Raw genomic sequence first — 101,058 nt, forward strand, 5'->3', positions numbered from 1 at the left:
GCATCAGTCTACAGACTGAAGGGTCCTGGGTTCAATTCCCTAGCAACTATGCTAGACTCTTCAGATAAAACTGTATATGAGGAATCTGACAGAACAGAGATTTAATAATTAGAATACAATGTAACTTATCTTACTCTTCACACTTCTCTTAATAGAAACTACTACTAATCTTTTCCCCCCTCTATATCTAGACTTGGTATACAGAGTTAGTGACTAAAGTAAGACATATTTATATTAGTAACAGAATAAAAGAAACTATAGGAAAACAAAAAAAATTCCAGATAAGTATTTTTATTAAATTATCACACAAATCAAAGTTGCAAATATACAAATGCAACTATTTATAAATATGTGAACATATGTACAAAGACTAGAAAGGAATATACACAAAAATATGTGTTAGGGTATTGGGGTTACGTTTCTTTTCGTTATTTTGTAATATACTCAAAAACCATTATACTGTGATAGGACTATTTTAGTGCTAGAGAATCTTATACAAATGTATTTGTTCAAAAGCTTCCCTGTTAGTATCCTTTTCTGGATATACATTATAGTTCAGTGGTATCTCTTCAACCCAGGAAGATAACTGTATACTAACCTGGAAAAAAAAAAAGATTATAAACAAACAGGAAAATTACAGAATAATCCTATTTTCTAAAAGAAATCATGACTAAGTTACTAAACACAAAAGATTTTTTTTAAGTATTTTTTTTTATTGATTTCAAAGAGGAAGATAGAGAAACATCAATGTCAGAGAGAATCACTGATCGGCTGCTTCCTGCATGCCCCCCACTGTGGATTAAGCCTGCAACCAGGCATGTGCCCTGACCAGGAATCGAACCGTGACCTCCTGGCTCAACCCCTGAGCCATACTAGCCAGGCAACACAACAGATTTTTATTACAATGAGCAGGATTAAGATCTACATTGTGCTACATGGACAATTCTTTTCTTTTTCTTATTCATATGAACAGTTTTTGTTGTACGAAATGGTCTATGGATTCAGGAATTTAATTAACTTTGAGATTTTGAAATTTTAAAGAATAAAGAAAATAGTAATTGTTTTAATGTACATAATTTAATCATCATTACATTTAAACAAAATTCTGAAACAATGGGAATACACAGAAAACTGCTCATGTAAACAGTGTTGTTGCTAAGGGATTGTGTAAGTAGGACTGATCTCCTTCCATAAGGCCCTTCCCTTTACATTGAAAACATGAGTTTCTATGACAAAGAAATTCTGGAGCCAATAATCTGTCTAAAGAAGTTTCATTAAATATGAGAGCAATAAAATTATTCAAGAATTTATATACAAGGGCTCTTGTAATTTCCAATGGTTGTCTAGACAGATTTATGTATTTAGTGTAAAAGTTGTTATTTTGGTAAAATAACTGAATTATTTCAATATATGTAGAAATTACAAACAGGAGACCACATATTTTAAAAGGTTTGTTTTTGCTCTGGCCGGTGTGGCTCAGTTGGCTGGAGCACTGACCCATACACCGAAAGTTACAGGTTGGATTCCTGGTCAAGGCACATGCCTAGGTTGTGGGTTCAATCCCTGGTTGGGATGTGTGCGGGAGGCAGTCAATCGATGTTTCTCTCTCATTTTATTTTTCTCTCTCTCAAAATCAATAAAAAATACTAAAATTAAAAGCATGCTTCTATGAGTATGGAAAAGGATGGTAAGATCACCCTCAGGAGGCAGGATCTCATGGGGAAGAGTTGAGTTGGGGAAACCAGAGACTAACATCTCCTCACGTATCTATGGATTCCTTTCCCCATTACGGCAAACATGAATTACTTTTGTAATTTAGATGATTGACCAAAAAAATTTAAAAGATATTATTGGTGATTATTTAGATTTTTTTAAAGGAAAAAACAACAGATACTTAAATTTGGCACTGCTTATATATAAGGAAAGCACGACCAAAGAAAAGAATAAAACTGTATTTATTAAGAAACACTATTTTTCATTTGGATCTCAAAGAGCTTTACAAACACTAATTAACCTTTGTATAGAGATCAATATATTGGGCTGAATCATATTATTAAATGTCAGCTTTATTTTATACGAAAAATCTGACTGAGCAAGAGAGGTTTGTGTAAGATTTCAAACTGACTTAGAGGCTAAACTGAGCTGCCTCCAGTCTATTTGATTCTATAACCTTGGATAACTGTTCCTTTTGTTCTAAGGAAAAAGTTATGATGTGGGTGTTTAAAGCCTCGTAACAAACATTTAATAGCATTTGTTATCCTAAAACTATAATGCCACAGCTGGGAAAATTGGGTGGAGAAGCAAAGGAGGTCGTATCAAGATGTGAATGGCAACTTGAGGGCTCTTGAGGCCAGTTAATCAACTACAAACCATAAATTCTTGCTATTCTTCCTATCACCTGTCACTATATTTAGACAGAACATTTCTAGAATATTGTTAACAGCTATCAGAAAAAGTAGAAGACAAGTTTTGACAATAAAAATGGGAGGAAGGCTTACATACCTGAAGACCTGAGAGAGACTCTTCAAGGCTTGGCACTGTCACCAATAATGAGCCTTGCTTCCTTACGTTATGGCTGATACATTCCCAGGCTCTGTAACACATTAAAAGCATTATGTCAGGTTTTACCAAACACTGGAAATTTTTTTTAAAATGCCGATGACAAAAGGAAATGCAGCACAAGTGGTATCTCAAATGAGCAAAAATGTTTGCTTGCAGAAAACAGGACTGCAGCAACATACTAGAAATTGGTCAATTCTTCAGTTCCTGAAGAGGTGCTGGGAAAATTGTGAAGTTACAGTTGAGAAGATTTAAGGAGATCGAGCTATGTGATTTAAGCTATTACAAGGCATTGTGAGTGAGGCCAAAACTCAATTTCAGAACCAATTCAGAAGTTAAAGCTGCATCAGTTAGTGGCTCTTAAATTTCTTACAAAGTATGAAACAAAAGATGGTTCTGCTAAGGGAACTGCGCTGAGAGGTAGAACCAAACACCAAGCAAAAACTAACACTAGCTGAAAGCGGTTTGGCTCAGTGGATACAGTGTTGGCCTGCGGACTGAAAGGTCTCAGGTTTGATTCCAGTCAAGGACATATATTGTACCTTGGTTGTGGGCACATTCCCAGTGGGGAGTGTGCAGGAGGCAGCTGATCGAAGATTCTCTCTCATCAATTTTTCTAACTCTCTATCCCTCTCTCTTCCTCTCTGTAAAAAATTAATAAAATACATTAAAAAAACACCACAGGCCAAAACCGGTTCGGCTCAGTGGATAGAGCGTCGGCTTGGGGACTGAAAGGTCCCGGGTTCGATTCCAGTCAAGGGCATGTACCTTGGTTGCGGGCATATCCCCAGTAGGGGGTGTGCAAGAGGCAGCTGATTGATGACTCTCTCTCATCGATGTTTCTAACTCTCTATCTCTCTCCCTTCCTCTCTGTACAAAATCAATAAAATATATTAAAAAAATAATAATAAAATAAAATAAAAAAATAAAAAAACACACACAAACTAACACTAAATCAAAAGTGAAATCATACTTTATTTGGTTGCCATAAATATTCAATGCAAAGACTTCTGGATAATATGGCACCCGAGTTTAGTGGGACCAGCCAGGTGTAAAGCATGATGGAAAGCCATGTGCCATGGTGTGTGTCAGAGGGCAGTGTCTGATCAGGACTGATTTATCTTCAGTGCAGACATGAACTGGGTTTCTACGCTGAATCTTGAAAGTACATCCCACTACTAGGGACCGATGTCAGGCAAAGCAGAGATGTGCATCCCTTGCAAGGGGGCGGGTGAGCAGCTGAGTCATTTGCCCTTATTTCAGTTACAGCAATGGATATGAAGTTTAGTACATTCTGGAGTTAAATAGATAAAATGATACAAATGTTTTTTTCTCAGGCTAGATCTAAAATCATGTAGCAGTGTTTGATAATAAATATCACCATGGTTGGGCTAGAGCTTTGTGTGTTTTTTCCAGCGGTTCCTTAAAAATGACATTTTATAAGTTTATTTGATAAGAATGAAGAAGCTAAGTATACTGGGCATGACTCTCAAAATAGCACTTAATATTTCTGATAAGCTGTCATGGTAGTAGTTATATCTGTCTCACCTACTAAAAGCATAGGAGCACCTTTATTTTATTTTATTTATTAAAACATTTTTATTGATTTTAGAAAGAAAGGGAAAGACAAAGAAACAATCGATGTGAGAGAGAAGCACAGACCAGCTTCTCAGAGGTGTACACTCTCACCAGTTATAGGACAACAATCACCTGAGCCAGCCAGGGCTACAGGCTCTTTTTAAACCAATACTTACTTTACAATCTGGGTGTTACTCTGTAATGAGATCTAACTTATTCTAAAGCCTGAGCTTTCCTGAAGACACATTTCTATTATTATGACATATTTCTGTTTTCTTTTACGCACTAACTCCTATAGCAGCGGTACCATTCCACTTGTCCTCAGATGTTGATTAAGATTAAAAGTCTCTGGAGGCTATATGAATTACTTTTGTGCCATCTATTCTCTTTTACTTACTACAATATAGAATTAATGAGTAAATGATCAGTTTTGTCAGAACAATTCCAATATCAGAATGATTCACCATATCTTCTAACCTTTCTTCTGGGAACTGTCATTCAAGATGAAGATAAGATAATTAACTAGGAGAGTCATAAAACCCAGCTAGATTTAGAATTCACTGTGCTAGACTAATTCGGGAAAAACAACTGAACTAACCAGGTGCCAATATCTACTTAGTGAATCATGTAGAGCGTGTGAATAAATGCACCAAGAGAGTTTTGAAAATAATGCAAATATGCAGTATTTCCAGTATCAAGTTCGGCAGTAGCTTTCATCATTCCTCAGCATTCAAAATCTTTATATAATAAATCTCCAAAGAGTTTAGGGTGTTTTAAAACTTCTTATACAACATAAACCTGGTAATATTTCACTTTCCAACAATTATGTAATGTTTTGACTACTGATCAATTTAAAAAGATAAAACGCTTGCCCTAACCGGTTTGGCTCAGTGGATAAAGCATCGGCCTTTGGACTAAAGGGTCCCAGGTTCGATTCCAGTCAAGGGCATGTACCTTGGTTGTGGGCACATCCCTAGTAGAGGGTGTATGGGAGGCAGCAGATTGATGTTTCTTTTTAACTCTCTATCCCTCTCCCTTCCTCTCTGTAAAAAATCAATAAAATATATTTTTTTAAAAAGATAAATAGCTAATCATACTTTGTCTACTGGAAATTAAGGGCATTATAATTAAAATAACTTTGCACATATTGTGTTTCTGGTCTTTAGTCTGTGACCAAAAAAATTACCCCTCATTCTGGCTGAAGTTTGATCATATGATTAGCTTTCTGTTGAAGCAGTTTCTTTTTATTTATTTATTTTTTTTAAATATATTTTATTGATTTTGTACAGAGAGGAAGAGAGAGGGACAGAGAGCTAGAAACATCGATGAGAGAGTGTCATCGATCAGCTGCCTCTTGCACACCCCCCACTGGGGATATGCCCGCAACCAAGGTACATGCCCCTGACTGGAATCGAACCCGGGACCCTTCAGTCCCCAAGCCGACGCTCTATCCATTGAGCCAAACCAGCTTCGGCGAAGCAGTTTCTTTTTAAACTACTTAAACTATTAATTTTGTAGTGACCTTAATCTACTAGTAATGGCTATGGATGTGCATGTGTGTGTGTGTGTGTGTGTGTGTGGTGTGTGTGTGTGAGAGAGAGAGAGAGAGAGAGAGTGAGTTGGTCAGGGACAGAATAAATAAGTTTAACCATTCAGAATTCCACTCATTATTAACTTTATGGTCTCTATTATATGCACTTTTATTTCTCTCAGGTAATTCAAACATTTATGTAATTCCCTTTCATACCACTGGAAAGGAGCTTTTCTGTATCTAAAGTATAAATAAGAAGTCAGCAAGCCCTCTTAGCCATAAAGTCAGTGTCTCAGACTACAGACTAGAGAAATTTTCTAATCAGAGGAATCTATAGGTCCTTATGGATCACAAAGCATTAAATTGTGGCAGAGGCCCTAGCTGCTTTGGCTCAATGGACAGAGCAGCTGCCTGCGGGTCCCAGGTTCAATTTCGGCCAAGGGCACATGCCTGGGTGGCGGTCTTGATCCCCAGTAGGGGGCATGCAGAAGGCAGCTGATCAATGATTCTCTCTCATCATTGATGTTTCTACTTCTCTCTCCTTTCCCTTCTTCTCTAAAATCAAAAAATTGTGGCAGAAAAGTGATTGCAGGATTGCTAATTTTTCTATTGCTTGAATATTGAAATAAACTTCTATTTATTATCCTTTGAAAACATTTTTCAAGTTTGATAATCAAAATTTTGGTTAGTACTCTTATATCTCGTTTTATATTCACTAGTTAACTCCCATTCATTTTATGATAGGATAGCATCATGACATATTTTTTTAAAAGCCAAACAACAACTTTTTCTGTGTAAAGACCCATTAGGAAGTGATATCTTATTTCATCCCTGATGGCTAAGCAAATACTTGGGTCATAAAATTTCATACCTGCATAAAATGAGATGCAATACTTTACAAAGTTAGACAGTTTATTTTTATTTTATACAGAACATATTTCCTTTTTAATATAATCTAACAGTTGAGGTCATTTTTAAAAAGTTTAATATGAAAACACTTCTACTTTACCAATCCCTTTTCATACTTTGCTGGATAACAACAGACTTCTTGTCTGAATAAATAACATACCTGGCCTGTTCTGCCTCATCAAGAAAATATTCGAAGACATTATTCATTATAACAACATCAGCATTTTGCAGAAGTGAATCCTGGGTACAGATGTCTGCATGAAGCACCTAAATAAGAATGAGTTCATTTAAGAGAACAAACATACCATAGCATACAATCACAGAACTATATATTGGTCAATAATGTTGTGAAGTAATATGTGAAGTTCACCCTAATTCTTAAAATGGTAGAAAGTACAGTATATTTAATATTACAATTATATTTCAGTAAAAGATATATGAATGGCATCTTTCACTTAAGGGAGATAATATCTAATAAGAATGATAAACTTGTGAAAATTTATTTGTTTAGATATAATTATTTACATATTCATAAGTTTGCTCTTTTTACTCCCAGTTCAGAGCTTTTTTCCACTACAGTGGTACCGCCTTTTCCGTGTTTTTGCTTTCCACAGGGTCAGTTACCAGTGGGCAACCATGGTCTGAAAATGTTAAATGGAAAATCCAAGTAATATATCATTCATAGTGAGTTTTAAATTGTGAACTGTACATAGCAGGATGAAATCTCACACTGTCCTACTCCATCCTGCCCGGACATGAATCATCACTCTGTCTAGCATATCCACGCTGCATATGCGACCCGCCCGCTGGTCACTGAGTAGCTGATCTGGTTACAGATCAACTGTTAACCAGTGAATCACAGTGCTTGTGTTCAAGAAACCCCTTATTTAATTAATAATGGCCCCAGCTTTGCACAGGGGCATATCGTAGCCAATGAGGTTATCCAAGCACAATTCTTGGTAATTGAAAAAAATAATGGCCCCAAAGTATAAGAGTAGTCATGCTAGCAATTCAGATATGACAATGAGAAGCCAGAAAGTGCTTCCTCTGAAAAAGTTTAAGTTCTCAACTTAATAAGGAAAGGAAAAACTTTTATGTTGAGGTTCCTAAGATCTAGGGTAAAGACAAATCTGTCTATGAAATTGTGAAGAAGAAAAACAAATCCATGCTAGTTTTGCATTGCATCTCAAACTGCAAAAAAGTACGGGCTACAGTGCATGTTGAGTGGTTAGTTAATAAAGAAAAGTCACTATATTTGTAGGTAGTAGACATAGCAGAAAATGTGTTCCTATTGACAGTACTGTGTTGTGTCAGAAAGCATTGACCATATACGAAGACTTCAGCAAGGGATTCCTGAAACAAGTGACACCAAGCTATTTACTGCAAGTAACAGATGGTTTGGACTGAAAAATATAAAAATTACTAGAGAGATGCCATTCACATATCTTTTACTGAAATATAATTGTTCTATTTTATTATTAGTTACTAGTGCATGAAATTTGAGCATGGGTGTTGTCCCTAGGCTTGGCAGGTGACTGAAGCGCAAGCATCTGGTGTGGAAGGCAGGTCCCAGCTGACCTCTGGGCCATGGGCAGCACCTAGGCCTCCACTCACACCCACCTTGGCCTGGTGCCACTTGCTCACCTGCTCCACCATCCCATCGCAGTAATGCTCCCATAAGGGCCCATTGGGAATGGTACCACCTCCGCTGCCACCCACTGCCAGCGACGCGTGGCCAATGCCTACCATGTTCTGTGCCGCCCCCTGGTGGTCAGCGCACATCATAGTGACCGATCAAACTCCTGGTCTCTTAGTTGAACGACCACCCCAGGGGACAATTTGCATATTAGGCTTTTATTATATAGGATTGTTATTAAGTTCTTGTGCCTAATTTATAAATTAAACTTTATCATAGGTATATATGTACAGGAAAAAACACTATATACAGAGTTTGGTACTATCAAAATTTCAGGCATCCAGTGGGGGTCTTGGAACAAACAACCCACAAGTAAGGGGAGACTATATCAGTGGTTGTGTCATCAAACTCTTGCTTCATCATCAATGAAGTTTGTACACTTAGGTAGTCAGGGTCCTCATAAATAAAATACAATAATATCTGTCCTGACTCAGATCAAACAGGACCATAAAAACTATAAAAGTAATTTATAAATTATAATATGTTAATACACTATGTTAATTGGCCTGTCTGGCTTTATATATAAAATACACTAGAATATATTATCTGTCCAAAAAAGCAAACAAAACTATTTAAAAACTATATACCTCACAAAGTTAACTTAGGCCACAATCATCAAGTCTTATAGACTACAGGTGATATAACAAGAAGAAACATTTATTTGCTCAAGAGCAAAGCAAACAATTTTAATTTCATTTATTCATTTTTATTATTTTAATCCTCACCTGAGGACATCTTTATTGATTTTAGAAAGAGAGGAATAGGGAGAGAGAGAAACTGCTTCTCAGGAGGGGGTGCCAGATCAAGTCGGGGGAAATTTGCTGTCATTGGGGAGAGCCTCTGGTGGTTATTGAAAATTCTTTGCTCCTGCACACCGCAGTCCCTCCCGGAGCTTGCACCTGCTGCCAGTGCCAGCCCTGCTCACACTTGCTACCAGTGCTGGAGCTGCTGCTCACATCTGCTATCAGGTGCCCGGGACCAGCCCCATCTCTTGGTGCCATCAGTGGGTGTGAGCGGCAGCTGCTGGCCCCGATTGCCCCTCAGGGCTTCTCCACCTTCCCATGCTCCTGAGGGGAGATCAGGGCAGCAGATCTCATACCCACTGCTGATGCCAGCCCGGCTCACACCTGCTGCCAGTGCTTGAGCTGCTGCTTGCACCCACTGCTGGTGCCTGTGATGGCCCACATCCCACGTGGTTCAGGGTTCGAGCTCTGAAGAAGGGGTGCACTCAAATGACAGAGAAGAGACAAGAAATAATAATTTGGAAATTGGGGGGCCAGGTGGGAGCCCAACGCAAGAGGAAGGACTCCACTTGAGCTCAAGGCCTTGGCATCCTTTTATTCAGTTTGAGATACACTTAATAGCCTTCAGGCAAGCAATTCCAGTAACAGATACTCTTATTAGTAAGGATTTACATGATGGGAAATTGCATCAGCTACCATTGTCTCAACTAACTCAAGGTTCACCAGCATTCTGGGCTCCTTGTCCACACCTCTCCGCTAGTGAAGACAATGGGAACCTTCCAACAGGTGTCTAGCGCAGGTCTTAATCAGCCTCTGAGGGCTTCCCCACCTCCCTCTGCTCCTGAGGGGCGATTAGGGCAGTAGCCACCACTTGTACCCACTGACGGTTTCTGGTCCCACTCGCACTCACTGCTGGCATCAGCCCCAATCACTCAGCACCATCAGCAGGTGAGAGCGGGGCCAGAACTATTAGCATATGGGAGCAGCGGTGGTGGGAGCAGCGGTGGTGGGAGCAGGGCTGCCAGCAGACAGGGGACCGGTGGCCATGGCAGGAGGGGCTGGGCAGGGACACAGAGGATGGACCGAGACCCACCCACGTGCCCACTGCAGCCTCGCGGCCCACAATTCCTCCTGAAAGCTTACGAAACAGAAGATAAAGAGCTATGAGCATTACTTAACCTGTTTGCTTACTTTATACATTCAGAGATTAGTTAAATACACTTCTGACCAACATCTTGAGATTCAAAAATGCTACTAGCAATATTATAGCTGATATGAAGCAAACTAAGAAAAAACCCCACTTCCTAATAAAATTGGGGAGAAGAGAAATATGTGAGTGAAATATAATGATAATAATTAACCTTTATTAATGTTTTAAAATATTAAGCCAACTCAAATCTGTTTCTATTCAGTAGCAACTAAGAATAGATTAAAAAAGATTTTCCAACTACAATGCAGAAGAAATTGCCTAAACAATGCTTTACAATGAATAACAAAATATATATTTGAAAGGGTACCTTTATTCTGTCAGTGAACTGGTATTTTTTTATGATCATTTCCTGCAATTGGCAAAAGTCTCCATTCAATTCTACTCCATACAGTTGCAATGCTGAACTGTATAGATAACCCTAAAATATAAGAATATATTAGGATACAAATGAATTAACTTTTTATTATGGTTTACTTCTACTTTAAAAAGTCAAACTTTATAAAATAGAATTCAATAAAGTAAAGATAGTTTATATGAAACTTACAACTTTAAGAACTTAAAGACTTACTGATCAAGACTTGATTGTAGTTCTTTACCATTACTTAATAATTTCCATTATTTAAAAGTAATTGTATTTTAAAAGATTGATTTCTTACTTTTTCTGATAAAACTGCGCACTCAACGAAATGAAAATGAGAAAAGTGATTCTATATAAATTCTCCATTTAACACCCTATTTCTGTAATTTCTTGGAAGTTGCTTCAGGAAAAGCAAGAAAGGAATGAACCTGTGGGGACCACAGTTGGAAAATCAAGCAGCCTGACAACAGAGGAAGGTTGCAGAGGTATGTTGTTTGGTTTAGGGAAGTCAGCCTGGCACTCTGACAAAATAATGACCAATTAGTTAACAAGGATAGTCAAGAATTGACTGTATATTGTTATGTATCTATTTTGGTTTCAATAGCAAAACAATATCTGGAAGGAAAGGTCAAGTCATATTCTGAATACTATTTTATATCAACTAACACCTAAGTGTAAACCAAATTTGTATTTATAGCTCATCATGTATTTTAGAATATGTCCAACAGAGCATATGTAGGCATTAAAAATTTTTTGTTGACTGAATCGGTGACCTAATAAAAAGAAAAATGACAATATATTTAAATTACTTAATACTGCTACCCACTTGCATAGCCAATTATTTCAAATATTTCAAAATATATTTCAGCTATATATTGTATTTTTTAACAAATAAAAACCAAACAAATGGACAACAGTGGACAAAATATGGTACACAATCATAATCTCTAATGTTCTCCAAAGAAAACTACTTGACAATTTAGTACTTTTCCATTATGGCTATCTTTTCTAGTTACAGAATAAAGTTTTAATACTGAACAGTAAATGAAGCACCGAAGAGTTAACTGTTCTGTTTAGGGCCAGCAATGATGCTGGGAACTGCTAGTGCCCGTTCTGGCATGAGCCTCTGCTGCTGTTGGCCACATGTTTTAACATGTCTGCTAATGACAGCCACAAACCACATTTCGGTTTTTTGATTAAGTCATTTAAGAACATTAAAAATACTCATAATTTAAGTTTTTAAAAAAGTCATATTCAAGTGATATTTCAGAAACAAACGTCTACATTCAAACTGTGGATAACAGAAAATTGGAGTAAGATGTGACCTTGGATATCATTTTGTTTGCTCACTTACAGGGCAGGAACTTGAAGCCCAGAGGTGTTAGGTAACTTGCTTACGGCCTTGGGCAATTTCTTAGGTCAAATAAACTTGTCAGTTTTGTTTTTGTTGTTGTTTTAATGGCCCTTGTCCTCCTGCATGTTGAACAGCAGACGCACATTTTTATTTCAAACCTGTAAATTACAAAGCTGGTCGTGGTGGTCCATCAGGAAATGAATGGAAGTCCCACAGCACTAAGTTTTGTTGTTCTACCAATTACATTTCTATTTTGTCTGTCCCCTGAGTCTTATTAGCCTGGTGATGTCTTCAAGATCTTGACTTCCTTCATATGCTTCAATTCTACCACTCTATGAGATGCTCCCTTCTTGCCCTCATCATTCATTCTTTATTTTTTTTTGATATATATATATATATATATATATATATATATATATATATATATATATTTTTTAACTTGTCAGTTTTGTAAGAGCTCTTACAAATGCTAGTATAGAATTTTAGCACAGCACAAGGAAAACAGTTAAAAGGGCAGAGGTGACTACAAAGCAGCAAAGTATGTGAGAGTTAACTGCTTCTGTTTTGTTGATATTCCTTCATCTGTGTCATAGAGACAAACTAATAAAGGAAATCAGAGAGCTGGCCTTTGAAATTCCAAACTCAATATATTACTTTAATTTTATTATTGTTAACTCTAATAAATAAAACCAAGCTGTCACCTTGGATGGTGGCAGGCAAAACTGTTGTTAGCAGGAAAGTATTTTCCAAATGCTGAGTATGTCCGTAAGCTGGACTTTACCCCATAAAGGACTGAGCCAAGCCTGGAGCCGACGTCAACCAAGAGCTTTCCCGAAAGATCAGGGAGCACATGATGGTAAATGAACTTCAATTCCACGAGAGAGAAGGAATGAGAAATAAATCCTGCAGAATTAGAACAGAGTGAATAAATTTTGCTTGGGTACTGACAATTCAATTCTGTATTTCTAAACATTCACCTGTATTTATAAAGAACTAGAGGCCCAGTGCACAAAATTAGTGCATGGGCCTCCCTTCCTGTGGTTGGCCAGTGGGCCCCGCCCTCTGGTCGAACTCCAGGTCGAGGGGACAATTTACATATTAGGCTTTTATTACGTAGAGTATTTCATATTTTTTTTTTCTTACTCAATGAAAGCCATTCAGGCGTTATTTAGAAAAAATTAATGTGATAGTTTCTTACTCATTCACTCTGAGTTGTATTGGAGAAGAACAAATATAAAGTCTCTGACATTTTAAAAGGTCTCTAAGGGAACCGCTACTCAGCTGCCTGGCCCTATCCCTGTGCCCCTCATTTCCTTTTCTCCCCTATGACCTGCTGTTTGTTGAGACTGCTTCCTAACTCCCATTCCATCTGGCTTTCTCACCTTACCCCAGAGCCAATCACAGAAATGCCACACATTGCTGCACAGACAATAGATAACCAATTGAATGACCACTATGGAGGTGAGTAATGTGACAGCCCTGGAGTGCAGAAGGGAGGCAATATGGAAGGAGGTTAAAATACTCCCAAAACTGCCGAAACCGGTTTGGCTCAGTGGTAGAGCGTCGGTCTGTAGACTGAAAGGTCCCAGATTCGATTCCGGTCAGGGGCATGTACGTTGGTTGTGGGCACATCCCCAGTAGGGGGTGTGCAGGAGGCAGCTGGTTGACGTTTCTCTCTCGATGTTTCTAGCTCTCTCTCTCTCTCTCCCTTCATCTCCGTAAAGAAATCAATAAAATATATATTTTTAAAAAGATACTCCCAAAACCGTTCTTATTTCACTTTAATTGCTATAATTTCTAGCTTCCTACCCATTTTCTTACTCCATTATTTCTATAATGAAATATCTGGGACAGCCTGAGTATGTTTTCTTTTTATTCTGAAACCAAGGTAACTCAAAAACTCACTACGTTATGTTTTATGTAACAAAATGGTCTAGAAGGAAAGAAACTTTGGTCATAACTAATGCACTTTGGCAAAGAAAATGGAAGCATGCAGCCTACTCAGCTAGATAAAAATAAAGGGTATGACTAGAACTCAGAAGTAATGGGGGCCTTTGAACACCACAGTCCTTATCTCCCTAGGATCTCACCTTGACTATCATCTGTGCCACATTAGTCCTTCTGCCCTGGGCGAGTCATCATTAGTAGCTAGATAAGTGTCCCGTCAAAAAGGAAAGGGGAGCCCCACATCGTGATAGCTTTTTCAAATTCATATGGTTATCTGGGTGGATATGGATACCCAGTCACTATTTACAACTTGATTTTGTGGGAAAATGAATTCTATTCTTTAAATTTTTATTTGTTGAACACAGCTCCTTTATACATTTTGAAAAATCAGGTCTTATATGCTGTTACAGTTATAATTCACTTTTTAGTTTTCCCTCTATTGTTCTTAAGTCCTTTTCTAATAGAGTTTCAACTACCTCCAATGGAAACCAAAGGACTTTACCCCATAAAGAACTATCTAAAAAAAACACCTTAGCTCTGGCTGGTTTGGCTCAGTGGACAGAACGTCGGCCTGCAGGCTAAAGGGTCCCAGGTTCGATTCCGGTCAAGGGCACATGCCCAGGTTGCAGGCTCGATCCCCAGTGGGGAGCATGCAAGAGGCAGCTAATCAATGATTCTCTCTCATCATTGATGTTTCTATCTCTCTATCCCTCTCTGAAATCAATATATATATATATATATATATATATATATATATATATATATATATATCTCGCTATTTTAAGAGTCTCATGCTCTACCGACTGAGCTAGCCGGGCACCTGCTATATCTCGCTATTTTAAATAAGTAAATAAACAAACCTTAAACCAGTAAATCAGGATGTTTAACCCCAATTATAACACAGGTACAATGAATTTTTATTAGAAACATTTTACAAATTTGGTAACAGAAAACTTTTGAGAATGATATTATCTAAGATCAGTAATATAAGCACAATGAAACATACCTGAAGAATAGAACACTCTAAGCAATAAATCTAAGGTACCGGGGAGATTGAAATAGCATGTCTAAAGTAACAGCCTAGACAATCATATCCAGTTTGAACCAAGAATATATTAACAGAAGAGCTACCCTGTAGCAGCATGGAGTCAGTCTAGTTTGCTATCTGGGACTCAGGTACTGCATCTGAGGGGCAGAGATGCAGGAAAACTCCTGTTGCTGGAGTTGGTTTCCTGTTATACTGAAGATGCTCTACTAGATAAAATCATGGCCTGAATAAACTCTTTCTCAAGGTTATCCATCATTGTCCTCTGAGTCCATGTTCATTCAACAATATTGTTCATCCAACAATACCAGTATTTCTCAAGTAGATGTTTTCTTAGGGAGAACATTCAGTCCCCTTGATTATATTAAACTAATATAACTATATTTCTCTTATAAATAAATCAGCATATGGTTTATATTCAAATTTCTGTTAAATATGGAAGGGATGAGTCAGTTGTCCTGTACTCAGTCACTTAAGATTAGTTTCTGGACCTGCAAAGCCACTGGTGATTAAACAGTTTCTGTGAAAAGTAGAGATACCCCCTTGGGAGACATTAAATGCCTAGCTTCCTAGACTATTTCTATTTAGTCTCCCTAACTGCAATAATTGGTAATTGCTATGCTGTGGGTTGGCCTTTGCTTTCAGAAAACATAGAAAGACTGTCAGTAATTTGTATACTCAAGACATTTAAGGAAAAGTACACACACAGTCATCAGGTTTGCATACTTTTTTTTTTTTTTTTTAAATATATTTTATTGATTTTTTTACAGAGAGGAAGGGAGAGAGAGAGCTGGAAACGTCGATGAGAGCGAAACATCGACCAGCTGCCTCCTGCACACTCCCTACTGGGGATGTGCCCGCAACCAATGTACATGCCCTTGACAGGAACCAAACCTGGGACCTTTCAGTCCGCAGATTGACGCTCTACCACTGAGCCAAACAGGCTTTGGCAGGTTTGCATATTTGAATACTGACCTAAAGGTGCTGTCTGGTATGAGCCACACACCACACAGTAGTTTCTGCTCATTTTTCCTTCCTCACATAATGAATCAATAACATCTTCATCATAAAGGAATGCATCCACATGAACTGTGGGTTCTGGCTGCTGCTGTATCTGGTAGAGAGAAGAAACACATCAAAAGAAACAAAGTACAAAAAAATCTCTCTTTATTGCTAACCTAGAGGCCCAGTGCACAAAATTCGTGCACGGGTAGAGTAAGGTGATCAAATCGTCCCACTTTTGGCCGGGACAGTCCTGATTTTTAACAATTGGTCCCGCGTCCCTTGGCGGTTTAAAAAAAAGTCCCAATATTTGGAAAGAATCTTTCCAAAAAATCGGGACTTTTTAAAAATGCCGTAGGACATGGGACCAATTGTTAAAAATTGGGACTGTCCCGCCAAAAGCGGGGCTATCTGGTCACCTGAGGGTAGAGTCCCTAGGCCTGCCTAGCGGGCAATCAGGGCTGATTCGGACCTTATTTCCGGCTGCCCGCCAGGACTTTCCTTCATTTCGTGCTGCTCCCTGGTGGTCATAGCGAGTGATCAAACCCCCAGTCTCCCGGTCAAACTCCTAAGGGTACACTTTGCATATTAGCCTTTTATATATGTAGATAAGGCAAAATATCAGTGGTTTATATGCTAAAATTCTGCCAGCAACAAGGCACAGAAAGACTAGTTTCACTTACATCAGCAACTCTGCTCTTCTTTTGTTTTATTTCTGATACTTTTGGGAGGTGTGAGGGTACCAATTTACTTTATTTGAAGGAAGGAAACAAATGAAAGAACATAAAAAAAAGGTAAAGGTAACTCTAACATGCATGTACTGCTTTGTTGACCAGGGAAATCACTCTGTGAGTATGGGAAGCCAGTCTAAGGCTGAGCTCTCGTCACTTTCTCCCATGGTGTGCTTGTCAAAATGACTCCGCCATGCCAGATTAAAAGTGCCCATCTCGCCTGGCCACCCAATTCTTTGATGGATTTCACCTGCTCATTCAGGTAATGAGTCTCAATTAAGTTACACAAATGGGAGTCACTTTGTTAGTGGACAACTTTTTATTTGACCTATAATTATGCAAAACATGGCAATGAGAAATATATACAATTTTAGTTGAAAGGAGTATTTTGAGACCATCTTGTCCATCCAAAGCAGTATATTTTACAAGTACAGAAACTGATACAGAGAGAGATTTCTTCAAAGAAATGACAGTAGTTAGGAAGAGGAATCAGAATGGAAACTAATACCAACTCTTCTGAGTCTTCCATGTCAATGACTTACCCATCAAAATTCTTAGCAAGTAATCTTTGCTTAGAGGGAAAGTGTTCAAATAATAATGTTAGTAAACCTTCATGGTTACAAATTATGGCCCTTTATTAATACTAGTGGTAACAGCAAGTGACTACAAAAAATTTTTTTTGTTTGATTCCTTCTACCTGATTATGGTAAAGTATCAACCTATCTTCTTGGAAACCTACAAAATTATATCTATAACTACACACACACACACACACACACACACACACACAATCCATATTATACGTATGTAAATGTATGAACATACACAAGGACCAGAAGGAAAGGAAAATTAAATAAATAAAATAAAAAGCATATTAGTATATGGAATTGTGGGTCGATCATTAACATGCAATGAATACTTTTTCCTCCTTTTCTGTATTGTGATATACCATGATACGAATAAGACTGTTTTGTCAATAATATCCAACTATATTAGATATTTCTCTCAGTTTTAATATACTCATTATTTTCCTCTTTTAAGAATCCACTTGAAAGAGCAGATGCTCACTAAGATTTGCTAACTGTTCACAATGTGCACAATACTGTTAAAAATTTACAGGATTTAGTTCCTCTGCTTAGAAAAACCATATGGAGGGTTGCTATTTTCAGATCAGTGGGAGAAGAGATTATCATCATTAGCTTTGCTTTAGGAAACAACATGTATAGCATTTGTAATCCCACAGGAGTAGGGATTTGAAGGGACTTGAATTAGGGGTTGTTTGAGAAGATAAATGAGAACTAATTCTAAGAATAAACAAATAGAAGAATAAGCAAAAACTGTACAATGCAAAAGTAGGAGAAGGAAACAAGAGTAAACTTCACCATTGATAAAAGTGATGGAATTGGAACAGAGAAGAGAAAATCAGGACAGTTATATAGGCAGGACCAATTACTGTTGGATTGTGATTATGGAAGGAGGTTGATTGCTTGGCAAACAGATATCCCCCCAAAAATATCTGTTGAATGAATAATACTGGGAAGCCAGAGGGCTTGGAGACTCAAAAGAATCGGGAACATGGTTAAAGCACTATATAAAAAATTATTTAAAGCAGAATTCAGGACTATCAGTCTGGAGAGACTATGCAGGTAGGGAAGAACTGGAGAATCCTCAAGTAGCACTAAGAGTGAATTAATGATAATGTACTTACTTTTTGGAGGGCTAGATGTTCGGAGGAAAGCATAGTTTCTAGAGGTAAGAGATTCCGAAGATCTTCTGCTATGCTTTTCAACATACTGTCATTATTATCGTGAGTGAACTCATCAAAATCTCCTGGAACAAAAAAGGAGAGAAAAAAAAAATAGCTTTTATGGTTGTAGTCAGGTAGCTGGAGAAATCAGTGAGAAGTTAGAAAGCAGGCCAATAGCAGCACAAGGAAACAGCCTTTATTGTGCCTCTCAATAGAGGTTCTGCTGTTTTCCACTACACCACTCTGTCCCTACACACAAAGGTTCTTTCTCTGAATAATTTCCCTTTGAGCAACACTGGGATTTATAAAGATGAACTAGTTAGTTCTCTGAAGTGATGTGGGAAGGAAAGTTTTTTATCTTTTTTTCTTTTCTCACCTATCCTATAAAATAAAAGGGTAATATCAAATTGACCCAATTGCAGAACAACGGGTCGCTATGAGGCACACTGACCACCAGGGGCCCGAGCTGCCCCCTGGTGGTCAGTGCATTCCCACAGGGGACGCAGCTCAGCCACAAGCCAGGCTGACATCTGGCAAGCACAGCTGCGGTGGCAGTGCTAAGGACGTCCACTGACAGCTCAGGCCCGCTCCCTTTGAGGAGCTCCCAGGCTGCTAAAGGATGCAGGCTGGACTGAGGGATTGCTGAAGGACACAGGCCAGGCTGAGGGACACCCCACGCACTGAGTGCACAAATGTTGTGCACCAGGCCTCTAGTATATAGTACAATCTAAGCTGGTGTTTCAAAGTTATTTCTAGAAGGAGGCTGAATATAAATTCTAGAAAAATAAAAATAGCGTTAAGATTCATTCCAGACCTGGCCAGTGTCTCACAGTTGATTGGAGCTTCCTCCCACACACCAACAGGTCTAGGATTCACTTCCTGGTCAGGGCACACATCTCGGTTGGATATTTGATCCCCAGTCAGGGCAACTGATCAATCTTTCTCTCTCACATCATGGTATGTTATGTTTGTTATTTCTTTTTTTCCTTCTTTCCCTTCTTCCTTCCCTCTGTCTCTTTCCCTATTTCTTTCTTTTTCTCTCTCCCTCTTTACCTCTTTCTTTTCTTCCTCTCTCTTTCTCTCTGTGTTTGTTCCTATGTATTAGGTAGAACTGCTACATCTCCCAATCCTGGAAGAGAGGTCTTATGTATAGGTGTCTTGTAGGACCCAGTAATACAGTCTCCCTGGTCACCTGAGCTGTGTGTTCAAGTAACATACAGCCGTGAAAGGCGACAGGGCTTTTGGCTGCAAGGGAGACCAGCCAGTCTCAGTTCGGTTTGGTTAATTTCTTCGTTTTGTTTGTTTTTGAACCCAGAGCACAGGATTTTCATTTGCAGCTACTTACTCCAGGCTTTGGTGGAGAGAGGCATGGACTCAAGGTTCAAGGTCTTAAGGAGAGGCTGGGGTGGGAAGCATTGGGGGAAATGTGGAAAAGTGGCAGCTGGGAAACCTGCATTCAGTAATACCCTCCCAAACCCGAAAGGGCCATTTTTCCTGAGAGGCACTGGCTCCTCCCAGAAGCCAGAGCTGAGGAAAAGGAAAAAACCCATCTTAGGTGATTCAGCTCCTGCCCACCCACAGGAGTCCTTCCTGCCAGACCCTGCACCTCAACCTTTGCAGAGGAGGCAGCAGCAGAGGCCAAGCCTACAGGTTTGAACAGTCGCAGTGACTGGGTTGGGGATGCGGCCGGCCACCCCGCTACCCTGGGACCCTGTCTGGTGCTTCCCCCACAGGGAGGAACTGAAAGAAGCTACCGGTATCCAGCTGATACCATTGGACGGCACACGGGATTTCTGTGTGGCAGGGAAGGCGAGGGCAGGAACATTCTGGGACACTCTCAAAGGAGCAGCTCTGGGGTGGGGAAACACACCGTCCCTCTTTCCCTGAAATCTGAACAGCATCCCCCATCACAGGAGACCCAGGCGTCTGTACTCCCGATTCTAACTAAAGCCCTTTCGGAAACAGGTTCTGAGTGATTTCGATGACCGCTGACTGGCAGGCAAAGGTGGGCAGAAGTGGGAACCTGGGGAGGTTTGCTGACCCTGCTGACCCATCTCTGTGCTGCTACCAAACAGGCCTCACAGTGCAGCTGGACCCCTGCGGAGACAGACACAAACTGTGGATTGTGGGAAGCTATTAAAAGGTTTCTGACAGTGTTTAGCACCTAAGTACCTCACTGGAAGCCCAGAAAGGGTGGGCCACACAGTCAGATGCAGTCATCAGAAGAACAGGATCCAAAAGGAGTACCCAGGAGGCACTAAATTCTGTTAGATGAACACCACTCCATTTTTCCCCTTTGTCTTACTTTTCTGCTTTATTGATTTGATATTATTTTAGTCTATTTTTATTTCACATATCTAATTTTTCTCTTCCCTATTCTTTAGTTTTTCTACTTTCTCATCTTTTTCTTTTTGTATTTTTAGTCTATCTGCTTTCTCCTCTATATCCCTTTTGAATTTTTTCTTTCTCTTTTCTGTTTTCTTCCTTTTACTAGTATAGTGTTTTCCTTCCTCTATCCTTTAATTTTATTTTCTTTATTTCATCTCTGCCCTTACGTTTCATTTTCTTCTTATTTCTTTTCTTCTATCAGTCTTGCTCTCTCTTCTCTTTCCTAATTTTCTCTTCTTTTGTGGTTGCTTTTGTTATAGTTTTAGGGTTCTTGTGTATGTTTTTGTTTTGTTTTGTTGTTTTGTTCTATTCTGTAAGCATCTGCACAACAGCTGGCACAAGGTGGTCAGGCTTGAGCCACAAAGCCAGCCAGCCAGCCTGACCGAAGATTCCATCCACAAATGGGACAACCACCTTTAAGACCCAAGTACAACAGGAGAGCCCAAAAAACTCACACAGGAGACATTCCTAGAGCACCCACCTCAGGATGAGGAGGCTAAAAGACTAATTCCAATGTAATCCTGATATTTAGGGGGAAGGGGGCTAGCAATCTGAATCCATGCCAGCAAGCCCAGTGTACATTCTTGATAACCTATAATTAAGTCACTACCTCTTTCCCAGACACTGGTCTTGCAGAACCTGTTACAGAGGCCATAAAACTGTGAACAGTGCACTGCCCTGGAAGGAGGGTTATTAATGCTGGCGTCAGGCCAGACCATCAAATATGGCCTGGAGACCCCCAACACCTGGGGGCCTTCTTGCAAAGCCCGAAAAAAGGACCGGAAGCATAATCCATATTTGCGAGACAAAGACAGCAGGGAGATATAAAAGAGAATCCCCCTGCATGTTACGTTACTCTGATTTGGGAGGTTATTCCTCTGGGTCTGCCGGCATAAATAAACAGTGTTACTCCTTTTCTCTAAAAGCATTGCTTAGTTTTTCTTTGGTCTGGAACAAGATCTAAGAGACTTCACTACTGGGTTCCACACCACTTACTACATAAGGCCAGTCCATGAAGACTGGGAGGTGGAGTTTAAAATACATACAAATAAATTTAGAGGAACAACAAAAATGGGAAGATACCCCATTACACCAGAATGAAATCTGGGATCCTTCAGTCTGCAGGCTAACACTCTATTCACTGAGCCAAAACCAGCTAAGACTAATCAGCAGGTTATTAAACAATGAATGTTTTACCAATTATATCAAGCAAGAAATAAAAATCTTCCTGGAAGCAAATGAAAATGAACACAACGCCCCAAAGTTTACTGGAAAAAGCAAAAGCAGTCCAGAGAGGGAAGTTCATAGCATTACAGGCCTATCTCAAGAAAACATGAAAAAGCTCTAATAAAACTATTTAATACTACAACTAAAAAGAATTAGAGCTGGTTTGGCTCAGTGGATAGACCATGGACTGAAGGGTCCTGGGTTTGATTCCAGTCAAGGGCATATACCTGGGTTATAGGTTCAATCCATAGTCCTGGTTGGAACACATGCAGGAGGCAACTTCACATCAATGTTTCTCTTTCTCTGCCTCTACCCCTCCCTTCCACTCTCTCTAAAAATCACTGGAAAAAAACCACCTCAGGTGAAATTTAACAAAAACAAAAACAAAAAAAAAGGAATTAAAAAATGGAACAATAAAAAAAGCCCGGAGTAAGCAGAAGGAAGGAAATAATAAAGATCAGAGCAGAATAAGTGACATAGAGACTAAAAAAACAATACCAAAGGTAAGTAAATCCAAGACCTGGTTCTTTGAAAAGATAAGATTGATGAGCTTCTTGCCAGACTTATCATGAAACAAAGAGAAAGAACCCAAATAAATAAAATCAGAAATGAAAGTTGTGAATTAACAACTAACACCACAGAAATACAAAGGTTTTTAAGAAAATACTATGAACAACTATACGCCAACAAGCTGGACAACCTGGACAAAATGAACAAATTCCCAGGAAAACACAATCTTCCAAAACTGAATCAGGAGGAATCAGAAAACCCAAATAGTCCAATAACAACAGATGAAGTTGAAGCAGTAATTTAAAAAAAATAAATTCCCAGGAACTCAACAAAAGGAAGACAAAAAACAAAACAAAACAAAACAAAACAAAAACATTACAAGATGGGCAGAGGACCTAAATAGACACTTCACCAAAGAGGAAATGCAAATGGCCAAGAGACATATGAAAAAATATTCAAAGTCACTAATTATCAGAGAAATGCAAATTAAAATGATAATGAGGTACCACCTCATACCTGCCAGAATGGCTACCATCAATAAATCAACAGCCGAAACTGGTTTGGCTCAGTGGATAGAGCATCGGTCTGCAGACTGAAAGGTCCTAGGTTCGATTCCAGTCAAGGGCATGCACATTGGTTCCAGGCACATCCTCAGTAGGGGGTGTGCAGGAGGCAGCTGGCAATGTCTCTCTCTCGTCGACATTTCTAGCTCTCTATTCCTCTCCCTTCCTTTCTGTGGAAAATCAATAAAATATATTAAAAAAATAAAAATAAAAATAAATCAACAAACAAGTGCTGGCGAGGATGTGGAGAAAAAGGAACCCTAGTTCATTGCTGGTAGGAATGCAAGTTGGTACAACCACTACGGAAAACAGTGTGGAGTTTCCTCCAAAAATTAAAAATGGAACTGCCATTTAATCCAGTAATCTCAATTCTAGGAATATACCTAAGAAGCTAGAAATACCAATCAGAAGGAATATATGCACTGTATGTTCATAGCAGTGTTATTTACAATAGCTAAGATCTGGAAACAGTCCAAGTAACCATAAGTAGATGAATGGATTAGAAAACAGATACACTTACACAATGGAATACTTATGCAGCTATTAAAATAAAAAATAAAAAAATAAATAAAAAGGAAAAAAAAAGAAGGATCTCTTATCCTTCAACAGCATGGAAGGACTTGGAGAGTATTATGCTAAGCAAAATAAGCCAGTCAAAGATGGACAAGTATCACATGATCTCACTCATATGTGGAATCTAATGAACAAAATAAACTGACAGATGAAAAAGATCAAGAGACATGGAAGCATGCAATTGACTGACATATTTCAACAGGGGGTAGGGAGAGTAGGGGCCAGATTAGCCAATGAACATATCTGCATATATGCATACCCCATAGACAATAGTGCAGGGAAGGCCAGAAAAGGGGACAGAAGCAAAGTGGAAGGTGTAAATAGGGGGAAAGGAGACAAAAGAGGGTACATATCGGGTCTAGTAATAATTAATGTCGTTTTCAAACATTCGTTTAAAATCTTGCTTGGCGTTGACTTGTATTGACATAACCTTCAAACACGTGGTATCTACAGAACGTGTGAAGTGCAATTAACAAGTTTTGCTTGAAAAAGTTTGTGTTTGGTTTGGTTTTTGTTGCAAAACTAGGGCTAAGAAGATGGCGGATGAAGAGCATATTCGGCACTGCATGCTTTACGAGTTCCAATTAGGAAGAAAAGCAAGTGAGGCTGCAAAAAACATCTGTAGTGCTCTTGGTCAAGATGCAGTTAGCGCCAGAAAATGCCAGCGTTGGTTTGAGAAATTTCGCGAGGGAAATTTTTCGTTAGATGACAAGAGTGGTCGAGGCCGTGTGTCCAATTTTGATCAAGAAGCTCTTCAAGCTCTTTTGGTGCAAAATCCTCAAATTACCCAACTTTAAATTGTTCACAGAAAACAATTTCCAATCAATTGGGTGCACTTGGCAAAGTCCAAAAGTTTGGAAAATGGGTTCCTCATGAGTTGACCGACAACAACCGTAATCAAAGAGTCACAATTTGCAGTTCGCTCCTCTCTAGTCAAAACCATTTGCCGTTTTTAGAGCAAATTGTTACCGGAGATGAAGAATGGGTGCTGTATGTTAATTTGAAAAGGCGGCCTCAATGGTTGGACAAAAATGAGGCTCCGCAGCCCACGCCAAAACCTGACTTGCATGCGAAAAAAGTGATGTTGTATGTTTGGTGGAATTTTAAAGGAATTCTTCATTATGAACTTTTACCATCTAAACAAACCATTACAAGTGCAGTGTATAGTGCCCAATTGGAAAGGTTAGCCCAAGCTTTAAGAGAAAAAGAACCCGCGCTGATTAATCGGAAGGGCGTAATTCTTCACCACGATAACGCACGACCGCATACTGCAAGAATCACTGCTGAAAAACTGCGTCAGTTGGAATGGGAAGTTCTCCCTCAACCTGCATATTCTCCTGATATTGCCCCTTCCGATTACCATTTGTTTCGTTCTTTGCAAAACTTTCTTCTTGGAAAAAAATTTAATAATGAAGAATGCCTCAAAAATGCATTGACCGAATTTTTGGCATCAAAATCACAAGAATTTTACAACAGAGGGATTAAAATGCTTCCTGAGTGTTGGGCACAAGTAGTAGAAAACAACGGCAACTATATTGTTGATTAAATTTTGTTGTATTGTTTAAATAAATTTGATTTAAAAAAGTATTAGAAAACGACATTAATTATTACTAGACCTAATATATTCAATATAATACTTTCAACAAGAAAGATAAATTAAAACCAAAAAACCTCCCAGGAAATAAAGGCCCTAGCCCAGATGACTCCACAGTGGAGTTTTACCAAATATTCAAAGAAGTAACACTTATCTTCCTCAAACTATTCCAAAAGATCTAAGAGAAAGGAACACTTCCAAGCTTTTTATGAGGCCAGTATTATCCTAATTCCAAAACCAGATAAAGACAATACAAAGAAAGAGAATTATAGGCCAATATCCCTCATGAATCCTTAATAAAATCCTTAACAAAATTCTAGCAAATCAAATCCAGCAGTACATTAGAAAGTTCACACACCATGACCAAGTGGGATTTATTCCGGGGATGCAAGGATGGTACAATATCCACAAATCAATAAATGTGATACACCATATAAACAAACTGAGAGATAAAAACCATATAATCATATCCACTGATGCAGAAAAAGCATTTGACAAAATCCAACACCCTTTCTTGTTAAAAACCCTCAGCAAGGATCATACCTCAACATAATAAGAGCCATATATGACAAACCCACAGCCAACATCATACTCAATGGGCAAAAACTAAAACTATTTACACTAAGAACAGGAACAAGACAGGGATGCCCACTCTCACCACTCCTGTTCGACAGAGTACTGGAAGTACTAGCCATTGTAATCAGACAAGAAGAAATAAAAGGCTTCCAAATTGGAAAAGAAGTAGTAAAACTGTCTTTATTCGCAGATGACATATTGTACATAGAAAACCCCAAAGACTCCATCAAAAAACTACTAGACTTAATAAATGAATTCGGCAATGTAGCAGAATACAAAATTAACACCCAGAAGTCTATAGCTTTTCTATACAACAATAATGAACTCACAGAAAGAGAAATTAAAAAAAAGCAATCCCACTTACCATTATAACAAAACAATTAAGATACCTAGGAATAAACATAACAAGGAGATAAAGGACCTGTATTCAGAAAATTTCAGAACGCTGAAAAAGAGCTAGAGGAAAACAAGAACAAATGGAAAAATATACCATGTTCATGGATTAGTAGAATCAACATCATTAAAATGTACATACTACCCAAAGCAATCTATAAATTCAATGCAATCCCCATTAAAATACCAATGGCATACTTCAAAGACCTAGAACAAGTTCTCCAAAAATCCATCTGGAATAAAAAAGACACAGAATAGCTGAAGCAATCTTGAGAAAGAACAATGTTGGAAGAATCACAATACCAGATATCAAGCTGTATTACAAAGCCACTGTTCTCAAAACAGCTGGTACTGGCACAAGAACAGACATATAGACCAGTGGAACAAAAGAGAGAACACAAAAATTGACACAAGACATTATGCTCACTTAATATTTGACAAAGGAGGCAAGACCATACAGTGGAGTCAAGATAGTCTCTTCAATAAATGGTGTTGGGAAAACTGGACAGCTACTTGCAAAAAAAACAAACAAACAAACAAACAAAAAAAAACAAAAAAAAACTAGACCACCAAGTTACACCATACACAAAAATAAACTCAAAATGGTTAAAGGACTTAAACATAAGATGGGAAACCATAAAAATCTTAGAAGAAGCCATAGGCAGCAAAAATCAGACATTTGTTGTAGCAATATATTTAACAATACAGCTCCTCTAGGGCAATGAAAACTAAAGAGAAAATAAACAAATGGGACTACAAAAAAAAAAAAAAGCTTCTGCACAGCCAAAAGAAACCATCAACAAAACAACAAGAAAGACCATTGCCTGGAAGAACATATTTGCCAATCCTATCTCCAGTAGGGTTTACTCTCCAACATTTACAGGAAACTCATACAACTTAACAAAAGGAAGATTAACAACCCAATCAAAAAATGGGCAAATGACCTAAATAGATACTTTTCAAAAGAGGACATTCAGAAAGCCAAGAGACATATGAAAACATGCTCAAAGTCACTAATCATCGGAGAGATGCAAATCAAAACAATGAGGTACCATCTCACACCTATCAGAATGGCTATCATCAACAAATCAACAAATGACAAGTGCTGGAGAGGATGCAGAGAAAAGGAACCCTCCTTCACTGCTGGTGGGAATGCAGACTGGTGCAGCCACTGTGGAGAACAGTATGGTGTTTCCTCAAAAAATTAAAAATGGAACTGCCATTTGACTCAGTAATACCACTTCTAGTAATATATCCCAAGAAAAGAGAAACACCAATCAGAAAGGATATATACACCTCTATGTTCATAGTTGCACTATTTACATTAGCTAGGATTTGGAAACAGCTTAAATGCCCATCAGCAGATGAGTGGATTAGAAAACTGTGGTACATCTACACAATGGAATACTACACTACTATAAAAAAGAAGGAATTCTTACAGTTGGCAACAGCATGGATGGAGAGCATTATGCTAAGTGAAATAAGTGAGTCAGAGAAAGAAATATACCACACGATTTCACTCATTTATGGGTAATAAAGAACATTATAAACTGATGAACAAAAATAGGTACAGAAGCAGAGAAGCATGGAACAGACTCAAACGATGGTGGGAAGGCTGAGGAGGGCGGGGGGGGGGGGGGGGGGGGGGGCGTGCTAGAGAAAAACCAAAGGACAAGTATGCATGCATATTAGCATAACCAATGGATGCAAGACACTGGGAGGGGGGTGAGGGTATGTGCTGAGGGGTAGAGGAGGCTGAGGTAAGGTCAATTTGGGGGGGGGAGGAGACATATGTACTACTATCTGTAATACTTTAAATAAATAAATAAATAAATAAATAAAGTGAAAATGGCCTTTATCGATTTGGCTCAATGGATAGAGTATCCACCTGTGAACTGGAGTCCTGGGTTCAATTCCGGTCAAGGGCATATGCCCTGTTTCAGGCTTGATCCCCTATAAGGAAGCATGCAGGAGGCAGCCGATCTCTCCCTCTCCCTTCTCTTTGAAATCAATAAAAAAATATATTTTTTAAAAAGCAAAAATGTATTCTTTGGCCAGTGTAATTTGGTCTTCTTGTTTATAAAATTATCTTCTAAAACACGCTTGAATTTTTTCTGATTTTGAAAAATATAGTCTCATTTGATGCCTCTAAAAGTGGAGATTTAGACTTCAAATGGCTCCAAAGAAATTAAATCTTTGATGGCAAGGATTTTTGGCCTATGTGCAATGGCCAGAATCAGGCATAGATGACCCTTTTGTAGGCACTCAGAGCTTTTGAACGTAGGAAAAAACAACACACAAACAAGTGGAAATTGGTACTGTTTTGTAAACAAGGGAATATGATGAATAAAACTGGCAATACAGGGTTTAAATAAAGTGACAGGGGTCTCAGCACATCTTGGGTATTCCTATCTTGAATTGTGTATGTGAGTATAAATATGAAGCTAAATCTCTGGTTTTCACTGCTTTCCAGGCTAAAATCTTACTATCTGATGTCCAAGTTTATTGTAATTTGGCATCTTCTATAAAATGACATCCCCAAATGTGTAATAATAAATAATAATACCCAAACCTAGTGATCGACTCTAACATCACATAGAGAATTCCAGGAAGAAGTGAGGATTAAAAGTCTAAAATTGGGAGTCGTTAACAAACAGGTATTTCAAGTCATGAGTCTGGATGAAAATAAACATGGGAATCAATGTTTTGGCATAGTATGATTTGGCTTACTTCCCAAACAAGCAACATTCAATTTTCTTGTGCATTCACCAAGCTTTAACTTGTGTAAAATGATCACTACATTATTCAATAACTAGACGTATTTTAAATTTCCTCGATTCTGACTTGCGCCTTTTATTTTTGTAAGAGAACGTTTATTGGGTAAATTAGAGATAGAAAACGTAATTCCTTGAAGAAATGGGCTTAGGAAACAAGTTGTGGAAGTAAAGGAAGAGTCCCTGGAGCTTGGGAGTGAGAAGCTTAAGGTAAGGAGCCAGGGGGTGGGAAGGAAGGGAAAGGCACCACGTGCTCGGAGAGGGAGAGCGCTAACTTGTGCTTTTTGATATTACTGTTACTAGTTTTGTTAAAAGTTTAAAATCAGCCTTTTCCCCATTTCTCCCCCTCCCCACCAAAAAAATGTTATTACATCAATGGTCCATATTACAATTGAAAAAATGATTCTGCCTGCAGGGTGAAACTTTCAGCTCTACAGCCTAAAACTTCCCTTACAAAGTGCTTTTTCGGGTAGCACGCTACTGGTTGTCACAAGTTTGTGGGAGCAATGAGGGGGAGGGGTGAGGCCACCCGCCTCCCTCTTCCTCCTTCAGGAAAAGGGTTAGGCACCAGGAGCCTCTAACGGCTTGTCCGAAGTCTGCAGCGCAATCACAAACCACCCAGAGCCAGCCCTCCATCGTCGTGCACCTGATCCCAAACTGGACTCTCGACCTGCCAACATTTGAGACGTGTCCTCTTCCACCAGACCCTTCCAGCAGAGTAGAGATCCCCCAAGAGTGGCTTCTGGCCTCACCCTAAATCCCCAAAGTCAGTCCTCATAGCATACATATCCTTGACCCAACCGCCTGCCTCTGGTTCTGATTGCTTACGGGAAGTTCGCATCCACTCGAGCAGAGCGGGGAGGTCTGCCGGAGCCACGGTTCGGAGTAGTTGCAGTATTGCCTGCCGCGCGGAGCTGAACTCCATGTTGCAGCAGAACACCACGCTGGGAAGGTGCGCACAGCGCACGCGCACGCAGAGACCGGCAGCTGTTACGTCGCCCTAAGCCCCGCCCCCTGGTTGCAGTTCTCCGGGGCGCGAGGAATTCCTATACTTGAGCGCACCCTCCGCTCTCACCGTTCCCCTTAAGTATTGCTCAGCTTAGTCCCTTTCCCTTAAGGCGGCTCCTCGAGGCCAGACTTCTTTCCTGAGGTCGCCTCCTCGTTCAATAACTTTGCTGCCGCAGGTGTTGAGCGATAGAGAGCGAGCGTCTCAAGTCCGTGGGAGTAAAGGAACATCCCCAGGTACCGTGTCCACGCAGTGAAGGAACGCCGCGGGTGCCCCGGAAGCGGAAGTGCGTCCTCCCCTAGAAAGGCTGGACTCCCCCGAGTGGTGACGTTTCCTCATTGGGCGGAAGGTTCGGTGGCAGTCGTCGGGCTTCCAGCTGGTGGGAGTTGGCGTCGCGGCGCCGGGCTCCGGGACTCCTCGTTTAGAGAGTTTGGAAAGTCGGTGTGTGGCGTCGTACCTCCCCGTCTGGTCCCGGCTTCCTTCCGATTAACCCCGCGGCGTGGGGCCTCGCGAAGGCGTTCCCGGCCCCTTCGGGCCACGGCCGTAGAGGTGCTTTTGAGGTAAGTGTCTGTGTTTTCCCGCCCCAGACTGGCAGCTGGCCGCGGCCCCCACCCCGCTTAGGAGGTGAGAGGCTCCGGGAGAGCCCACTGGCCTTGGCCACCTGCTGTCATCACCCATGCCGCGGGGCTTTGGCCCCTTTCCGCCTCATTTAGCCCATCAGAAGTTTTATGGAAAGATAAGCTGAGACCCTTTTAAGCGGACTTCAGGTTTACTCGAGCCGAATAACAGGTGTAGGCAATTGCAGGCCTGAATCTTTGATTTGCTGTCCTTATGAAGAATGTAGTTAATGACTGCTTCCCCGACGGTCTTTTGACGTGTCCCAGATTTTATATTTTCGTGTTCATTGTGCTTAACACATAGTCCCGCCGATAGCAGGCGGGCAGTATGTGAATAAGGGATATCAGTTCAATGTCAGTGATGATTTACGGTGTACTGATGGCTCTCCGTAGCATTTACACTATTACCCATCCATTTCTTGAAACTACTTCTCCTATTGGCTTTCTTGATGCTGTTCTCACCCACTTTTTTTTTTTTTCATGTGCTTAATTCAACAAAATATTTACCCATGATTAGCTATAGGGATACAGAGATGAATGACACAAACTCTTATCATTGAAGAGCTAACAGTACAATAAAAGAGAAGCATGTAAAAATATTCTGTGTCTAGATGAGTAATGAGAAACTCTAGAAACATATAGGAGCCAGGACAGCTGTGGGAATACAGGTGAGAGGTACAGAGATTTGTGATCCTGATTAAGCAATTCCATCTAGCCTCAGTTTCTTCATTACCTAATAAGCTTATTAAGAGGATGTTGATACTGGAGGAGGTTATACATATATGGGGGTCAAGGGGTTATATGGAAACTCTATGTACTTTCTGCTCAATTTTGCTACGAGTCTAAAACTGCTCTAAAAGTAAAGTCTGTTTATTAAAATGAAGGGAGAAAAAAAGATAGGAGGATTGAAAGATTCGGTAACACATTTGGTGCCGTGCTTACAGTATACCAATGGTGGTCCTAAAGGGGAGGGGAAATACTTTCCTGAAACCTCTTTCCCTTGATTTTTTGATACGGACAATTAGTATTTTCTGACTTAATGTAGTACTATGCAAAAGCATCTTTAAGCCCTCCTCCCCACAGATTACTTCTGTAACTCCAGCTATCTGGAAATTCTGGACCTGCCTGCCACTAAGTAAGATAACCATAAAGAGTAACTTCTTTATTTTTTAAATTGATATCTTTCTGTATGCTTTTGGGAAATGGAATTAGTAAAAGCTTCTATCCCTTTGATTATTCTCAGTCTCAATTGACTCTCCTTTTAGTTGGCCCTTCGCTATGGACATAAGCCAAACAGTCTTCCACAAATTCTCCTGGAGAGTTCTCATCTATATCCATGGCGTCCGTGGCATTATTTTTGTATGCTAATCATTTCCAAATATTTTTCTCTAGTTTCTATCTCTGAGTGATATAGTTCTTCAGTTCTGCAAATAATTTAGGTCTAAAACCAAATTCCTTACCTCCACCTTCCTTTTTTTGTTTCCCTTTTTAAAAATTATTACCTAGCCGAAACCAGTTTGGTTCAGTGGATAGAGCATCAGCCTGCGGACTGAAAGGTCCCAGGTTCGATTCCGGTCAAGGGCATGTACTTTGGTTGCGGGCACATCCCCGGTAGGGGATGTGCAAGAGGCAGCTGATGGATGATTCTCTCTCATCGATGTTTCTAGCTCTCTATCCCTCTGTCTTCCTCTCTGTAAAAAATCAATAAAATATATTAAATAATAATAATAATAAAAAATAGAAATTATTACCTATATCTTAGATACAAAGGTGTATAAAAGCAGTGATCCCTAGTGAGTTTTTGACCCTTTGTTTCTAGTTGAATTTTGTATGTTATTTGTTTGTTCAGTTAAAAAAGGATAATAAAGTCAATATCTATATATTTATTATCCAACTTATGTAGTAAAACATTACAAAAAACCTTTAATCTCCTTGAACCTTTTTTCTAGTAACTAACTTTCAAAACAGCTTCTTTTATTTCTTTTTCCTTCCATTTATTGGTTAATGGCATCACTAGCCATCTGGTTTTTTAAACTGGCTTTCTTACAATCATTTTTGCCTTTTATTTCTTCTTCATTCTCCACAGCTATCGATACTTGGCTATTTGGTCCTATAGATTCTGCTGTATGAGTTGGCTCTTGACTCCAGCCCTTCTCTCCAAAGTACTTTCTGCTTTCCCAGTTCAAGTGTGTACTCTCCTTGCTCTCAAGTTTTTCTCACTCTAATGTGTTTGCTGCATTGTTTATAATTTTTAAAACGGAACAGACTTTTCATTCTCTTATTTCCTTCGAGGGGTATTGATTTATACAGTGATCATTAACTTTGGATGCACATCAGTATAGCCAGTGCAGTTTTTCAAAATATAGATGCCTTGTTTTCTCTTCTACAAAACAATTTAGATGAGACCACTTCCTAGAAACCTTCTAAAGTTACTATCCTTGGAGATTATGATAGAGTGTTTAATTTTCAGCTAGTATTACCTAAATGTTATTGAAATAACTCATCCTCCATATGTTCTTTTCAGCTTCAATGCAAACTATTTCCAAGGAATTCCTTTAACTTGCCTTGCTTTAATTTTTGGAGTTTTTTTGCTAGCAGTTTATATAAAGATTGTTTTAATGATTGACCTGACAGCCAGAAGTATTTTAAAGAAATGATTCCCAGTGTTTTTGAGGTATTTCCCCTTGTTGCTGATTGAATTTTTGGTATACCTTTTCTGCTATTAAAGTGTTGCAGTGATTTTATTTTTAATATTAAAAATGAGTTTTAAAATTTGAAAACCATTTTAATGAAGAATTTGAAACGTTTTGACATAACATAAATGAATATAACCTTTGCTGCAAAATTAAGACTATTCCTTATTTCTACTTCCCTCTTCACTCTCCCCAAGTCATCACACCAGCGAAGTCATTGGTGATGTGATATATAATTTATCTTTTGAAGTTAACAGAAGAGTCTTATCTGTTAAGTTGTTGTAATTTGTTGACTTGGAGTTAGAATTTTTCTTCTGCTAAAACAATTCTTCAAGGTGTGTAATGAATGAATAACTAAATGAATACAAGTGGCAACTCCATCAGAACTTAATAATGTAATATCACTCTAGTTTTCACAAGAAGCACTTTGAAAAATAATTAATTTTTTCCTTAGCTATGTGAAAATAATACCTAGTCATTGCCAAAAATTTGGAAATTACAAATATATATATACATATATATAAATAAATAATTTAGTAGTATTTACCATTCTGAGATGACAAATACCATTTTCTAACAGTTTTACTGAAATAAAATTTAGGTATTTATAAAATTTATGAAACTTTAGTTTACCTAAAGTGTATAATTCAGTGGTTTTTATTTATTTACAGAGTTGTGCAACCATCACCACAATCAACTTTAGAACATTTTTATCATTCCATGCAGAAACCCCGTTACCATTAATAGTCACTCCTCCTTTCCCCCATACTCCCAAGCCTAAGCCACTATTAATCCACTTTCTGTCTCTTTAGATTTGCTTCTTTGGGACATTTCATATAAATGAAATCATATAAAATATGCTTTTATTGTCACTGTTGTTTTTCATTTAGCATAATGTTTTCATCAGTGTTTCCCAAACTTTTGACATATGTGTACCCCTTCTATAATTTTCGTAACGCTGAGTCCCCCTTGTACTCATGAGAACATAGAATTAGGCGCAGCTAAGCACGGTGCAGTGCATATCCCCACCAAACTCCGGTGCAACGCGTACCCCCACCAAACTCTATGTGTACCACACTTTGGGAAACACTGAGTGTTACAGCATGTGTCAGTACTTCATTTCTTTTTATTATTAAACTAGAGAACCGGTTCACAAAATTTATGCACGATGGGGTGCAGGGGAAGAGTCCCTCAGCCTAGCCTGCATCCTCTCGCAATCCAGGACCCCTTGGGCCCCTGGGGGGATGTCAGGCCTAAACCGACAGTTAGACTCCCTCTCACAATCTGGGACGCTGCATGCACCAGTGACCATACTTTTAAAGCCAGTGAAAAGCATCTTGCTGTTGTTGTATGGGCAGCTACATTTTTCACCCCTGATTTTAAAAAATAGTACATAACATGATCCTTCTGAGGTAGTAGTATCGTTTTTCCCATCTTATGTTCCCTCTGAGATTCCTCAGTCTGATGCATGCTTCCATGTTTCTCTGGATCTATCGGGTCTAGTAATAATTAATGTCGTTTTTAAACATTCGTTTAAAATCTTGCTTGGCGTTGACTTGTATTGACATAACCTTCAAACACATGGTATCTACAGAACGTGTGAAGTGCAATTAACAAGTTTTGCTTGAAAAAGTTTGTGTTTGGTTTGGTTTTTGTTGCAAAACTAGGGCTAAGAAGATGGCAGATGAAGAGCATATTCGGCACTGCATGCTTTACGAGTTCCAATTAGGAAGAAAAGCAAGTGAGGCTGCAAAAAACATCTGTAGTGCTCTTGGTCAAGATGCAGTTAGCGCCAGAAAATGCCAGCGTTGGTTTGAGAAATTTCGCGAGGGAAATTTTTCGTTAGATGACAAGAGTGGTCGAGGCCGTGTGTCCAATTTTGATCAAGAAGCTCTTCAAGCTCTTTTGGTGCAAAGTCCTCAAATTACCCAACAAGAGCTTGCGACAACTTTAAATTGTTCACAAAAAACAATTTCCAATCAATTGCGTGCACTTGGCAAAGTCCAAAAGTTTGGAAAATGGGTTCCTCATGAGTTGACCGACAACAACCGTAATCAAAGAGTCACAATTTGCAGTTCGCTCCTCTCTAGTCAAAACCATTTGCCGTTTTTAGAGCAAATTGTTACCGGAGATGAAGAATGGGTGCTGTATGTTAATTTGAAAAGGCGGCCTCAATGGTTGGACAAAAATGAGGCTCCGCAGCCCACGCCAAAACCTGACTTGCATGCGAAAAAAGTGATGTTGTGTGTTTGGTGGAATTTTAAAGGAATTCTTCATTATGAACTTTTACCATTTAACCAAACCATTACAAGTGCAGTGTATAGTGCCCAATTGGAAAGGTTAGCCCAAGCTTTAAGAGAAAAAGAACCCGCGCTGATTAATCGGAAGGGCGTAATTCTTCACCACGATAACGCACGACTGCATACTGTAAGAATCACTGCTGAAAAAGTGCGCCAGTTGGAATGGGAAGTTCTCCCTCAACCTGCATATTCTCCTGATATTGCCCCTTCCGATTACCATTTGTTTCGTTCTTTGCAAAACTTTCTTCTTGGAAAAAAATTTAATAATGAAGAATGCCTCAAATATGCATTGACCGAATTTTTGGCATCAAAATCACAAGAATTTTACAACAGAGGGATTAAAATGCTTCCTGAGCGTTGGGCACAAGTAGTAGAAAACAATGGCAACTATATTGTTGATTAAATTTTGTTGTATTGTTTAAATACGATTTAAAAAAAGTATTAGAAAACGACATTAATTATTACTAGACCTAATATTTTATGCATCAATTTATTTTATTCATTGAATGCAACATGTAAATGAGGTCATGTGATACTTGTTTTTCTCTGGTTGGTTAATTTTGCTTAGCCTAATACTCTCAAGTCCTTTCATGCTATCTTAAAGGGTAAGAGATCCTTGACGAGACCAGTTTGGCTCAGTGAATAGAGCATTGGCCTGCGGACTGAAGGGTCCTGGGTTTGATTCCAGTCAAGGGCATGTACCTTGGTTGTGGGCACATTCCCAGTGGGGGGTGTGCAAGAGGCAGCTGGTCAATAATTCTCTCTCGTCGATGTTTCTAAATCTCTATCCCTCTCTTCCTCTCTGTAAAAAATCAAATATATATATATATATATATATATATATATATATATGTATATGTATATGTATATGTATATGTATATGTATATATATGTGTATATATGTATATATAAAAGAAGAATCTCTTACCATATTAATATATATGTTAATATATATATATATATATATAATAAGAGATCCTTTTTACAGCTGCATAGTATTCCATTGTATAACTGTACCACAGCTTTTTTTTTTTTTTTTAAGCAGCACTTGGGCTGCTTCCAGATCTTAATTATTGTAAATAGCACTGCTATGAACATAGGGGTGCATATATTCTTTCTGATTGGTATTTTTTGGGATTATGAGGATGTATTCCTAGAAGTGGGATCACTTGGTCAAATGGCAGTTCCTTTTCTAATTTTTTAAGGTAACACCATACTATATTCCATAGTGGCTGCACCAGTCTGCATTCCCACCAGCAGTGTACTGAGGTTCCCTTTTCTCTACATCCTCACCAGCACTTATTAGTTGATTTGTTGATGGTAGCCATTCTGGCAGGTGTGAGGTGATACCACATTGTCATTTTAATTTGTATCTCTCTGATGATCAGTGACTTGGAGCATTTTTTCTCATGTCTTTTGGCCATCTGGTATGTCCACTTTGGAGAAGTATCTATTTAGATCCTTTGCCCATTTTAAAAAATATTTTTTTTTATTGATTTCAGAGAGGAAGGGAGAGGGAGAGAGAGATAGAAACATCAGTGATGAGAATCATTGATCGGGTTCCTCCTGCACTCCCCCTACTGGGGATTGAACCCACAACCCAGGTAACTGCCCTTGACACTGAATTGAACCTGGGACCCTTCCATCCATAGAACACTATCCATTGAGTCAAACTGGTAGGGCGTTTTACCCATTTTTTAATTGAATTGTTTGTCTTTTATTTATTTATTTTTTTAAAAAATTTTTTTAAAATATATTTTTATTGATTTTTCACAGAGAGGAAGAGAGAGGGATAGAGAGTTAGAAACATCGATGTGAGAGAATCATCCATCAGCTGCCTCCTGCACACCCCCTACTGGGGATGTACCCGCAACCAAGGTACATGCCCTTGACCGGAATCGAACTCGGGACCTCTCAGTCCGCGGGCCGACGCTCCATCCACTGAGCCAAACCAGTCCCGGCTTGTTTGTCTTTCTTTTAAGTTGTATGAGGAGATATATATATATATATATATATATATATATATATATATATATATATATATATATGAAATTAACCCCTTGTCAGACATATCATTGGCAATATGTTCTCCCATATAGTGGGATCCCTTTTAATTTTGTTGATGGTTTCTTTTGCTGTGCTTTTTATTTGGATGTAGTCCCATTTATGTTTTCTTTTATTTCTAGGAGATATATTGGCAAACATATTGCTACTAGAGATGTCTGAGATTTTGCTGCTTATGGTTTCTTTCCTTTTTAAATATATTTTTATTGATTTCAGGGAGGAAGGGAGAGGGAGAGAGATAGAAACATCAATTCTGAGAGAGAATCATTGATCAGGGGTTGGAGTCTGGGCCAGGTGCACTGAAGGTCTGCCTGCCTGATCGCCCCTCACTTCCTCTGCCTGACTGCTTGATCAACCCTAACCACTTGCCTGCCTCCTGCACACCCCCTACTGGGGATTAAGCCCATAACCTGCCATGTGCCCTTGACTGGAATTGAACCTGGGACCCTTCAGTTTGCAAGTTGATGCATCAGGCGTCTTCAAACTACGGCCCGCGGGCCACATGCGGCCCGCAGAGGAGTCTGATCCGGCCGGCCAGGTTTTTTGGGCAGTGAGCGCAGCCGAGGTGTTACAGTAGGAATTAGTAGTTCATATAGTCCGGCCCTCCAGCTCTCTGAGGGACCGTGATCTGGCCCCCACTTTAAAAAGTTTGAGGACCCCTGCATCCCCTTAGCCAAACCAGCTAGGGCTGGTTGTTTTTTTCAATTATAGTTGACATACAATATTAGTGTTAGGTATACAACATAGTATAATTTTTAAATAATGGAAAATGAATGTTCACTGTATAATATCAGTTATATAGGTCATTGTTTATCTTTTGAATTGTCATGTTTTCTTCATTGGTTTTTTAATTGTCTTTAAGAGATCTTTGTAAGGCCTTTCTCATGACTTTGGTTCTCTAGTCTTCCTTTTTACCTAAGGTCTTAAATACATCATTCATTAATAAAAATAATTTTCACAAAAGGCTTACTATATAAGATTGAGGGTAGATAAAGCAATGAGGTCACTGGACAGAGCAAAAGAGGCAAAAATACCTGGCCTCATGCAGCTTACATTTCAGTTGGGACATACAGGCCATAAACAATATAAGTAAATTGTGTGTTAGTTGATACTAGAACAACAAGAAAAAATAAAGGGTCAGCCGAAGCCGGTTTGGCTCAGTGGATAGAGCGTCAGCCTATGGACTGAAAGGTCCCAGGTTCAATTCCGGTCAAGGGCCTGTACCTTGGTTGTGGGCACATCCCCAGTAGCGGGGTGTGCAGGAGGCAGCTGATTGATGTTTCTCGCTCATCGATGTTTCTAACTATCTCCCTTCCTCTCTGTAAAAAAGCAATAAAATATACTTTTTAAAAAATAAAATCAGAGGCTTTGCAATTTTAAACAAATGATTAGGGAAGGTCTTATTGAGAAATTATATCTCAATAGGAGATGCGGGAGGGAGCTATATTGTCAGCCAGGGGAAGAGTATGCCAGCTAGTACTAAGGCCCTGAGGTTGAAACATGCAGCATCCACAGCAAGGTCAGTTGATTACAAAAGAGTGTTTGTATGTTATTTGGGAATGTCTTACATTCCATTCATTTTAAAGACTTTCCCTCTGCATGAAATGGGAAGTTGTTGAGGTTTTGAGCAGAATTCTAACACCATAGTTTTCAGAAACACACCCTTGAAAATTGCAGAGAAAACACTGCAGAAGTTAAATTATATTAAATATTATTCTCTACTGGAGTGCATGTTTTTATAAACAGGCAAATATATTTTAAAATATGATGCCAATAAGTACTTACATAAGGAAAAATGTGTTAGGAAACTTCAGAGAAGTATTTTTTATTTTAAAAGAGCCAGTCAATATGGGAAGATTGGTTTATTTTTAAAAAATACATTTTATTGATTTTTTACAAAGAGGAAGGGAGAGGGATAAAGAGTTAGAAACATTGATGAGAGAGAAACATCGATCAGCTGCCTTCTGCACACCTACTACTGGGGATGTGCCCGCAACCAAGGTACATGCCCTTGACTGGAATCAAACTTGGGACCCTTCAGTTCACAGGCCGACACTCTATCCACTGAGCCAAACCGGTTAGGGCTGGTTTATTTTTGAGAGTTAACTTGTATAGCTTTTTAAAATGGAGGATGATCTCTTATGACATAATCTTTAAAAAAGTTAATTGTGGTGTCATAATTAGAATTATATCACTCCTGGTAATGTAGTGGTATAGGAAATGAACTAAAACATCTGGATCTTATTTCTTAACCTCTAGAGTACATGTTTACTTGAGCAATAATAATTTAGTTTATGAGTATGGGATAATAAATAAAAAGTTCCGCGTCTTTTCTATGAAGCTGTTGCTCTTTCAAGTTAAGTAACCATGTAACTGCAAATAATTATGGTAAGTACATTTTTTTTTCCAGTTCCATCAAGTGTTGGCAGTAATATTTTAGGTTCCTAATTATGAAATTTTTCCTCAGTAAAAGGGTAGTGTTTAATTTAGAGTTCAACTTGGATGTCTTTGCCAGTGATTGGTTCTTGAGTTCACTTTCGCTTTCTTTTTCTTTTGACTCCCCTCATCTCTCCACAAGTCAGCTCTTTTTCTCTACTGTTTATTTTATTTTTAATCTCCTGTATACTGTATAGATGGGATTTAGTCTAGATACATTAGACTAGATTAGTTTGGAAGAGTTACTAAAATAGTTGTTTTTGAGCAATGAACTTTTCTGCCAAAATTGCTATATTGGACAATTGATATTTCTTAACCTGGTTCTTTAGAGCTTTTTGTATTCTGTATTTCCTTTGAACTATATAACCCTCTGTCACGACCAGAATGTTTTATTTACTGTCCCCCAAATAATACTCACTAAACTATAAGTACAGTGCAAATATAAGGTTTAAACATGTCCCAGGCTTTTTCCATGTCTCCATTTCTGGTTGTGCCATTTCACTTTCTTCAAATTCCCTTTGTCCTCTTCTCCACCTATACAAATTCTACCCATATTTCAGGATCAGATTCATATTCAGCCTTTTCAATAAAGCCTACTCTGTGTACTTGAGCCTGTTTTTTCTTCCTTTGAATTTTTACTAAAGTAATCAATCATTGGCAGTTAACCATAAACTTTTTATAAAAATATATTTTGATATTTTATAGAGAGAAAGGGAAAAGGATAGGGAGTTAGAAACATAGATGAGAGAGAAACATTGATCAGCTGCTTCATGCACACCCCCTCCTGGGGATGTGCCCACAATCAAGGTACATGCCTTTGACCGGAATCAAACTTGAGACCCTTTAGTCCCTAGGCCGACACTCCATCCACTGAGCCAAACCAGTTAGGGCTAACCATAAACTTTTATTGCTAGCTTTAAACTAGTACTTTACTGGTATTAATCAAGGCTCTCCCAATGGATGTGTGTATGTCTATACATACGTATAAAAAGAGACTTATATGAGAATTGGCTCATGTGATAATGGAGGCTGACAGTCACAAGATCAACAGGGTGAGTCAACAAGATGGAGACTCAGGCCCTGGCAGGTTTAAAAAAAAACAACCACATAAGATACAAGACTCAGGAGAGCAGAGCTGAAGTTATATGATACTATTGTAGTTCAGTTTAGAGGCTGGCAGGCTTGGGACCTAGAAGGAGCTGTTTCAGTTTGAGTCTGAAGGCAGGAAAAAGCTAATATCCAGTCCAAAGACAGTCAGGCTAAAGGGATTCTCTTTTAATATTTAATTTCTTTTGCTCTTTATTCATGTGTCTTGTCTTGCCAGCTGGGAGATAACTTGAGGGCAGGGACGCTGTAAGTCATATTTGCTTGTTTATCATCTATGAGTCTTTGCATCCTGGCTTAATGTGTAGTAGGTACATCTACACACTTTATAAAACCATTAACATTTTAGAGCTGGGGAGAGCCTTGGGGTTATTTTACTTTAGAGTTGGGGAATCAAGAACAGCTTTAAAATAGGGAGATGAATAATATACCACTGTTCCTGATTGTTACAAAAATAAAATGAGATCATGTAATGTGTGTGAAAAGTTTGATTCATTAAATAAAACTTTTGCTTAAATTGTGATTCAGAATAGTTTGGGGTGTGTGTGTGTGTGTGTGTGTGTGTGTGTGTGTGTGTGTTAATCCTTACCTAAGGATATTTCTCCCATTGATTTTTAGAGAGAGTGGAAGGGGGAGGGAGAGGGAGAGAGAGAGAAAATTACCAATGTAAGAGAGATAATTGATTGGTTGCCTCACCCATCTCACCCATGCACCCCTGGCCCCTGTTCAGGGCCAGGGATGAAGCCTGCAACTGAAGTACATGCCCTTGACTGGAATCAAACATAGGACCCTACAGTCTATGGACTGATACTCTATCCACTGAGCCAAACCAGCCAGGGCAAAATATTTTTTAAAAAGTCCTTCAAGCCCTAACCGGTTTGGCTCAGTGTATAGAGCGTCAGCCTGAAGACTGAAAGGTCCCGGGTTCGATTCTGGTGAAGGGCATGTACCTTGGTTGCAGGCACATCCCCAATGGGAGGTGTGCAGGAGGCAGCTGATTGATGTTTCTTACTCTCTATCCCTCCCCCTTCCTCTCTGATAAAAAAATCAATAAAATATATTTTAAAAAAAATAAAAATAAGTCCTTCAATTTGGTAAATTAGACAATGTTTCCTGGGTGGGGGATTAACTTTTTAAAAACTTTTCTTTTTTTCTATCTCTCTTCATTTAAAAATGTACATGATACATCAATTACTCATACTCACAAGTATGTCCAAAATGAGAATAGATTTAATTTGTGATCATGTCATTGTTTCCTCCAAACATTATCTGACATGTTGAATTTACTGATTCCTATAGAATATCCCAATTATAAGGTGTCATAACCTAGTGACAGCTTTATGTTTGGATCTGCCTGTATTAAAGCTGCAGTATGAGGCTATAGAAATTGAAGTTATAATATCTAAACCCTAGAGTACTTTAATTTTAATACTCTTCTTTAGAAGTCTATAGTTGTGGAAACCTGGTATTGATTGTTTTCAAGTGTTTTTATTTAATTTATTTTTTCCTCCTAGATTTTCTTGTAATCACATCTTAAAGCCTCCAAGATGGTACTAGCAGACCTTGGAAGAAAAATAACATCAGCATTACGCTCATTGAGCAATGCCACCATTATCAATGAAGAGGTATGTGAAATATATATTATTGCACATCATCCCTACCATTGGGGAGATGGATTATTAATAATCTCTATGTTTATATTTATCTTAATGTTGATTTAATATGTATAGATAAAAACCTAAAATGGATATAATAGTGTGTTTTTTATTGAGTCGACAATCTTCCTATTAAAATTTTAACTTTCTTTGAAGAATTAAAACAGAAAAAAAACCTTGACTTATATGTAAAAATGACATTTAATATTCTGAAAATGTCTGAGATTTGGAAATATACTTTTCAAAAAATATATTTTCAAATTTATTTCAGGGGGAAAGGGAGAGGGAGAGAGAGATAGAAATGTAAATGATGAGAGAGAATCACTGATCGGTTGCCTCCTGCATACCCCCTACTGGGGATTGAACCTACCACTCAGACGTATTCCCAGAAATGGAATTGCTGGATCATAAGGCATGTGCCCTGACTGATAATCGAACCATGATCTCCTGGTTCATAGATCAGTGCTCAACCACTGAGCTGCACTGGCTGGGCTGGAAATAGACTTTTGTTTGTCTCCTAACATAGGCCTAAAATTTCAGTGTTCTGCTTCTTTCTTCCTGGGTAGGCATGTGTATACCTGACCTTTTCTCCTCAACTTTTATTTAGCATCCTATCTACCCTGTTTCCCCGAAAATAAGACAGTGTCTTATATTAATTTTTGCTCCCAAAGATGCGCTAGGTCTTATTTTCAAGGGATGTCTTATTTTTCCATGAAGAATACGGTACACATTTATTGTTAAATGAAAATAAAGGAAATTTATTACCTGTATACGGTACGGTAGTACGGTAGTTGTCAACACAAACCAAACTGTGAATCCTACAGTATCAAGAATTTACTCATTTATTCAATGACAATCATGTCATCATCTTCTGGAACATCATCATAACAATCCAATTCCTAAATTTCCTGGTGAATTTCTTGTGACTCCATTTCTTTCAGAATCAGTGGACCAAATCTCTCATGTTTAGCCTGGGGGTGGGGGGGGCTTTATTTTTGGGGGATGCCTTATATTTCACTCAGAAGGAAACCTGTAAGTAGGTCCTATTTTCAGAGGATGTCTTATTTTCAGGGAAACACGGTAATAAAAGAGTAATATGCAAATTGACCATTACTCCAAAACACAAGATGGCCACCACAAGTAGGCCTGCAGGAGAGAGCAGTTGTGGGCAGTTAGGGGTGACCAGGCCAGCAGAGGGGGGTATTTGGGGGGTCCCCAGGCCTGTAGGGGAGGGCAGTTGCGGGCGATCAGGCAAGCAGGGAGGACAGTTGGGGTTGACTGGGCCAACAGGGGAGGACAGTTGGGGGCAACCAGGGCAGTTGGGGGTGACCAGGTCTGCAGGGGAGGGCAGTTGGGGGAGACCCAAACCTGCAGGGGAGGAGAGTTGCGGCATACCCAGGCCTGCAGGGGAGAGCAGTTGGAGGGGATCAGGCCTGCAGGGAAGGGCATTTAGGGGTAACCAGGATGGCAAGGGAGGGTAGTTAGGGGCAATCAGGCTGGCCAGGGAGCAGTTGGGTGTCAATCAGGCTGATAGGGGAATGGTTAGGAGGTGATCAGGCTGGCAGGCAGAAGCGGTTAGGGGCAATCAGGCAGGGGCAGGTGAGGAGTTGGGAGCCAGCAGCCCTGGATTGTGAGAAGGATGTCTGAACCCCACTGGGATTGGGCCTAAATGTGCAGTCAGACATCTCTCAAGGGATCCCAGATTGGAGAGGGTACAGGCTGGGCTGAGAGACAACACCCCCCCCCCCCTCCCATGCACAAATTTTGTGGACCAGGCCTCTAGTTTTTATATAAGACTAATATTTTCATCTTTTCTACTTTGATTTATTTTCTCTGAAGTCCTCATTTATTTCTGTGGGGATTAATCCCCCAACTTTTTATGTATGGGAAGACTGAGCTCCCTGGCCAGGGCATTTTTTTTGGAAATTTTGAAAGCTGACTCCTTATATGGTATTTGAAATACTCTTTTGCCTAGCTTTTTTGTGAAGATTTATCTTTTTCCCACACGATTTGTTTTAATGGTTTGTCAGTTGAAAAAAGATTATTTTAATCCACAAGAATACTTTATATTTTGTGGTGCCAGTGGAAAAGTATTGACTTTGGTTTTGGAAGGCCTTATTTAATATCCTACTTAGTAGGTGTGTGATAAAAATTTAGGCAAGTCAACTTAAGCTTCCTTAATGTATAAAATCAGAAAATAGTATTTACCTATGATTATAAGAATCAAATTAAATAATAGGTAAAAAGTACTTAACTTGGAGGTTTGAAAAAAATTTTTAATTATAAATTTGTTATCAATATAATAAGCTAATGGTATTAAATAATTTTGGGATCATCTTTGAGCTCAGCTAGTCCTGCCTCTCACTTAATAACAACAGAAAGTAAGTTGCACATGTTTATTTATTGGAAGAACCAGATTAGAATCTTTTCTCTAATTCCTCATCTGGGACTTTTTTTTCCCTTGAATTTCTTAGGGTGACATTGGTTAATAGAATTATAGGTTTCAAGTGTACAGTTCTATACTACATCAACTGTATATTGTACTGTGTATCCATCACCTGAAGTCAATTCCTCCATTGCCGTTTATTGCCCTTTCACCCTCACCTACCTCTCCCAGCCCCTTTTCACACGGGTGATCACTTTGTCTGTGTCTATGAAGTTTTGTGTTTTTTTTCTTTGCTTGATCCCTTCAACCTTTTGTACCTAACCCTCAACCCCCTTCCCCTCTGACAGCTGTCAGTCTGTTCTCTGTATCTATGAGTTTGTTTCTGCTTTGTTTGTTAGTTTTGTTCTTTAGATTCCACATGTAAGTAAAATCATATAGTTCTTGTCTTTCTCTGGCTGGCTTATTTCACTTAGCATAATGCTCTCTAGGTCCATCCATGCTGTCACAAAAGGGAAGATTTCCTGCTTTTTTTATGGCTGCGTAGAATCCTATTGTGTAGATGTGCCACAGCTTTTTTTTTTTTTTTTTTTTTTTTAATTATTATCTGTGCCACAGCTTTTTTATCCACTCATCTATTAATAGGCACTTGGACTACTTCCAAATCTTGGCTATTGAAAATAGCAAAGAATCAGTTTTTCAGGTTTCTTCAGATATATTCCCAGAAGTGGGATTGCTGGGTCATAAGGCAGTTTTATTTTTAAATTTGTTTTCATTGTTGACACTATTACATATGTCCTCCATTTTCTTCCCCTTTGCTCACCTCTACCCAGCCCCTGGCCACCCCTCTCCTGACCTTTAGCACACTCTTGTCTATGTCCATGGACAATGCATATATATTCTTTGGCTAGTCTCTTCACATCCTTCTATCCAGACCTCCTCCCCCCCAAACCCTTCTCCTCTTGACATTTGTCAGTCTGTTCCATGTATCCATGCCTCTGGTTATATTTTGTTTGTTGGTTTATTTTGTTCATTAGATTCCATATATTAATGAGATCATATGGTATTTATCTTTCTCTGACTGGCATATTAGCATAATAATCTGCAGATCTATCCATGCTGTCACAAAGGGTAAGAGGTCCTTATTTTTCACAGCTACATAGTATTCCATTGTGTAAATACACCACAGCTTTTTAATCCACTCATCTACTGATGGTCACTTGAGCTGTTTTCAGATCTTAACTATTATAAATAATGCTGCTATGAACATAGGGATGCATATATTCTGTTTGGTGCTTCAGGATTCTTAGGATATATTCCCAAAAATAGGATTGCTGGGTCAAATGGCAGTTCCATTTTTAAATTTTTGAGGGAGCTCCATGTGCTTTCCACAGTGGTCGCACCAGTCTGCATTTCCACAAACAGTGCATGAAGGTTCCCTTTTCTCCACATCCTCACCAATACTTGCTGTTTGTTAATTTATTGATGTTAGACATTCTGACAAGTGTGAGATGATATCTCATTGTAGTTTTAATTTGCATTTCTCTGATGATTGGTGACATTGAGCATTTTTCATATGTCTGTTGCCCATCTATCTGTATATTCTCTTTGGAGAAGTATCTATTCATGTCCTTTGCCCATTTTTTAATTAGATTGTTTGGGGGTTTTTTTTTGGTATTGAGTTTTATAAGTTCTTTATATATTTTGGATATTAACCCCTTATCTGATGTATCACTGCTGAATATGTTTTCCCATTCAGTGGATTGTCTTTTCATTTTGTTGATGTTTTTCTTTGCTGTGCAAAACCTTTTTAGTTTAATGTAGTCTCATTTGTTTATTTTTTTCTTATGTTTCCCTTGCCCAAGGGGACATAACAGAAAAAAATACTGCTAAGAGAAATGTCTGAGATTTTACTGCCTAAGATTTCTTTTAGGATTTTTATAGTTTGAAATCTAACATTTGTCTTTAATCCATTTTGAGTTTATTCTTGTATATGATATAAGAAGGTGGTCTAGTTTCTTTCTTTTTTTTTTTTGCACATATTTGTCCATTTTTCCCAACACCTTTTATTGAATAGACTATCTCTACCCCATTATATGCTTCCTTTGTCAAATATTAATTTACCAAAGTGAAGGCATGGGTTTGTTTCTCTATTCTTCCATTGATCTATATGCCTGTTTTTATGCCAGTACGATGCTGTTTTGGTTACTGTGGCCTTGTAGTGTAGTTTGAAATTAGATGAGCATGATTCCTCCAATTTTGTTCTTCTTTCTCAAGATTCTGTGGCTATTCTGGGTCTTTTGTGGTTCCATATACATTTTTGGAATATTTATTCTAAGTTCAGTGAACTATGCCATTGGTATCTTGATAGGAATTGTGTTGAATCTATTGATTACTTTGGGTAGTATGGATATTTTAGGGATGCTAATTCTTCCTATCCTGAACAAATATACTTCCACTTATTTATCTCTTCTTCAGTTTCTTATAATTTTCCAAGTATAGGTCTTTTAATCCTTGGTTAAATTTATTTCTAGGTATTTTATTTTATTTTTTGAAGCAATTGTGAATTGGTTTATTTTCTTAGTTTCCTGTTCTGATAGTTCATTATTAATATTAAAAAATGCATTTAATTTCAGGTATTTATTATGTATTCTGCTACTTTACTGAATTCATTTATTCTAGTAGTTTTTTGGTGGAATCTTTAGAGTTCCCTATATACAGTATTGTATCATCTGCAAATAGTGACAGCTTTACTTCTTTTTAAAAAACTATTTATTTATTTTGTTAATCCTTACCAAGGATATTTTTTCCATTGATTTTTAAAGAGGAGGGGAAGAGAGAGAGAAAAAAAAAAAAGAGCAAGAGAGAGAAACATTGAAGTGAGAGAGACACATCACGTTGATTTGTTGCCCCCTGCATGTGCCCCAACCAGCGCCAGGGATCGAAACTACAGCCCAGGTATGTGCCCTTCATCAGGTATCAAACCTACAGCCCTTCCATGTATGGGTCAGTGTTCTAATCACTGCAAGGGCAACAGTTTTACTTCTTCTTTTCCAATTTCAATGCCTTTTATTTCTTCTTGTTGTCTGATTGCTGTGGCTAAAACTTCCAGTGCTGTCTTCTATAATAAAAGAATAATATGCTAATTTGACCGTCCTTTCTGACAAAGCCGGCCGAGGGAAGCCAGCCCAGTTCCCAGGTGCCAGAGGGAAGCTGGTGCCGGCAGCGAGGGCATCGGGCCTCTAGTGTTGAGTAAGAGTGGTAAAAGTGGGCATCCCTTTCTTGTTCCCATACTTAACGGTAAGGTTTGTAGTTTTTGCCCATTGAGTATGATGTTGGCTGTGGGTTTGTCATCTGTAGCCTTTATTATGTTGAGGAATGTTCCCTCTATTTCTACTTTGCTGAGAGTTTTTATCATAAATGGGTGTTAGACTTTATCAAATGCTTTTTCTGCATCTATTGATATGATCATGAGGTTTTTATCCTTCATTTGCAGATATTATACCAACCTTGCATCCCAACTTGACTATTGTGTATGACTTTTTAATGTATTGCTGTATCTGGCTTGCTAATCTGGTTTTCGGAATTAGGATAATGCTGGCCTCATAAAATGAGCTTAGGAGTTTTCCCTCCTCTTGAATTTTTTGGAATAATTTGAGAAGGATAGGTGTTAGTTCTTTGAACATTTGGTAAGATTCATCTGTAAAGTCATCCAGTTGAGGGCTTTTGTTTGTTGGTAGTTTTTTTTTTTTTTATTACTACTTTCATTTTTCTAGTTATAATCTGTCTGAGATTCTCTGATTCTTCCTGATTAAGTTTTAGAAGAATGTATATTTTAGCAATTTATCCATTTCATCCAGATTTTCCAAATTGTTGGGATATAGTTTTTCATAATATTTTCTTACAGTTCTTTGTATTTTCTTGGTGTCAATTGTTACTTCTCCTGTTTATATCATTTTTTATTTTATTCATTTGGGTCCTCTATTTTTTTCCTGATGAGTTTGGTTAAAAGTCTGTCAATCTTATTCATTTTTCCAATAAACCAGCTTTTGGTTTCATTGATCTTTGGTATCATTTCTTTATACTCTATTTTGTTATTTCTGCTCTTATTTTTATTACTTTCTTCCTTATACTCACTTTGGGCTTTGTTTGTTGTTCTTTTTCAAGTTTCTTTAAATGTAAAGTTAGATTGTTGGGGGGTTTTTTTTGTGGGTTTTTTTTTACATTTTTCTTGTGTTTTTTTTTTTACATTTTTCTTGTAGTTCTGTAATGCTATGAATTTCCCTGTTAGAACTGCTTTTGCTGTGTAGATTTGGGGTTGTTGTGTTCTCATTTTTATTTATTCCAAGGTATCTTTTTATTTCTTCTTGATCTCATTGTTAACCCATTCTTGTTTAGTAACATGTTCTTTAGCCTCCATGTCTTCATGTGTTTTTTAGTCTTTATCTTATGATTGGTTTCTAGTTTCATAACCTTATGGTAAGTGAAGATGCTTGATATGATTTTCGTCTTCATAAATTTTTTGAGACTTGATTTATGTACTAACTGTGGTTTATCCTAGAAAATGTGTTTGAAAAGAATATATCCTGCTGCTTTGAAGTGAAATGCTCTGAAGATACAATTAAATCCATTTGATCTACTGTGTTATTTAAGGCCACTATTTCTTATTTATTTTCTGTCTGGAAGATCTATCCATTAATGTTAATAGGGTACTAAAACCCTACTATGACTGTTGCTGTCAATCCCTTTATGTCCATTGAGATTTGCTGTACATACTTAGGTGCTCCAATGTTGGGCACACAAATGTTTACAAGGGCTATATCCCTGCCCTCATGGAGTTTACCTTCTAGTGTGTAAACACTTATTTACATGAGCAGCAAAAGCCTCATCTTTTCTTTTGGTGTGTGTGTTAATCCTCACCTGAGGACATTTTTTATTTATTATTATTTTTTATTTTTATTTTTTAGGAGAACGAGAGGCAGGAAGGGAGGGAGGAAAAGAGAGAAAGAAACATCAGTGAGAGAGACACATCTGTTGGTTGCCTCCCGGAAGGGCATCAAAACCTGGACCCTTCAGTGTGCGAGCCAACATTCTAACCATGGAGCATATCGTCAGTTCTTTTTAAAAAAAATATATTTTATTGATTTTGTATAGAGAGGAAGGGAGAGAGATAGAGAGAAACATCGATGAGAGAGAGTTCACCGATCAGCCGCCTCCTGCACACCCCCCACTGGGGATGTGCCCGCAACCAAGGAACATGCCCTTGACCGGAATCGAACCCAGGACCCTTCAGTCCCCAAACCGACGCTCTATCCTTTGAGCCAAACCGGTTTCGGCCATTGTCAGTTCTTAAGACTTTTTAATTTTGATCTTTTAATCATGATGACTTACCACTCAACTAATATGTGATGATAGTAAGTTGTTAGTGGAGGATCATTTCCTTTTCACTTTGTTCCTCTGCTCTGAATGGAAACAGTAGACTGGATCATTTTATTTTGTTACATTTTCCTCATGGTAGTCCAGTTAAGTAGATATTGTGAATATAAAGTGTTGTGTATCAGCAAACAGAAGGTGTTCAGTGACATAGAAAACTTCACTGGCAACACTATTGTGTAGTAACTTTTTTGGCTTATATATTGTCTTTATTATTTAATATCGGAATAAAATTATAATTAATATTTAGTTGAATAAAACTAAATAGAATGTATTATTTTGACAAAATGACTAGACATTTTATAAGATGATATCTCTAAAGCTAACAAAACTTTTTGTTTCCTCAATAATGTAATATTGTTTTTATTTAGCTATGATAGTATATGATGACTTATCAACCATTGTTTTTATATGATTGAATTGAAAATAATACACTGAGCATTTCAATTTGTGCTTATTTGCAGGTATTAAATGCTATGCTAAAAGAAGTATGCACAGCATTATTGGAAGCAGATGTTAATATTAAACTAGTGAAGCAACTAAGAGAAAATGTAAAGTAAGTTCAATTTATTAGGAAATAAAACAGGCAACACTAAATTTAGTTTTCTGGGCTGAAGAGCTAACTAGAAAAGTTCTGTATAAGGAAAGTTTTCTGATATACAGCACTGGAAAAAATAGAACTCATATATTTAGAAGATTCAGTGTATAGTGTATTTTCATGATTGTTCAAAGAATAAATTACATGTGGCTTTCATTTAATTATTGATTTCTTTCCATTTTACTACTGTCTTTGGATGGATTCAATCATATATTGTATAGTATTTCAATATAAAAACCTTTTAACAATTCAGATTCTTTATAGAAAAGTGGTGCCATTTTATCCTCTTCAGTCTTAAGATAGCATTAATCAGTCTTCTTCATTATGGAAGAACTAGAGGCTCAGTACACAAAATTTATGCACAGCAGGGGGGTGTCCCCTCAGCTTGACCTGCACCTTCTCATAATCCAGAACCCCTCAGGGAATGTTTAACTGCCAGTTGGGGATCAGGACTAAACTAGCAGTTGGACATTCCTCTCACAATCCAGGATCACTAGGTCATAACCGCTCATCTGCCTGCCTGCCTGCCTGATCGCCCCTAACCCCTCTGTCTGCTTGCCTCATCACCCCTAACCACTCACCTGCCTGCCTCATTACCCCTAACCACTTGCCTGCCTGCCTTATTGCCTCTAACCCCTCTGCCTGCCTTCTTGATCACCCCTAACCCCTCTGCCTGCCTTCTTGATCACCCCTAACTGCTCACCTACTTGTCTCATTGCCCCTAACTTCCTCTGCCTGCCTGCTTGATTGCCCCTAACTGCTCACCTGCCTGCCTCATAGCCCCAACCACTCTGTCTACCTGCTTGATCGCCCCTTACTGCTCACCTGATCTCTCCTAACCACTCTTCCTGCCTGCCTGATCATCCCTAACCACTTGCCTGCCTGCCTGATTGCCCCTAACTTTCTCTGTCTGCCTGCCTGATTGCCTGTAACTGCTTGCCTGCCTGCCTGATTGCCCCTAACCACCTCTGCCCCTACCACCATGGCTTCATCTGGAAGGACGTCCAGAATGATGTCTGGAAGGTCATTTGGCTGTCCAGTCTAATTAGCATATTACACTTTTATTACTATAGAATTGTCTTCTCTTTCAATTTCCATTTTGGTTTCTTTGTCCAAATTTGAATGAAGTACAAATGTGTCTGCTCTCAGTTATCTTGTATACAGGGAGGGTCACTGGCTGGAGTAGGGCACATAGAATAATGTAAGGAACTCAGTTAACTGCTTAATTCTAGTCCTTGTTATGCACAGGTCGTCCCTCCTTTTCATATTACCAGACTGGATAATAAATGTAGTACTGTTAGCATTTAAGTATGTAGGACTAGAGAAGTAGTTTTATTTTCTGCTATGTTTAAATTTATTTGAAGTATATATACTGCAAGAAAAATTTTAAAAATTAATACTCTGCAGTGATATGAAGACAAACTAATATTTAAAATTTTTTAAAAGCCTTCCAAACTAACCAATGTCTTATGTTTAACATTTCATGATACAGTTTGGAACAGTCTTTATAGTATAGGCTTTTGAATCTGTAGTAATTACATACATGTTAATTTAAAGGTTATTAATATGAATAATTTAATATTTTTACATTTTTTGGGGAGAGAAACTTCTTTTTTTAGTGTCTTAACTGGCTCTTCTTCCTCCTACCCCCAAATACCATCATCATGAAGGTCTGCTATTGATCTTGAGGAGATGGCATCTGGGCTTAACAAAAGAAAAATGATTCAGCATGCTGTATTTAAAGAACTTGTGAAGGTAAAAAGTATATCAAGCTTCTGCTATGATTCTCTATAGACTCAAAGGATAAAAATACGTTAGCACTGCAAACAGGAATATTATTTCAGAATACTTTTTTATGTTTTTATAGACTATTCATCTATTATATATTAGAAGTTTTGAGGATAATTAACTTTTCTAACGTGGCCTAATTTTATTATAGACTTTTCTAAATACAAAATTCTGATTACAGATATGAAGTCCAGTACTATTCCTGCAAAAAAATGCCAAAGTCATGTTTTGCCTATTTGCAGGTTCTACTTTTGTACAGAAAATCACTCCGGACAAGTGTTCTTTTCTATACCCTTCATTGTGTACAGTGTTCTCTTTGAAAAGGCCAAATATCCCAACTCTTGCCTAGATATGAGCAATTTTGGACTAAAAAGTTTTATTTTGCATTAGTAAATATAACTTATTACTCTGCTTCACCTTAGAACTGATATTGCTGCTGCTATCATGAAAATTATAGTGAAATCTTTAGAGTTTTAATGAATATGTATGCAATCTAATGGTGGGAGGAGGGTGGGAGGAGAAGGAACTAAAGCCCTTTTTCCTTTGTCTTTTTTTTTCTTTCTTTTTTTAAAAATATATTTTATTGATTTTTTACAGAAAGGAAGGGAGAGAGATAGAGAGCCAGAAACGTCGATGAGAGAGAAACATCGACCAGCTGCCTCTTGCACACCCCCCACCGGGGATGTGCCCACAACCAAGGTACATGCCCCTGACCAGAATCGAACCCGGGACCCTTCAGTCCGCAGACCGATGCTCTACCACTGAGCCAAACTGGTTTCGGCTCCTTTTTCTTTTTTTAAATATATTTTATTGATTTTTTATAGAGAGGAAAGGAGAGAGAGAGAGAGAGCTAGGAACGTCGATGAGAGAGAAACATCAACCAGCTACCTCTTGCACACCCCCTACCGGGGATGTGCCCACAACCAATGTATATGCCCTTGACTGGAATCGAACCTGGGACCCTTCAGTCCGCAGGCCGACACTCTAGCCAAACCGGTTTCGGCTCCTTTTTCTTTTTAAAGAGCAACAGATGTCTGCTAGTGGTCTCCTGGTATTTTCGTCTTTGGTGTGTGATTTGTTTCATTTACTCCTTTGGTTCCTGCAGAGCTATTTAGTACTTGGAGAAAGTCTAGTTACCTCAGATGGCTATGTCATTTCAGTTTAATCCTGTAGACTAATTAATAAAAAAGGAAATTCAGAGGAAAGGAATCAAAGTATTTATCTAGTTACACTTCTCAGTTGCAGTTGAGAAAAGTAAGTCAACTAGTTAGTGGCAGACCTAGGTCTGATCTCCAAATTCCTTGTGCAGTGCTGTTCACATTATTTCCAGATTGCTTTTCATCTGGCACCTGAGATGAGCACAGGATGAGTGAAAATTGTTAATCTGGAGCCTGGCTTCTATAAGCGATTCTGGAGTATTAAGTTCTTTATTAAAAAGCATTTACTATTGAGTATCTGCCTTATTCTAGGCAGTATGCTAAATGCTGCTGATAACAGAAATGAGCAAGACTGGTGCTTATATTCAGCAGCTTATGGTCCAGAGCAGTGGTGTTCAAAGTAAGGTCAAACTGTTTTCACAGTAACACAAAGACATTATTTGCCTTTTTTGTCTCTTTTATTGGGTTGGTATTTCTACTGATGGTGCAAAAGCAGTTGTGAGTAAAACTCCCCAGCGCAAATCAAAGCAATGGTACCAAACTATACTGGTAGAGATTGTACTCTTTACTACCCCATACTTGTAATAAATAAATAAATTGCCAATTTCATTTAAGAATGCCCTTGATGGAGCAATAGATATTATTAGTTATACTAAATCTTGACCCTTGAGTATACACAAGTCTTTATAAGATTTTGTGTGATGAAATGGGAAATATGCAGAAAGCCCTTTTGCTGCATACTGAAATTTGATGGTTGACTTGAAGAAAGCACGTTTGATTGTTTGATTATAAGCCACTTTTTCTGCATCACCATTTTTATATGAATGTACAAAAATAGGTAGTCTGGTTATTCAGACTTGGGTATTTAGCAAATATTTTCTCCATAGTAAATAAAGTAAGCCTGCCACTTTAAGACAAATAACTAACAATATTGTGGCGAGCAATAAAATTCAAGTTTTCAGGTGAAAACTAGAAACTTGTATCTCTACCTTAAGTTTGACAGTGTTCCAGTATTTACTTTTCTGATGAGATTAGTATTAATATTAATAAATAAAATTATTTGATGTTATATAACTCTCCCTAAGTGGGGGCTGCTTGTATCGGCTACCTTCCGAAGACTGGAGTATGGGAAGGATGAAAGTAAGAGTGACTTTACGGTGGCAAAATCCGACAAACACCATCTCAGGCAGGTGACCAAGATCAACATCAACAGTGATAAGTCATGTTGTAGTACATATCATCAGTATAATTAATGAAACACTTCACCCCTGCAGTCTCCTCCAAAAATGCCTGTAACCCCAATATAATCATGAGAAAGGCCTCAGGCAAATGCCATCAGGGTCAATTGTACAAAAACCAGACCAGTATTTCTCAAAACTGTCCAAGTCATCAAAACCAAAGAAAGTCTGAGAAAATGTCATAGCCAAGAGGACTGAGGCTTTTTACAAAAAAAAAAAGAGAGGATATGAGGATTTAATATAATATGGAATCCTGGATGGTATTCTGGAACAGAAAAGCAACATTGGGTAAAAACTAGGGAAATTGGAATAAAAGTATCGGCAGGCGTTAGTTAATAATAATGTATCAATATTGGTTCATAGATTAGAACAAAGGTACCACTGTAATTTAATTTGCTAATAATAAGAGTAATTGGATATGGAGCATATGGGAACTTTCTGTACTACTTCACAACTGTTCTGCAAATTAAAATATTCTAAAATAAAAAGTTTATATTTTTAAAAAAATTATTTGATGTTATATAGTGAATGTGAATTCCAATATTTTCAAAATGATTAATGTCTGATTTTAGAAAATCATGTAACAGTATAAGATCCATGCAAAGTGCAAGATGCAATAACAGATTTTAATGTAATAGAGCAGCGATTTTTCAACTGCAGTGGCACACTGGTGTGCTGCAAGAATTTTTAAAACATTCAGTATCCTGCCAAAACTGGTTTGGCTTAGTGGATAGAGCGTCAGCCTGTGGACTGAAAGGTCCCAGGTTCGATTCCGGTCAAAAGCACGTACCTTGGTTGCGGGCACATCCCCAGTGTGGGGTGTGCAGAAGGCAGCTAATCGATGTTTCTCTCTCATCAGTGTTTCTAACTTTCTATCCCTCTCCCTTCCTCTCTCTAAAATAGGGGTATCGAACTCAATCAGAAAAGGGGCCAAAATCTAAAATCCAGCCTAAATCGCGGGCCGAATGGTTTACTGAACAGTCATAAACTGTCATTGTGATGGAAATGCAGCGGAGTGCAGTGATGACAGCGCTGTGCGGGCCACATTGCAAGGCCTGGCGGGACGGATTTGGCCCGCGGGCCTTGTGTTTGACACATGTGCTCTAAAAAATCAATAAAATATATTTTTTAATAATTCAATATCTGACTATTTAGTCAGGGGCACTGACCTCTTTTCCCTTAGGTTATCATATTAAGAAGTGACAAAAACCAGTACAACAACAGCTGTCTGAGGTGAATGAATCAAAATTATACCTGGTTGCCCTGGCCGGTTTGGCTCAGTGGATAGAGTGACAGCCTGTGGACTCAGGGGTCCCAGGTTCAATTCTGTCAAGGGCATATAGCTTGGTTGAGGGCACATACCCAGTAGGGAGTGTGCTGGAGGCAGCTGGTTGCTGTTTCTAGCTCCTTATCTCTCTCCCTTCCTCTCTGTAAAAAGTCAATTAAAAAAAAAAAAAATATATATATATATATATATATATATATATATATATATATATATATATATAATAGCTGTTTTTTTGTCAAATCAGCAAAAAGTACAATATATTTTCTGTTATGCCACAGAATTTTATTTTTAAAATATATTTTATTGATTTTTTACAGAAAGGAAGGGACAGGGATAGAGAGTTAGAAACATCGATGAGAGACAAACAATCAGCTGCCTCTTGCACACCCCCTACTGAGTATGTGTCCTTAACTAAGGTACATGCCCTTGACCAGAATCAAACCTGGGACCTTTCAGTCCGCAGGCCAACACTATAACCACTGAACCAAACTGGTTTCGGCATGGTATGCCACAGAATTTTAGTAATTAGTTTATGCGTGCCATGAGATGAAAAAGGTTGAAAGTCGTAATAGAGTATGAAAGTTAATAGGGAAAAAAAAAAGTTATTAGGGTTTCATATTCCATACTGCACTAATCTTTACCAACTACCTTGATTATAAAGGAGTCCTGAGACTAAAAATTTCTGTACTGTTATTGTTGAGTGCAGCTGGAAGAATAGATTTATAAAATAATAATTCAGTAAAATGCATACGTTCCAAATAGAGCTCATTAGGCCATGTGATATAGAGAATGGAGGTAAATGTAGGGTAGAATAAGTTTTCTAAAAAGAGTGGATTTATATTTGAGATAGATTTTGGCTGTTTCAAAAGTTCACTTAATAAGGCTAGGCAAAATGTGTGTTCTTTTCCTTCTTTCTCTTCAACGTGACTTTCTTCCAAATACAGGTGTAATGTGGATTATGTGACTTTTATGCTATCTTTTAGCTTGAGCTTGGCAAACTTTTCTTAAGGGTTAAACAGTTTAGGCTTTGTGGGCCATATGGTTTCTGTTGCAACTACTTGGATCTGCTGTTGTAGCACAAAAGCAGTAAGTGAATGGGTGCGGTAATGTTTCATTAAAACATTTTATACACATAGTTTGTCAAGCTCTAATCTAGGACATTAATTACTATTATGGCTTTATTATTATATTAGAGGCCCGGTGCACGAAATTTGTGCACTTGGGGATAGAGTTCCTTAGCCCAGATTGCAAGAGGGCGCAGGCCAGGCCAAGGGACCCCACCGGTGCATACATGATCAGGGGCTGGAGAGGGATGCAGGAAGTTGACCAGCCAGGGAGGGACCGTGGGAGGACTCAAGGGCATGTTCGGCCCCTCGCACTCAGTCCCAATCGGTCATACCCCAGCAGCAAGCTAAACTACCAGTTGGAGTGTCTGCCCCCTGGTGGTCAGTGAACATCATAGCAGCTGGTCAACCAGTCAACTCTCTACCCCGTGGTGGTCAGTACACATCATAGCAAGAGGTTGAGCAGCCTTAGCATATCATTAGCATATTACACTTTGATTGGTTGAATGGACAACCGGACACTTAACACATTAGGCTTTTAAACCATAGGATGGAGATCTGTGTTTTAAGCTCTGAACAACTGACTTGCAAATGAATTTTTTTCAATGAACTTTAAAAATACCTCATGCTTGTTAGTTTGGGGACTGTTCATGTGTGAACCTTAAGTTTCCATTGACATTGTGATTATTGTTTACTAGCCCTCTAAATATATTAATTTATAGAACAGTAGATATTTGGTATTGGAAAATTTGACTTTTGACTGATTTGGAATGTCTTTCACATATAATTTTGTTCATATATAAATATTTGTCAAATTGAATGTAAAGATAGATATCATCTCAATATTGTAGCCATTTGCCACATATGGTTATTGAGCACTTTTGTAATATGGCTAGTTCAAATTGAGATGTACTGTAAGTATGAAACACTTGCCAAATTTGAAGACCTACTATAGAAAGAGGGAATATAAAATAACTTATTTTTTTAAGTATAGACTACATGTTGAAATGTTAATATTTTGGGTGTATTGGGTTAAATAAAACATTAAAATTAATATTAATTGTTTGATTTTTTAAATGTCACTACTAGAAATTTGAAAATTCATATGTGACCTGTATATATGTTTCTGTAGTGCTGATGTTGATTACTCCTTTGGCTCAAACTTGGTCTCACATTTCATTCACATTCTACTTTGTCCAAAAATATGTTTTAAGATTCTTCCTCTGAATTGGTTTGACATTATAGGGTTATTTATGACTTCACAATGCATTATTATAAGTTCTTAAATTCCACTGTATGTACAAAGGGAAATAGAGTTGTATTAGAATGGTAGAATAATGGTTGCCTTTTATACAGATGTCCTTAAATTATTTTTAGTTTAAAAGTTTTGGAGAGAGATGCTTTGAATGTAAGCATATGTTAACCTGATTTTCTGTTAAATTTACTTTTGGGATGTAGCTTGTAGACCCTGGAGTTAAAGCATGGACACCTACTAAAGGAAAACAGAATGTGATCATGTTTGTTGGATTGCAAGGGAGTGGTAAAACTACCACATGTTCTAAGGTAAATTATAATTAATTTTAAAATAAAGTCATAGAGAAGATAGTTTTGTAAAAATCAAATTTTATGTTAAATCAGGCTGTATAGTATTGTTGCTTTTCAGTTTTGTATTACTTCATGTATCTATTATATATTTGTGATAGCTTTTTGTAGGATAAGAAAAAGTAAACCCATAGTTTCTTGTGATTGCTTTTTGAAAGAATGATAGATCCTATATAATAAAAGCCTAATATGCAAATCGACCAAACACTGGAACGACCAGTCGTTATGATGCACACTGACCACCAGGGGGCAGATGCTCAACACAGGAGCTGCCCCCTGGTGGTCAGTGTGCTCCCCCAGGTGGAGCGCCACTTAGCCAGAAGTCTGGTTCACGGCTGGTGAATGCAGCAATAATGGCGGAGCCTCTCCCAACTCCATGGCATCGATAAGGAACAGCAAGCCAAGTGGTAAGGAACGGCAAGCAGGTGGGCAGTAAGGAGCTAGGGGTCCCAGGCTGCAAGAGGGCGCAGGCTAGGCTGAAGGGGGACCCCCCCCTCAATGCATGAATTTCATGCACTAGGCCTCTGGTTTCTATATAACTGTGTTCTTTCTTTTACCAATAAGACTTCCTGTTTTTTAAGGAGGTGAGTATATGATTTTTTAGAGGGGAAAAAAGGAAATTTTACCTTATCTCCTATGGCTCAAGACTCTCCTATTCACAGTGTCACATCCAGCATAATATAGATCTTTATTTTACACTAGAGGCCCGGTGCACGGATTCATGCACCATTGGGATCCCTTGGCCTACTCTATGCCTTCTCGCAGTCTGGGACCCTTCGGGGGATGTCCAGTCCAGATTGGAGAGAGCCCGATCCCCACAGGCCCGATCCAGACAGGAGGGAGCCCGATCCTGTGCGTTGAGCACCTGTCCCCTGGTGGTCAGTGCTAGTCATAGCAACCACTTGTTAGGTCGTTCAGCCACTTAGGCTTTTATATATAGAGAGAGTAGAGGCCCAGTACATGAAATTCGTGCACAGGTGGAGGGAAACAGTGTCCCCTCAGCCCAGCCTGGACCCTCTTCAATCTGGGACACCTCGGGGAATGTCCGACTGCCGGTTTAGGCCTGATTTCACAGGGGACATCCCTATCACAATCTGGGACTGCTAGCTCCTAACTTCTCACCTGCCTAGATCATCCCTAACTGCCCCCCCCCTGCTGGCTTGGTTGCCCTTAACTGCCTGGTCACCCCTAACTGCCCCACCTGCCAGCCTGGTCGCCCCTCACTGCTCCTCTCTGCCAGCCTAATTGCTCCTCAAGGCTCCCCCCGCTGCCAGCCTGGTCGCCGCCAACTGCCTCCCCTGCCAGCCTGGTCACTCCTCACTGCCCCCCCTCTGCCGGCCTGGTTGCCCCTCCCTCTGCCGGCCTGGTTGCCCCTCACTGTCCCCCCCCCCCACCCGCCGGCCTGGTCGCCCCACGCAGCCTGCTGTTTGGTTGTTACTGTGAGGGCGTCATGACCAATTTGCATATTACCCTTTTATTAGTATAGATTATTAGTATAGATATCCTTATGCTAATTTTTAATTCATTATACCACACTTTCTTCCAGAATTGGGTGCCTCAACTTTGTTAACACATTTAGTTTCACAAGCTTCAACTATCTTAAAGCTTAGAAAAAAAACAAAGGATTATTTCTTAGAAGATTATGTTATTATTTTTACTTCATTAACACTAATTGTAATTAACATTTTTTACTACAGTCATTTGTTGCTTGATCATCTTATATTCTTTGAATGTGACTGTATGGCAGTTAGAATTTAAACTCTTTAGGAAAGTTACTGTATTCAAAAATTTAATGTTATTATTCAGGAGAATATGGGTAGTTTTACTTAATCCCTTAAGTAAATAACTAGGATAAACAGTAAAAATTATATATATATAATAATGTATATTTATTGATGTTATATATTTTTTAATCTTCCTTTCCCAGTTAGCTTATTATTACCAGAGGAAAGGTTGGAAGACCTGTTTGATATGTGCAGACACATTCAGAGCAGGTAATGTGTTGAAATTTAAAATTTTGTTTCCTGTAATTTTTATTTTTAAGTTTGAGGATTCATTAACTCTTTATCTCTTAGGGGCTTTTGACCAACTAAAACAGAATGCAACGAAAGCAAGAATTCCATTCTATGGAAGGTGAGTTTTTGTTTTTTATTTTGATACTCAAGTACCTCATCTTGTCTCTCTATTTTATGTTATTTAGTCACACTTTAATATATACTTATAAGTTTAAATTCTTTCTGGAACAAAGTGGAAATATAATTAGTAAATTGATGACTTTTATTATTAAAACAACTCTTCTGATTCAACCTGATAGATTAGAAATTTAGTTTTTAATTCTGCTTTGCATGCTTATCATCCTGCCTTTGCATACTTTCTGAACTCTTTCTGCTTCTCTCTATTCCTATTGTTTCTTTTAAGATCTGTCTAAAGCACTCCTCATTTAAACACACACTGGTGAATTCCATACTGTTTGTTTCTTTAGTACATCATTTAAAAAAGTTTGATGATCTGCCTGGCCGGGTAGCTCAGTCAGTCAGAGTGTTTGATCTCTGGTCAGGACACATACAAGAAAGCAGCCAATGAATACATAAATAAGTGGAACAACAAATCAATCTCTCTCTCTCTCTCCCCCCCTCTCCTCCCCCCCCAATTTTTTATATTTATTTATTTATTTATTTTAAATATATTTTATTGATTTTTTACAGAGAGGAAGGGAGATAGATAGAGAGCTAGAAATGTCGATAAGAGAGAAACATCGACCAGCTGCCTCTTGCACACCCCCCACTGGAGATGTGCCCGCAACCAATGTACAATACATGTCCTTGACCAGAATCGAACCCGGGACCTTTCAGTCCGCAGACCGACGCTCCACCACTGAGCCAAACTGGTTTCGGCTCCCCCCCAATTTTTTAAACAAAATTTGATCATCTTAAAATGGTTTATAATCTGTACACATATCAGAGATTCTGATCATTGCTATCCTTCATTTGATACATTGCTATTCAGTTAGGTAGTTTGTATATGTTAGAATAATTAATGAAAAGAAACAAGTCTAAATTGAATTTAGGAGGATTTGTTTGAAACAATTGCATTTTTCTTAACATTATTAATGTAAATGGTTTATAATACCTTCAGGAAAAAAACTTAAAGAAGCTAACATTTGAGGTAATTAAATAGTGGATATTTTTTTGTTAGTCATTACCTTCTACTTTTTGGCTGGCCAGAAAAGCTAGTGAGTGAACTTCGACTATATATGCTCTTTATTGAATTTTTTTTTCTTTTAGTTATTTTTTAATAATGATTTCTAACAAATAGATTAATGAATAATAGTAGGTATTTTAACTTTAGGATAAAGACTGTTTCTCACATAGTTTTAAAACTCAAGGTAGACTTAGCTGGTTTGGCTCGAGGATAGAACATCAGCCCATGGACTGAGGGTTCCCAATTCAATTCCGATCAAGGGCACATGCCTGGGTTGTGGGCTTGATCCCCAGTTGGGGGCATACAGAAGGCAGCCAATCAATGATTCTCTCTCATCATTGATGTTTCTCTCTCTCCTTCTGCCTTCCTCTCTGAAATCAATAAAAATATATATGTGTTTTTTAAAAAGGTTAAGTGATAATAAAATGTTATATCTGTAGGGTTCAAAATTTTCAAATGATATAATAGCTCTGATAATTACTTAAACTTTTGACCAAGGCTAGAGTATTAATTTTTAACCAGTATCCTCAGTATCATTTATTAAATAACTTCTCCTTTATTCATGTTACCTTAAAAAACATATTAGTGAGCATTGTTTCTTCTTGGAGGGCTGAAGGGAATGGGAGTGGGGAAGAACTTGAACTATATCTGCAATGTTAAATTTATATATTTGATGGGGGAGGTGGTAGATACAGAACTGTTATGTTATTTGTTCGATCTTTTTTTAAAAAACAACAACAACAACACTATTTTAATTAAAAGTTTTAAATTAAATAAGTGAAAGTACTAAGTTTCACTTCCGAGTTAACAGTTTTTAGTGTGTCTCTCTATGCTTGATTTCAATATCTTTATATATCAAATTAACACACAGATATAGATAGATAAGTAGGTAGATGGATGGATGGATAGATAATTTTCAATTAAAATGGACTCTTACAGTGCGTTGTACTTCCATTGCTGTGATAGGAGTCATATGAGTTATGTAAATTTGTCAAACTCTTCAAAATGAACATTTAAAGTAGTGCATTTTATTCTGTGTGAATATGCCACTATAGAATTGATTAAAAAATGGGATCTTGCCAAAACCGGTTTGGCTCAGTGGATAGAGCGTCAGCCTGCGGACTGAATGGTCCCGGGTTCGATTCCGGTCAAGGGCATGTACCTTGGTTGCGGGCATATCCCCAGTGGGGGATGTGCAGGAGGCAGCTGATCGATGACTCTCTCTCATCATGTTTCTAACTATCTCTCTCCCTTCCTCTCTGTAAAAAATCAATAAAATATATATATTTTTTTAAAAGGGATCTTATGACAAGATAGTGATTATTACTGGGAGGTGCTAGTTATGTTGTTTCTTGATCGTTGTGCGTTTGCTTTGCGAAAATTTATTGAGTTGATTATTTGACCTTTTTATGTATGTTGTACTTCATTAAAACAAATTCTAAGAAAATGTGATCTTAATAATTCTGTTACAGACAATATACTGTTTAAGGTAATTCTTTTTATGACATCATTGTATTCTTTTGTATGCATGTATATTCTTTTTTTAAAAATATATTTTATTGATATTTTACAGAGAGGAAAAGAGAGAGAGAGAGTTAGAAACATCGATGAGAGAATCATCGATCAGCTGCCTCTTGTGCACCCTCTACTGAGGATATGCCTGCAACCAAGGTACATGTCCTTAACTGGAATTGAACCTGGGACCTTTCAGTCTGCAGGCCGACACTCTATCCACTGAGCCAAACTGGTTTCGGCTGCATGTATATTCTTAAGCACTTTACTTATGAACATATCTGATCATTTTTTTTTTTTACACACTTATGAATTTTCTTTTTTTTTCTTTTTTTATTGATTATGGTATCACAATAGTACACATTTATGAATTTTAATTGTATTTTATATTTAAAATATCTGGTAGTAACTAATCTGTATTTTCTTTATCAACATTTTCTTATCTATTCCAGCCAGCTAATTTCCCTGGATAAATTTTAGAAATTTTTATTAAATTTCAAAAAAAAAAATCACCCAAGATTATTGATCATTTAAAGTATATTCCATTGAAATCAGTTAATTTAGGGGAGAACTGACATATTTACTATATTTGTATAATTCCATTTAGTAATCTGCTATATCTTTTTTGTAAAAACATTTTTATGTCCTTAACTAGTAATCTGCTTCATTTAAATCTCACACATATTCTTATTAAGTATATTTTCTACCTAATTTGTGTTGTTATTTTAGGGAAAAACATTTTTTTTAGATTATGTCTTTTCATTTGACAGTATTGATCTGTATAAAAAGTTCCACTAATCAGAATACAAATTAAAATTTGATCTCATTTTTTTATTTTCAAAGTAAAACATTTTTGAGGATTGTAAAAAAGTAGTGCAACAGGAAGGAAATTAAACGTTGTGGAAGACATTTTTGTTTTAAAAACCAAAAGTCTAAACAGACCAATTTATTTAAGGTCAACATGTAGGGGTGTATCAACAATTTCAAAGAAGCAACATTAATATGTTTCTCATATTGGCTATATGTTTAGTTCCAAGAAATGAGAAAAACGTTAAATGACCAACAGTAGGACATTTATTTAATAAACGATGACAAAGCTATCTGATGGAATGCTTATAGCCTAAAAGTCATACTTTACAGGAACATTTAATGGTTTTTATAATGCTTACAAAAGGGTATTAAATGGAAAAGCGTGTGAAACACTAGGTAACAAAAATTCAACTACTGTATTTTTAAAAATTGAAGAAAACAACTTATTCAAGAGAGACATACAGCAGAATCAGACAGGATTTTGTAATTGGAAAACTGGATACCGCATTATGCTGACCTAGAAGTAAATTGCTATATGTAATACTTAATAGGTTTTATTCTTCTAAATTGAAATTGAGATCATTATGACTTTTCCATAATAGATTAAAGGAAGTTTTGGTGTTAGTTGTTAAATCATTTGTCCATATTAAATAGCTATACAGAAATGGATCCTGTTATCATTGCCTCTGAAGGAGTGGAGAAATTCAAAAATGAAAATTTTGAAATTATTATTGTTGATACAAGTGGCCGTCATAAACAAGAAGACTCTTTGTTTGAAGAAATGCTTCAAGTTGCTAATGCTATTGTAAGTAGCTTTATTTTAACATTATGAAGTCTTTGGATAAGTTAATTATAAACCCTGGTTGAATTTATGACCTGTATAAATTATTTTTTGCCTATAAGATAGGCTCCAAGTACTTTATTTTTGTCTTGGGTACCTCTGTCTGTATGGAAATGACTTTATCTTCTCTATATTAAGAATGAAATTTTCATGAGCAAATATCTGAAAAATAATTTCCTATCTCATTCATCTTACTAGTATGTATGAGAGAGAAAAAAATCAGGAATTAACCTTTAATAACTATTGCATTTCCTCTCTGTAAATACTTAAGTCAAATTAGAAACATTTACTTTAGGATTTTCAAAGTGAGGCACTTAAAAATGTTACTCATCACTTAGTTTCTCTTTAGAATTTTGATGGAAGTAATTTGGGAAGAAGCAGCAGTTTATCGGTAATATTATAACATTATAAACCCATGTTTTGCCACTGGGTGGAGGCTATAATTCTTTGGCTCATTATAATAAGTTTCTTTTTAACTATGCCAGGATTTGACCTAGTTAAGCACAGCGAAGAGAAATAGTCTCACTTGTATTTTATTCAATTAGGTTTTCATGTGCATTCTTCTACTTTTTATTTTTCTCTGATTTACTTTTGCTCTTTTCTTTGCCTACAGTGTTACTCTTCCAGATCTTTGTATAACTTTTTTTTTGTTTATTCAGGCCTTGGCCCAAATGTTTACCTCCAGAGAGGCCTTCTCTGACTACCCTACCTAAAGAAGTCTCCCTCACCTCAAAACTAATATTCTCTATCCCAGTTTAGTTATTACTAAACTGGGATAGAGAATATCAGTTTTATCAGTCTCCTCTAACTATAATGTAAGTCGCACTAGGACAAGGATTTTATTTATCTCATTGTCTTAGGACCTAAATAGTGCCTAATACATAGCACTCCCTCAAAATATTTATTGATTGGATGAATAATTATTTATAATAAATATTTTATATAGCTTCTAATGATGTTTCTGAAGATCAGGAAAAATATGTATTTTTTCTGTTTAAATTTTCTAGCAACCTGATAACATTGTTTATGTGATGGATGCCTCCATTGGGCAGGCCTGTGAAGCCCAGGCTAAGGCTTTTAAAGATAAAGTAGATGTAGCCTCAGTAATAGTGACAAAACTTGATGGCCATGCAAAAGGAGGTGGTGCACTCAGTGCGTAAGTATCGTTGATGCTCTTGTCCTATGTCTTAGGCTTATATGGTGTGTGTGTGCGCGCGCACGTATGCGTTCTTACAGATTTCTTATTGTTCATTTAAAATATATTCCAATAGTGGACCTAATATGGTCTATGATAGAAGTTTAAATAGAAACAAAATTTTGGAGTCCCTCTGATACATAGTTTTGTTTTAATTAGTTAAAAGAAATTTGAGCTATGTACCTCTGTCTAATTAGCTTTGAAATATGCAAGTAATTTGTTTTTCTTTTATGTTTTCATTTTGTAGAGTTGCTGCCACAAAAAGTCCAATTATTTTCATTGGTACAGGGGAACATATAGATGACTTTGAACCTTTTAAAACACAGCCTTTCATCAGCAAACTTCTTGGTATGTATGATGGTAGAATACACAAAAATCTCCAAGAAATAGCATGGATCTTTAGGATAGATTAGAGTTTTAATTCCTTCTACTCACTAACTAGTTCAGGAGAATCATGTCCTTCTATGATTTATCTTCCTCACCTGTAAAATAGGGATGGTGGTTATTTACTTCTTGTGGTTAGAATGTTAACATGAGCTATTAGATGGCAAGTTATTTTTGAAAAGTTGTAGAGCACAATACAAAAATATAGTGGTTGTACTAATAGCACTGAAAATGGCAATAAAACTTTCATAATATCTCCAGCTGTTATAGAGAACATGGAATTTGGAATTAAACCCTGAGTTGGCATCCCTGCTTTGTCATTTAACCTTTCTAACTTCAGTCTTCTCACCTAAAGTGAAATAGAAATAACAGATCTGCCTATCTCACAGGGTTATTATGTATGTGCATGTATTTTGTGTAATGTAAAGTAAGGTATGCTATTAGTTGTTCATTTTACTTTTTTGCATATTATAGGTATGGGTGACATTGAAGGACTGATAGATAAAGTCAACGAGTTGAAGTTGGATGACAATGAAGCACTTATAGAGAAGTTGAAACATGGTATATAAGGAGCCAAAAGCATTTTATCTCAGAATATCTTCTTTTTAATAAAACTAGTATTTATTTGTTTGAAATTATATCTATTAATAAGCCAATTCCTGAAATGTTTATTTCTTAGATGTTTATATACAAATCATTTTAAATTTCAGATGTCTGAGCAATTTAATTTTAGTCATCCTAGAGGGTATAGTTTATCTGCTTTGTTTTCAAGTGTCTTGTGTATTTTTTTTATTCCATTTTCTCTGATAGAATGTAAACCTCTCTAGGAGAAGATCTGTGTATCTGTATATTCTCTATTGAATTCATCCTATGATCTTGCACATAATAACTGCTCAATGAGTATTTATTGATTAGATATTTTATAAGTGTGCTTCAAGATGAACCTATAATGAAAGAAAATACTAGTTTTATGAAATGAAATGTACATCCTCTAATATATCTGACTCACATTGTATTTCAGGTCAGTTTACGTTGCGAGACATGTATGAACAATTTCAAAATATTATGAAAATGGGCCCCTTCAGTCAAATCTTGGTTAGTTATCCTCAAAAGTATTTTTATAACTTGTTTTTTCATTAAAATTTCTAAGAATAGATGTATTTGTTTTAATTATTTTTAATATTTGGGTAAAATATCTACTTTAAAAACCAGCATCAATGTTAAAGCCAATAATTAAATGCCAACATTCGGAATAATACATCTCAAGCTATTATTGATTTTGTGTTTAAATATGTCTGTTTTAGGGAATGATCCCTGGTTTTGGAACAGATTTTATGAGCAAAGGAAATGAACAGGAGTCAATGGCAAGGCTAAAGAAATTAATGACGATAATGGATAGTATGAATGATCAAGGTAAGTTGATAGATTACTTGTTCTGCATATCAGCAAGTTTTCACTGTGGTCTTGTGGACAAGATGGAGAAAAATGGAGACTACCAGGCTTTTGTTAGGTAGATTTTTATTTGAAAGCTCTTACTCAGAGGTTAATGATTAGTAGATAGACTTCATTGAGAAAATGGTCTAGTTCCATGGAAACAACACTAGTTCTTCATGATGTTGGTAGAAAGAACTTAAAAGGGGAGTTCTGTAGTCATATAAATTGGGTGGAAGGCCAGGTTAAAAAGAAACTCTTCAGATCTCTAGTATGCTAATGTGAAATGGCATTTATGAGAGAGGGATGGTTTAAGCAATGTTTGCAAAGTTATTTCGCTCTGAAACTGATTGTTCATTTTTCATTCTTCTTAGATGAAGTACATTGCTCTGTCTCTCTAATCCTTTATTATCACTGCCTTCTATACTTCAGGTGCTTTATCTGGTTCTCATTCCATTAGCATTTCTAGTTCCTAGACCCCTTTATCTTTTTATTAGTTTTTAAGCACCCTTTCTGATTCAATCCAGCTTGTATATCATAATACTCTTTTTTAAGGCTCTTTACCACTTGACCTCTGGCCTCATTCACAAAGAAATACATGGAATTTTTTTTTTTTTTTTTTTTGTCTCTATCTCTTTCCTAAGCTTTAGGCTTTCATAGTAATTTAAATAAGATTGTGTCTTTCTTATCTTCAATACTGCAAGAAGTTTTATATAAAGAATTAATAGTTGCAGCCATATCTAGAGTACTTTACTCTGTCTTAGTCATTGTCCTTAAGCACTGTCCTGAGGACTTAACATATATTAACCCACTTAATTTTCACAACAAATCTTAAGGGGCAATTCTCGAGTCAAAATCCATTGTTATCTATCTTTTACAGATTAGGAAACTGAGATGCAGGAAGTAATATTCTCAAAATCACTAGGTAGAGTAGAGAATATGGGCTTCAAACTCAGTCATTCTGGCTCAAGAATCTACACTCTGTATCACCTTCTCTTTAGGTGCTCACTAAATGATGGACATTTTTTTTTTTTTCATGTTTGAAAGTTTTCTGAGGCAAATCAGATCCAAAATTAGTGCTTCTCTCTTGGTAAATGACATTTCTATCTACCCAGTCACCCAAGCTAGAAACAGGTCAATTTAGATTTATATCCTCGCTGATTTTTGGTTTAATGGTTGTATTGATTGTGAAGATATGTCAGTTTTACTTTATATATTGTATATATGCTTTTTTGTTGGGTATATACACATTTAGAATTTTTATGTCTCCTTGGTAAATGACTCTTTTATCATTATGTATGTAATGTCCTCCTTTGTTCTGGATCTACTTTGATATTAATGCAACCACTTCAACTTTTTTTTAATATGTTTTCATTGATTTCAGAGAAAGAACGAGAGAGGGAGATAGAAACATTGATGAGAGAGAATCATCAATTGGCTGCCCCTTACTGGGGATTGGGCCGCAACCTGGTCTTTTGACTTGTACAGGAATCGAACCAGTTACCTCTGGGTGCATGGGACTAGGCTCAACCAACTGAACCTCACCAGCCGGGCTTTACCTTTATTTAAATTAGTTTTTTGCATTGTGTATCTTTTTTCATCCTTTTACTTTTAAAAATATACATATATTTTTATTGATTTCAGAGAAGGGAGAGAAAGAGATAGAAACATCAATGATGAGAGAGACTCATTGATCAGCTGCCTCCTGCATGCCCTCTACTGGGAATCGTGCCTGCAACCCAGGTCTGTGCCCTGATGGGAAATCAAACCATGACCTCCTGGTTTATAGATCGACCTTCACCCACTGAGCCATGCTGGCTGAGTCCATCTTTTTACTTTTAAATTACCTATATCAAACTTTTAAAAATTTATCATTATTGTTGAAAGTATTACAGATGTCCTCTTTTTTCCCCCCATTGACCCTTTCTAGCCCACTCCCACCCCCCACCCCGGGCCTTCACCATACTTGCCTGTGTCCTTTTTATGTATATACACATACTAGAGGCCAGATGCACGAAGATTCATGCAAGAATGGGCCTTCCTTCCCCGGCTGCTGCCAGCCTGGAGCCGCCTTTCTGCCTTCACTCTGCCTGGAGCCATCTTTCTGCCTTCCCACACTGCCCAGAGGCCCAGAGTGGCTGGGGCTATGTTGAACACGTGCATCATCACCTTGGTGGCAATGCAAGTGTCCTGCCCCCAGCCGCTCAGCACCTGTGTATGCAAGTTAATCTGCCATCTTTGTTGAGTTAATTTGCATACTCACTCCTGATTGGCTGGTGGGCATTGTGAAGGTACAGTCAATTTGCATATTTTTCTTTTATTAGTGTAGATAAGTTCTTTGGTTAATCTCTTATTACCATCCATTCATCCCTGCCTTCCCTCTGAAATTCATCAGTCTTTTCCATGTTTCTATGTCTCTAGATCTGTTTAGTTCATCAGTTTATTTTGTTCTTTATATCCCACATATGAGTGAGATCATGTGATACTTGTCTTTCTCTGGCTTATTTCACTTAGCATAGTACTCTAAGTCCCTTCAGAGTGTCATATTTAAAGTGAGTTTCATGTCAACAGCATGTAATTGGGTGGTTTATCTTTTAATACAGTCTGATGATCTCTTTTAACTGATATAGTGTTTATATATTAGTATTTATTTCTAATTCTGTTTATTCCCTCTGATTTTGTTCTGCTTTCTCTTTTCTGTGTGCCTATGGGTTATTTGAACATATTTAAATTACCTATGGTGTTTTTGAGTATATCTCTGAGTAGTTTTCTTAGTGATTGCTCTGGGTATTACAATATACACAGGTATTCAACTTAACACAGCTACTTGTATCAATGTTTTACCGCTTGAAGTGGAACATAGAAACCTTAACATCACCTTAGATTTTAGTGAGTTCTACTTCCTAAATATTTCTCACATATTCCCTGTTTTCTTTGCCTCTATATCTACTGCATAGCTGTGTTAGCCTCCCTAACATTTCCCTTTTTATTTTCTCACTCCTCTTTTCAATCTTTCTTTCTCACTGCCACAGAATGGTTTTTCTTCTGGGCTCAAATCTTTCAATTGTTCTTTATTGTCTTCATGATGAATTCTAAACTGTTAAGCTTGGCATACAAGTTCTGTTATAACTTGCCCTTACCTTACTTGTACAACTTCTTAAATCTCTCAGCTCTTACTTATGATTGATTTCTTCTAAACATAGTTATTACTGTAGGAATCTATGTTCTACTTCCTAGAATGCCCCCTTCTCCTTTCTCTTCTGTACTTACCTCATACCTTGTCCTTCAGGACTACTCACTTAAAGAGAAACGACTGCCTGGAGCTCTTCCTGGCTTCCTTTCTTCTTTATGTCTCCTGCTATTTGCTTAATTCTATCATATTGCTATTATAGATGTGCTATTATTAGCTTATCTTCTCTCAACTCTATTTGAGCTTTTGAAAGAAATATAATACAGATTTCCTAAATATTTAATAGTAAAGATATGGCTTAAAATCTGCATTTATGAAATGGATTTAGAAGTTTTAATGGACTGTAAGCTTATCCTGAGACAATTTAATATTGTATTGTATTGGTAATCAGACTTCATCTGGATTTCAGTTTACTTCTGGACAGAATGCTTAGAGGGCATAGACACATTAGAAGTTGTATTTAGAAAAGCAGTATGATAAATGGAGTTCTAAAGAGTTGGATATTTTTCACCTAGAGAAATTCATAGGTCACATGTGGGTGGCTCTCAAATATTTGAAAGACTTATTCTTTGTGCCTGCTGACGAGACATTTATGCAAATGGGAAGAAGTACCAGGAAAACATATTTCATTTTAATATGTAAAAATATTTTTTATAATTATAGAAATAATAGAATGGTATAGATTGTCTTATGTTAGATAGTGGGTTATCTCTCCTGGGGATATCAAGGCCGAGGCTAGATGACCACTAATGGGGGATGTTGTAGAGAGGATGCAGACTTAATAGATTTTGACTAAAGGCCATTTCATTTCTGAGATTATATGCAACTAATACCAGAAGAAATATGCCTCATATTCTAAGAGTTATCAAAACCCTGAAGCAAATTAACTGTTACAGAAAGGATTAGAATACCAGTAGTAATTACTTGATAATAGGAAATATAATAATTATTCTGTTAATATAGGTAGATCTACCTACTTCTGCTTGCATACATGCCTAAATTTATTATTTAAAGGTTAATGGTATTTAGAGCTAAGGTGAGCACTTTTGTTCTTTTCTGAAATATACCTTTTATCTCTGATACATGCTCTGAGGAGCAGTTAGATAAGAGATATGGAAAGGATGGGCATGGGTTTGAAAGGTTTTCAGAATGTTCTATTTTATTTAAACTATAGAGTAAGTACATATTAGTTTTTTGTTTCTTATAGCTTATGAATATAAATTTCTTTGTAATATATTCCATATGTAACTTTTAATAATCAGGTAAACAGGGCAGCTGATAACATTTGTTAAATCTGGTTGTGGTTTGATCATTATAATTGTTTTTATGTGTGTAAGATATCTGCATATAACTGCTTTGATAATGAAAGTTAATTGTATGTAAGTGAAAAGTAATTGACCCTTCCTTGCCTGCAGAACTTGACAGTACAGATGGTGCCAAGGTTTTTAGTAAGCAACCAGGAAGAATCCAGAGAGTAGCAAGAGGATCAGGTGTGTCAACGAGAGATGTTCAAGAACTTTTGACACAATATACTAAATTTGCACAAATGGTAAAAAAGATGGGAGGTATCAAAGGACTTTTCAAAGGTAAGAAAAATAAACTCATCATTTTATAATAAGTTAACACACTGAAAGGAAAGAAAGTAAAAATTAAAGCTAGGAATACTGCCAGAATTAGAAAATATATTGCTAAATTTCATGTTATATTTAAGTATTTCAAGGTTCATAATGTGATTTCTGATTTCAAGGTAATAAACATTCAGATTTTTTTAAACTTAATTTACTTATTTTTTGAAGATGTAATATGTATTAAAGAAAATGTAGAAAATATAAGATAATAATTTAAAATAACTATTACCTTTACTCCCCAGAGAATTACGTGGGTTGTATTCCAAATAATATTTGATATAACTTGTGTTTTTTTCTGATACATTGTGACTGTTTTCCATATTGTCAAATTTTCTTCAAAATATAACTTTTAACCACTACATACTATTCCAATTGAGCATGTATCTTTATTTAATGCAATGCTTCTTTGTTGGATATTTAAGCTGGTTCATCTGCTTCTTTGTCAGTAATCAGTTCTTGTATCAGTTTCTGTGCCATCATCCATGAGCCAAGGAGTTTTTGTCTGTTTGATTAGATACAGTAAATGCTGAATAAATTTTGTAGTAATTTCATATTTCTAATTTAGTGGTCAAATATTTTTCAATATACGTTTTTTAGATTACTAATAAAGCTTAACAAATCTGCATTTACTTGTTTGAATTTCCTTTTTGAATCACCTCATAGGTTAGCTGTTATTTCTTTTTTTTGTTGTTATTGCTTTGTAATAACTTTAAAATCTTGATTTATATCTGTAAATATTCTTCCCAGTTTTTTACTTGTCTTTAATAAATATTTATATACATACATATATATTTTTTTGTTAATCCTCACCTGAGGATTTTTTTCCCATTGATTTTTAGAGAGAGTGGAAGGAAGGGGGAGAGAGAAAGAGAGGAAAATCGATCACATTGATTGGTTGCCTCTTGAACAGTGCCCTGACCATGCCAGAGATCAAGCATGCAATTGAGGCATGTGCCCTTGACTGGAATCCAGCCCACGATCCTTCAGTGCAGGCCACCACTCTAACCACTGAGTAAACCAGCAACGGGTGTGTGTGTGTGTATTAATCCTCATCCGAGGATATTTTTCCATTAATTTTTAGAGAGAGTGGAAGAGAGAGGGAAAGACAGAGAAATATCCATGTGAGAAAAACACATCAATTGGTTGCCTCCTACATGTGCCCCTACCAGGTCCTGGGCCAGGGAGGAGCCTGCAATCGAGGTACATGCCCTTGGCCAGAATTGAACTCAGGACCCTTCAATCGGCCAGGGCTATTTGTGTGTGTGTGTGTGTGTGTGTGTGTAATATATATATATATATATATATATATATATATATATATATATATATATATATATATATATATATATATATATCATATATATATATATTTCCCCAAAAAACTTATCAGGAGGTTTAATTTTTGAAAGCATAGTGCCATCTGGTGTAAGAAAAAAATTCAGAGTATATTTTTTAATGAACAATTTTTATTTTTAATGTAGTCAAGGCTATTTATCATTTTCTTTTACGCTCATAAAAGTTTTCTCGCCAAAACCGGTTTGGCTCAGTGAATAGAGCATCAGTCTGCAGACTGAAGGGTCCCAGGTTCGATTCTGGTCAATGTACATTGGTTGCAGGCACATCCCCGATGAGTGGTGTGCAGGAGGCAGCTGGTCGATGTTTCTTTCTCATCAATGTTTCTGGCTCTTTATCCCTCTCCCTTCCTCTCTGTAAGAAAATCAATAAAATTTAAAAAAATAAAAATAAAAAAGTTTTCTCCATGTTGGTGTAACAGTAGTCAGCTATATTTTCTTCTACTCATTTTGGTTTTATTTAAATGTTAGGTTTTACTTTTTGTTCAATTTGAAATGTATTTTGCTCTGGATTGTATAAGGTTAAAAAAACTAAGTGTGTTTTTCCAAAGAGTTAATTAACTGTCCCAGCCCTCTCAATTTTTTTCTATATTAAACACTATTAAAGTGAGTCTCTTTCAAAAAAATATTTTTAATATATTTTTATTGATTTCAGAGAGGAAGGGAGAGGGAAAGAAAGACAGAAACATCAGTGATGAGAAAGAATCATTGATTGGCTGCCTCCTGTCCACCCCCTACTGGGGATCAAGCCCACAGCCTGGACATGTGTCCTTGACCGGAATTAAACCCGGGACCCTTCAGTCTGCAGGCCCTATTCTATCCACTGAACAAAACCAGCTGAGGCCAAAACCGGTTTGGCTCAGTGGTAGAGCGTCGGTCTGCGGACTGAGGGGTCCCGGGTTCGATTCCGGTCAAGGGCATGTACATTGGTTGCGGGCGCATCCTAGGTAGGGGGTGTGCAAGAGGCAGTTGGTCGATGTTTCTCTCTCATCGACGTTTCTAGCTCTCTATCTCTCTCCCTTCCTCTCTGTAAAAAAATCAATAAAATATTTTTTTTAAAAACAACAACAAAACCAGCTAAGGCTCAAAAAATATTAGTTAAGCACACTCTAAAGATGAATCATACCATTAAATAGCTTTCTTTAAAAATAAGTATTTATACAAGTTCTTACCACCTTTTTCTTTGACACTTTTCTTATTTTCCTTGCTGCTATATCCTAGATTCTCTTTTTAAAAAAAAAAATTTTTTTTTATTGATTTTAGAGAGGAAGGGAGAGGGAGAAAGCGATAAAAACATCAGTGATGAGAGAGAATCATTTATTGGCTGCCTCCTGCACACCCCCTACTAGGGAGCAAGCCACAACCCCAGGCACGTGGCCTTGACTAGAATCGTACCCGGGACCCTTCAGTTCATAGGCTGGCACTCTGCCCACATGTGATGTTATAATTCCTAACACCACATGCTATTTCAGATAGTGATTAATAAACACGTGTCAGTTTAACGTCTTTCCTAAACCCTGACTGTTGTTGATAGAACTACTGCAGATCCATCAACCACTTCTTATCTAAATATTGATTACTCAGTAATGGCAAAACCAAGGTGAAATGGGCATTGGATATGGGGCACATCCTTGTCGTACCATAAGTTTTAAATCCTAAGGGACAGACTCTGTGACAAAAAACAAAATGAACATAGAATTTACATCTTGCATAGATTTAATTATTTTTCGCAGATTTCATTGTTTTATAAAAACATCTATTCATAAACCTTAGTTCATATAATTTACTCAGATTAGCCAGTTTTGATTAGAGAATCAAGGGCAGTTTTGGTTTTCATTTTCCTAAATGCTCCTATGAAGTAAATTGCTGAAGCAGTTTTATTTATTCATTGCTGTTGCATTGATCTCTTTTGCTTTCTGTCTCTTAAGCACAGCAGCTGTTCTCTAAAGCAAGCATGTCAAATTCAAAGGCTAACACAGGTCAAATAAAAAAGGTTTAAGTTTATGTGGGCCGCAAAAAAAACACAAAAGCTTCAATTTTAATAAATGTAGGTTCATTTCAATAGAGAAATGCTAAATACAAAGGACTGAAATAAGGGAGTAATTATTAACATAAAATAATAGAACATTTTAATAAAAATTAATATTTTTTCTTGAACATTAACTTACCAGACATTGAATAACTGTACAAATTAATAAGCGTAACACAAATAAATCTATTTTTTTTATTCTCCAAAAGCAAAATATTTCCTTTTGTGCAAATTAGATAAGTGAGTACAAGACTAATGATGTGGAAGTCGGCTGCTAAAATATTTGCTGCTAGTACTAGTAGAGAGAAATGGTGTGTCTGCGAGTAAGGCGTATAAGGGAAATAGATGCAACACGATTATATGTGTATACTGTAAAAATTAAGTTATGAAATTTTTATTAAAACATTTATCACATACCATTATATTGGCTGGGCCACAAAAATACTCGTTGTGGGCTGCAAGTTTGACATGCTTGCTCAAAAAGAAAATCTCTTATCCTGCCTCAGTGTGCTTCTTTTCATTGGCTGCTGCTTTTCCTGTGGTGTTTTGACTGTGTGTGTGGCAATTTATTGATAAATGGAGTTGGGTTAGTTGTCTTACTATTCTCTGAAGCTTCTTGTTATTTTTAATAGTTTCTTAGATATATAAAAATTTTCAGGTTCTTTCAAAATCTTTCTTTCATATTCGTTTACCAGCATCCAGACTCTTTCCTCATTAATCCATATCTAAAAACACAGTTTTTTGTTCAGCATTCTCCCATATCACTCTAATAAATTGTTATGGCTTACATTAATCACCACTGGATAGTTTTGCTTATAGTGGCTCACAGGTATAACTAAAAGTATTAAGAAAAATCTTAGCCCTGAAGAAAGTTCCTTAAATATTTCTTAATATAGAATTTCACTTATACGTTCTCAAAAGTATATATGTAATTGAGAAATGATTGTGTTAGAGTGATAAGATTATAGATGATTGATTTTTTTATTTACTCAATTTATTAAACTTTGTGATATCCTGATTGTATTACATTCCATATTGACTCAAAACCTTCTTTAATTTCAGGTGGAGACATGTCTAAGAATGTAAGCCAGTCACAGATGGCAAAATTGAATCAACAAATGGCCAAAATGATGGATCCAAGAGTTCTCCATCACATGGGTAAATTCAGAGTTACTGTCAGTTGTTTAAGGGTTGTTTTCATTAGCCTTCTGTTGGTGATACTGTGAAAATCTGTTCAGCAGATATCTAATTTTAGAGAAATGGCCATCTGTCCTCTAAGTTAAGTAGTTGTAATAGTGCCTATGTAAGCTGAAGTTTTATTCACCTCTCTGCTGCCATCTGTGTGATATTTGAGCAAACTACTTAACCATCTTTTTTAAAAAATGTTTTTATATATTTCAGAAAGATGAAGGGTGAGGGAGAGAGGCATAAAAACATCAATAATGAGAGAGAATCATTGATTGGCTGCCTTCTACGTGCCCACTGGGCATGTAGGAGCCCACAACTTATATGTGCCCTGACCAGGAATTGAACCATGACCACCTGGTTCATAGGTCAATGCACAACCTCTGAGCCACACTGGTCAGGCAATAAAAGATTAATTCTTTCTGTAAGTCCTATGAAATAACTCCCTGCCCTCCCAAATTGATTACAATTTACAATAAAACTCTTTTGGACTTCCCAGAAATTGAATTTTTTGTTTAGATTTATTGACTTCTTACTGTGTAATAGATACTCTGTTCTAAGGTCTTTCAGGTATTATTTCTCACCTCTTGATGGGATAGATTCTTCATTCTCTTTTATAGATGGGAATACTGGTATATTTTTTGGGAGTTAAAGTACTTATTAAGGCAAAAGTAATAAGTGTTTCAGGTTCTGCTTAATTCAAGTTCTTATAATAATCTGATTTTACTTTTTCTCTAGGTGGTATGGCAGGTCTTCAGTCAATGATGAGGCAATTTCAACAGGGTGCTGCTGGCAATATGAAAGGCATGATGGGATTCAATAATATGTAAAGAAGATGCCTTAATATAAACTGACTCAGCTGATTATATTATTTGCTGAAACCTCAGAGTTTCCTCTTTTTAAAAATGGGGAAAAAGTATTTTTCTTGCCTGTCTTGCCCTTTTTCTTTTCTCTTCTCATTGTTTTTCTCCCCTCCTTTTCTTCTTCCTTCTTTCTTTCCTCCTTCCCTTTGATATCAGGGAGGAATATGTGATTTTTGTGGAAATCATATTTTGCTTTAGATTTTCTTCTGTCCGTTTTTACCATCGTAACACTTAAGTTAAACAAATCATGATGTAAAATTTTAGTACTTGAGTTTTTAATTGTTTCAAAGGCCAAGCATTACATTTGTAAACAGTCCTGGTCAGTAGTTACATAATTTCTCAATAAAAATGCTATAAAATAAACTTCAGAGTTGTTATAAGTTAAAGGTTTGTTAATTTTCTTTATGCTTTAAAATTATCAGTGCATCACATTAGTCAGAAAAATCAGTATCTCTTTCATTTAAACCTATCCTTGGAAGTATACCTTTAATGGGAAATATGGTAGAGTGTCATAACCATTAGTACTAGGAATTTTTGTTTAACTTAGAAAAAATAAGATAATTTTGCAATAGAAAATCTTACCACTGCCATTTAAATTTAAATTATACAATGTTTTGTATATAACTTGCTTTTTCTTTTTTTAGACAAATCTTTATTGTTCAGATTATTACAGTTGTTTCTCATTTCCCCCCCTCCCCCCATAGCTTCCCTCCATTTGGTTCCTACCCTACCCTCTGCCCTTGCTCTTTCCCCCTCCCCACCACTGTCCTCATCCATAGCTGTACAATTTTTGTCCAATCTCTTCCTGCATCCCCCCACACCCCTTTTACCTTTGAGAATTGTCAGTCCACTCCCTTTCTATGCCCCTGATTCTATTATATTCACCAGATTATTCTGTTCATCAGATTTTTAATTCATTTGATTTTTAGATTCACTTGTTGATAGATACGTATTTGTTGTTCATAATTTTTTTTCATTTATTTTTATTTAATTTATTTATTTTTAAAAATATATTTTATTGATTTTTTTTTTTTGCCCTTCTCCCTCCCTCCCACACATCCCCTCCCTCCCCAGAGTTTTGTGTCCATTGGTTGTACTTATATGCATGTATAAAAGTCCTTCGGTTGATCTATTATCTCCCCCAGATCTTCCTTCCCTCCCCGCTGTAATTTGACAGTCTACTTGTTGATATACTGTCTCTATATCTATCTTTTGGTTCATCAGTTTATAATGCTCTTTATCATCCACAAATGAGTGAGGTCATGTGGTGTTTCTCTTTCATTGATTGGCTTATTTCACTCAGCATGATGTTCTCCAATTCCATCCAGGTTGCTGCAAATGATGAGAATTCCTTCTTTTTTTATGGCAGCATAGTATTCCATTGTGTAGATGTACCATAGTTTTTTGATCCAATCATCTGCTGACGGACACTTAGGCTGTTTCCAAATTCTGGCTATTGTAGATTGTGCTGCTATGAACATAGGGGTGCATATATCCTTTCTTATTGGTGTTTCTAGTTTCTTGGGATATATTTCTAGAAGTGGGATTACTGGGTCAAATGGGAGTTCCATTTTCAGTTTTTTGAGGAAACTCCACACTGTTCTCCACAGTGGTTGCACCAGTCTGCATTCCCACCAGCAGTGCACGAGGGTTCCTTTTTCTCCGCAACCTCGCCAACACTTGTTGTTTGTTGATTTGTTGATGTTGGCCATTCTGACAGGTGTGAGATGGTACCGCATTGTTGTTTTGATTTGTATCTCTCGGACAATTAGTGACTTTGAGCATGTTTTCATGTGCCTTTTGGCCTTCCTTCTGTCTTCTTTTGAAAATGTTCTATTTAGGTCCATTGCCCATTTTTTAATTGGATTATTTATCTTCCTTTTATTTAGTTGTATAAGCTGTTTGTAGATGTTGGAGATTAAACCTTTATCAGTGGTATCATTTGCAAATATGTTCTCCCACACTGTGGGCTTTCTTGTTGTTTTGTTGATGGTTTCTTTTGCTGTAAAAAAGCTTTTTATTTTGATGTAGTCCCATTTGTTTATTTTCTCTTTAGCTTCCATTGCCCTAGGGGTAGTATCAGTGAAGAAGTTCTTTTGGCATACGTCTGAGATTTTGCTGCCTGTGGATGCTTCTAGTATTTTTATGGTTTCCTGTCTGATGTTTAAGTCCTGTATCCATTTTGAGTTTATTTTTGTGAATGGTGTAAGTTGGTGATCTAGTTTCATTCTTTTGCATGTGTCTGTCCAATTTTCCCAACACCATTTATTGAAGAAACTGTCTTGACTCCATTGTATATTCGTGCCTCCTTTGTCAAATATTAATTGAGCATAGTGATTTGGGTTGATATCTGGGTTTTCTATTCGATTCCATTGATCTCTATGTCTGTTCTTGTGCCAGTACCAGGCTGTTTTGAGAACAGTGGCTTTGTAATATAGTTTGAAGTCTGGTATTGAGATCCCTCCTACTTTACTCTTCTTTCTCAGGATTGCTGTGGCTATTCGGGGTCTTTTATTGTTCCAAATGAACTTTTGGAGAGTTCTTTCTAGGTCGGTGAAATATGTCGTTGGTATTTTAATGGGGAGTGCATTGAACCTATAGATTGCTTTAGGAAGTATGGACATTTTGATGATGTTGATCCTACCAATCCATGAACATGGTATGTTCTTCCATCTCCTTACATCTTCCTCTATCTCTTTTTTCAGTGTCGTGTAGTTTTCCGCATATAGGTCCTTTACTTCCTTAGTTAAATTTATTCCTAGGTATCTTAATTTTTTTGGTGCGATGGTAAATGTAATTGCTTTTTTAGTCTCTGTTTCTGCAGTTTTTCTGTTGGTGTATAGAAAAGCCATGGATTTCTTGGCATTAATTTTGTATCCTGCTACAATACATTGCCAAATTCATTTATTAAGTCAATTAGTTTTTTAATGGAGTCTTTTGGGTTTTTTATGTACAATATCATGTCATCTGCAAATAAGGATAACTTTACTTCTTCTTTTCCAATTTGGATGCCTTTTATTTCCTCCTCTTGTCTAATTGCAATGGCTAGTACTTCCAGTACTATGTCAAACAGGAGTGGCGAGAGTGGGCATCCCTGTCTTGTTCCTGTTCTTAGAGGGAATGGTTTTAGTTTTTGCCCATTGAGTATAATGTTGGCTGTGGGTTTATCATATATAGCTTTTATTATGTTGAGGTATGATCCTTGTACTCCCACCTTGTTAAGAGTTTTTATCAGAAAAGGGTGTTGGATTTTATCGAATGCTTTTTCTGCATCAATTGATATGACTATATGATTTTTATCTTTCAATTTGTTTATGTGATGTATCACGTTTATTGATTTGCGGATATTGTACCATCCTTGCATTCCTGGAATAAATCCTACTTGGTCGTGGTGTATGATCTTTGTGGTCTTCTTCTGGAGTCGATTTGCTAGAATTTTGCTGAGGATTTTGGCATCTATGTTCATGAGGTATATTAGCCTGTAATTCACTTTCATTGAGTTGTCTTTATCTGGTTTTGGTATTAGGGTGATGCTGGCTTCATAGAAGGAATTTGGAAGTGTTCCTTCCTCTTGGATTTTTTGGAATAGTCTGAGGAGGATAGTTTTTAGTTCTTCCTTGAATGTTTGGTAAAACTCTCCTGTGAAGCCATCTGGCCCTGGGCTTTTGTTTGCTGGAAGCTTTTTGATGACTTTCAATTTCTTCCCAAGTCACTGGTTTATTGAGATTTTTAGATTCTTCCTGATTGAGTTTTGGAAGATTATATTTTTCTAGGAATATGTCCATTTCCTCCAGGTTGTTCAGTTTGTTGGAGTAGAATTGTTCATAGTATTTTGTAACAATCTGTTGTATTTCGGTGGGGTCTGTTATTTCACCTCTTTCATTTCTGATTTTGTTTATTTGGGTCCTCTCTCTTTGTTTCTTGGTTAGTCTGGCTAGAGGTCCATCTATCTTGTTTATCCTTTCAAAGAACCAGCTCTTGGTTTTGTTGATCTTATGTATTGTTTCTTTGGTCTCTATGTCGTTTATCTGTGCTCTGATTTTTGTTATTTCCTTCCTTCTACTTACACTGGGCTTTTCTTGTTGCTCTTTTTCTAACTCTTTGAGTTGTAGAGTTAGATCATTTGTTACACTTTTTTTTAGTTTTTTGCAATAGGCGTGTAAGGATATGAACTTCCCTCTCAAAACTGCTTTTGCTGTGTCCCATAGATTTTGGATTGTTGTGTTTTCATTGTCATTTGTTTCCAGGATGTTTTTAATTTCTTCCTTGATTTCTCTGGTAACCCAGTCCTTGTTTAATAGCATGCTGTTTAGTCTCCATGTGTTTGATTTCTTTGGATTATTTTTATTGTAGTTAATTTCCAGTTTTATGCCATTATGGACTGAGAAGATGCTTGATATGATTTCTATCTTCTTGAATTTGAAGAGACTTTGCCTGTGTCCCAAAATGTGGTCTATCTTTGAGAATGTCCCATGTGCATTTGAGAAGAATGTATATTCTGTGGCTTTGGGGTGGAATGTTCTGATGATGTCAATTAATTCCATCTGGTCTAGTGAGTCATTTAGGATTGATATTTCTTTGCTGATTTTTTGTTTAGATGATTTGTCAAAGGGTGACAGTGGGGTATTAAAATATCCTACTATGATTGTATTGCTGTTAATCTCTCCCTTAATGTCCTCCAGCAGTTTTTTTATGTATTTGGGTGCTCCCGTATTGGGTGCATATATATTTACCAGGGTTATTTCTTCTTGTTTGATTGCTCCCTTTAGTATTATGAAGTGGCCTTCATTGTCTCTTGTTATGTCCTTCACTCTGAGATCTAATTTGTCAGATATAAGTATTGCTACCCCAGCTTTCTTTTCATTTCCATTTGCCTGGAAAACCTTTTTCCATCCCTTCACCCTCAGTCTGTGTGCATCTCTTTTTCTGAGGTGGGTTTCTTGTAGACAACAGATGTATGGGTCTTGTTTTCTTATCCAATCTGTTACCCTATGTCTTTTGATTGGAGCATTTAAACCATTTACATTTAATGTTATTAATGATAGGTACTCATTTGATGCCATTTTTATTCTATACCCCTGTGTTCCTTCTTCGCTTCCTATTTCTTTGTTTTTACAGTAGACCCTTTAGCATTTCTTGCATTGCTGGTTTGGTGGAGATAAATTCCTTTAGTCTTTTCTTGTCTGTGAAGCTCCTGATTTCCCCTTCAATTTTGATTGATAGTCTTGCTGGGTACAGTATTCTTGGATTCAGACCCTTTCTTTGCATGACTTTGTATATTTCATCCCATTCCCTTCTGGCCTGATAAGTTTCTGTTGAGAAATCAGTTGTTAGTCTGATGGGGGTTCCTTTATATGTAACTTTCTGTCTCTCTCTGGCTGCTTTTAAGATTCTAACTTTGTCATTGGTGTTTGCCATTTTAATTATAATATGTCTTGGCGTTGGTCTTCTGGGATCCATTTTGCTTGGGACTCTGCAAGCATCTTGGATTTGTGTGGGTTTTTTCTTCTCTAACTCAGGAAAATTTTCTGTCATTATTTCTTGAAATACGTTTTCCATATCTACCTCGGTTTTCTTTCCTTCCGGAACCCCTATTATTCGAATATTGTTTTGTTTTGCATTGTCCCAAAGCTCCCGTAGGCTCTCCTCCTGCTTTTTAAATTTTTTTTCTAGAAGCTGCTCTAATTGGGTATTTTTTTCCATCTTGTCTTATAGCTCACTGATGCGGTCCTCTGCTTCTTCTAGTCTGCTCTTGATGCTTTCTATTGAGTTCTTCATAGTAGCGATGTCATTTTTCATTTCATCTTGAGTCATCTTCATTTCCTCTTGGGTTTTTTCATTTCCTCTTGGGTCTTACTCATATTGTCAAATTTGTCTTCCATTCTTTTTAGCCGTCTTAAGATCGTTACTCTGAATTCTTGCTCTGGTAGGTTGCTTGCCTCTATATCGTTTACTTCCTTTTCTGGTGAAGCCTGCTTTTCTTTCATATGCGGGCTGTTTTTTGGTCTCCCCATGATCTAGGATGTCTGGTTGTGTAGTTCTCTCTCTCCTGCTTTGATTTAAAGGCACAAAATACAACACAACCAGGTACAACACACAAGGCACTGAATAGAAATGTGTTTGCGATATTAATAACCACCAATAAGGGTGACTAGAACCCAGCTAACAAAAACATACGATCAAACAAAAAGCATAGGCAAATCAATCTTATAAAAGAAAAGCATACAACTTCAGTATAGTTAACATTCAACATACAACTTCAAAGAGTTAGAGAGAAAGACTGGTTTTTTTTGTTTGTTTGTTTTGTTTTGTTTTTAGGACAACTGCGAGGGAGGTGTGAATGGGTTTGGAGCAGGTAATTGGAAATTAGATATATACAAGTAGGGTGAAATTTTAGGAGGGGGTAGACAGAAGGAATGGGGGAAATCTAGAGCAGGAAACTGTTAAGATAAACAGGGTATCAAAGGAAAAGATTGGAAAGAGGGTTAAGGCATAAAGGTAGGGTTGAGATAGAATAAAGCGTTGGAGAAAGAAGGATAGATAAAGACTGTAGAACAGTAATCCTGAAATTTAAAAAAAAAAAATATATATATATATATAATCAAATGAAATAAAAATAATAAAAAACAAAAGAAAATAAGATGAAAAAGGTAAATTAGTAGTAGTAATAATGTTGATTACATATACAATGTAATAATTATCAAGATAAAATCAAGTGAGGAAAAAAATAGTTTCTTGAGTAAATGTTGCAAATAATGAAAACAAAAATAAAAAACAAAAATTTAAAAATTAAAAAAAATAATAAAATTTTAAAAATTTAATTAAAATTTGCAGTAATGAAGGTCATTCGCTTCCTCTATTGTTATTATCCAGTCCTGATTTTTAGGCAGGTTTTGCTTTGTTTTTATTACACTAGAGCAGTTTTTCAACCTTTTTTGGGCAAAGGCACACTTGTTTCATGAAAAAAATCACGAGGCACACCACCATTAGAAAATGTTAAAAAAATTTAACTCTGTGCCTATATTGACTCTATATAAAGTAATTCTCTTGAATAGGAATCAAATAAACACAAAGAAAGTATTTTATAATTACTTTATTATGAAATATTAAGTAAACAAAATAGTGAAAAATTATAAAATTCTTGTCTTGTTTGCACCTACGGCACACCAGGCAACATCTCGCGACACACTAGTGTGCCGCGGAATAGCGGTTGAAAAACGCTGCACTAGAGCACACATGTCAAACACAAGGCCCGAGGGCCAAATCTGGCCCGCCAGGCCTTGCAATGTGGCCCGCACCGCGCTGTCATCACTGCACTCTGCTGCGTTCCATCACAATGACGCGCGGTGACATAGGAGGCTTGTGATCTCGCCGGCCGCCTCGCCGGCTGCCGTACTTGCTATCTATTACGCATGCGCATAGATAACAAGTCACACGAGATTCAGGAGGCGTGACCTATAGTCCGGCATCCGATGTGGTTGTGCGGGTGGCAGAGCAGAGGAGAGAGTGAGTGTGCGGGCATAAAAAATACATAGCAGAAGCTGCCAGTTCCTGGCATAAAGTGCAGGCATAAAAATCGCAACAGAATCTGCTATCTGTACTCAGCCAGGCATTTATTGACTGACTTTTTTTTTCTCCACTCCATCTGCCAAATCAAGCTATCCCTGTGCAGTTTTCAACTTTTTCCTTCTAACGCAGATTTCCAATAAACTACATCTTTTACTGCCAATATTGATCCCAAAATGTCCAGGAAAAGAAAAGTTGATGGTGAAGGCAGACAATTTAATGACAAATGGGAAAATGAATACATGTTTGTGCTTAGAGAGGGCAAACCAGTGTGTATATTGTGTTATGAGACAGTGTCGGTGATGAAAGAGTACAATATACGTCGTCATTTTGACACCAAACATAATGTCAAGTATGGCAAATATACTTTGGAAGAAAAGCATAAAATTGTTAAAGAACTAAAAGGCAAACTACAATCACAGCAGCAAATGTTTACAAAGGCTACAGCGAAAAATGATGCTGCAGTGAAAGCAAGCTTTATAGTGGCTGAAGAAATTGCCCGTACTTCAAGGTGTTTTTCAGAGGGTGCCTTTTTGAAGCAAGGCATGCTAAAAGTGTGTGAGCAAGTATGCCCAGACCAGATACAGAGTTTTCAAAATGTCAGTTTGTCAAGAAACACCATTGCAGATAGAGTTCAAGAACTCTCAGGAAATCTATCATCACAGCTGGCCGAACAGGCATGCAGTTATCTCGCTTTTTCACTTGCTATCGATGAAAGCACAGACAACACTGATACAGCGCAGCTGTCCATCTTTATACGTGCTACGAAGACCGACCTCTCTGTCACTGAGGAACTTTTGGATGTAGCTGCCATGCATGGGACGACGACTGGTAGAGATATATTTGAGGCTGTGGAGAAATCTATAAATAATTTTAAATTACCCTGGGAAAAGTTGGTGGGGCTAACTACCAATGGCGCACCTTCAATGTGCAGATAAAAGAATGGCTTGGTTGGACTAATGAAGGAAAGAATGCAAAAAAGTCACTGCCACACACCCTTGATTACTTATCATTGCATTATCCACCAAGAGGCAATGTGTGGAAAAGTTCTGGACATGAATGACATAATGACCACAGTCATTAAAACTATTAACTTTATACGGGCACGTGGCCTGAATCATCGCCAGTTCCAGCAGTTTTTACAGGAGGTGGGTGCAGAGCACGGAGACGTGCCATACCACACAGAAGTAAGATGGCTGAGCAAGAGCGCAGTCCTCAAAAGATTTTTTGAGCTCAGAGAACAAATTGCTCTTTTCATGGAAAGTAAAGGAAAGCCCTTGCCTGAACTGTCGGATCCCGCCTGGCTATGTGATTTTGCTATGATGTGTGACATATGCGAGCATCTCGCCCAACTGAATCTGAAGCTGCAGGGACGCAAACAAGTCATCACGAAGATGTCTGACATGATCACAGCATTCCAGCGTAAACTTCAACTATGGAAGTCCCAACTGGAACAGGACAATCTTGCCCACTTTCCCGTTTGTTTGAGTATCTCAACCACTATTTCTGGTACTTTTCCTTGCAGTCGGCTGGCTACCAAAGTTAGCCGTTTACTAAGTGAATTTGAGCAGCACTTCTCTGACTTTAGAACACAGCACTCAGGCTTTGACATCTTTGCCAATCCTTTTACAGTTGATGTCAACAATGTGCCCCATCACCTTCAGATGGAGATAATCGAGCTTCAGTCTGACAGTGGCCTGAAATCAAGGTTTCAGGATGTTGAAATTGAGGACTTCTACCCTCTACTGCCCCCTGACTCAATGCCAGAGCTCCGACTTCATGCTGCCCGTATTCTATCCATGTTCGGGAGCACCTATCTTTGTGAACAGATGTTTTCAATAACGAATCTGAACAAAAACAAGCACAGATCACGCATTACCGATGACAACCTCCATGCTGTTTTGCGGGTTGCTACAGCCCAAGAAATAAAACCGAACATTGACTCATTGATCCGGGGAAAACGGTGTCAGACATCTAGCCAGAAAACAAAACAATGAGCATTTTAGGTACATTCCAATATTACTGTTTTGCTTGATACCAATTTTACTGTTTTGCTTGATAGCATGTGAGTTGGTTAACAGCACTGTTAAGGAAAAGATTGTTCCACTCATTTTAAATTCACATTTCTGGTTAACATTGTCAGTTTATGACTGTTCAGTAAACCATTTGGCCCGCGATTTAGGCTGGATTTTAGATTTTGGCCCCTTCTCTGATTGAGTTCGACACCCCTACACTAGAGTCAATTTGTGAATTAGCCTCTTGGGGCAGTGTTTCTAGGTTGTCTTCCAGACTCTAGAGCCTCTCCAGCTTTTTTTTTTTTTTTTTTTTTTTGTCCTCTCTGAAGCTGGAACTACGGAGGGGGGAAGGAGGCAGGTCCGAGCAACTGGAATCTCCTGCAACTCTCTGATATCCCTCTGAGCCGGATCCAAATGTGTTGCCCTTTAGATATCTCCCCTGTTAGGAGCCCCGTCCACTTTCAAGGGTGACAACAGCCCAACAGCGGGGGCTTCTACTTGTAATCACCGCCCTTGTCCTCCAGCTTCCGCGAGCGCACTCTGTGACCGCAGGCTTTTGTCTTCACCGCGAGCGCTCTCCACCCTCTCCCCGCGAAATCTGACCTTTTCGCTGAGCAGTGGGGCAATCCTGTGAGGGCAGGTGTTCGCGCCGCCTGGGATCCGCGCTCTGGGGGTCACAGATGCTTGGTGGTCACTGCAGCTGTGGATATTCAGGCCTCTGACACGATCCTATCTTCCTCTCAAGATGGCGAGGTTTCCCGTCTAAGCCGGTAGGTAGCTCCGGGCAGGGACACAGCCCTCGTGCGTGCTTCCCTGTGAGGGGCACCTCTGTCAGCAGCCCCCCAGCAGTTTCTTCTGGTGTTCACTGTCTCCCAGCTTGCCGATAAACACTCACAGCACAAGACCCTCAGTTGCTCTCTCTCTCTGCTTCGGGAGAGGGCTCAGAATCCGCCCATCTATTCTTCCGTCATCTTACCTCCCTGTTCATAATTTTTATCTTTACCTTTTTCTTCTTCTTCCTCTTCTTAAAAAATACCTTTCAGCATTTCATGTAATACTAGTTTGGCAGTGATGAACTCCTTTAGCTTTTACTTATGTGTGAAGTTCTTTATCTGACCTTCAATTCTGAATGGTAGCTTTGCTGGGTAAAGTAATCTTGGTTGTAGGTTCTTGCTATTCATCACTTTGAATATTTCTTGCCACTCCCTTCTGGCCTGCATAGTTTCTGTTGAGAAATCAGCTGACAATCATATGAGTACTCCCTTGTAGATAACTATTTTTCTCTTGCTGCTTTTAATATTCTCTTTGTCCTTTGTTCTTGGCATTTTAATTATGATGTGTCTTGGTGTGGTCCTCTTTGGATTCCTTTTGTTTGGATTCCTTTGGTTCTCTGTGCTTCCCAGACTTATAAGTCGCTATTTCTTTCACCAGTTGGGGGAAGTTTTCTGTCTTTATTTCTCCAAATAGGTTTTCAATATCTTGTTCTTTCTCTTCTTCTGGCATCACATTATTTGGATGTGGGTATGCTTGAAGTTGTCCTAGAAGCTCCTTACACTATCTTCATACTTTTGGATTCTTTATTATTTTTTCTTTTCCTGTTGGGTGCTTTTTGCTGCTTCATATTTCAAATCTTTGACTTCATTCTTGCAATCCTGTAGTCTGCTGTTGGATCTCTGTATATTATTCTGTATTTCAGTCAGTGTATGCTTAATTTCTAATTGGTCCTTTTTCATATGCACAAGGGTCTCGCTAAATTTATCGGTCTTTTCTAAAAAATTATAACCGTGATTTTGAACTTTATATCTTGTAGTTTGCTTTCCTCCATTTCTATCATTTGTGACCTATTTCTTTGTCTCTGCATTTTGAGACAATGCTCTTTCTCTTGGTGTAGGAGACAATGCTCCAACCCAGCCACCTGGCTGGGGCTAGAACAATGGCTTTTAAATAAGTTGTGGAATTGTTTTAAAATGCTAGAGTAATTATTAAGCCTATTTATTATTGACATGAATAGATGTAGTGTAGTAGTATATTTTGAACTAGGATCAAATGACTGACAGTAGGAGAGACAAAGAAATAACTAGTTTTTATAGTACTAATTTTTTTATGACTCAAGTGTTTTAAGGTCTCATAAGACAAAGTATTTTATTTTTTAATGTATTTTTATTGATTTCAGAGAGGAAGGGAGGGAGAGAGAGATAGAATCATCAATGATGAGAGAGAGTCAGTGATTGGCTGCTTCTTGCATACTCTCCACTGCAGATTGAGCATTTGTCCTGATGGGGAATTGAACCATAACCTCCTGGTTCATAGGTCATTGCTCAACTACTGAGCCACTCTGGCCAGACATAAGTCAAAGTATTTTTTTTTTTTTTTAATAATTACATAGCCCTATCCGGTTTGGGTCAGTGGATAGAGCATTGGCCTGTGGACTGAAAGGTCCCTCGTTTAATTCTAATCAAGGGCACATGCCCGGGTTGCAGGTTCTATCCCTAGTAGGATGGATGCAGGAGGCAGCCAATCAATGATTCTCTCTCATCATTGACGTTTCTATCTCTCCCTCTCCCTTCCTCTCTGAAATCAATAAAAATATATATTTAAAAGTGTCATTTGTGAACTCAAAAACAAAAATGACAAAGTATGCAACTGATTTTTCTTGTTTACTTGGTAAAGATTTTATATCCCACAAAGTCACTTTCACCAGCTAAAAACTAGAAAATTTTATAGAAGAACATCGTATACCCTATGAAACTTATGTATTCCGTTTCCACAGTAATATCACAAGATGCAGCTACAGAAATTTGATAATTGAGAAAATTTTGTTCTCAAACTTAGTTTCTAATTAAACTGATGCTACTGCCTTTGCTGGGCATGCATTTTTGTGATTTCTATCTTCAGGGTACCGCTTTTGCATTTTGACCAGAAAAGGAAATGAGATACTTGGCCAAACTTTATGGCTTCTGGCATTGTTTTTAATATATTTGTTTCTGATGCAAAAATGACAATGGCAAAGGACAACTAAAAGTCTAGAAACACCTTGTTCAGCTTCCATTTCTCTTTCCTATTCTATAAAATGAGGGAATGGAGAAGCTTTCTGAAATTCTAATTTTATTACTTCTGTAACCAGGGATCTTTAGTTACAAAAGCTATCCTTCTGTTCTCACAGTTTGTATCAGGAAATGACTTTTGACAGTGTAAGTACTACATACCAAAATTAAATTCTTTAATAATATGAATACATTTTTACTTTTTGCTATTGTTAAAATTGGTTTTATAACTTTTTGATATGTTATATTCCCGATTTAGACCACTAGCTAGATCTAATGGCATATGACATTTGATTCTTCCTGAATTTTATTAATATGTTACTTAAATATATACAAATATAAACTTAGGTATGTAATTCCTTAAGCTTACAATGCTTATGTAATTATAAAACAAAAACACACTTAGAAATGAATTATCAACAAACTAAAACAAGAAAGGGCAAATTAACAATGTGATGTGATGAATGTCAATATTCTGAAATTATCACATTTGTTGGCATATAGAATATAAGATAAATCCTACACACATATACATACACACACTACATTACAGTTTTATGGCATAAGTTTTTTGGGGAAAAATGTATCTTCATTATGTAGTAAAAGTAATTTCAGAGTGTTACATAAGCCATTTTATCAAATATAGTATATTATAATGTGAGCTTCTGCTAGTACTGATATGTAGTCACATTACATTTATCTTGAATAGGAATATAATGTCACATAGCTAAACAGAAATGTAATGTGCCTAGCCAGCATGGCTTAGTGGTTGAGCATCGACCTATAAACTAGGAGGTCACAGTTTGATTCCCTATCAGGGCACATGCCCAGGTTGCAGGCTCAATTCCTAGTGTGGGGCGTGCAGGAGGCAGCTGATCAACGATTCTTATCATTGATGTTTCTATGTCTCCTTTTTCTCTCTGAAATCAATAAAAAAATTTTTTTTAAGTGATTGACAAATACTACTACACATGAGGCAAGAAAACCAGGAAATGTATTAGAACTAAAGTCTCATGAGTATTAAAGTAGATAAAATTAGTATAATATTAATACCCTATGTCAGTGGATGTAGGGGGTCTAAAAAGTAAATGATAATCCAATATAATAAAAGGCTAATATGCAAATTGACCAAAGAGCAGAACAACCAGTTGCTATGACATGCTGATCAATGATCACCAACGGTTACATACTTAACACAGGAGCTGCCCCTGGTGGTCAGTGTGCTCCCCCACAGATGGAATGCCGCTCAGCCAGAAGCTGGGCTCATGGCTGGCGAGTGCAGCCGGAGCCTCTCCCACCTCCATGGTAGCACTAAGGATGTCCAGTTGCTGCCTGTCAGTCTGACATCCCCCGAGGGCCCCCAGACTGGGAGAGGGCACAGGCTGGGCTGAAGGACCGCCCCTCCCCCAAGTGCACGAATTTCATGCACTAGGTCTTTAGTATAAAATAAATTGAGTAAACGTCTTTCAGGTAGCTCTAGTACTTATAAACAAATATTTCAGTAAAAAATGGAAGAAAGCATTTTAAATAAACGTAAAGGAATTTCAATTTGACTTCGGTGCATATAGTAAAACAAATATTTTACTATTTGAATACAAAAACAATCAAAGAATTTGAGTAATCTCTAATAAAAACTGTGTTAGCACCTTAACTGGTTTGGCTAAGTGATTAGAGCAGCGGCCTGCAGACTGAAGGGTCACGGGTTCAGTTCTAGTCAAGTGCACACATACCTCGGCTGCAGGCTTAGTCCCTGGCTCTATCGTGGTGTGTACAGGAGGCAACCAGTCTTATCCCCCTCACGTTGATGTCTCTACCCCTTCCTTCCACTCTCTCTAAAAATCAACGGGAAAAATATTCTCGGGTGAGGATTAACAGAAAACAAAAATTGCGTTAGTGACAACGTTGGTTAAACAACTAAATGTAAATAAGTTTTGGTTTTCCTTAAAACCTAGCAATAATTATTAATAAAGCTAAGTTATATCCAAAACTGAAAAGCCATAATTATAGCTCAATGATTCCATTCATTGCTGGGGGTTAGAAGCAGTCATTTTTAAAATTCTGCTCTAGAGAAGTTACTACAGACATCACAGTTATATAAAGGATCATACTAGAATACTATGAAAGAATATATGCCACCAAATTCAATAACCTAGAAGAGATGGCTAAGTTTCTAGAAATATATAACCTTCCTAGACTGAATCAGTAAGAACTGGAAAATCTAAATAGACTAATCAGCAGTGGGGAAATGGAAACAACCCTGAAAAACATTCCAAAAGTAAAAGTCCAGAACACCATGGTTTCAAAGACAATTAAAAGTGAATTCTGCCGAAACCTGTTTGGCTCAGTGGATAGAGCGTCGGCCTGCGGACTGAAGGGTCCCGGGTTCGATTCCGGTCAAGGGCATGTACCTTGGTTGCGGGCACATTCCCAGTAGGGGGTGTGCAAGAGGCAGCTGATCGATGATTCTCTCTCATTGATGTTTCTAGCTCTCTTCCTCTCTGTAAAAAAATCAATAAGATATATTTTTTTTAAAAAGTGAATTCTACCAAACATTCAAAGAAGATTTGAAACTTATCCTTCTCAAACTCTTCCAAAATATTGAATAGGAGACAATAATTTCTAATACATTTTATGAAGTCATCATAACCCTGATACCAAAACCTGACAAGGATAACAGGAAAGAAAATACAGGCCAATATCTCTGATGAATGCAGATGCAAAAATCCTAAACAATACTAGTCAATTGAATACAATAATGCATCACAATCAAGTGGGGTTCATTCCAGGGGCTCAAGGATCCTTCAACATACGCAAATCGATCAATGTAATATACCACATTAATGAAGGAGAGGATAAAAATAATCTGATCTTATCGGTAGATGTAGGAAAAGCATTTGATAAGATACAACATTCATTTGTGATTAAAATACTCAATAAAATAGGTATAGAAGGAAAGCATCTCAACATAGTGAAGACAAATCCTCAATCACTATCGTACTCCACGGTGAAAGGAAGCTTTTCCTCTAAAACAAGACAAGGATACCCACTCTCATCACTCTTATATAATAGTTCTGGAACCCTAGTCAGAACAATCAGGCATGAGAATGAAATAAGTCATCCAAATTGGGAAGGAAGAAGTAAAAGTGTCCCTATTTACAGATGACATGGTTCTGTACATAAAAATCCTGAAGATTCCACCAAAAAAAAAAACTATTAGAAACAATAAACAAATACAGTAAAGTTGCAAGATACAAAAATTAATGTACAAAACTCCACTGCTTTTCTATATACTATATACTAACAACAAAACTTCAGGGGGAAAAAACAATACAATTCCATTTGTAATTGCAATAGAAAAGAATGAAACCCCTAGGAATAATAAACTTAAAGGATATAAAAGACATATATACTGAAAACTACAAAGCATTATTAAACGAGGTTGAAAAGGTGTGGCTGGTGTGGCTTAGTGGTTGAGCATCAACCTATGAACCAGGAAGTCACAGTTCGATTCCTGGTCAGGACAAATGTCTGGGTTGTGGCCTTGATTCCCAGTGTGGATCAAGCAGGAGGAAGCCGATCAATGCTTCTCTCTCATTGATGTTTCTAACTCTCTCCCTCTCCCTCTCTTTCTGAAATCAATAAAAAAAAAACATTAAAAAAAAGATTGAAAAGGATATAACAAAATAGAAATATATTCCATGTTCATGGACTAGAAAAAACAACATAGTTAAAATGGCCATATTACTCAAAGCAACATACAGATTAAATGGAATCACCATCAAAATCCCAATGTAATTTTTTAAAAAAGAACAAAAAATCATCAGATTATTATGGAACCACAAAATACCTCAATAGCCAAAGCAATCTTGAAAAAAAAAGAATGTAGCTGGAGGTATCACAATACCTGACTTGAAATTATACTGCAGAGCTACCCTAATCAAAAGAACATGCTATTGGCAAAAAATATAGACACACACAGCCTTGGAACAGAACTGAGAGCCCAGATGGACAGATCATTTTTGACAAAGAAGCCAGAAACACAGTGGAGAAAAGAAAGCCTCTTTGTTAAATGGTGCTGGGGAAACTGGAAAGCTACATGCAAAAGAATGATTACAGTTTGCCCCCATGTACAAAATTCAAAATGGATCCTAAATACCAGAGCTGAAACAAATTACATAGACTAAAACATAGGTACTAAACTTATAAATCTTGGTCACAGAGAGCATTTTGTGAATTTGACATCAAAGGCAAGGGTAGTAAAGACTAAAATAAATGAATCTGGCTATATCAAACTAAAAAGCTTCTGCACAACAAAAGAAACTGACAACAAAACAAAAACACAACCAACCGAATGGGAGATGATATTGGCAAACAGCCATTCTGATAAAGGTTTAATAGCCAAAATATAAAGATCTCATAAAACTCAACATCAAACAAATAACACAATTAAAAAATGGGCAGACAAATGTTTTACAAGGAAACCCTAGTACACTGTTGGTGGGATTGCAGCCTGGTTTAACCTCTCTGGAAATGAGTATGGAGATTCCTCAAAAAAATAAAAATGGAACTTCCACTTGACCTAGTGATTTCACTTCTAGAAATATATCCTAAGAAATCAAAAATACCAATCAGAAAGAATATATGCACCCCTACGTTCATAGCAGTGCAACTTATAATAGTTAATATTTGGAAACGCAGATGAGTGGATAAAAAAGCTGTGGTAGTCTTGACTGGTTTGCCTCGGTGGATAGAGTGTTGGCCTGCAGACTGAAAGGTCCCAGGTTCGATTCCAATCAAGGGCATGTACCTTGGTTGTGGGCACATCCCCAGTAGGGGGTGTGCAGGAGGTAGCTGATTGATGTTTCTCTCTTATCAATGTTTCTATCCCTCTCCCTTACTCTGTAAAAAAATCAATACAATATATATTTTTTAAAAGCTGTGGTTCATTTACACAATGGAATACTATGCTGCTATAATAAAAGAAGAACGCTTACCATTTGCAATAGCATGGATGGACCTGGAGAACATTATGCTAAGGGAAATAAGCCAGTCAAAGAAAGATAAGTATAATATGATTTCATTCATATGTGGAATCTAACTAACAAAATGAATAGATCCAAAGACATATAAGCATGGAGCAGACTTATGAACTTCAGAGGAAATGCAGGGAGGGTGGGTGGTGGGAAGAGATCAACCAAAGAATTTGTATGCATATATATATGCATAACCCTTGGACACAGCCAATAGGGTGGTGGAGGCCTGGGGTGGGGAGTGGGCCTAGAAGAGGTCAAGGGGGAAAAAGAACATATGTAATATTTTCTATAATAAAAAATTTAAAAAATAAAATATACCTTTAAAAAAAGGGGGGGGGGGAAGACGACCTGAACAGATACCTCTCCCAAGAAGACATACAAATGACCAATCCTATCTAATAAAAAAGTAATATGCAAATTAACCATCACTCCGTGACAAAAATTGCAGCTCCTCTGATGTCAGTGCCCTGAGAGGGCTGCCACTGAGAGCAGGAAGCATGAGGCCCTGGCTGTTGGCCTGGGAGGCACCTTTGCACCCCCAGTGTAATCCGCCCCCAACCTTGACCTGAGCAGTGGCCTGGGAAATGGCCAAACACCCCCACCCCCACCCCATGCAATCAGCTCCCAGCCGGACCTGAGCAGCGGCCTGCGAGGCGGCGTGCACTCTCCCCTCCCCCGCCCTCCCACCATGCGATTAGGTTCCAGCCATAACCTGAGCCATAGGCCTGGGAAGCAGCACACACCCCGGGTGCAATCAGCAACCAGCCGTGACCTGGGCAGTAGCCTGGGAGGCGGCCGTGCATCCCTGGCATGATCAGCTCCCAGCAGCAACCTGGGCCATAGGCCTGGGCAAGGGCCGCGCCCTCCCCCCTCCCCCCTCTTTACCCACCCTCACCTCTCTACTCCCCCGCCACTCCAGTGCACAATTTGCTCCTAGACTCAGCCTGGGCTGTGGGCCTGGGAGGTGCCGGGAAGCACCTATCCCCTCCCTCTCCTCCCCCTCTTCCCCCCCATCAGTTCCCATCCACAGCTGGGGGGTGCAGGCCTGGGAGGCAGCTGGGCCCCCAAGAGCTATCCCTTCCCTGGGGCAGCCTCCAAAGGGCCTCACCCCCAATGGAGTGATCCCACACACACACCTATAGCCTTGGAATTTCCCTTGCCCCCAGCAGGGTGATTAGAGACAGAAAGGGAATAAAAAGAGAAAAGAAAGAAAGGACAAAAGGTGAAACATCAAGAAAAAGAAAGAGAGCCGAAACCGGTTTGGCTCAGTGGATAGAGCGTCTGCCTGCGGACTGAAAGGTCCCGGGTTCAATTCCGGTCAAGGGCATGTACCTTGGTTGTGGGCACATCCCCAGTAGTGGGTGTGCAGGAGACAACTGATCTGTTTCTAATTCTCTATCCTCCTTTCCTCTCTGTAAAAAATAAATAAAACATATTAAAAAAAGAAAAAGAAAGAGAAAGAAAAAAGGAAGAGCCAACCACATGATATCACCTTTCCAAGGTCTCATGAAATTCCTGTTTAACGAGTTTATTTTATGACACTTTTAATTTGGGTTTACATTTTGACTGGTTTGTCAAGACCAGGGCAGGAACACTGTCCAATATGTTAAAGAAAAAAATCCTATCTAATAAAGAGGGAATATGCAGCGAGAGCATTTGGGGATGACTGGGCTGTCAGGGGAGGGCAGTTGGACATTATTGGGCTGTCAGGGGAACAATTAGGCATCAATCAGGCTGGCAGAGTAGTGGTTAGGGGGTGATCAGGGTAGCAGGCAGAAGCGGTTAGGGGCAATCAGGAAGGCAGGCAGGCAAGCAGTTGGGAGCCAGCAGTCCTGGATTGTGAAAGGGATGTCCAACTGCCTGTTTAAACTTCTCCAATCTGGGACTCCTCTCCAATCAGGGGTCCCAGATTGGAGATGGTGCAGGCTGCACTGAGGGACACCCCTCCCCCGCAGTGCACCAATGTCATGCACCAGGCCTCTAGTCTATGTATATAAAAACCTAAGTGACCATTTCCACCAAAGGACCAGAAGTACTGGTGGACCAGTTGCTATAACACGCATTGATGCTCAAAGCAGAAGCTGCCCCTAGTGGTCAGTGCCCTCCCACAGTGGAAGGCCTCTCAGGCAGAAGCCGAGCTCATGGTTGGCAAGCACAGCTGCTAAGTGGTGGCTGCAGGTGCAGCAGGCTGAGGTGAGCTCCAGCTCCTGCCCAGCTGCCTGCTGCTTAGTGCACTGCTAGATCCCTCCTGACTCATAAGTTACAATTTCCAGAGAACAGCTGAAGCACGGACACTTGGAGTAACCAGGATCAGCCTGATGTCACCGCCAGGTTCCTGGAACTGTACCTCAGGCATTAAGATCAAATCTCATCCCTTACCGATCGCCCAGAGCTACAGAGGAAGGCAGAAATAGAACAGTGGCCACAAGGTGGCTACTGACAATCGGGGTAAAAGTCAAAGAGAGCTGGATCTGAAGGGTGTGATGTAGGCAACAGAGCACACCTGCCCCCTGAGATCCTCAACTTTGTATTGTTCTCCTCGGAGAGTTTCTTATCCAGCTCCAAGCAGTGGAAAGTGTCCAGCATGGCCCAATGCATCTACCAGGAACCTCTCAGGCAGCAAGGCACGACCCTGGCTGCAGAAAGGACATTTAGAAATATTTTTTCAGGAAGCTGAGGAGAGGAGGACAGACTCCCCACGTGACTTTCCAGCAGCTCACAGGGATGTGGAAATTCCCCAGGCATGCGGATTCCTGGTTTCCTTTCAATGTGCACATCTGTGCACCGGGCCACTAGAATGAAAAGATGTTCAACCTCACTGATTCTTAGGGAAATGAAAGTCAAAACCACAATGAGATATCACTTCACAGCTGTTAGAATAGATATTATTAACAAGTCAGGTAACAAGACAGTGCTGGAGAGGTCATGGAGAAAAGGAAATCCTTGTTCACTGCTTGTGGGAATACAGACCGGTACAGCCACTGTGAGAAAACAATATGGCAGTTCCTTTAAAAACTAAAAATAGTTATCCTTTGACTCATCAATCCTCTCCTGGGTATCTATCCCCAAAATTCTAAAATATGTGTGCACAAAGATATATGCACCCCTATGTTCATGGCAGCACTATTCATGGTGGCCCAACTATGGAAACAAGCAATGTGTCTTTTTTTTTTCTCTTTTTTTTAAATTAAATTATTATCTGTGTACATATCTTACCATTGCCTCCCCTCCCCCAATGTGTCTTTCAATAGATGATTGGATAAAGGAGAAGTGGTACAAATATACAACAGAATACTACTCAGCCTGCTTAAAAATATTTGATCAGCCCTGACTGGTTTGGCTCAGTGGATAGAGCGTCGGCCTGCGGACTCAAGGGTCCCAGGTTCGATTCTAGTCAAGGGCATGTACCTTGGTTGCAAGCACATGCCCAGTAGGGAGTGTGCAAGAGGCAGCTGATCAATGTTTCTAATTCTCTATCCCACTCCCTTCCTCTTTGTAAAATCAATAAAATATATTTTAAAAAAACAACAACATTTAATTAACTTATTCCTAATTCCTTTGCAGGGCCAGACCAAATGATTTCATGGGCCTTATAGAGCCCAAGATCAGGTCTTCCCCACCCCTACTCTAAGCCCAATCACTTCTTACTGACCTCTTTTCTGTAATACTAGAGGCCTGATGCATGAAATTCAAGGGGCTTGGCCCTCACAACCCTGGCTTCGTCTGGAAAGTTGTCGGGAAGGTTGTTCGGCTGTTGGTCTAATTAGCATATTACACTTTTATTATTATAGACTAGAGGCTCAGTGCACAAAATTCGTGCATGTGTGTGTGGGGGTCCCTCAGCCTGGCCTGCATCCTCTCCAATATGGGACCCATTGGGGGATTGGACCTAAACTGACAGTCAGACATTTCCCTCACAACCAGGACCGCTGGCTCCTAACTGCTTGCCTATCTGTGTGCCTGATCACCTCTAACCGTCTCTGCCTGCTGTCCTGATGCAACTAAATGCTCCCCTATCTACCTGATCACGGCTGACCGCTTCTGCCTGCCAGCCTGATCACCGGCTAACTGCTCCCCGCTGCCAGTCTGATGGCCCCCTAACTGCTCTCCCCTTCTGGCCTGATTGCCTCAAACTGCCTGTGCCTCAGCCCCCACCATTGTGGCTTTGTCCAAAAGATGTTTGGTCTAATTATCATGTTACCCTTTAATTAGTATAGATAGGCATATTGAGTCCAAGGTAATTTTGAATACCTTTAAAGTGAAAAGATATCTTGATGCTGATAATTATGGAACATTTTCTTTGATAACATTAATGTAATGCCACACAAATTTTTTTAATTTGGCA

At 37.9% G+C, this 101,058-nt stretch overlaps 2 protein-coding genes across 5 annotated transcripts; one reads left to right on the plus strand and one right to left on the minus strand.

Moving 5' to 3' along the window:
- Positions 1-278: 278 nt before the first annotated feature.
- On the minus strand, positions 279-30,122 carry LOC118726663. Of its 4 annotated transcripts, none has more exons than XM_036451757.2 (8): positions 29,837-30,122; positions 18,372-18,493; positions 15,906-16,044; positions 12,720-12,841; positions 10,534-10,644; positions 6,738-6,844; positions 2,503-2,593; positions 279-598 (listed from the first exon to the last, which is right to left on the minus strand). In XM_036451757.2, exons 1-8 carry the CDS (start codon positions 29,931-29,933, stop codon positions 482-484), a joined length of 906 nt encoding a protein of 301 aa, XP_036307650.1. In that variant the 5' UTR covers positions 29,934-30,122; the 3' UTR covers positions 279-481. The 4 variants fall into 4 exon arrangements, with proteins under 4 accessions (XP_036307650.1, XP_036307647.1, XP_036307649.1 ...); XM_036451754.2 differs by having other exon boundaries at positions 10,534-10,630; positions 12,640-12,841; XM_036451756.2 differs by having other exon boundaries at positions 15,894-16,044.
- Positions 30,123-30,318: 196 nt separating this feature from the next.
- SRP54 (signal recognition particle 54) lies at positions 30,319-79,441 on the plus strand. The gene is made up of 16 exons (XM_036451786.2): positions 30,319-30,574; positions 42,743-42,853; positions 51,164-51,255; positions 52,968-53,052; positions 59,291-59,395; positions 61,362-61,428; positions 61,510-61,567; positions 65,612-65,762; positions 66,806-66,954; positions 67,241-67,341; positions 67,852-67,938; positions 68,399-68,472; positions 68,682-68,790; positions 73,414-73,584; positions 78,070-78,165; positions 78,931-79,441. The coding sequence occupies exons 2-16, from the start codon at positions 42,776-42,778 to the stop codon at positions 79,020-79,022; spliced, it is 1,515 nt and encodes a 504-aa protein (XP_036307679.1). The 5' UTR covers positions 30,319-30,574; positions 42,743-42,775; the 3' UTR covers positions 79,023-79,441.
- The last annotated feature ends 21,617 nt before the right edge of the window (positions 79,442-101,058 follow it).

This window comes from Pipistrellus kuhlii, unplaced genomic scaffold, assembly GCF_014108245.1.
Source record: "Pipistrellus kuhlii isolate mPipKuh1 unplaced genomic scaffold, mPipKuh1.p scaffold_m20_p_1, whole genome shotgun sequence".
In the NCBI taxonomy this organism is placed as follows: domain Eukaryota; kingdom Metazoa; phylum Chordata; class Mammalia; order Chiroptera; family Vespertilionidae; genus Pipistrellus; species Pipistrellus kuhlii.

What these genes read in the sequence shown, in the direction of transcription:
- LOC118726663 (XM_036451743.2), bottom strand. Translation starts at nt 29,933, where the DNA reads ATGGAGTTCAGCTCCGCGCGGCAGGCAATACTGCAACTACTCCGAACC. An exon ending in CGAGTGGATGCGAACTTCCC is followed by an intron (nt 18,494 to 29,836) that starts GTAAGCAATCAG and finishes TTTTTGTTCCAG; the next exon opens with GAGATTTTGATGAGTTCACT. An exon ending in GATGAGGCAGAACAGGCCAG is followed by an intron (nt 2,594 to 6,737) that starts GTATGTTATTTA and finishes AATGTGTTACAG; the next exon opens with AGCCTGGGAATGTATCAGCC.
- SRP54 (XM_036451786.2), top strand. Translation starts at nt 42,776, where the DNA reads ATGGTACTAGCAGACCTTGGAAGAAAAATAACATCAGCATTACGCTCA. An exon ending in AGAATTCCATTCTATGGAAG is followed by an intron (nt 61,568 to 65,611) that starts GTGAGTTTTTGT and finishes CATATTAAATAG; the next exon opens with CTATACAGAAATGGATCCTG. An exon ending in GGATAGTATGAATGATCAAG is followed by an intron (nt 68,791 to 73,413) that starts GTAAGTTGATAG and finishes CCTTGCCTGCAG; the next exon opens with AACTTGACAGTACAGATGGT.